Raw genomic sequence first — 121,896 nt, forward strand, 5'->3', positions numbered from 1 at the left:
CCTCTGCCATGTACATTGGTCAAACTGGACAGTCTCTACGTAAAAGAGTAAATGGACACAAATCAGACATCAAGAATTATAACATTCAAAAACCTGTCGGAGAACTTCAATCTCTCCGGTCACTCGATTACAGACCTGAGGGTGGCTATCCTTCAACAAAAAAGCTTCAAAAACAGACTCCAACGAGAGACTGCTGAATTGGAATTAATTTGCAAACTGGATACAATTAACTTAGGCTTGAATAGAGACTGGGAATGGATGAGTCATTACACAAAGTAAAACTATTTCCCCATGTTATTTCTCCCCCCCAACCCACCCCCCACTGTTTCTCAGATGTTCTTGTTAACTGCTGGAAATAGCCTACCTTGCTTGTCACCATGAAAGGTTTTCCTCCTTTCCCCCCCTCCCCCCCGCTGGTGGTGATGGCTCATTTTAAGTGATCACTCTCCTTACAGTGTGTATGATAAAACCCATTGTTTCATGTTCTCTGTGTGTGTATATAAATCTCCCCACTGTATTTTCCACCAAATGCATCCGATGAAGTGAGCTATAGCTCACGAAAGCTTATGCTCAAATAAATTTGTTAGTCTCTAAGGTGCCACAAGTACTCCTTTTCTTTTTGCGAATACAGACTAACATGGCTGCTATTCTGAAAAGAAACAGACACAGCATGCAACGGGACTTTGGAGCCTTTTGTGAGCCAGTGAGACATCCTCAGCTGGCCTCCACAATTCATTGAGGGAGCGGTAAGGAGAATTACGGGCATGCCACGTTTAATTATTTATAACATGTTTTGGGTGGAAGTGAAAAGTATTACTAGAGCCATTAATTGAAATTGCAGTTTTGTAAATCCACATATCTAAGGAAATTCTTTTATGTTTATTGGGATCTCCATCCCCAAGGACCATTGTGAGCAGAGTAAACTTGAGAAAGCCATTAATTTTGTAACTTTGAAAGGATAGTTGGATAAATGCAGCTAAAATAGGTGTGCACTAATTACTAACGTTGCCTGTAATTTGAATCTTTGTTTAAAACAGATGTCGGGCGAGGCAAATGTCTGAAGAAAACCATCTGAAGCTGCTGAACTCACCCAGAGTTGTTTCTTTTAAAGCAAAGCAGCACTGTGCTAATGAAAAGGGATTAGTTTTGAACTGCAACTTCTCTTCTGATTATAAAATGAAACCTAGAAGGATGCAGGTAAAAGTGTCATCATGGGACTCCCATTTTCTAACTGTTTGGTACTAAAGATTAGAAGGGTCAAATAAAACTAGCTAATCCAGTAAGCAGTATGGCACTTTAGCAGAATGCTAGCTAACTGTTCTGCTCAAGTCACTACTGCTGGTTGTAATATGGTCTGATCACACCTCTAGGATTTATTTTAATGATATCCTTGCCATGCACTGTGTGGCCAGTCGGACCATCTGAGTTTGAATGTGGTGCATAAACCACAAGTATGCTGCATTAGTGCTAAGAATTTGTCAAAAGAGTGAGAAGTGCAGTAGTTGCTTTGTGCTGCTGCTGATAAACCGGCAGAGTTGAGCTTTTTCAAGCACAAATCATTCATGATTTGGGACTGAGGTTTTTGCATGTGTGTATTTGTAAAGGATGCCCTATAAGTATTACTCTCTTTTTTTAATTTGCAGGAGGAATGGTTTCCTTACAGCTAGAGCGCAAGCATATAGGAAGAAGGCTTCTTGCAACCAGAATTTGTAAGTGTCCTTCTATATCAGGGAGAGACTTTTGCTGCCAGGAGTCCAATAAGTTTTTCTCCTCTCCTCTTACAGAATTCTCATTCTTGAGGGCATAAGCACGCCCAGCTATGTCCAACCCCAATCTCCTGAATCCCTCTTCAGTGCTGCGAGGGTGGGAGACACCTTTCATTTCTTGCTGTCAAATTAGGGTTTTAACCTTTTCTTTACCGAACACTGCCAAATCATTCCTGATTTAATGTCCTTAAGGGGAAAAATCACATTGGATAATTTTTGGTGCTTGCTCTCAGCCCAAACAAGGACTGCTCTGGAAAGTTTCTGTTCTGTTTTTTTGAGATATGCAAGTCCACTGGTGAAAAACATTGTATGTATTTTATTTCAACTACTCTGCATCAGCTTCTAGTGAACCTTTCTACTTTGCCATGAATTTAGGCCAAAGCAAGGGCAAGTACCTTTGTCATGTTTGAAGACATATGGTTTAAACATGTGTTATGAAATTGTGCAATATTCTATTATTTTTTAAAATGCCAAGAGGTGGGATGGGACAGCTGTTACTCTTGCTAGCCAGGGAAAATGCCTATTACATGAAATAAATATCACTGGCAGCATTGGTGTGTGATATGTCTATACATAAAGAACACATATTGTACTTTTAGTCTAAAATTACTTCTATTTTAGAGTATGGAAAACAGGTGAAAAAATGTTAAATTTCTCTACAAGGGAGAAAAACGGACACTGGGCTCTTGTAACAACAACAACAAAAAGGCTCCTGGATACAACACACATGGAGAGCTCTTCAAGTACCTACCTTGCATGGATTTCGGTGGGAGTTGCATGTATTCATCAGCATGATGGATCGGATCCTCAAAGATTTATGGTTTATTAAGCATAATTTGGGGGAGGAGGAAGAACTAAACAGGAGTGTCTTATAACTGATTCTGGGTGGTGATGTAACATGTATCTTGTTGCCTTGGTTATAATTCAAGAAAAAGGCGCTTGCCAGAAAGTAACCATTGAGAGCTGAACGTGGCCTCCAAGTTTATCAGCCTCCCTTGCTTCTGTCTACTTGGGAAGTGCTTGACCTACAGTATTTTATGTCTAATTTTTCCAACATGTTGGCTGAAACAGTTTTTCTCTAAACTGAAATGATTATCCTTATAGACGAGGAAGTAGAGGTAGCTTTATAGAGCAAGTTACCAGGCACTGAAGGTGGTAATTCTTTGTGACAGTGAACACCATCTACTTTCAGTATGTCTACATAACATTACTTACAAAAAGCTATAGTGAATCACACAGTTTCCTTCCATCCAGTCAAACATGCTATTGTCACTCTTCTTGTCTTTCAGGAAAAGCTCTAAGAAAATATCTTCACAAAAGAAGAGCCTAAGAAGCAGCTAAAGAGTTTCTACTAAGATTGTTATTTATACATCTGTGGATCTCTGGTGTCTCCAAGGGACTATAAACTCATCTTCTATCTTAAATTACTCCCCCTATATACTGCAATATATTTCTAAAATGGGCACTGTTCTAATTTCAAATCCTTCTGGCAGATGGCAGACAGTTTTATTTACAGATTTACAAACATTGCCTATTGCACTGGCATGGGGACAATTTACAGCAATTAAAAACAAAAATAAAATGTACTAAATTTAAAATACCTTGCAGCAGGGATGATATCAGTTAAATAAAGGCCTGGCCAAAACAGGTCAATTGTGCATTGATTCCTTATATTCACCCAAGGAAAACTCTGGTCTATTGCCATAGAGAGTGAGTTCCAAAGGCGTGTTATTACACTCCTGAAAAAATATTGCTTTACATAGTGCATTTATACTATACTTCACACCTGATTGGGTTAGGGTGACCTTATAGCAAGTGTGAAAAATTGGAATGGGGGTGGGAATGGGGGGGAAGGGGAGAAGAAAGATAGGCACCTATATAAAAGACAAAGCCCCAAATATCGGGACTGTCCCTATAAATCAGGACATCTGGTCACCCTGGATTGGGTGCAAGATAATTGTATTCCTGTGGAGAGATTTCACACTCTGAACATGAGATGGCCATATTTTTTTTCCATGTCTAGAACATATTCCCTATACATTACAGCTCAGTATCAAGTAGGATTTTTGATTGGTTTTATATCCAAGTATGAAACTCTTTGCATTGAAGTATGCAAAACACAGTATTTGCACAGCGAGACTTAGTCATTGTGCAGAGCAATACAAGTGAGCCTCAATGCCTGAAATGAACTATGCACATATGAATGGGGCCAAGAAGACATGCCAGGGAAGAGTCAGAATGGCAAGGACAGAGATATTTAATTGTAATTCCTTGAATAATGTGCATAGCTGTCATTTTTAGTATCTGCAGTTACTGACTGCCCAGCAAATATTGACTTGACTGCTTAATAATTGCACTTAGACACAAAACAGGCATAAAATACATCCAGGTCCCTGAGAAAACAGTATTCCTTTGAGTGTTCTTGCCAGTCTGCAGAACTGCACTGTTAGGGGAACTGTGAGTAGCAAAGCACCTCTCTCAGCAGCCCCCAAGGTGGCTCAGAGCTGCTCACACCACTCAGCTGTACTCCAACCAGGATTGAGATGTATCGGGCATTTCAGTTCAGCTTTCAAAATCCAGCAAGTTAAACCTGCCACGGTGCTTTATAAACAAAAGTAGTATATTAGTTTGTAATAATCACTTATACTTTATAGCTTTCCGTTGTACAGCAACTTTCTTGATAGGATCATAAAGCACTTTACAAACAAACTGACTGGACTTCGTAACGTCCCTGGTGGCAGGTCAGCATTAACTCCATTTCACGGATGGGAGCTTATGTGATTTGCCATATATCAAAAGGCAAGACAGCAGCGGAGTTAGGAAAAAAACCAAACCAAACCAGGAGACAGGATTCCCTGTTCTGTCCACTAGAATAATTTGCCTCAGCAGCAGAGGGAAACAGTTTCCTAAAACCTTTGCAATGTTCCTGCACTAATGCCAAATGGGGGTGTGGTTGCTTCTTTAGCTGCCTAGCCTTGCATAAAAGAAAAATAGTGGGTTTGAGCTAGGGTGATCAGATGTCCCGATTTTATAGGAATAGTCCCAATTTTTGGTCTTTTTTCTTATATAGGCTCCTATTATTTCCCCTCTCCCCCACCCCCATCCCGATTTTTCACATTTGCTGTCTGGTTGCCTAGTTTGAGCTGCCAGCCAGTCATTAGTGAAAGTGCCCTTTTAACAAGCTTTTTAATCTTCAGGGTTGATTAGAAGGCTGCACATGGCCCTTTTTGTCATTTTCCTTGAACGCTCTAAGCACAAAAGGTGTATTATACAGTACAGAATAAAAATAAATTGTGAATCATCATGAGATTTCCTGTTATTCACCTCTCTCAGATATATTTTAGATTTCATCTACCATCAGTTCTTTATAAACCTACATACAAACTGATTATTTGCAGGAACAAAAGTGTTCTCTAGGTTTCTTGGATGATTTAGTCCTTGATGTCTTTTCTTGAATATTGACAGCCATTACTTAAATAGGAGCAGATGAACCGCAAGACTATATAAATTTCCCACTCATTGGCCTATAAATATTGTCCCACATGATGTTTTGACTAAGGGCAGGGGAGTTTAGAGTGAGCTCTTAAGAAGCATAAATTTACAGCTAGGGTTTCAAAATCAGCAGCCAAACCTGGGCATTACAGCGTTCAGAGCGAGGAGCCTACATGTGTGCCAGCAAGGCATGTGTTTACTTAAAGCTGCCAGGAATGCAAAGCGGTGCTAGACGAGTCTAGACTGATCTCAGGATAAATGCAAGAAGCAATGAAGAAAAGGCCCCATCTGCATGGCAGACAGACAACATTTGTCTGGCAAAGGAACTGTTGCAAGTGTTCAGATTAACAGCTGTCCCAAAAGCACTGCTGGTTCTAAGGAACACTTCAGCTCCAATCAGTGAGGAAACACTGCTTGGCTGAATTAGCTTTTGAATTGTTTGACCCTCTTCCCCTATTTCTAAAATCAAACATTTTCAAATTCAGAGTAAGGACCAAGTCCTGGACCCAGCCAGTGGACAGCCTACTGAAAAACAAAACAAAACAAAACAAAAAATCCACACATTCTCCTGCAAATATTTTCATCCACTTCTGCTAGAAAGACTTTATCCAGATTAGAGCATAAGCTTTCGTGAGCTACAGCTCACTTCATCGGATGAAGTGAGCTGTAGCTCACGAAAGCTTATGCTCTAATAAATTTGTTAGTCTCTGCCACAAGTACTCCTTTTCTTTTTGCGAATACAGACTAACACGGCTGATACTCTGAAACCTGAAATTTATCCAGATTGTCACCTTAACTACTGCACACCCCTTATCCTGGCTCTTAGACATCCCACTTCCTTCCCCTTCACACAAATCATCTGCTTTCCCCCTTCTCTCCCCCGCAATCACATCAGCCTTTTTTTCCAAACCCCTCCACTGACTTCCTCCAACCTTCCACTTAACACTTAAGTCCATCCTTGCTTTCAAGACTACATAGCTTAGCTTCCTGTTCTCAGCTCCACTGTGTAGCTTGCTATCTTAGTGATGTCCAAGCTGACTGACCAGATGCTCCATTCACAGCCTCTCATTCAGCTCCTAACCTTCTGCCCTTCAAGCCCTTGTATTTGGAACAAGGTCCTTGACTGATCTCTCTTCTTCCTTCAAATCCATTCCTAAAGGACAAATTCCTCCATCCTGCCTATTAATCTGAATTCTGTGTCTGATTTGTAGTCTATCTTTATATAGGCACCTTTGGCAGAGGCTCAGTCTACTCCATGTTCAGTGCAACTCAAAACATGCTGTGAGCACTCAAATAAATAACATGCAACTTAGCCGTCAAAGGGTATTGCTGGAAGGTTTTTTGGTGATTTTCTTGGCATTTAGACACACGCTTGAATCTGACATCTCAGTATTGTTAACTCCAAACATTCAATAATAATAATAATAATAATAAGACAGACCCAGGTCTTAAAAAAATCATAAAATTAGCATTAAAATCAAAGAGATTTTTAATAACAAATGTGGAGTATTATCTTTCCCTTCTGTTTTTTGAGCCTTTAGGTTATATTCAAGTCATGTTTTCTACCTTTTTGCTGCAACCTTGGACATTAAAAACATACTTTTTTAATGGAAGTGGACATGCTCATGACTCCAGGAGCTGGGGCATTAAGAAAAACACCTAATATTGCAAGACTTACAATAAAATTGGAAGTATTGGCAACACCTGTGTCTGCAATCATGATAGTGCACTGACTTCTCAGTAGGAATAAAATCCTAAAAGTAATATCCATAAACTTTGTTAACACTGTCAATTCATGCCTTTCTTTCTTTCTTTCTTCTTTTTTTTTTTTTTTTTTGCCATTGCCTATATGTTCCCTGAACAAGAATCAAGCTGTCTTCAGTGAAGGATTTATATTATGCCCACCTAGTTTTATTTCTCACATCATCTGTGAAAATAATTTCCACTGTGAAACAACACTGGGCAAAATCCTGCCCACAGCTATGTTTGTAGCAACTCCTAGTTAAGTCAATGGGACTTACAAACATGTGGCTGAGGGCAGATTTTAGTCGAGTAATGTTCCAGTGTCTCATGCAGCACCCAATTCTCCCTTCGGCACTTATGTGCAGATTCCACTGACTTCAGTGGGGGTCAAATGTGTAGGGTCCCATTTTTCATAGTGCTTTTTTCTGGAAGACAAGAGGTTTAGCAAAATTCTAAAGTTTACACTGGATTTCAGTAGAACTAGGAGCCTTAGTGCTGTGGTCTGCTAATAGAGAGCCTTATAAAGAGGCAAAATTACATGCTATACAAAGTTAGTGCATTTTTAGAAAGTCTGCAGTGTAAAATAAGAATCTGTCCAATATACAACTTCTAGTCCTCTGACAATATACCTAGTCAAAATTCCTTGGAAATGACTGAATTACTGGCTTTCAACAATTTTTTAAAAGTGTGTGTGTGTAGCTCTGGAATAGGCCCGCTATTCCTGGGAATTTAATTATTTAAATGTGAAAGCTACAGAAATGATACTACATGGTAGAGCAGCAGGATTGTTTCATGGTTAGCACTGACTGTACAGCTACCTATTTATATGGGTATTGATACAGCAGGACAAATATATCTGAAAATGAATCCAAAATTATCACCCACAGGTCCCATTTAATCTACGATGAGTAAATCCCATTATGTACTTTGACATTACTAAGAGGTAACTACTCTGATAATATTTATACCTACCTCCCATGGCACTTTTCACAGTAGGTCTCAAAGTATTCTACAAAGGTGGTCAGTAGCATTATTCCTAATTTACAAATTGGGAAACTGAGGCACACAATAGTGAAGTAACTTGCTCAAGATCAGTGGCAAAGCTGGGAATAGAACCCAGATCAAGTGCTAATTTATCTTTACCAATCATGAGATAAATGGAATTTTATTCATCTCCCACATTCTAGGCATATGTTGCCATTTCAAATATGTCGACGTTTGGCTTATCTATCAGTGGTGCTAGCTGGCATATTTATCACTTCACTAAATCTATTTGAGGGTATCTGCATTTGCTCGATGCAGATTGTGTTTTTGGCTGGCAAAGTCACTATTTGAACTGACATAATATTTGTGAACTAATTAATACAAGTGGCTAGTTTGGAAAATTAATTTTTGGTAGGGCACTTTGACTCAGTTTTGGATTTTGTTAGCACAATTATAGCCCATCCCTGAAGTTCTTACTCCTAGAAAACACCCACTGATTTCAAACAATGGGAGTTTTGCACGGGTAAGGTCCACTAAAGCTCTGATTAACAACCCATGGACTGGTGTTCTGTTTTCACATTTCTAGTACATTGACTTGCTTGAAGTTGTTCTCTTCTGTATTTCGCTTGCAAAGCTGACAAACAGAGGGATGGGTTGCTACTGAAATTACTTTGGCAGCATGCAAACAAGCATACAGGCTTATTTGCGGTGTATGAGGACCTTGACATACTGCACTTTAAAGGGCCGCACACTTTACTTTTCTCAGTTTGTCTCTAATCTTTGACAATTTCTTTCCCCAAACAAAGGTAGGATTGTCAAATGTTAACACGACAGAATTTTAACATCCAGGTTCAGTTACTCAGTATATTTAATTTGTCATTGTCTGCACGATCACTGAATGAGGAGGAAAAAAACAAAAACAAAAAAACACTCATCAAGGGGGCCAAAAAGGATAGCCTGACATGCAGGCACTCAGACCTAATAGATACTTCTATCTTTCTAAGTCATTCTCAGAAATATTGCCTCCAAAAAACTGTGCTTCTAAGAATGAGATCATTGCACTAGCAAATAGCTTTGTCCGATCAAGCAAGAACATTTCCAGAGGTAACGCTTTAGTTTGTCTTGGCGGTTTGTGTTAGAATTTTTACTGGCTTTCTTAAAGTAATTACAGCATTAATACAAAAGGGGCACTTTGCACAAGAACACACAAGATCCATCCCTTTCATTTTAACATCACCTCTGTAGATCTGCATGACAAGTAAAAGGAAAATTAGCAGAACTATATCAATTGCTGCATTATATTAATCTATTTGACTGGGGACAATACCTCCCTGCTCTGATGTCCCTTTCTACAGATCCCACAGGCATCCATGTCCTGTAGGGGGAGGGACTGGACTAGCAGGTAGCTTGTAGGTGCAGCAGAGCAGGAGGCAGTAGAGAGTTGAGGAAGAACAGCAGCAAATATCAGCTCCCCTACTCCAACCTTTAATAGGCTTGCTAGCCTTTCTCACCGCCACTGCCTTATTGGGCTCAGCAGATTCTCCCAAGGCTAAATAGCGTTTTCAGCGCCCTTGAACCTAAAGAGCTGGGACACTAATGATCCTATTTAAATTCACCAGTTTATTGGGGACAAAGTTGCTAAAACTGGGGGGTGGAAGGGTCAGTAAGTTTGTCCACAAAGGCCACATTAAGGGTTGTAGATGGCCAGGGGCCTGTGAGACTCCACTTAGGATCTGAGGGTCCACGGGGATCAGGGCAAAGACCCTCCTAACACCTGCAGCAGGGGAGGGGAAGGCAAGAGACTGCTGCTGAGTCTCTTAAGGCACCAAATGACTGATGCACCCACTCAGGTGGAGTGGGTCTGTGCAGCTCCCCTCACGTGGGCCTCTGCAGGAAGGGAGGGGGAAAAAAAAGAAAGAGACAGACAGTGAATAAGTCCAGGAAACACTGCAGCTTTTCAAAGCCATGAGGGTGATGGTAGCACTGCTATAGGCATTAGGTAGATTCTTACTGATTGCAGGAGCTTCTTGGCAGAAGGCAGGAGAACCTTTAAAACTCGCCTTTTAATGGTTTAAACTTGTACGCTTGGTTCCCCCCCCCCAGCAATTGTACCATGCCTGGAATACTAGTTATGGATTTTTCCATCAGAATTCCTCCAAGAATACATTGCTGCTCACACAGTGTCTGTTACTACCCTGTAATTACTGCCTCTCCAGTGTGTTAGATAAAATACCACAAAATAAATATTATTCTGTTGATTGAAAATGAAGAGGCTCCTAAGTGAAACAAAAAACTTTTGCATGTGGCCAGAGGGAGAATTAGTCCATAAGGTAACTCCCTCTAACACTCTGTAGGAAGGTACATGTATAGGAGGAGCCTAACCATCTTTGACAACTTTTTAAAATATAATTTTTCAGAAGGAGCAGATTGGACTAGGTCCCATAAAGAGAGTATTCACTCATTACTGTATATTGGGGGAGGGAGGAAGGTAATTTTTTTTAAAGGGAAACCATTAAAACTTACCATTAAGTCCCAAATTTGTCATTATTTATTCTTTGTCTAAATGATTAAGAGTGTGCCACTTTATTAGGATGTAACTTAATTACCAGCACCTTAACTGTATGAAATGAAAATAGAAAAAAGAAAAGAAACAGAAAGACACAGAAATGAAAGGAAATGAGAAAGGACAGTAAGGCAGAGTCAAAGGGGTTACAAATTGCAAAGCCAATAACTTGAGCTGGGGACCTACAATAAAGTGTTTTCATATGGGGCTTTTATGGTGTGCTTTGGGCTGCAATTCCCCTAAGTTTAGGCTCTCCCACTAAGGCAGTCACTTTTTGACTCTACATTTCAGAAAGTGTCAAAGGAAAGCCACTTACAAAGTCATATCTAAATGAGTAACGTCAGGCCCATAAATCTAAAAATCTCCATTATGCAAAATCATCCTAAAAAAAGACCTTGTGCCAGTATTTAGACCTAAGCCATCAGGTCAAACAATGAGAGCTTAATTGTAATAATATATTATGCATTTTTAAAGTTTGATTTTAAAATGTTATAAAAAGACAATCTAAGTTTATAAAAAACTGAAAGATGAAATAAGGATAAGACAATATCTCTGATGAGGTCAATGCTGGATGATAAAATCCTTTTTTCAACAGAACAGTTATTTTGTTAATGGTAGCTTAACACTCCAAATTTAGTGTGTGTTAATAATGGGCTTTTACATAAGACCATTGTTAATAAAAAATAAATTGATAACTTTTTAGAATATTTTAATTGAAACAAATGGCTGTTTAGTTTAAAACATTGTTTCCTGAAATGTGGTCAAACAAGCAAAAAAAAACCCACCCAACAACCCTGACCTCCCTACAACCATCCTGCAACATGGAACCAAAAAAATGGAACTAAGCAGAAAGCAAAGTAAAACTGTTCTATTTTTTTTTGGTCAAGCTAAATTAGATAAAAGAGGAAATAAAGAACAGAAAATGATGAAATGCAAGTTAAATTTCTTTTAGTCTATCAGTTTTAATAAATTAAGTTATGACTAATAAAATAGCTTATTTTACCTGAGTTTATTTGTAAAGAGCTAGCAAATCCTCAAAAAATTAAACAAAAACTTAAACCCAGAAAACAACAACAATAGTAATAAAAAGATATTGAGAGAGAGAGTATGCCTAAAACAGTCAAACACAAAGGAGATTATGTTGGAAAAGGCTCTTATCAAAGGGAAAACTGAAGAGCAAGCTCAGTCACTGCTGTGGGTTTCAAAGAAGCAGTAAACTAACCAGGTCACTATTAAAAAAATAGTAATGTTAAATTTTAAGCCATAGGAGTATAAGGTATTTTGAATTTTTGTAAGTAAGTTTTTTCTTTTACACACTTTGTGGCATACCTTCTAATGGTGGTACCCTATACATCAGAAATGAGGGTTCCTTTAATTACTAATCTGTGTCCAGGATTTGAGTAATTGTACAAATACTTGAACTACAGACAATGGGGAGAAAATAAGAGGGATTCTAGATTTTTATGTTAGAGTTACAGGATCATGTAGTAAAATCTCACTGCTTCCTCCTCAGAAATGAGTATCCTGAAATTATCTATGGAACCAACAGAAACTTTCCAAAAAGGTAAGTAGATATTCATTTTTTAAAAAGCAGAAAAATATTCTACTATAATTGTAATGGAAAAATAATAACTAATTAACTTTTAATATAATCTCAGATCCTAGCTTATCACTTATTTTTCCATCAGGAATTGAAGTGACACAAAAAAGTTTATGGCTTAAATTTTCCAATCTGGGTGCCTAATTAAGGCTTCCATACCCATATTTATGTCCCAGTCCTGAAATCATTTATGTCAGCCAAGACAGTCACACCCAGTACAGTTGTAAACTTTCATGTAAAACCAGTCATTTGGCTCATGAAAGGGGGTGGGTGGGGGGGAGGATGCATCTGGCTCTCAACCTCTGCACAGTGCATTAGAGGTTCAGACTCTCATGAGTAATGGGGAAAAATGTTTCCTTCAAATAAGAATAAAACATTTAGGTCTCAGAATTTATACCAGAAGGGATCATCGTGATCATCTAGTCTGACTTCCCGCACATTGCAGGCCACAGTACCTCACCCACCCACCGCTGTAATAGACTCCTAATCTCAGTTTGACTCGCTGAACTCCTCAGATCATGATCTAAAGTCTGCCAGTTACAGAGAATCCACCTTTTATTCTAGTTCAGGAGTGGGCAAACTTTTTGGCCTGAGAGCCACATCGGGTTTCCAAAATTGTATGAAGGGCCGGTTAGGGGAGGCTGTGTCTCCCCAAACAGCCAGGGGTGTCCCAGCCCCCGCCTCCTATCCAACCCCCCACCCCACTTCTCGACTCCTGATGCCCCCCTCCCGTAACTCCTGCTCCCTCCACCACCCCCTGCTCCCTGTCCCCTGACAAGCCCTGGACTCCCCATTCCTGACTGCCCCCTGCCACCCCATCCACCCCCCCCCATTCCTGACTCCCCCCTGGGACCCTTGCCCCATCCAATCCCCCTATTCCCTGCCCTCTGACCGCCCCAACCCCTATCCACACCCCGAACTCCCCTGCCCTCTATCCAACCCCCCCTGGCTCCTTACTGTGCTGCCTGGAGCACCGGTGGCTGGCGGCGCCACCCAGAGCACCGGATCAGGCTCAGATGCAACAGCGGTGTGCTGAGGCCGTGGGGGAGGGGGAACAGCAGGGTAGGGGCCGGGCAGGAGTGTCCTGCGGGCTGGACCCATAGTTTGCCCACCTCTGCTCTAGTTCAAACCAGCAAGTAACCCATGCTGCAGAGGAACGTGAAAAAAACCTGGGTCTCTGCCAATCTGACCTGGGGAAAAATTCCTTACAGACCCCAAATATGGGGATCAGTTAGGTCCTGAGCATGTCTGGCTGGTGGGTCTCACTGACATGTGGGAAAAAATTCACTGTAGTGACTCAGAGCCCTCCCATCTACTGTCCTGGCCACTGGAGATATTTACTACTAGCAGTTACCAATGGGCAATCTCATCATAACTTTGCTTTTTGAGGGAGCTGGAAGTAGAATGATCCATCCAGTAACCTGTGTTATCAAACCAGCTGAAGGGACTTCAAGACCTGCTATTAGAAATAAGATCTTCCAAAAGGGAGCTTTATACAGATGTGTTAAAACAGTAAATTATGACTTAATGTGGATATATAGAATATGCTTTAAAGATTTTACAGACTGACATGGAAGATTACACAGAGGTTAATTAACATACTGCATACTTTGGTGAAGCTTGTCTACTAATAGTGGCACAGTGACAAACAATTATGACAACGAACCATGCCTCTCTCAAGAGACTGCATGGGGAATTTTGGTAAATTGGATACATGCATCTAAATTCAGGACACTAGGGTTAAAACTACTGCTCATGATAGAGGTGCTTTGGTATCTTAGTGATCACAAATTCTAGGACCTTGGTCTTAAATATCCTTTACAAGATGAATCTATCATCTGTACCCTAACACCCTGCTGTCTAAGCTGACTCTTGTTAACTAGTGCAGTGGGAAAAAAAACACTGGTTGGTCTATACTAGTGCTCCCATGGTTGGAAATACAGTGGTGCTAGAGCAATAAGAGAAGAACTTCAGACATGTCTGTGTAGTCAAACCAAGAGAAAGTGTCAGTCACTACATCAGAGGTGGGCAAACTACGGCCTGCAGCCCATATCCAGACCCCGTGACCCTCCTGCCTGGCCTCTGAGCTCCTGGCCCAGGAGGCTAGTCCCCAGCCCCTCTCCTGCTGTTCCCCCTTCCCTGCAGCCTCAGCGCACTGCTGTTGCTGAGCCATGGCCTGACCCAGTGCTCTGGGTGGTGCAGCTGTAGCGCCGCCAGCCACCAGTGCTCAAGGCAGCGCGGTAAGGGAGCAGGGGGGTTAAATAGAGGGCAGGGGAGTTTGGGGGTGTGGTCAGGGGTGTGGATAGGGGCAGGGGTGGTCGGAGGGTGGGGAACAGAGGGGTTGGATGGGGCAGGGGCCCCGGTGGGGGCAGTCAGTGGGGGAGGGTGCGGGGGCGGGTCAGGGGACAGGGAGCATGGGGTGGTGGATGGGGCAGGAGTCCCAGGGGGACCGTCAGGGGGTGAGAAGCGGGGGGGGGGGGGTCGGATAGGAGGTGGAGGCCGGGCCACCCCTACCTGTTTGGGGAGACACAGCCTCCCCTAACCGGCCCTCCATACAATTTTCGAAACCCGATGTGGCCCTCAGCCCAAAAAGTTTGCCTGCACTACATGTTTGCTCTTGTACTACATCCTTCATCAACTACACTGGGACCTTGCAATCCTTGGGTTGATAAGCTCACCAGGGTCTCCAGTCTAGCCCAGGCCTGGAGAACTTGTGACCTGTGGTAGGACCATTGGACAAGGTGTGTGTTCAGTGAGAAGCCTGATGTCATCTGGCAGGATATTAAGCTCTAGAAGCATCTAATTTCTAGCTAAAAAAAACCAAATGAGTAAGTAAACTGTAAGAGAACCAAAAATATATGGAAGAGAAAGTGAGGGAGCAAGAAAGAAGCTGATTATGCTTATTGGCAAGATAAAGCCATTTATCCTACAGTGAAAGGAAGAAAAAAAAATTACTTCTTAGTAAGTTCTATTTTTTTTGGCATTAAACAGACTAACTTATCCCCTCTCTAGTCACAATTCACAGCCAGAAATACTTCATTAAAACCATCATGCTTTTAAAAAACACATTCTCTCTGAAATGCTTTTGTATGTATCAAAAGCATGGTTTAAATGACTTAATTCCCAGCTCTTCAGCCCAAGCAGTCAGCTGTTCACGCTTATGCTAGCAGGCACAGCCTTTAAAATGAGGGACTGGTTTTTCTCTCTGTCTCCTTTCAAAATTCAGAGGCCCAGCCTCCACTGCTTTTATTCCACAGTTCCAGCTTTTCCCTTCTATTTACCTCTGCAGGCTGCTTCTTCAGGCCCAAGGGTATAAGCAACTACCTCTAGCTCCACTAGCTAATAATATTCTTTACTCAGGCTAGCAACAATGCTGTTATTGAAAACATGTTTCTCCTCCCTATTGACAAAGGACACAATCACTTCAGGTCTCTGCCAACTTCCTCCTACCTAATAACTTGGAATACATGACTATACAAAACCTGAAGTTTTGAACACAGGGACTGTGTAGGAAGAGGCCAGTTCAGGACACTAGATTTTCTTGTGAATCACATTGAAGTGACTCATGGACAAACACATTCTAATTTATTTAGTAGCTAAAGCTAAAGTAATAAATCATAAAGGGAACACACTCAGTGAGGGAGAGCTGCCTATGTCTGAACTCTAAGTTACTCGCAGTGCTCTATATCAGTGGCTCTCAACCTTTCTGGAGTACTGTACCCCCTGCAAGAGTCTGATTAGTCTTGCCTACCCCCAAGTTTCAAGTTACAAAATCAGACAAAAATACAAAAAAGTGTCACAGCACACTATTACTGAAAAATTGCTTACTTTCTAATTTTTACCATGTAATTATAAAATAAATCAATTGGAATATAAATATTGTACTTACATTTAAATGTATAGCATGTAGAGCAGTATAATAAATCATTGTCTGTATGAAATTTTAGTTTGTACTATCTTCTCTAGTGCTTTTTATGTAGCCTGTTGTAAAACTAGGCAAATATCTAGATGAGTTGATACCTGTTGATAACCTGGAAGACCTGTGTACCCCCAAGGGTACATATACCCCTGGTTGAGAGCTACTGCCCTGTATGTATAATGATCAACAGAGCTCTGACTTCTCTCGGACTATAAGAGATAGCAGGCATTCTGAGTTCTTGTCTCCTATTTCCTACATTTAAACATGAAACAGAAGGACCTAGCTACCTAGGGTTCTAGCCAGGTGCTGATTTCGTACACAAAATGCCTCAAGTGAAAGGATCCCAATATTCAAAACTTGAGTAAGTCCCTACTCAGGTAATTGGGCTGTTAGCATATGGTCTCTGGCTTGTATCCATTTTCTATACTTCCCCTACTTAGGGCAAGTCAGTAGGTTATATGCCAAACCAACTAAGCAAGCCAAACCTAATTCCTTAATGCTTGAAGTAAATAAAATGTTATCCTTTCCAGGAACCAACTTGATGAAGGGTTGCTCTTGGCTTAAATGGCCTTTTACTTTGTATCCCAAAAGAGCAGTATAGCTTGTCCTAATGTAGGTGACCCTCTTTCAATAAAAGTAATACCAAATACTGTACTCAGTACAGGAATCTGACATGTCATCAGTTTGCAGGGAAAATGAAAGCACATAACAAACAGACCTAGGTTATAACAATCTGAATGGGAAAGCAGTTATCTCCAGTTTTGAGACTAGAGTTTTGATTTAATACAAAAGAGGTAGCTCAAGCAATACCCCTAAATTCTCATATTATAATTCGTTATATTAGTAGCAGAATTTCCTAGTGTCATGCCTGTGACAATCAAGGATACTAATATTCTGACTTGTATGTTTGAAAGGATGGAAGAACTTTTTCCCATTCAGGTCCTACTTGGAAGCCAATACTGGATCTCTTACTTGTTCTTAATCATATTCTTGATCCACCTTTACCGAAGGGGAAAGCAGAGAAGATGGAGTGGCGTATGGCTGGGAGTTAGCACTTTTCCTGTTGGACAGAGACCCAATGATCTTGATACCAAGATGGGATGTTAGACATATGCATGCTATTCAAAGTACAGGAGAAATGATTTTAATACTGACAACAGGACACTATGATTAGTCTTATGCCCAAATATGTGTAGAAGCCAAGTTGCACGGAGAGGCAAGGGTAAGATATTGTACCTTATTGTTGAATATTACAGATTTAAATAGACAAAAGAAGTCTTTCATGAGCATACATAATAAAGAAAATTCCAAAAACTGGTTGTGGCTATAGTACAGTCACCAAGTTAAGGGCTAGCTTTAGACTGGATTTCACCTCTTCTGGATTTGAACTTTCCTAGTGGATTCTCATTAACCTTCTCTGTTTAATTTAGATATAACCATTTAGAGAAGATTGAGGAGAAAGTGTGTATTCAAAATGTCATGAGTGTCATAGCTATATATAATGAATCCATGGAGTAAAGACTTTTTACCATGGTTCAATTAACACTATGTCCAGGAGATATCTTCAGATTTGCTTAAAAGATTAGTATGTGAAAGTGACTCTTGTATAGCAGCACTAGTATCTCTCCTTGTCCTGTTTGGCAGTTGGCCTTACCCGGGGGGGAAAAATATGTAAAACATGGCACGAAAGTAGTAGTCACCATGTTAATGGTATGGTTACAGAAGTCATCACCCCATCCACTAGGTGAAAGGTTCTGCGCATGAAAGGAAGCAGTGGTGCTTACTGATGAAAGCAAGAGATGGTACGTCAGAAAACCTGGGTTCTGTATCCCACTCTGTCACTGACTTGTTGTGATCTTAAGAGTCACTTGAACAAACTATAGGTTTCAGAGTAGCACCCATACTATGCTTCACTGTCTCTAATAGTCAACTGGAGAGAACATTTCCCTACCAGTAATGTACTTGGAGATGCTCTGACTGAAGGCACAACAATAGCCAAATACTTAGTTTCAGAGTAGCAGCTGTGTTAGTCTGTATCCGTAAAAAGAAAAGGAGTACTTGTGGTACATTTATTAGAGCATAAACTTTCGTGAGCTACAGCTCACTTTGTGGGATGCATGAAGGTGCCACAAGGACTCCTTTTCTTTTTACAAATATTTAGTGGGACATTTGAATACATCCATCAGAATTAAGACATTTCTTGGTGAAATGTCTGAGCCAAGGAACAAATCCTAAAGGCTGATAGAGAGGCTTGGCCCACTTTAACTGTGAATAGTACTCTTCAGCATGGTTACTAAGCACCCAACATCCATATATTCTGACAAGCTTCACAAACATTAACTCTCACCTCATTTTTGAGAGGTAGGTGAACAATCCCAACTTGAAATGGAGACAAGGAGAATAAGTGTCTTCCCCAAAGGTTGCAGCGAAGTAACAGAGCTGGGGAATAGCACACAGGCATTTTAACTTCCAGTCCCTTGCTTTAACCATTAGAGGCGCTTCCTCTTTGTGGATGCCTTCAAGCACCATAACAGACAGACAGCATATAAATACTAAGTATTGCAGGAGCTGCTCCTTTGGCCAATAATGGCAAAATATCATTTAAGGTATAAAAAAGTCACTAGGGTTAACATAATTGAGCAATCACTGATAAGGACCTATCACTGTTAAGTGATTGCTCAATGGATCAGTCACGATGATTTATTATGCTGCTTGTTTGCTTTAAATAAAACCATAAACTCTACCCCAGGGAATTTCCCCCTAAAATGGAATATGGACGATGCTTCAGTTTTTGGAAAAAACAACAGTATCCACGTATGCAATGTTGGTGGAGCTGCGTTGGGCCCAGGAGAAGGAGAGAGACAAAGGTGGGTGAAGAGATATCCTTTATTGGACCAACTTTTGTTGGTGAGAGAGAGAGAGAGAGAGAGAGAGAGAGGGGACCCGAAGAAGGGCTCTGTGCAACTCAAAAGTTTCTCTCATCAGCAGAAGCTGATGCAATAAAAGATATTACCTCATCCACCTTGTTTCTCAGAACCTGTGGGCTCTCAGTAAATAAAATTATATAGCTCCAGAGACATGAGGTAGTGTAACAGTTCTGCTTTAACCTCACTACATGGGGCCAGACTGCAACCGGACGTACAACCCAGACCAGTAGGGGGAAGAAGCCAGGGGTAAATGAGCACAACATGGCCTATAGTGTTGTACAAGACAGTCTTGCACCAGTGCTATTTCAGCTCCTTTTTCCCCCTCCCTTGGGGACGGGAGCAACTGACACAACTGCAGCTCCTTCATTCAGGGCCGTCTGCTTGGGTAAGGTAGAGGTGAGAGGCTGAAGTCTCATTCGGTTACCTTGCAAGTTGTATCTTCACTGTGGAGTTGCTCACCAACTGGTAGTGGATCCAACACTCAGCAGTACCTGCCCCAGGGAGCTCAGCATTACCTCCTGCCAAGGACAGGTTTTGCTTCCTGCTGGGCTGCCCCTGAGGCATGCCTTTGCATGCTGTTGCTCCACATGCCAGGGAAGGGTTCTCCCTCCTGCTGCAGCTTGCAGCTGCTAGGAAACTCCCTTCTCATCTGCTGCAGCTCCAGCACCGAGTCCCAGAATGGGAGAGAGGGCGGAGGAGAGCTTCAGTGCAGCCCCTTTCTGCTGTTCTTCCTCTGGGGAATCAATTGCTTGAAACCACAGAGCACAGCCTCTCCCCTTCCTCTCTCCTCCCTCATTCCAGCTGCCCCTTCAGTTGCATACATGACTGGAAGGGCAGAAGGAGGGGGTGGAGTGTGCACTCGCAGGCATTGGAGCTCAGCACAGGCATTCATTCATTCCACCCAGGGGAAAATATTACTTCCCCTCCCTTCTAATAGCAGGTGCGTGGGGAGGCCCAGTCAGCCAAGCAGAGGACTGTGTTGGGGGAAGCCTTACTGCTGTCAACCCATTATGGCTTTGCTAGACTGGCAACTTCCCCCCCACACCACGTTTTGCTGTAAAGATGGTGAGGAAATAATACACTTAGGTGGAGGAGGCCCAAGTCCTCCCTTCATATGCAAAGACCCCACCTAGATGGAGATGAGGAGCAGAGCTCTGGAGAGGGTTGAGGGTGGGCATCCCCAGAGTAACAAAAAGAGTGGTGTAAGGTGGGTGAAGTAATATTTTTTATTGAACCATCATCTGTTGGTGACATAGAAGCTTTTGAGCCATACAGAGCAATTCCTGGAGTCTGGGAAAGGTACACCCAGCAAAATGCAATGTGGAACAGATTGTTTAGCATAAAGTACTTAGCGCATATTGTAAGGGACCATTCATAGAGTGGCCCATTAACACCTCTGCAGGCACAGGACAGAAAGAGAGGGGTTAGTGGGTTACAGATTGTTGTAATAATCCATAGATCCAGTGTCTGTTCAGTCCATGATTTTTAGCGTCTAACATGCTAACCAATCTGCTCCACCATGCATTTTTCTGTGAGGCTAGGAGCCCCTCTGTGACCTGAAGAAAATATCTATGTGACTTGAAAGCTTGTCTGTCTCACTAACTGAAGTGGGTCCCTAGCCCTCACCCCCCTTGTCTTGCTAATGTCCTGGGACAGCCATGACTACAACTACACTTCATGCAAAGAGTGTTGTCAGTCTGCACAGCAGTTGGATCTGTGCATGGGTTGACCCTGCCACTACTTCCACCCCAGTGGGGTTAGTGCTATGGTGCAGGGCCCCAGGAGTCTGTGTGTGGCCTTGATCCAGCCCTGGGTCTCCTTTCCAGAGTACTGTACCTCTTTCATAGAATATCAGGGTTGGAAGGGACCTCAGGAGGTCATCTAGTCCAATCCCATGCTCAAAGCAAGGCCAATCCCCAACAAAATCATTCCAGCCAGGGCTTTGTCAAACCTGACCTTAAAAACCTCTAAGGAAGGAGATTCCACCACCTCCCTAGGTAACCCGTTCCAGTGCTTCACCATCCTCCTAGTGAAAAAGTTTTTCCTAATATCCAACCTAGACCTCCCCCACTGCAACTTGAGACCATTACTCCTTGTTCTGTCATCTGCTACCACTGGGAACAGTCTAGATCCCTCCTCTTTGGAATCCCCCTTCAGGTAGTTGAAAGCAGCTATCAAATCCCCCCTCATTCTTCTCTTCTGCAGACTAAACAATCCCAGTTCCCTCAGCCTCTCCTCATAAGTCATGTGATCCAGCCCCCTAATAATTTTTGTTGCCCTCCGCTGGACTCTTTCCAATTTTTCCACATCCTTCTTATAGTGTGGGGCCCAAAACTGGACACAGTACTCCAGATGAGGCCTCACCATAGTTGAATAGAGGGGAATGATCACGTCCCTCAATCTGCTGGCAATGCCCCTACTTATACAGCCCAAAATGCCGTTAGCCTTCTTGGCAACAAGCGCACACTGTTGACTCATATCCAGCTTCTCATCCACTGTAACCCCTAATTTCTGCAGAACTGCTGCCTAGCCATTCGATCCCTATTCTTTAGGGAGTGTGATTTGTCTTGCATACCCCAAAGTTTCACCTCTCTTAAAAACTACTTGCTTACAAAAATCAGACAAAAATACAAAGTATCACAGCACACTTACTGAAAAAGAGTAAGTGTTTTTACCATATAACCATAAATAAATGGACGGGAATATAAACATTACATTTCAATGTATAGTATACAAAGCACTATAAACAAGTCATTGTATGAAATTTTAGTTTGCACTGACTTCCTAGTGCTTTTTTGTAGCCTGTTGTAAAACTAGGCAAATCTCTAAATGAGTTGATGTACTCCCGGAAGACCCCTGGGTACCTGCAGGGGTATGCGTGGCCCAGGTGGAGAACATCTCTGTTAAACTGCAGAAACAAACAGTAACTTGTTTGCAAATCCCGCAGCTTTTTTAAAGGGAAACCTATGCCTGTGTGTGCATTCTCCCTAATCTCATGGGTTATTACTGTAGCATCCCACCTTTCCTGTTCCTCTTGGACAAAGCCAGTTTATTAGGCTGGCAATATAAAAAAAAAAAAGGGAGGGAGGGAGGTAAAGAGGGGAAGTCCTTCAAGTCTCAGTGGAGACTGAAATTAGAAATTTTAGTCCTCAGGAGCTGTCTGTGACCCCCAATACAAAGAGTTTGGAAGCCAAGCATAGCCATTAACATGCAGGAAAGGGAGATCTAACTATCTGTATGTGTTCAGAGATTGAAACAGGCGGGAAAAGTTTGTTCCAGGTTTCCCTCCACACCCCACCCCCGCCCCTCCGCATTTCCAGGCAGTTGAGAGGCTCTTTTGAAAATTATTTTCTTTCCACACCCAGTTTGCTTCTGACATCATTCATCCAGGGAGGGAGGGCTGGAGAGAGTCAGAGTCAGACCTTCAAAACAACCCAGAGTCCCGCAGCATCTTCCCCTCGGATCTGCCTTGCTCACCACCATCTCCCTGCTCAGATCTCTGGGCAACTCCTGAGGCCACAAGCAGCCCGTGAGTAGCCTTGCTGGTTAGTGAGGAAGGGGTTGGTGGGGGGTGTTGCATTTTATTATGAGAGAAAGGTTTTGCAAGCAGTGCTGGCTGCCAGATGGGATTTAGTGGAGAGGGAGAGGAAAGGGATCTCTATACTGCTGGAGGGAGAGGAATTGCTTTTCTAGCAAAGAAAGGGAGAGATCAAGAAAGCAGAGGTTTGTCTAGAACAAACATTTCTAAAAATGAGACATCCACAAATACTTTTTGTTTAGGCTTTTGCTGCTTAGCTGGTCCTTCTAAAGCTGGCACTTAAAAAGGTAAAAAGAAAAGGAGTACTTGTGGCACCTTAGAGACTAACAATTTTATTTGAGCATAAGCTTTCGTGAGCTACAGCTCACTTCATCGGATGCATCTGATGAAGTGAGCTGTAGCTCACGAAAGCTTATGCTCAAATAAATTTGTTAGTCTCTAAGGTGCCACAAGTACTCCTTTTCTTTTTGCGAATACAGACTAACACAGCTGCTACTCTGAAACTTAAAAAGGTGTTGCCCTTCTCCTGTGAAACTCTGCCTAGAGTGTCCTTGAAAACTATTCACTTCCCCAAAGAATCAGGCAGCACTTTGGAAAGCTTTTAGTTCTTCTGTGAAACTATCTTGCGTTTGAAATTTTGGACTTTAAAAAAAAACATGAAGAGAGTCTTCATCAGAAGATATTGCTCAGCCTATGAAAATCCAAAAGGTACTTGGGGGTGGAGAGGGAGGGCAGAAGAAACTTGAAATTCACTTTATTGCAAGTAACTTAAAGTCTGGACAATACAATTGTAAACTTTTTCTGGGATAGTCTCTTTCTATGTGATTCACTGCAGGGTTTGCTACACTCCAACAAGAACTCGGGCTGATCTTGACTACTGTGCCCCCCCTTGTGGAAGCACAAAATATTTAAATATAATTCAGTACAGATTTTTGGCTTATGAAATTCTTGCTGGTGTTAAATGTTTTTTCCTCTTGAACTAGACTAGAATTTTTAAAAGCCATCTGCCTTCCTACAGCTGCATGCTGGTGCCTCTTTCCAGATGTGCTGCCCTCTCTCCTTCAGAGAGACTAATTGCCAGATTCAGGCAAATGGCCTTTAGTAATTTATGTTGCTCATAACACTCCGTAGTAAATTTTAGAGGTTGTCTTGTTTGGAGATAGCTGCTAAGAACGTTCCACAGCCCTCCCCAGTTCAGCCAGGTAACACTAAGGAAGCTACTAATTCTCTGTTCATGCTGACAACAAGAAATGTTCACCTGCACTGAGGCAGGACCAAGTAAACCTAGACCAGTGGTTCCCAACCAGGGGTATGCATATCCCTAAGGGTTCACAGAGGTCTTCCAGGGGGCATATCACCTCATCTAGATATTTGCCTAGTTTTTCTACAGGCTATATAAAAAGCACTAGTGAAGTCAGTACAAACTAAAATTTCATACCATGACTTGTTTATACTGCTCTGTATAACATACAGTATACACTGAAATGCAAGTACAATATTTATATTCCAGCTGATTTATTTTATAATTATATGGTAAAAATGAAAAAGTAAGCAATTTTTCTGTAATACTGTGCTGTGTCACTTTTGTATTTTTAAGTCTGATTTTGTAAGCAAGTACTTTGTAAGTGAAGTGAGACTTGGGGGTACTCAAGACAGATCAGACTCCTGAAAGGGGTCCTGTAATCTGGAAAGGTTGAGAGTCATTGATCTTGACCTCCTTTGATACGTGTTTGTCAAACCTGTTCTTAAAAGCCAACAAAGATGGGGATTCCATAACTTTTCTTGGAAGACTATGCTAGATTCTTTATAACCTTTGTAGTTAGACAGTTTCTCCTAATATCTAACCTAAATCTCCCTTGCTGCAGATTAACCCCATTACTTCTTCTCCTGCCTTCAGTGGATATAGAGAACTGATCCCTGGCCTCTTTTTAACAGCCCTTAACATATTTGAAGACTTATCAGGTCTCTTGAGTCTTCTCAAGACTAAACATGTGCAGTTTTTTTAAAACCTTTCCTCATAGATAAGATTTTTCTAAATCTTATTTTTTGTTGCTATCCTCTGGACTCCCTCCAATTTGTCTACACAGTGTGGAGTAAAGAGGAACAATTATTTTACATACAATACACCCCAGAATGATATGAGCCTTTCACACAACTCTATCATATTGTTGGCTCATATTCAATTTGTGATCCACCACTACCTGGAGATCCTTTCCAGCAGTATTACCAGCTTGCCAGTCATAGCTATAAAATGGGGGATAAATTTGATTTTTCCTTCTTTGCACTTGTCTCTAGAATTTCATCTTGTTGAATTCAGATCCAATTCTTCAATTTGTCAAAGTTGTTTTGAATTCTAATCCTGTCCTGCAAAGTGCTTGCAACCTCTCCCACCTTGGTGTCATCTGCAATTTTTAGAAACATATTCTCCACTCTATTGCCCAAGTCATTAATGAAAATTTTGACTAGTACCAGACCCATTACTAAGAAAAGGAGTATTTGTGGCACCTTAGAGACTAACAAATTTATTAGAGCATAAGCTTTCGTTAACACATTAATGCATCCAATGAAGTGAGCTGTAGCTCACGAAAGCTTATGCTCTAATAAATTTGTTAGTCTCTAAGGTCCCACAAGTACTCCTTTTCTTTTTGCGAATACAGACTAACATGGCTGCTACTCTGAGACCCAGTACTAACCCCCTTCGGGACCCCATTAGATACACCCTCTCAGTTTAACAGAAAACCACGGATAGCTACTATTTGAGTATGGTCTTTCAACCAGTTGTGCACTCATTTTATAGTAACTTCATCTAGACCACATTTCCCTAGTTGGCTTATGAGAATGGCATATGGGACTGTCAACAGCTTTACTAATAATTAAGATATGACCTCTATTGCATCCCCCTCACCCCCATCTACTAGGCCAGCAATCCTGTCAAGAAGGAAACTAGGTTGGTTTGGTATGAGTTTCTCTTGACAAATGTATGCTGTCTTTTTCTTATCACCTTATTATCCTCTAGGTGCTTACAAATTGATTGTTTAATAATTGGTCCTAGTATCTTTACAGGTGTTGAAGTTGCTGCATTCATTAATATGCAAGTGACAGCAACTGTTTGTTAACAGGGTGTATAGAGACTTCCCTCTCTAAAATTTGATTGTTTATCTCTTAAATATTACGAGTGCAGGTTTGAAAGAAGCTCCTTCTGCATTTTGTAGATGCCTGAGCATTCTGCTTATTTGCAGCCTGGGTTCTCTGAAGCATCTGATTACATAGAGACGACTATTACTTCAGAGGATACCAGATACTCCTGTGGAATGGCTGTAAAAATGCATGCCAGATCTTCCTAAATGGGATTGAAAATCCACAACCTTATTTTCAATCTCGAACAACAATGAAAAGCAGCATATTATACTCACTTTCAGACTCATCAGCCCACATTAGTATGACAGCTATACAGAACAGGATTGATCTCTGCCTAATGAATGGTCCGTTAGTTTGCCAAACAAAATATTTGTAATGCATCTTCTGGAACAGCCTGACCTCATGACAGCCACGAGTTTCACTTTCAATTGCACCAGATCAAAATCAAGATGAGAGAAATAATCACTAAGAATAAAGCTGCTTGTTCTCAATTGAATTTTAATTCCAATCATATGCTACAATAACTCATGGCCCTGACAGGATCACTATGGAATGAAATATTAGCAGTTGAAGAATCTGCTCTCTTCAGTTTATGGCTGATTGTTTTGCAGGTAATAGATGTATTTATCACCCTTGTTCTTGGCAATTTAGTTGTAAATTTTACATTATCTACAGAATTAGTGTCTGATTCTAAACCAAAATCAAAAGAGTTTGAAAATGTTATAACCATGAGCATAAAGTATTACATAGCTATCAATATTATATATCATTGGCCAAAGTTAAAACAATTATATCTTTCTCTTGTACTGAATTAGATGCATTTTGCTTCATTTGGAAAGACAGACTCTGCCTTTGTTTTTGGCTAATTAGGTGGAACAGCATAAGTCACACTAGCTGTTCTAGTACATCTGGAATAACAGTTTGAATAAACGGCAGTCTGTTTTCAGTAGAGGTCACTTGTTGAGCTGTACTCTTACAAATGTGTCTAGAAGTAGGGCAACAAAAATATATGGTCAGCCTTTTCAGTAGTATTCTGAAGAGTTCACTGGCCAGACTGACCCCAGATTTCTGCCAACATAGACACTGCTGAAGGGCCTGACAGAACAAAGTCTGACACTTTGCACTGGGGAAATTCTGAAAGAGGGTCCAGTCATGCTGAAAAAAGTGGCCAAGCTCCTTCTCAGTCAGAGTGGGGCTAGGACATGCCTGGATTCATTCACTCCCTCCATGAACTGGCATTCACAAGGCTTTTCTGGAGCTTTTGGAGAGTTACAGCTACTCCCCAATTTCCCTGCTCCAACTTCAGTAAAACTGGCCTCAAGTCTCTTGCTCCTCAATGTTAGAAAGACAACTATGCCAGAAGATTCCATAGAGTCCCACATACTTCTTCATGAGACCTGGTGACCAAAGTGCAAGATGTGGAAGGAAACATTTGGAGCTCCTTTAAAAATGGAGAAGACCCCTCCCCAAAAATATAAACCTAAGAAATTCTACAGTTTCTTTGAGATGGTTGATTTGTGTTAGTGATCAGTTTTGGGTACCACCACTCATATTGATCACCCTGCTATATAGTTCAAAATTGAATTTCTAAGATACTTTGTTTTCTCTTTATATTAATCAGTGGGACTGTAGGTTGAAGGAGCAGGAACATCATATGTGATTTTTTCCAAAGATAGGAAGGAATTTAGAGGCCTGTGGGTCACTGGAACACTGGAATCCAAGAGAAGGATTTTAAAGCATGTGGGGGTAAACTGCTGGTATAACCTGACTGACCTGCCATGAAACTAAAGTGCCTAGTAGTAGAACTTGTTCTGTCTTTGAAAGATAGGTTGTTTGTGCACTGAATAAATCTGTTGTTGTTTTTTTTTAAAGTAGTATTGATTTTGGACCTCATTACAGTTAAAACATCAGTTTTGCTCAATTTGATCATGAAGAGATTTCAATTATGTGTGACCCAAGAACCTCTGGGTGCCAACTGGCAGAGGGCATAGACGGTGTATAGAATTTTACAGGAACCAGTAGCCCACTATTCATCATAATCACTGCAAAATGTGTATATGGATAATATTTAAAAAGCGTTGTCTGTACAGGCAGTCCTCGGACTTATGACACAATTGGTTCCTGAAAATTGCATCATAAGTTGAAACGTCGTAACTCGGAACTGCAGTCCACTCCATTGCAGGACCAAGTGTCAAAGTCAAAACCAATTGTTGTAAGTTGAATCAGGGTGTCAATTCAGAAATGTCGTAAGTACCATGCATCATAAGTCAAACGTCAGAAAGTCGAGGACTGCCTGTACTGAAAATTTTGTTAAGGCAGGTAACCAGGAGGTGATACGTCTCAGACAGGATGCTTCTCTCTCTCCGTCCAGTAGTGTGTATTGGACATTGTATATCTGACAGTGAATGCCTGTTGGCATACTGAGCCAAATGCTAATCAAGAGATTGTGAAATCTTCAAGAGGAAATTGACAGGAAAAAAAAAACAGCAGGAGGGGTCCTTGTGTACGAGTAAAGACAATGGATTGTTGGGGGCAACACAAGTACTTCCCTGTAGGCCTATGCAGGCCCCCTTCTTTCTTTCTGTAGGTTAGAGATGAACACACACTAACCCCTGAGCATTCCTGGCGTGTCCAACCCCTGTTCCACTGGACACTCGCAGTATTCACATATTTGCTGCTACCAAAGAAGCAGTACACCCCAGCTTGCAAGTTTCACCTCAGATCACTGTGCCACATAATGCAGAGTACTTACATATGTTTACAGTGAAAAAAGTAACACTTTATTCAATAAACTGTAGAGATTCAAGTGATAGCAAGTAGAAGTATCAAATGGTTACATATGAAATGAAACATCCATTCTAGAACCTAGATTGACTTAACTAGATACTTTGGGGGAGCAACGTTCTGTAAGACACAAAAGTCCTTCCAGTGTGTTACAGCCAGGCTTGGCTGTGACCCTCTGTTCATAAGACACAAACACTGTTAGCTTGTCTCCTTAGTGAAGGATCCAGGGTGTACCTCAGCAGTCCCCCTTTCAGCTGTGTGCAGCACAATCGCTAAACCAGAATCAATTCAAATCAGTCAGGGTACAGCGTCGCATGGGTGTTTGACGGTTTTATGCACAGTGTTACAAAGAGTTAGTTCAGAATATGGTTGGCATGTGCACCACATTTAAACCATTCTCTGTTCCTAAGTTCTCCAGTATGTTCAATTGTCTGGGAACCAAGAAGACAAAAGGAAGATTAGAAGTCAATGTAACACCCCCACTTCTATAAACAGGAGCAGCAAACAGGGAAGTTTTGCAAGGGAGTTCTCCAGACTACCGAGGAGGAGACAATAAGTGACCCTCCCCCGTCTGTTACCAACTCCCCACTACTCTAGTGAGACTAGGACTACAGAGTTCCTTCTTGCTGCTCCTTCTTGCGCTTTATACTGGTTTTATACTGCTCAGGCTTCCCATGCTGAGTGGGGCTTCAACACCAGTTAGACCATCTCAGCCCTGACTCTCTTCCAGGTGCAGCCTGTCACAGGATTAATTGACTTTTTTTGCCTACTTAGGCCTGGTATGGGAGTAGGGAACATCCATTCACATCCCCTCCCTGCAAAAAAACAACCACCCCCACCCAAAAAACCCTTCTAAGAGTAGGAGATGTGTAGCCAGAAGTCCAGCAGAGTGGAGGCTATACAGGGCTGGGCTACACTAGAAAATAAGATCAACCCAGCTACATCACTCAGGTATGGAAAATCCACACGCCTGAGCCATATAGTTAAGCCAGCTTAAGTCCCCATGCTGCATGTGTCCCAAAAATCTCTGGCTGCCAGAAACTTGGACTTGCTGACAGGGAAGGGATCACTCAGAGTTGTCTTCTTCTGTTCATTCCCTCTGAAGCATCTGCCACTGGCCACTGTCAGAAACAAGATCCTAGCTTAGATGGACCATTTATCTGATCCAGTATGGCCATTCTTATTAGTTGGTTAGGACATTTTTAATTTTTCAAATTAGACTAATTATAAAACTTCTGTAGAACATAAAACTATATAGAAAGAGGTGATGAGCAGGTTGCTACAAACCTAACAATAGCAGCTCACTTCTTTGACCAGAGAACTATTGATACAAGTACAGAATCCAGCTTGCAGTCTCTTGGCAATGTCTTTATATGCATAATACACTGTATTCATTTCCCTGATAACTTTACATATCCTCAGGGCTAATAATTTGAAGAGTATTCAGAGGCTAACATGTTAAAATCTAGTTGCCTAAAGTAAATTTCCTAATTCAATAATTAAACTAGAACTTGCCTGTTTTGTTCCTGCCCCCTTGTACCCCAAAGGGCTAATATCACCCCAGTGAAGGACTGTGTGGCAGGAGAAGGAGAATGCAGCAGGGCCCACCCACGCATCCTCCAAAATAGATATACTCTGCCTACAGGGTTAGGTACAGTGCATGGAGTCCTTGCTGCAATCACTGAATGACGGTGGGACCCTGTTGCCACTAAGTGGAGAACAGAGCCATTGAGGGTGTACGTAGTTTACCTTAATCTAACCCTGACTGGATTTACTCATGGGTAAGGGTTGAATGACTGAGCAAAAGAGTAGATATGAACTTTGGGGCAGGAACATGTCTTAACAGGACCACTCCTGGAATATTTAGAAATGGGTCAAGGGGCCAAATGCTTCTGTTACACCAGTGTAAATCTAGCATTCTGGATTCACACCAGCATAGCATGGAGAGGGGAGGAAGAATTAGACCAGAATTTCATTCTTGACTAAATTCCTCCTATTATTATGGATTTAATTTACACTCTGACAAATATTAATGAGTACAAAATAATTACATTCAGTCAAATTTTTAATACCATTGAAGGCTAATTAAAGTAGAACCACTAACACTTCAATCCTTGGCTTGTTCAAAGTTATCATGGAGGCTGTGAAGGCTAATTCCCCACTCTGGCTCTTTGAGTGCAGAAGGTGGGGGCCTGCAAGGATTCTAAAAATTAATACTGGCCACTCCAGGCTTGTATTAAACTTCTAAGGTTACAGCTTCTCTGACCTTGTATTGGTAAATGCTGCTGCCACCACTCAAGTGCAGAACCTCTTTGAGAGCCCAGAAAGGTGCACTTGGGAACTCCTTCCTGTGGGGTACCTTCAAGCCCTTTCACCCCCCTCCAGGGAAGAGCTAAGGAAAAATAAAAATAAAATCAGCTGTTGCCACCAGCTAATTAAACAACATGTGCACAAACCTTTTAAGACACAAAAATCCAATTCTTTCTTAAAAAAAGGTACATTTTATTATTAAAAAGAGAGAAAAAAATACATCTGTGAACTCAGGCTATTGCTAGATTTTAAAAGAGCAACTACAAGGATTAAGCACCAAGACTAGCTTTTTTGAGGTCCATCTTAAAGTTTACAAGCAAAACAAAAGCACCTGGGGCTAGCACAGAAGAATCCACAAGCCATAATGAAATAAAAGGGATAAACCTAATCACGTCTTCCTAGACATTTTCGGATCTATTTACATATCTGGGGTCTTAAATGAGTAGTTTCTAGGTATGATACTGATGATTTTTCATACCGGGCCCAAGCTTCTTATTACATAGCTGCTGCCCTGTCCACCTCTCCCCGGGAAAACGACAGACAAAAGGGGAGTCTTTTTTCAATTTAAAAAAATTCTAGCCTTCCCATTGGCTCTTTTGGCCAGGTGCCCACTCAATCCCTTTTATCTATGCATAGCAGTGAGACTTTTTAACCCTTTACAGGTAGAGCAATTAGAGAACAGCTACTAAGAGGGATTTTATAGGTAATGGCAGGGTGGGTGTCCATAAAAGGGAGCTCCCCCACCCCCTTAATTTATCATAGAAGCCCAACCACAGTTTATACTTGCCAAAATACTTTCAATCATCACAGCTGGCTAATGAACAACTTAAGCAAATAGTAGGCCTGTTTTTTCCACTGCCTGGAATCTGTTGTAGTTGCATACTTTGAAGGAGAAAATAATTGCAGAATGTGCTAGGCAGTGTCCCAAAGAACATCTGAGAGGCACTTCTATTTATTTGGTTTTATGATGCTTATTTTAATATTCTAGCCTGTTTAAAAAGTATGACACATTTATCCAAATGGAAAAGCATCCAGAGTCTCTTATTTATCTGTCCCTCATCTTAAAGAATGACTCTCAATTTAGTCCCAAAATTGCACCCTGCAAATGTAATGTTAAATAGCTTCAGATAATGAAACTGAAGTTAATTCTTTTCACTAAAGGAATTAATCTAACAGTATTAAGTTTCCTGAATTTTGTGTCTTGCACATTGTCCCATGTTTAGGCCTTAGCAGGTTGACAAGTGTGCAGAGAAAGCTTTTGCTAGTTTGAAGAAAAAAAAAATCCACTAACTGAACCAGCTTATTTTACTTTTCTAATTGAAGATTATTGGCCATGGAAAAGAAGTCGTGCATACTAGATTTTAAAAAATGCAAGTTTCCAGTCTGTTCTTACAAACCAGTGAATTTTATACAAGTTTAGGGACAAAGGTACAATGAAAACCTGAACTGGCTTCTATGTTACCATGGGATATGTCACAAGATGCCATGAGATGTTGCACAACAACACTGAGTAAAATAAGTTATTGTGATTAAATCAAGAATCTTGTGATACATCATAAGGTAACAAACCTCTCATGTTTCAGAGTAGCAGCCGTGTTAGTCTGTATTTGCAAAAAGAAAAGGAGTACTTGTGGCACCTTAGAGACTAACAAATTTATTTGAGCATAAGCTTTTGTGAGCTACAGCTCACTTCACTGTAGCTCACAAAAGCTTATGCTCAAATAAATGTGTTAGTCTCTAAGGTGCCACAAGTACTCCTTTTCTTTTTGCAAACCTCTCATGCCAATCCATAAAAAGTTTTTTCTACTAACTTCAAAACATGTAGCCTTGATACTACTTGGAGTTCCTAAAAAATGGAACACTTCTCCTGATTCAGTTTTGTTCTACTAATGACGTAGAAAATACAGCTAAGGCTTGAAATCAAATTTTAACTCATGGACATTTGCTCTTCTTCCTGCACTCTAACAAATCTCAAATGGTTGGGAAGTTCTTTACCAGATCCTGAACAACAAGTTAGGGTAAGATCCTCTCCTGTCTTACACTGAATTCGCTCAGTTATTCAAACTTATTCAATGTCCCTATGAAATTGGATAATCACCTTGATTTGGAGATGCATGGACATGATCTGGCTGCTGCCATAAAGTCGGAATACTCAAGGGTTTTAAGCTTCCATACAACTGCTTGTGGATTAGAATTTGAAACTCTGAAAAGACTGCACAGAGATACTGTATCTCTGAATTTTGGATTCTGTGTACTCTAAAAACTCAGGGGTACTCTTGCTTTCTCCTAAGTACATAGCCCAGATGGAAATGATATGAAGAGCTAGTTTGTGATTAATGGGCAGAGGACAGGAGTTGACATGGCAGGGTAAAATTACCGTCACCTAAATGCAGTGAGCACAGGATAAAATAAGTAGAACATCTTTCCTTGGTAAAACTGTTTTGATCCCAGAAAATGAAGAATTGACAATTAGTGGAAGAGTTTGGGATGCTAAAGTTGCCTTCCAGAACTCAGGCTTAATGAAAGAGGTCAAGGTAGATATATCCAAGCTTTGAACTTCAATAAAAAACAAACCAACCAATAAAAAAACAACCAACCAAAAAACCACTTGCCATAAGAAGGGGGAGGAACAGTTGCTACAGAGGGAGAGAAAAACCTAAGTGATAAACATCATGGAGTTAAAGTTGTATAGGTCTTAAAAGGGTGTTTCAAATAGGAGTAATGGAATTAAGATGAGAAATTTAGGCTGAATATCAGGAAAGTTCCTGACAGGGAGAAGTCTCTCAGTGGAAAGAGTTATACCACCAGAGATGGCATCTAGACTGGAAAGCCTTGATAATTCTTTTGCAGAGAAGTCCTGCATTAGCAGAGATGGACTCTCTTCTATTTGCTAATCTAAACAACAAGCAAAACTTAGTTTTTCCTGTATTGTCTTACATTTAAATAACAGAAAACAAGTCAGGAGGCTGAAGCTGCCTTATTTTCTTAGTAAGAGTAAGGGACTTGTATTGATCCCTATACTGCTGCTAACATGGCATGCAGAGGCAAGCTATTCCCTGTCCAATAATGTGTTTGTTAAAAAACTGTCTACTAGTTACAATACAATATTCCATTTTGAAATAGCAAGGTGAGAGCCAACATTGAATACAGTGCCAAATGCCATGCTGTTGGCTTGGCAAGCTACAACGAGGGGTTGATCTATTGCTGAAAGAACTGGGTACAACTGTGAACATGAAGAGAACTCTTAGAAAAGTGTTGTTGGTGGCTGACAAGACAAAGTGGACAACTAGGATACAAAAAAAATGGATAGGTTACTGTACTATCTGGACAAGTAAACAGTCAAGATACAGAAGTGTCTGACTATTGATGGATGAAAGTCTTCTCATCTGAACTCTTCCTAATGTTCAAAAACTACACAACTAAATCACTTGAGACAAAATCAAGTGATGAATGATCTGGTTTCCCCTGAGCTTTAAGTGGCTTCTGGAAGGAAACTGGCCATTTTTTATGTAAATGATACAAATTAAAGGTGGCATGTTACATGCCAAGGGATTTGAAGGATAGCAAAGCAGAAGTAGCTGTTTATAGAGGGTATAAGATAAAGTGCATGTAGCCTGATTTCTCAACCTTTTTGTCATCTTTGAATTTCAAACCAGCATTTTTTGCTGAGAGTTAGTCTGTCTCAGACACAGTAGATAAATGGACATGTGTCTGTGAAAAGGAGGACTTATGAGAGAAGCAATATATACTGAGGCCTAGTCTACACTATAAAGTTAGGTCACATGAGCTGCCCTCCATAGACCTCATTGTTCATGTGTCGGTGCTTAAATTTGTCTCCCACTGATAAATGCCCTGTTACAGAGATACAGTAATGCCTCCTCCCCAATCGGCACTGAGCTGCAGTTGATGTAGCTGATGCTGAGGTTGATGTAGTGTGAGTGCAGACGCTGCATTACCTATATCGATCCTAACAGTTTACTAGCAGCTGTCCCATAATGCCTGACACTGACAGCTCTCATCACACTTGTGAATCCACTGCCCAGGGTCACAGACACCAGAAGTCCCCTCTCTCTGCCCCATTTTAAGCCCTGCAACTTTTAAAATGCCTTTTCCTGATTGCTCAGCTTGGCGAGCACACACAGCAGCTCTCCATTGTTGTGTGCAGCTGACCATGCCGGCTACATGCTCCAGACGCGCTCTGGCTTGGAGTAGACAAGAAAGATTGGAGCCCGTGGGGAGGAGGTTGTGTGGGCAGAGCTACAGACTAGTTGTAGAAATGTGGACATCTACCGGCAAATTGCACAGGGGATGCAGGAGAAGGGGTGTGACAGGAATCAGCAGCAATGGCACATGACAGCGAAGAAACGACAACAGGCGTATCAAAAGACTGGGGAAGTCAATCCAGTGCTTTACAAAGAGCTGCATGCCATACTTGGCGGAGACCCCTCTACCTCTCCACAGACCAGTGTGGATACCTCTGAGGATCCAGTCACAGACCTCTGGCATGAACAGTGAGGAGGTGGTGGGAGACATGCAACCATGGGCTCCAGCTACGCCATGCGCCAGGACCAGTTTGAGACACCACCACAGTCCAGTCAGTCCCAGGGAACGATTCTCAGGTATGTGGGTAAATGTATTTCCCATTACAGTTTGGTGCCCCTAACGTAGCATGACACAGTTATTGACCTTTCATTAATTAACTTACACTAGAAAAGGTATCAGTACAAGGAGAAGTAGTTATCAGTACCAAAAGAAGTTCTCTTCTTTTCTTTCCCCTGTGGAGTTAGGCAGGGGTGGGGAATACAGACCAGTTTTCTTATGTACACAGGCATGTTCCTTACATCCTCCTGAGAGATCTTGAAACTTTGATGGGGGTACTCTGCAATCCTCTACTGAAGGTTTCTAGGGGTGGCAGCCTTATTTCTTCCTCTATGGTAGGACACTTTCCCACACCAGTCAGTGATAACTTCAGCAGACACCATCCCAGTACACAGGCTAGCAGCATATGGGCCCAGGTAGCTTTAAGATGCCAGCAGCAGCTATGCTCTCTCAACCCATGTCACCTTCAGGAGAAATATCAGCTAAAATCACCATTGCCTGTGGAAAATGGTGCCAGTATTCAGTGCCATTGCCCTATGCTTAGTTTCATGCAACTGAGCGATTCCTTCTTCATTTCCCTCACCCTTGACAGGCCATATTCACTCTGGCTGGTGTTGTGAGCAGAAGTGTCAAAGCAGAAGTGTCAATAAGCATGTCTTGTTTAAAACTTTAGGGGAGCATGGACAGGGAGTTCTAAATCTTAACTTTCGCTTTCTGTTCTGACTATACCGACAATAGTACCTCTCTGTGTTTTATCTGTAGCTGCTGCCACTGCAGCCTTGAGGAGTTCCCCTACACACCTGCAGAATGCCTGAGGGTGGATGAGGAGAAAGAGAGGACTCTGGACGACATGTTCAAAGAGACCCTATTAGCCAGTGCTGCATCAGACTGTGCGCAAAGGGCCTGGAGGTTGAATATTGCAGACAGCTTGGAGAAGGAAAGAGTGGACAGGAGAAAGGCCCAGAATGCCCATCAGGAAAGGAGACAGAGATGAACCAGGACATGATGGGCTTCTCCGGCAGCTAACATGGATGCTGCAGACTCTTGTGGACCTATAGGTTCAACAATCAATCACGGGCTCGTCTCTCTTTGCAGTCCATGGAAAACTTCATTATAGCACCTTCCTGCTTCCTCAATATCCCATGTGGCTTCAGGGGCTGCACCCCTACTCATACCACTCCACACCGAGGGACATTAAGGACAGCCACAGCTTCACATAGGCTGACCTGTGAAAGCCATGGTTGCAGTATGTGTAGGTAAAATGGACATGCATGTTCTTTCCCCTTGTTAAGCTCTGTTCCATTAATTTATTAAATTGTTAATGTACTTGCTTTAAAATTTCAGAGATTTTTCATTGCACTGGTTGTGTTACTCAAAATTCTATTATTTGGAAAATAATTCTTCTTGATTAGTTCACAACATATGCTACGGAATGCCTAGTGGTACTGAACACACCCACTTATTTGTCACTGCACAGCGTGACACAACTCATAGGATCAGTGACAAACAGTGGAATAATCCTAAATATATAGCGAGTGCCACAAGATTAATAGGTCCATTGACAATGTTATATTCACAGATGTACACCAAGCATCACACGAATCCTAACTTTCCCCAAAATAACTGGGCCAGGAAGAGCACAGTACACCACAAGGCATTACTGTGGTTCCCTGAACAGGGGACCCATCACTTTTAAAAGTGGGAGGGTTTAGATTAATAGATTCATAGATACTAAGGTTATGGCCTCCCAGTTTTTACTGGCCGTGAGGGTGAGTGATGGGAGGGAGGGAGCGAGAGGAGTGAGCAGGGGGTGGGGCTTGGGGGAAGGAGTGGGATGAGGGCCCTGCCCCTCATGGGAAGGCCCTGTCCCCTCACACACATTTAGGGAGCTTCCGCCACTCCTAGTTCACACTATGTCCCACAGCAATCTGCCCTCCAGGAAATCATCATATTCCCCCTGATTCAGTTCTTCTTGCAGCTCTGTAAATTCCAGAGGATTTTGCATTCTTTGCTTGCAATGCTTATGACAATAGTGTAGAACTGTGCGGGCTCCAAGTTTCTGTCAAGATGGAAGACAGTGAAGAGAACCATGTGGGTTCATGGAATTTTTAAAAAAGGTGTGAAAATTACAGGCTATAGTTAATGTTATGGGATGGAGACAGTTGCATGCTGGGAAATTGACTCCTTCCTCCCAATCATCCCTGCAAAACTTGTTTCTGTCCTACCATGCATTGCCAAAACTACCCAGAAGATACTGTGTTGGATGATGGTGGGTTGTGCACTAGAAGACCTATCCATGGTGTACTGCACTGTACATTGACACGAGCATACCCATAGGTGGCGAGTTATATGGGCCCATGGTGACAGTGCCCCACCAATATTTAGGAACGTAGGCCTGGCTCCACGAATGTTTGGGCTTATATTTTCAGAGCTGTCCCATCCATAGGACTGGCCAGGGCAACCACCCCAGGCCCTGTGCTTTGGGGGGGCCCTACGCTTCAGGGAGATGCGAGGTCCAGGGCAGCCTGGGGAGTTAGTGGGGGTAGGGGGCTGGCAGCAGCAAGCAACCCAGCCCCAGCCCACTCCTGCTATGCCCCACCCCCAAGTCCCCACCCCACCTCTTCCTGCCCCTACTCCGCCCCCTCCCTGCCACCATTCCATCCCTTTCCCCCCCAGGAGATGCTGGGAACCAGAGGGGTGGAGCAGGGCAGGTTGGGGCTGGGTTGCTTGCTGCTGGCAGCACAAGGCCCCTCGCTGACCTCCCAGGCTGCCTTGGATACCGCTTCCCCCTGAAGTGCAGGGCCCCCCCAAAACGCAGGGCCAGGACAGTTGCCACAGTCCGTTCTATGGATGAGACAGCTCTGCTTGGACCTGTTCTGGGCACCACCAAAAATTATACAAACCTGGCATCCACGACCACACCTGGTGAATATGTGCAGCACCTAGACAAGAAGCCAAGTGTGCACATGCACAACGATATGCTAAGTGCAGCAGCTTTACACTGATATCAAGGAAATCGAGGCTCAGGTGATCTTAAAGTCTATGATATTACTTGTAGGTGCAAAAATTTGCAGCGTAGCATGGATTTGTGACTTAGGCCATAGCAACACAAAGCTAGGAGTGGTAAAAGCTTGTAACGTTAAGTACAACTTGGCAACTCCATGAGAAATGACCATTCTGACCTAAGCACTTTTATTAGATAAGTTATGCCCAGAGGGGTTTGGATGGCCAAGGCATGGCTTGCTACAACAAAGTTCCTTGGAGAAAAATGGTCCATCCAGTGTTCTGCACCAGCCATTTTCATACAAATCCATCTTTCCTGACCCATTGCCAGATTTACCTTCTAACTCTCCACAGTACAATGCTGTTATAGATAGCTAGGGAGAATCACTTTCCTACTTCTGGCCAGCCCTTCTACTCTGTACTTGGGGAATATGTGTGCCTCTTTCTCCAGAGGAGGGATTTTTAACCCCCTCCCTGCCAGCTTGTGGACTGGGTTTTTCCCCCTTCATATAATGGAATAAGTACAGGGCCATGTGAATGGATGAAGAAGAGATTAGTCAAATGATATAAAAAAAAACCTACACAATTTTTATACCTACTATCTCCTTCCCTACCCCCACAAAATACTATATAGCAAAGATCACCACTAGCATCCAAGAGGTGATTTAATTTTTACAAAGGCACCACTGCTGTTGCAGTGTATTGGAATGTGGTGTGCCTACAGATGCACAGCTCAAATCTATTCATTATTACTTCTGTCACAGGGCACACCACTTGCGATGCCTCCTGCTGGTCGCTCTGGGGATCAGCTCATTCAGTCAACACCCTGTTCCGTAGTTTGCAAACCACCTTTCTCTCCAACTTTGCAGCCACTCAGTAACTGCAGCATCCTCTCCATGACTTAGCCCTCTAGCTAGGTCACTCAAAGTTCCCCCTTTTGGGATATAGTTCCTCAGCAGTCCTAGGGCAGCTGTGGCCTCTCAGGTTAATTAGCCTCCTTATTAGCCCTCATCAACCATAGCAGCAGTGTGTGTGCGTGGAGAGGGGGGGACCGGAACACCCCATCACAACCTCCCATTTTAAAAAACCTACACAAACTCTGAAGAGGAGGAATGACTGAAAAACACTGCTTCAGAATCAAACTACCTCTTTCTTGATTGGAACAGAATTAGAGCTGCTCCCCTAGGATTAGGAATGAGAAAGCCAGCACCTGACCCTGGGGAGGGCCTACAGGGAATGGGTGGCGTGGCCTGGCCTCTGAGAGTATGTCTGTGCTGCTGTTAAACATTCACAGCTGACCTGTGTCAGCTGATTCAGGCTGTGGGGCTATACAACTGCAATGTAGACATCCAGGCTTCAGCTGGAGCCCAGGCTCAGGAACCCTTAAGAGACATCTACACTGCAGTTTTATAGCCCTGCAGTTGAGATAGTTGATATGGGCCAGCTGTGGGTATGTCTACATTGCAGTGTAAGCCCTTCTACACACAAAGCACTTTAATTCAGTGTTCCAGGATCCCCCAGGGATGGAGGGTCCAAGCTTGAGCCAAGCTGGAATTCAGGATTCAAGTTCTATTGCTTTACAGTGTAGACACAGCCCTGTGGGACTTGTGCTCTGGGTATTTGTCAAAAGTATTCCACAATCCCATGAGCCAATTTTCTTTGTTCTCTAGCAATCAAGTTTGGTGGACAGTCAAATTTTCCCACACTGCCCCACATACAAAGGGCTAGAGCGGCCACATTTTGGGAGAATGCTAGAAAATCTGGGCTATGGGTGGTTGGACTCAGGGCTATATAAAGCAATATGGACCCTGTAGCCACAGGTTGGGATGCTGAGTTCAACTATTCCTAACCTGGGGTTACAAATTAGTGTCGCTCTCAAGCCCTTGGTTAACAAACCCAGGGTCTACTAACTTGAGTGTTGCTAACCCTGGGCTTACACTACAGTATAGACACACCCTGAGGATGTTCTTGAGATGAATGTTGTACCTCTTGCTTTTGAGTGAAGAGAAATGGAAAGAGATGTTCCTTTTGCTCTGTGCTGATGGGGGGGGGGCGATGTCTGTACACACAAAGCTGAGAGGATCTTTTCCTCAAAGGTGGGGAGAGTTCCTCTGCATTTGTTTGAGCTTAGTTGCCTCTCCAGGAAAAGCATCTAAAGTCAGGCCACCTTAGGGCTGTGTATGAACCATGTTGGACTTCACTGGGCAGAGGGGAGAGCTGAGCAGAGAAAGCTAGCTTAAAAGGCACAAACCCTCCAGAAGGCCCCTAGTGAATCCCATCTTCTATTCCCTGTCCATAGGACCTATCCCTTCCTGACCCTCACTGTTTTCCTCTATTCCCCACTGCCTCAGAACTTCTCTCAGTGAAGGTCCAATCCTTTCTTTTTTCCTAGCTCAGCCAGGGAAGGGGAGCTGAAGCTGCCTACTGCTATGAGAGGGAAGCTGCCTGCAGAGGAGGTCGGAGGGAAGAATACCTCATTCACGATCCCAATGCCCTAGAACAAGACATTGTCCAGGCTAAACTAGCTGATTGCAGTGTTGAAGAGCTCAGTGTAGCTCGAAAGCTTGTCTGTGGCAGCAACAGAAGTTGGGTCAATAAAAGATATTACTTCACCCACCTTGTCTCTCAGGTTAAGGTAGGACAGTTGGCTGGAGGAGGAAGCTGCGTCTTCTTCCTGTCTCTTGAGTGGTGTGTGAGACCTGCTGTTTCGGGTGTTCCCTTTACTGTAGGCTGGCCTCACGGGGGAAAGCAGCTGCCTGCTTCTGCTGGTGCCCACATTCTATTGCACTTAGGTAGAACATACATCCTGATTGCTTCTATTACTTTGAGGGCAGGGATACCTCTGCTCTTTTCAGCCCTGAGGCAAAAGGGAGCGAGCTGTTGCTAGTAATGTCTGGGCCACAAAGACATCTTCATCCTCTTCCCGAGTTTCTGCCTTGCTAAAGCATGATGGGGTGGTAGGTTTATTCCCATTGCTGCTCTGTATTGCGCTAGCACTTGAGGCATCTCCCTCTCTTCCCCAATATCCTAAAGGGCCAGTCTCCTTGGTTTACAGCAATGCATTCTGAGACATTCTAGAAGGAGGCAGTTGAGGAAGGGTTATTTCTTTTCAAACCTTAAAAAGACAGGCAGCTCTATATTTAAACACAGAAGCCCTAGTTTAGCCTATCATGCCTTAGTGTGCTTCATTATGAAGGGCATGTTAGTCCAGAAATTATTTGTATTCCACCCAAACTTGCTGACCCTGGCACATCCTAAACCAACCATGCCTGCAATGAAGAATCATAAAACTACCGGTCTAGAAAGCTAATTGCATTAAAGACTTTAAGCATTCTGCAAGAGGGAAAAGAAATTCCCCTCATTATAGGTCTTTGTGATGCATTGCATCCCAAGTTTGGGCCTTATTAGTTTGGAAGGTATGATCTCAGTTAATGAAGTTGTAGACTCCTGGTGCCCCTTTACCAGCCCAAACCTGGAGAAAGCTCTTTAGTATAACTCTGATTTCAGACTTTCTTGGCTGGCTTCCAAACAGCAAATGGGGAGATTTGAGTCTATGTCAATTACTTGAATTTAGGTAGAAGTTCTGATGTAATAAAAATAGGTTAAGCTTGTCACTGCTGAAGAAGCTGCATTTTTCATTGATTTGTGTTTAATTGGATAGTTGACAACAGGTATTGGCATTTGCATGTTATCTTCTAGCTGCCATGAGGAGGGATCTCCCTGCTTAGCCCCCGTTAAATTCTTAGTGAACCCAGGTGCTGAATTTGATAGCTGTAAATATTTTTTACTCTCCTATCAATTAAATGTACCTCACCAGCAGGTTTTTCTGATTCTTTGAGCATTGGGTCTTGTAAACATCTGTGTGGCCAGGCTGAATAATTTGACAGGTGACTAAAATCATTAGTAGTTTCATTATTTGTATCATAAGGGAGCTGTTGGCCAGTGGATTAAGCACAAAGGATCTTAGATTGTAGTGAGTTGTTAATCTACATGTGGTGATTTTTCTTCAAGCTTTGGCTCCTGGATTCAGATTATTAGAAGATTCTAAGCCAAATGAGTCAAATTTCATTGGCATAAAATCATTTTTTGTTAAAGATATTTTTTTGAGGACTTGATTGAAGTGTTTTGAAAGCTTAAGGTTGGTAATACTGACTTCTTGTGCCTTAACCAAGTTAATACCCATTAACTAATTCTCTAATTCCTCATGACCCATTCTGTGAAATAAGGAGGATGTTTATCTATAGTTTTCTAAAGTACTTAAATCTATGGCTGAAAATCAGTAAATCAAAACCATTAACTTGGTTTAGTGTTTTGTTTTTTTTCCCCCAGGCTGATAAAACTTGATTTTACAAGGTTGACTTTAATTTGAGCAAATCTGGTTAGTTTGTACAGCAGGATAGGAGATATGAATTGAACTCAAAATTGCATCATACTGCTTTTTATACTGTAATACAGTTTGCTTCTCTCCTGGTGTGGCAACTGACCTGTTGATACCTGATTAAGTTCTTGTTTGGGAATAATTTGTCTAGCAAATGAAATCTTAAACTGGGGAGGGAGCGTGCTCTCCATTCAGTATGGAGATCAGTGATATAGATGGTTTCAAACTACTGGTATACAAAACCACAAGACTTGTGCTCTTCTTTCAAGGAGGAGTTTGGATGACATTAATAGGAACAAACATGACTAGTGGCTTCAGTCATATAATAACCTAGATTTGTTGGTGAAAATTAGCACACAAGGCTAGATGTGGAAAAGGCAAAGTTTAACAGTGAGTAATTAGACTGGCATAACAGTAGAGTAGTTTCCTTTAAGTTAGGATCCAGATCTAACTTTGCAATATTCCAGTATTATTATACCACTTATAGGTCTTTTTTATATATATATATATATATATATATATATATATATATATATATATATATATATATATATATATATATATATATATAAAAAGACCTATCAGATCAGTCTTCCTTTTCTCAAAAAAATGCTTTGTTAAATGAATTTATACATCTTATGATACTCCATAGTTGTAGACTCAGCACGTTAGCATGAAAACGAGGAGTTCCAGACAGTATGTCTATATGCTGTCAGCTTTTTGTTTAAACTTTCGCAGGGTAGTTGTATTTTGGAGGAGGGGAATGCCAGTAGATCCATTGCTCATTAAAAATGCTGTCAAAATAGTCTTTTATTTGGTTAATCTCACTGTCTGCATTGCTGAGTGTACATGTAGTTCATGAGTCCGGCAGATAAGGCTGGGGTTGAGACTATTAGACATGCAGCAACTTGGTTGTGGTAAATTTGTAAAAATAGATTGACCATTAAATTAAGTATGTTATGTGAATCTGGACATTTTTTAAAAAAACCCTCCATAGTAAAGGAAATGGAGAAACATCCATTAATGTAAACATCTTAATTTCAATCACACATCCGTGTTCTCATAATGGTATATACAATAGCCTGATACTGAAATATAAAGAGCTTGAAACAGAAAAATACACAACTGAACATAACTAAAATGCACTCTCATTGGCAAGAGTTCTTAAATAGCAAGAGGGGGGAAAAAAGGCAATGGATAGCAGGCAGTAACACAAGTTTAAATATGTTAAAGACCATACTTTCCCCTCTGCGTTTGGTGACTACTCAGACCTCTTTCTTAGTGGTCCCTTTCTGATTGCACTTGATGTCAAAGGGAGGCTGATTGGGCAATAAGATAATTCTTTTTCCATTCCACCTTTAAGTGACTGACAGTAAATCAGCTACAATGAGTATGAACAAAACTACACTTTGGTGAGCAAAGTACTAACACTCAGTCAGCAATAGACAAAAGGCCTAGAACAGTTTTTCCTTCAACAAAAACTAAGACTTTTTTGGTATGGTAGTATACCATAGTTATTGATAAACCTAGCGAATAATTCCTGAACTGCTTAATCTTGTCTGGGTTTGATCGGCAACAGCATCCTTCCGAATCCAGGTTTCAGAGTAGCAGCCGTGTTAGTCTGTATTTGCAAAAAGAAAAGGAGTACTTGTGGCACCTTAGAGACTAACAAATTTATTAGAGCATAAGCTTTCATGAGCTACAGCTCACTTCATCGGATGCATTTGGTGGAAAAAACATAGGAGAGATTTATATACACACACACACACGGAGAACATGAAACAATGGGTTTATCATACACACTGTAAGGAGAGTGATCACTTAAGATAAGCCATCACCAACAGCAGGGGGGGGAAGGAGGAAAACCTTTCATGGTGACAAGCAGGTAGGCTAATTCCAGCAGTTAACAAGAATATCAGAGGAACAGTGGGGGGTGGGGTGGGAGGGAGAAATACCATGGGGAAATAGTTTTACTTTGTGTAATGACTCATCCATTCCCAGTCTCTATTCAAGCCTAAGTTAATTGTATCCAGTTTGCAAATTAATTCCAATTCAGCAGTCTCTCGTTGGAGTCTGTTTTTGAAGCTTTTTTGTTGAAGTATAGCCACTCTTAGGTCTGTGATCGAGTGACCAGAGAGATTGAAGTGTTCTCCAACTGGTTTTTGAGTGTTATAATTCTTGACGTCTGATTTGTGTCCATTCATTCTTTTATGGAGAGACTGCCACTAGCCATCACCTTCAGCCCCCAACTAAAACCCCTCCAACGCATCATCAAGGATCTACAACCTATCCTGAAGGACGAGCCATCGCTCTCTCAGATCTTGGGAGACAGACCAGTCCTTGCTTACAGACAGCCCCCCAATCTGAAGCAAATACTCACCAGCAACCACACACCACACAACAGAACCACTAACCCAGGAACCTATCCTTGCAACAAAGCCCGTTGCCAACTCTGTCCACATATCTATTCAGGGGACACCATCATAGGGCCTAATCACATCAGCCACACTATCAGAGGCTCGTTCACCTGCGCATCTACCAATGTGATATATGCCATCATGTGCCAGCAATGCCCCTCTGCCATGTACATTGGCCAAACTGGACAGTCTCTACGTAAAAGAATGAATGGACACAAATCAGACGTCAAGAATTATAACATTCAAAAACCAGTTGGAGAACACTTCAATCTCTCTGGTCACTCGATCACAGACCTCAGAGTGGCTATACTTCAACAAAAAAGCTTCAAAAACCGACTCCAACGAGAGACTGCTGAATTGGAATTAATTTGCAAACTGGATACAATTAACTTAGGCTTGAATAGAGACTGGGAATGGATGAGTCATTACACAAAGTAAAACTATTTCCCCATGGTATTTCTCCCTCCCACCCCACCCCCCCACTGTTCCTCTGATATTCTTGTTAACTGCTGGAATTAGCCTACCTGCTTGTCACCATGAAAGGTTTTCCTCCTTTTTCCCCCCCCTGCTGTTGGTGATGGCTTATCTTAAGTGATCACTCTCCTTACAGTGTGTATGATAAACCCATTGTTTCATGTTCTCTGTGTGTGTGTATATAAATCTCTCCTCTGTTTTTTCCACCAAATGCATCCGATGAAGTGAGCTGTAGCTCACGAAAGCTTATGCTCTAATAAATTTGTTAGTCTCTAAGGTGCCACAAGTACTCCTTTTCTTCTTCCGAATCCAGTATTTCTTCCTTCAAGATTTAGGGTGAAATCTTGACCCTACTGTAATCACATGGCCAGGACTCCATCTTCAGAGGGGCCAGGATCTCACCCTTAGTCTTTAAAACACTAACTTTCCTAAAAGTAAAGTCAAGATCTCCTACGCTCTGTTTGCTTCCTGCAGAGGCTCCCAGTCAGAAATATATGTGCAGTTAGGAAATTCTGTAGAACTGTGTGTCACCCAACAAGGGTAGCACAATGCATCTGTCTGTAATTGGCGTATTACAAAATGCAACAGTCCCATTCATACTTTTTTTTTTAATTATAACTCATTGCAACAGGAAAGGACATAAGGAACTCACTAACTAATCCTTTATATCCAGTGAAATTGTTGCATTATGTCATTCTATACTAAGATTGACCAAAGCTACAGGTGAGCCTTCTTTCTTTTATAAAAGCGAGTGCTCTAACTTCCTGGCTCAAAACATAGTAACATTTTTGGCAGGTACAGTATTTCCTTACTCTGAAAGTAAGTAATACTCAGACCTTCCTAATCCACAAGCAATTGAGATCATATCCCTGTTTTAAGATGTCAGATGTCAGCTACTCAGTTTATCACTACATAATCTAATTATATATATTCCTTGTTTTTAAACAGCTTTATCTCAGGCTTCACGGAGCAAACATGTTGATTCTTCTGGCTTTCATTATTGTGTTTCACATAACTTCAGCAGCGCTGTTGTTCATCTCAACCATTGACAATGTAAGTTTCATTCCAACTAGAAATTGTAATTCAGAGCCATAGGTTTCTCCATGTTATACTGACTCGAGCTTCAGATTATGTGTTTTCTAACTGTGTTCACAGAAAAAGCAGCTTCCCCAGCATATGATCTGGGCACAATCATAAGTGAAATATAAATACACCTTTACATAAAACGTGAAGAAAAACATTTCCTGATCCTAGAGTCTAGCTGAACATAAAAAATACAGTCAGATCAAAAATTAAATGAGTTGCTCATCAGACCAACCCAAAATGTAACCAACTAGCATATTTAACCTCAACAATGCCCCCCTTTTTTATCAGATCCCTCACTTCCCAAAAGCCTGGGTAAAAACCAGCTTTGTAAGTATAGAACAACATATTGCAACTCAATCTCTTCTCTCTTGGTTTTGTGTTTATTTCATATACTTGTATCTTAAGACTTGCTTTTGAGCTCTCAAAAACATTTGACAGTGTTAAGATTTAGTACACTTGATCTACTTAATGGGAAATTCTAGGCTTCTTGTACTTGCTCGAAAGACCTGAAACCTCCTGCTGCCACTGTGCCTGGAAGAGGCTATGCAAATCAATGTCACAGCACTGTTTCACAGAGCAGAATTCTGCAGCAGGGCAGGGGGATGTGGCCCATGGGCCTGCACTTACATGGATCTGTTAGCCAAGAACTCTACACAGAAGAAGTGTAGCAATCTACAAACACTATTATAGCTTAGAGGCTGAAGTTGTGGCTTTCGGTATTGCTGAGTTTGGGGAGAGGTGAAGATTCTACTGCAGTCATGCCAATGTCACATACACAAAGCGAGTTAATTTATGATTTGTGTAGAGGGGATTCTTTAAGCCTTCAGAAAGAGGCTTATTAATACGTTTATGCAAGATGCCTAAAACAGTACCATGGAAGACACAATAGAAGCTGAAATATGCTACAGCTTCTGTGCTTGCTTGGAGTCAATTGAGACTCAAAGTTTAGAAATACTTTAGTGTTGCTTGGAAAGGTGAATTTTCTTATTACTGACCTTTTGCTCTTACATAAAGGGAGTTTGCTCTAGCAATATCTGTACGTGTCTAGCTCTTCATCTGGATCTTTTCCTTTTGCTGAACACCCTTTGTCCCACTGTTGCTACTGCAGTTATCATGGTACACTCTTGCTAAGAAGGTAAATGTACACACAGGCTTTTGGGATACTGAAAACAGTATCTCCATCTGTTTTTCAACTAGCTCAGCAAAGCACTGCCCCCCTCCCCCCCCCGGCCAACCTTCCCCCTCCCAACATTAGCAGAAACTTTGTTTGCAAAACTTTGACTCTCTTTGTTGGGGTTGCCTGCAATAGCAGGGAACTGGATTCTGACCCAGGAGGTCCTGTTCAGTCCTACATCTCTATCAGTTGTCTCCTTTATAAATATTATAAAAAACTTTAGGGAAATATTGACTGAAAGACAGTTAGGAAATATGTTAACTTCAGTCAGTGCAAGTCATACACTAGTGTCCAAGCAAATGTAACCCTAGCTATACAGAAACATGCATTCTTGGTCATCTAGTTGCATTTTTTAAATAATAATATTTATTAATTAATTTAATTAATAATGAAACCTATAGGTTTGTAACCACCTTCTCAATTTTTTTTCCTCATTGCCTGAATTGCTTTTGTACAGTGCTGAATATAATGAAAAATAAAACCGTATAAGAAACGGGTGTTCAAAATGCTATATTGAACTGTAACACTTCTTTGTGCCATCCTTAAACTGACGGTTTATTTAGCCTTGAACAAAGGCCAAGAGTATAGATAAGTCAATACCATAATAAAACCTGATAGAGAGTTTCACATCTGCACTGTGTCTTTCTAGAATTAATATCCAGAATTTCAGGACACTATCCAGTCTGAATTCTCCTTGTAAAGTGACTAATTCCAGAACTGCTTTGCAAACAATTGTTGCATTAAGCAATTTAACAATCTCTCAGGTTTCTTATGGGCTATTCCAGTAGCAGACACTACTGTAGATAAAATTTAAATGGCATATTTTCCCAAGCCCAGAGAATAGAGGCCTGACTGTAAATTAACTAGTCTTGATTTCCTCAGGAAATATGCTTGGCAGGACAGCTTGCGGTATTTGTAGTGTTGCTATGAAAAAGGCATTCAGTCACTACAGTGCTAGTTTGTGTTAACAGATAGTACACCAACAATAGTAATATCACAAGTAGATCTTAATGAGTCACTAGTCGCTTCCAGTCTGATGTCATACAGTTGGACATTGTACCAAGAGTACAGATAAGTCAATACCAACTTTGCATGATGTCTGACATTAAATCAGTCAGGAAATTCATGCACAAGGTTTGAACTTCCCAAGCCTGTAGTTTTACTCCCTTGCTCACGTGCGTTACAAGAGCATCTTCTATGCTCACATAACATAGGGCCCCATTTCACTGAATGTACCAGGGAAGGCTTCACTTCTGTTCATTAAAGGAACAGACACTGGCATTTCTGGCTGGTGATCTCCTACTTCTGGCTAGCAGATGCAGCCATCAGCTTCTGTTTTATAGTTCTGGTCACCATAGACTTGTTCTGCGTGCACTTGCCTACCTTAACCTCAATATACCCATCACACTTCACTGTTACCTTTCAGAGATCTACCATGTAAGCCTCCTGTAGCATAGATGGGTAGAAAGATTTGTGCCCCCTTTACCCACATGGAGCTCTATTACTTTTCAAACCATAGCAATGGAGCAGAGATTAATAGTATTCCAGTAGTGCCTACTACCCCAGTTTCAGTCACTGGATACATTTACAGTGAGACAGTTCCCACTGGTCTTCACCTGTTGATGGGGTTTTAAGCCATAGGGAGAAATGCAAAATGATGCAAACATACATGAAAGGTTATAGAAAAAGAAGCAATTTAAACATGTATGAAAATTCCAACTTCTGGATCCTCAGGGGGACACATTTGAAATTTAGAAAATGTGAACTCTGGGAGCTGGAGCTAGGAATCTGATCTCTATTTTTCTTGAGGGTAAGGGGACTTCGGACCAGCAGAAAATTGGTGCTTCTCTAGACACAGTGAAGTACAAGTTCCTCACTTAGAAACAGGTACATGGCTGCAGTGGAGTTTTGAATCGGAACAACTTGTGATTTTTTTTAATCAGTCCTAAAAAAAGCACCTGAAACATTTGCCTGAGCAGCAGAAAGAGTCTCCAACATCTGGACAAAGTAACTGAATATTTAAGTTTCCTGCCCATTCCCTTCCCACTCTTCACAGAAGACTAAATTGTGTAACCAGTTCATGCAGGAAATGTATGTTTTGTTTGTTTATTGCAGAAGCTGTTTTTATTCATTTGTATCCTAGTGAGTAGCAAGTGATTTTTGTGATCAGTTTCTTGGGTGCTACATAATTGTATCCTTAGACTGTATCTCTAGGCTGAAACATCACTTCCAAGTAATTTAGGTAGCTGAAGATGGGTGCTGAGAATGTTGCTTAAGCCAAACACTCTTTTTATAAAACAATTTTAAGAGGGTGGTCTAACTTTCCTGGTCTGATTTTTTTTTTTTTTTTTAAACATTTCCTTTTATATTGTTTTACAGGCCTGGTGGGTAGGAAAAGACTTTTCTGCAGATGTCTGGAAAGTCTGTATCAATATCACCAACTGTGCAGTCATTAATGAAAATAATTCAGGTGAGTATTGGTACTTACTATTAAGCTGTCAAACTAGAAGCTGCTTTTAAACAATATCATGTAAATAAACTATAAAATGTTGCAAAACAAAAAAACTTAATGTCTCCATTTCTCTGTTTCTCCATCTATAAAATGTGGATGCTATTGCTTCCTCTCCATCCTACAAAGGAACTGAGAATTAATGTTCATAAAGTACACTAGAGTGTATTTTGAAAGGTCTGAGATAAAATACACCCCCTATTTTCTGGCATCAAGAGTCCATAGCAAACTAGTGAGTCTAAAACAAAATGGAGGTCCCATGTGACTGTAATAAAGGACATTAAATGCTAAAAAGTTCCAGTTTTCAAAGTAGTACAGTAGTAACAATTTCTCTTATCCCATCCGTTCATTCTTGGCCTATATCCAAGAGGTGAACAATTTGACAAGTATAAGCATGGATGGATAGACAATACAATGATTTTCTATCTACAAGTCCATTTAGTGAGGAGTTATGAAGATTATCAAGGTAATTTATGGCCTCCACCATGGTATGCATCCGATGAAGTGAGCTGTAGCTCACGAAAGCTTATGCTCTAATAAATTTGTTAGTCTCTAAGGTGCCACAAGTACTCCTTTTCTTTTTGCAAATACAGACTAACACGGCTGCTACTCTGACACCATGGAATGGTTATAGTAAGGACCTCAAGTATTTAAACACAACAAACCAAACCAAAAGTCCTCACAGCCTTTCCATTTCAGTTTATAGAGCAATAGCTGGATTGACTTACAGGGTTGTGGGACTAAACTGAGGAAAAGATTAACGGAAGTAGAATTTTACACTAAGTTTTGAAAGCTGGTAGGTCCATGGTCACTTACCTCTTCTAAGTCTGCGACAATGCCCTGCTCTGCATTCATGAGCCATCTCCACTGTGCTGGTGGAATATACCTGGTACAGGAGGACATTATTTTGGAGTAAGACATCGTTTTTTAATAATTAAAGTCAGTTCTATTGAAGGCTTTGCATATCAAGACAAAGGGTGTCTACGCTGCAGTTGGAGGTGTGACTGCAGCCCATGTAGATGTACATGAGCCAGGGTAATCTAACTAGATTAGGTATCAACAGTAGTGAGCAAGTTGCCTGAGTACATACCCAGGCTCCCTGGCAGGCTTGTACTTGGGCGGCTAGTTGGTACTAGCTGTTGGTACCTGAGCTAGTTAGGTTAAATCTAGCTCAAGAATGTCTACATCTGCTGCAGTCCACACCTCCAATTTCAGTACAGACACATCCCTTCACCTTCAACTATTATATTGTATTATAGGGCCACAGTGTAGAAAGCAGACCAGTGATCCATTCACACTGGCCTGTGTTACAGTAGCTCATCTGCTTAGCATTGCACTGCCCACTCTTCCTTATTTAAGAAAAGGCAACCAAAGAGACACTAGCACAGGAATCCTGAAACACCTGACCTTTGGTGCTTTCTAAAGGACAGCACTGCTGGAATCCTCCTGAATACTGGAGATCATGTTTGCACTGCTATATTCTCTGACTTCACCTCTGTATAACAGATCAGAAGCATCTGAAAGGAAGCAAGTGATGGAATTGGGAAGGTGTAGTGTGAGAGGCTGGGGAAGCTCCATTTGTGCGTTGTGGTTGCAGGGCTGGGAGAGACTGTTTAAAAAGCTGCCTTTAATGGGAAAGCAGTAATAGATTCTAAGACCAGAAAGGATTATTGGGATCATCCAGTCTGACTTCCTGTATAGACCACTGAACATCCCCCATGTAATTCCTACAGCACATCTTTTAGAAAAGTCAGTAAGAGGGGAAGGGTGAGTGGAAGTAGGAAGGTGGCACAGAGGCAGTGGCTTAAACAAGAAGGGAAAGCTGCAAGAAGGAGGGTAGCCAGCAAATCCCAGTAAGAACAGACTACCTGGGAACAGGTAAGGGTTGGTGCTGGTAGTGGAAGCGGCTGCGGAGGAAGCCACATTTACAATAAAACCTGCTTTTATTTTCACAGAATATCAGTCTGTGCAGGCTGTTCAGGCCACCATGATCCTGTCTACTATTCTGTGTTGTGTGGCATTTCTGGTTTTCATTCTTCAACTCTTCCGCCTAAAGCAAGGAGAAAGATTTGTGTTGACTTCTACAATCCAGCTGCTGTCATGTGAGTGGTTCTTTGACATGTCTCACTTCAATAGCCCTTACATTAAAAGTGGGAGATAGGGTTCGGAATGGAGCCATGGTACAACACAAAGCAGAAGCAGAAAAATGTTGTACATAATTGGTAAGCTTTTTGCCAAACATTTGTTAGATTTCTAGCTTACCACTACATTTTAAATTTAACATAAATTTCAAATTAAATGTTCTGATTTTTTTGGACTCCGGTTTTGACAATGACAAAAAAACATTCACAAAACATTTTAGTATCGCAGGATCTCCATTTTCTGCCAAAAATGTTTTGATTGGAAAAACTTCATCCCGCTCTACTGACAGTACTTTAGTAACAGGACTATTTAAACTTGGCTTAAGAAAAGATTTGGAAGCTCTGAATTACCCTAAATACAGTTATGAGCATGAAGAGTGATTGCAAAGAGCAGCATCTGGGCAGGGGATGAATAGAGTGGTTGAACTACACACTGTGAGCCTGTATAACTGTTTTAAATCTTTTAAAAAAGTAACAGACATTGTTTTAATGCTTTTTCTCCTCCAGGCCTGTGTGTTATGATGGCAGCCTCCATTTACACAAATAGGCATGAAGATCTGCACAAGGGTGATGAATACGAGTTTGTTTTTAGTGGCCAATATGGATATTCCTTCATCTTAGCCTGGATTGCATTTGCTTTTACTCTGATCAGTGGTGTCATGTACCTAGTATTAAGGAAACGTAAATAAATGTCAGCAGCTAGTTATTTCTGTCACTGCAGTCCAGAAGCAGAATTTCAGTAACCATTTTGTATATAGTCATTTGTTTTGTAGTAAAGGTATTGTTTCTCTAAAAATGTACTGTGTTCTTGGTATGAAAGACTATATGGAAAAAATAATGCAAATTTACTGGAATGCTTTGCCAGCAAGGGTCAAGAGTCTGAACAAGCCAAGGCCAAAGTAGCTTTCCTTTGTACATTTCACAACTTTAAATGGCTGCCACTAAAGTAGGCATTAACAAGAGTTTGATCCTACCCTCTAAATGGTTCACATGATGTATAGTGGAAAAGATACAGTAAATGCTTATTACATTGTTAGCAATGTGCTATTAGAAGTCAAGATCTATCTGCTTGGGGATAAGTATGGGGAAAGAAACACACGCACACACACCATTCTTAAAAAAACCATTGGGGAGTTCAAAGATATGCTCAGTGCCTATCATAGTAGGGAACCTGCATTCTTGCTGTTTATAACTCTACAATACATGCTCTACAAGCTTTTATTAAAACCCCTTGCTTTGAAAAAGTAAACCACTCACTTTTGTATGATTTTTTTTTTTTATATATTGTGTCCAGAGCATCCTCAAGCACTACATGCTGTCAATTAATTCATTGCACATTTTGGGTCTGGAACTGGTTGTTTGTACATGCTGAAGCTAATTTACAAACAAAACAAACCCTAAATGCTCTTAACCCTGAATTGTGCATAGGCTTACTCAACTCTTGATCTACCTTAAAATTTGCTTGCCTCTATTTCAGGCTTTTTTTAAAAAAAATTTTTTTAAGCTACCATGTTCCCCACTGATAGCACACAGAGGTTTGGATGTACAAGTTAGCATGAAGAATTTACTTGTAAAGTGACTTCATGACAGAACAGGAATGTCATGCTAAAGTATTATTCAGGACTGCCCATTAGGAAATCCTGGCAAAGATGTACAGGTGGCCTTTAACTTCTGTTGGAGATGTTTAAAGGAGCCCAAACACATCTGCTCAACACACCAGGATGGGGTTTTCCTAAGCCATTTAGCCCTCTTTACTTAAACTTCCCCAAAGTGACTTAAGGATTTTTTAAATATGGAAATAACTGATATAGCCTGTACTAGGTATTAATGATCTCTACTGTAAAATACAGTTTTGGTTAATGGTGATTTTAAAGGCTGGTCATCCTTGAAGGTTGTAGTTTTTTACTTGTCTATTGTAGTGTGTGTTTAAAGTAGCATTTTATAGTTTGGCATACTTAATCATGGCCTTTTTTTACCTACCACAGATGGACAAACCCCATGTCTAGAAAAAGGAAAGCTAGTAGGTTTTGAATAGGCCTGTACCTAGTTACAGTAAAGTCAGATCAAAGTTACACTGAAGTCAGAGCTACACCCTATAAATCAGTGAAATAGTTGACCCACACATCTTCAGTGAGACAATGCTTTGTTTGACTACTCCCAAGGTAGGAATGGATACAACTAAGTGAACTATCTTAAACACGGGAATGGATCTTGCTCTGTTTCCCAAATTGGTGGTGGTTAGGTGTTGCTTGCAGGGGGCAAGAAAAAACTACCGGCTTAGGGTATGTCTTCACTACCCCCCGGCTCAGCAGGTAGTAATAAATCTATCAGGGATTGATTTATTATGTCTCATCTAGATGAGATAAATCAATCCCCAAATCGATGCCTGTATTCTCCCTTGGCAGAGGGAGTAAGCAGAGTAGACAGGGGAGTGGCCGCGGTTGACTCACCGCTGTGAGGACAGCCAGGTACCTCGTACTAAGATTCGACTTCAGCTACGCAAATAGCATAGCAGAAGTTGCGTATCTTAGTTCAAACCCCCCTCCCCCCATGTAGCCCAGGCCTTTGAGAACAGGTAGAGTAAAAGGGAAGCCAGATTTAAATTAGTCCTAGTACTATGCTTTCTTGCCCTTGTAACATGACAGTGCTAGTCTCTTACCTGCATTGTTTCCCTCCTAAGTGTCCTAACTTGTGAAGTTCTAACTAACACTCCTTTAATTTGTAATATATCCCCAAATCTTCATTCTGTTAAAGGAATAATTAGGTAGACATAGAATAGAATTTGTTCCGTATATAAACAGATGTACTATAAGGAAAGGGTTAAAGTAGCATTCACCCTAAGAATTTGATATTCTGGCTTACATTTCATGTAACGAACAGTAAAATGATCTAATGAAATTATAAAGCAAATACGTGGATCAAAACTATGTAACTGACTTATGGCTAACAGTCCAATATTTTATAAAAGTTCATACATTACAGTATAAATACTAATTGTGTCACTGATTGGCTACTTGACAGATACTTCAGTTACTTACAGTAAATCATTTTACCTGGGTAATTTTATATTTGACTATTTAAATATGTAAGATACAGCATGCATATATGTACATACATGTATACACAATCATGCTTTCATAATGAAAGCCCTAACACCCTAAAGCAAATAGCTGTATGAACTCTTCCAGCATATGCTATCTATAGATGCTGCCATATTTTAGTTAGACCAAGTGTGAATCTTTTGTACACTGAAAGTTCAAACTTTTCTTGGCATTTTCTGTGTCTTGTGAAAGGAAAACGATAGTTTTAGGATATTCTTTTTACCTACTCTGCCTTGAAAATATTCCATTTTCTGTTTTATATACTCTGAAATTGTACATGAAAATAAAGCAGAAACTACTGTACTGTAACAGCAAGCTTGATACATTTGATAGCCCTTACATTGCCTTAAAGTTCTGGATCCATTTAAACATTGTGTGTGAGTTTTTCTGTGCAAATAAGTAAAAATTAATAGCTCTTTACTTTCCCTGTGAGATCCTCATTAAGACACTATAAATGAAAACAAGTTGGTTCATTACAGGAGAAGTAGCAAGAAGAATTGTCAGAGAAGGTAGATTTTCCTTAGTTGTCTCTAGAAGACTGGAAGTAGCTAAGCAGCTGGAACTTCATGGTCTCACTATGTGGCTATGAAGAGGGATCCTTTTATTAAAGTGGAGCCTGCTCCTTTAGCAAAGTAAAATCATATTGCTAGCATATAAATTTAATAAGGCTTTGGCTGAGTGTTTAAACTAGGACAAAGGGAAAGATGACAGAAACCAAAGAGCACATAATTTAGACAGGACTTAGATCAAGGATGTAGGTAATACAAACATCTGTATCCAATGAAAGGAAGGACCCAAAACACAAATCAGGCCAGGAAAAGATCACAAGAAGCGTGTGGGCCATCAGCAAAGTATAAGGAGGTAAATGAACAAGGCATCTATTAAAAAGTGAAAGTGAGGTTTATGTACAAATGCAAGAAGCTTAAAAGCAATATTAAAGTGACTGGCAATGGCAGAGGCCTTTCATATAATAAGCATTACTGAAACATGACATCAGTTAGGCTAGGACTTGACTATGAATTACACAGAAAAGATAAGACTATACCAAAGAGGTGGCCGAACAGCACATTATTTAAAAGATTCAATTGAATCCAATGAGAAGTATTGAATGGAGAACACCACGTGGCTGAATACAGATGGATACAAAGCTTCTGCAGTCAGAATGTAAATATATTAGGAGGGCTACACTAATAGTTTCTGACTCAAAATGATGAGCACACACTACTCAGAGGTCAAACTACCAGCCAAGGCTAGGAGATCGCTGGGGGAACTGGTCCAATGGCACAACAGGACAAAGTTTTGTTTGAAGAAACAAATCAGTTAAATTGTTTCTCTAAACAACTAGTTCTAAAACACACAAGAGAAGAGGCTTTCTTCAATTCAGTCTTATGCACAACAGAATAGCTACTGTTAGACTCACTTTGAGAATTATGTAACAGTGACCACAATATACAGTAGTTAAGATTCCAGAAATTGATACAGTAACTCAACTTTAGAAAGGGAGATTTCAATATGGAGAGAGCTAGTCAAAGGTACTAAAAGTAAAATTCTTGGACTCTTATGTTTTTCTTAAGTCAAATCCATACCACATCTAAGAAGGCATACACACTACTAAGAAAAAAGAGACAGCCACGCAGGAAATATATAACTAAAAGGCAAGATTGAAAAAGTTATTCAAGAAAAACATCTTTCAAACATTTGGAAATCAAATCCTAATGAAGCTAACAAACAGGAACATAAGTTACAGCAGGCAATACGATATCTCAGAGGGAAGTTAAAAGCTATAAAAGAGATTCTGAAGAGTAAACAGTGAACACTATAAAAGAAAGAAGGAATTCTTTAAATATATCAGAAACAAGGAACCTGCAAAAGAATCAGTGCATCTGCTGGGTCAGCAGGGGTTAAAATTAAGGACAATAAGGACCTAGCTGCAAAGCTAAATGTTATGGATTGTTTTGTTTTGGGTGGGTCTTCACCACAGATGATGTTAGGGAATTACCTACCCAAAACTCCTCTTTGTTGGTTAATAAAGAGGACCTGGAACAAACTGATCCAGATTATACGTATCCAAGAGTTTTGAAGGAGTACATCTGTGAAATGACTGAGTTGTTAGCAAAGATGTGTCATTAAAAATAATTTCTAGGCCACAGGAGTGGTAAAGTAGCAAGTGTTGTACCTGTATTTTAAAAAGTCTCCGAGGGTGTTCCAGGGAATTGCAGAGCAATAAATCTTACATCTTTACCTAATCAACTAGTTAAAATGGTAGTTAAAAAAAATTCACAATGAGCACATTATTATGGTAAGGTAGGATCTAACCAGTATGGTTTCTGCAAAGGAAAATCACGCCTCACTAATCTGGTAGAATTCTTTTAATGTGTCAATGTAGTATATAAAATAGAAACTGCTGATAATGTAGATTTTCAAAAAGTATTTGACAAGGTCTCTCACAAGAGAATATTATATAGGTATGAGGTGACAAGCAAAGTATTGCAAGATACAAACAGAAAACTGAATAGATGCAGAGAACACCCTCAGTGTAGCTAAAGTTCTATTATTTTACCTGATCAGGCTGAAGTCATTCAGGAGCAACCCTAGGCTACTTCTTGTGTGGAAGACAGAATGAGGGATCAAGCAATGCCTACCTAAATGGTGTGTTAATGGATGCTTACTTGTATTAAATCTTGCTACAAGTTAGCAAGATTAGATCCACCCATACAGTTTAAAGTCCACCAGGGGTCAAACAGCTTCTGCAGCTTCCCAGGAAAGCATACCAATCTCTGAAAACTGCAGGGCAGCTTCACTGTGATCTGTCCACACTTCTACACCATATTATTCCCTAGCCATAGCATTAAGATCCAATGTCTGGTTTAGCAGAAATTCAAATAAATTGAGCATCCATCTCCAACCTATAAAATCATTGCTTTTGCGTCATTAGAAGTGGAATACATGCAATCACTCAAAAGAAAATGACGGTGAGCTGTTACTTCAACAACCTAAGTTCCCCATCCTAAGGTGGGATGTGCTGCATCCATGAAGTAAGAGATAGGAACACTAATTTTGGAAGAATTAGCTTTCATGTATGTGTTGTCTGAACTTGACAGGTAATTTATTACCAGCCAATATTATAATATTTCAGTCTGAGAAGCATATGGAAGAATATATTACTGAAACCATAAGGCCCATCAGTCTGAGGAAGAATATTTCAGTTGATTGGAATTATCTTCATGTTTGAGAATGGCAGACTTGCCTCTGGAAGGAAAACCTTTCTTGCTCGAGAATCTACAAGTCACCAGACAAAAGACTTTCTGTATAGGAAGGTAAGATTTCTTTCAATTTATTCTGAGTCCCACTTTCTCAAAAAGTAAACATGTATGATGACTTCTGTAAGGCCTTTGTGAGCCAGTCATACAAATAGGGGTAAATCTAAATAGTCTGACACCTCCAATGCACTGCCAAATTCATGGCTGGATTGGACCATATTGTTCTGGTGGGTTGTAAAAGTCCTTTTAATACTGGTAGAACAATCTTGGAATTAGAAGGGTTCCCAAAATATCAAAGTCAAGATGAGTGATATCAGTTTCTGTGGAAATAATCTGTAGAAGCCCTTCTAGATATCATCTCATGAAATTTTATGGCATATTCAGACAGGGAAGATGCTGAAGCAATTCCACTGTCATCTGGGGATGTCTGGTCACCAGGCTTTAGATCATTGTCCTGAAATTCCACATCTCATAGGTGGTTATTGATAAAATATCTGGGATAATCAAAAGGATAGCATTCCAGAGAACCGGATGTGGTGAATGGGGCTTCCCGTGAGGTCTGGGGGGAATGACTCCTCTATAAAGGCAATTCTCAACCTCCGTATAGTATCTCAAAGAAAGCCAGTGGACCCATCCAGACCAAGGTTTCAGAGTAGCAGCCGTGTTAGTCTGTATTCGCAAAAAGAAATGGAGTACTTGTGGCACCTTAGAGACTAACACATTTATTTGAGCATAAGCTTTCGTGAGCTACACTCACTTCATCTGATGCATCTGATGAAGTGAGCTGCAGCTTACGAAAGCTTATGCTCAAATAAATTGGTTAGTCTTTAAGGTGCCACAAGTACTCCTTTTCTTTTTACCAGGATATAGGCAGAGTCTGTGTCTGTTTGGACTATGTAGAGCATTGGTCTAATGTCTGCTCTAAAATGTTTTTTTGTCAGGTGACTGGAACTGAGGTGGTAGAATAACTTGCCTGTCCCTATCTGACTTATCAGACCTCAGATCAGAAGCAGAAGATATTGGTGAAACAAAAGGTCTTGGCAACCTTAAAACTGAAAAGGGAGAAGTAAACTTCCCTTGTGAGTCCACAGAGATTTAGGACAGGGAAACTGGAAAATCTGAATATGCTATACAATCTTTTATCTCTCTCCACCCTACAGCCCCCACAGGAGAAGCTACTGTTGTTCTTGTATCACTTATATCTTTCCCTTCTGGAGATACTGTAGTCCAAGTATCTTCTGGATCAGTTACTATTGGCTGAACAAGCAGTGAACTTGTGCTACTGCTCCTACTGTTAGCTGGTGCTGGGGTGTAAGATCCTAAGAAATGTAAATAGCTAGCTAACTATGACTAAAACTACCTAAAGATGCTGTCTTGCTTGAAGAGGTTGTTCTGGAGAGGTTCTAATCTAGGCCATTCACAACCTTGGCTGGAATGAACTGAGGTGTCCTGAGTGCCATGCTTTTACATAGGCTCATCCTCAGAATGCTCATCCTCAGAATGCTCAAACCGGTGAGGGAAAACTCCAACAGACACTGCTAGAAAACATTCCACCACTCAAGATGCACCAAGGGCACAACATAAGAGTGGGAATATGTAGAGGCCATTCAAACAACAGCAAATTATTGCAAGAAAATGATCTTTCAAGTTGCTTTTGTTAGAATTTTGCCATATATGAAACCTTTTAATACTGAAAGAATCAAACTTATTAGGTTTTTAAAATATTTTGAGTAACCTACATCGCATGATTTAAACTGTGTAAGAAAAACTTAAGTTGCTTGTAGTTTATTATTAAAATTAAATTTCTTTATATCCTTGCTGTAATGGACACACTATAAATATCACTGAATTCATTTCAATATGCATATTTAAACAGAAAGCCAAATGCCATCACACTGATTTTGTAATTAATAATTTTGTAAACTAATATTCTAGAACCATCACTAACATAAGTAATGGGTCACCTACCTCTTTGTGGCATTATGAAATGTCTGTCTGGATGAGTAACGACTACCACTGAACCACACCTAAAGGCAAGTGAAGCCTCTTTAATACCAGAAGATACAAGCAGGTGAAGTACTTATACAGCACTGGAAAACATTTATCTATCAACACTTTAATCAACTTCCCCAGAAGCTTAATGCTTGCCCAAAATGGGTGACAATGAAACAATCTCACTTGGTGTTCCTTTACAATGCAGCATCTCTAAAAAGATCATGGTCCAGATGATTGTAGTATTTAAAACACTATAGTTCCTGTATTATTACCCCCACTATAGAGACTTTCATCCTTACAAACATTTTTCAGAGGCTTCAGAATAATGGAGATGCTCCTGTAGTACTGTATGAGTACACTCAAGTACAAGAACTAAAACCTTCTGAAAGCTTGTGTACCATTTAGTGAAGGAAATGGTACACAAAAAAACCTACTATTTCACCCAAAAATACAAAAAGGAAGGGTGAACAAAACACCACAAAACTCATGACATGTTAGATTTCTCATCTCATGATCATCATCAAAATTCATGGTTACCAAGTAGAAAATTTTATTCCTTTATGTCCCAAGTACATACTACCATGTAATGATGCTCAGTGAAAGGAATGGGAGGGGAAGGATTGGAAGGAAAATAAACTAAACACAGAACTGAAATTAGTTTTATAAACAGAATTCTCAGTGTCAAGTTATTAGAAACAACTTACAAAACGTATAGAATAATGCTCAGAATATAAATAACTGATAGTTGGCATGATGGATAAGAAACAGAACTGAGCAAATACAGTCTGTAGTACAATTCATTCCTTGGCTCTGGTTTGTTTACAAGTAAAAATACAATATTTCAAACTGAAACAACCATGTAACAGTTATTGAGGTAGCTTATGAGTTTTCCAGAGAAATTAAAGTAATTGATTGTATATCACAAAATGGTCCATAACGTCCACATACATCTTTTGATTGTATAGTAAAGTAGTACTTCTTGGAGGCTGTAAATTGTGATAAAGAACAAGCCATTGGTAGGGGCAAAGCCTTTATTTCTCCTATTTTCTTCCAGTGTGGTACAGTACTGTTATTGGAGTGTTCATGGTATATGAACAAGTGATAGCTCTCTACAGGAGCGCACTTGGGATCAATCTCTGTAACAGTCCATGAGAGTGCAATACCTTTTGGATTTTGCACCTGAGCCAGTTTTAATTCAGGCTTCTGAGGTGGCACAGTGTCTCTGAATCCATCCTTGAGTTCTGGGTATGGAGGTATCCTTGGTAGCAGAGGAACATGTGGAAACTGTTCAAGAACCTACGGAGCATAAAAAAAGAAAAAAGGTGAATAACTTAGCATTACTGTAATATTTCTTTAATGAACAAATCAACCAGTGTGCGCTAACTTTTGATTCAGATTAAGTGTTCCCATTTTAGGAAACAGTTTAAAAGTGTTTGTACCAAACCAGTTTTTTTTGTATTGTGGTAAATAATGCTGCATTAGTCTCCTGTTAGGTATTTATTAGTTCAGTATTTCTTAAAATGACTGTATGGATAAGAATACTAAATTCAAACCAAACAATAGCATTTTGTTAAATTGTTTTGTTTTCTGGTATGTCATGCTGCAATGCTTTATTTACTGAATTTATGTTACTTTACCACTTTTAAAAAAATTCTTCCAAAGACTCCCTCTAAACTATTTTACAGTCTCTAAGAGGTCAACAGACAAGAACAGTCACAGGCAATGATCTATTGCTGCTATATAAATGTTTAAATTTTGCTAACTGATTTTATTTTCCATAAATCCAATACTCCCCCTCTCCCCCACAAAAGTGCAGAAGACACTACTAACAAGCATCGTGTTAAGATTATTTTTGGTTGTCCCAAAATGAGTGCTGTAGAGGTCAACTTTATATCTACATAGATTTGCATAGTCAGAATTCAATTAGTGTTCTGTTATTGCACTCTGATAAATATTCCAAAAAATACCTAGAGATTCAGCCAGACAGCAGCACATCCATAGGACTGAAAGGTTTTTAAAAAGTTACCTATAGTATTCATATTGGTAAAGTTATCTTGATCAAGTTTAATTATTAGTGAATTTTGACAGCCATCCTATAATCGGATTGTTCTGTACAGATATCATACAATGTAAGACGCTGAAAGAAAGAGCTTATGTTCCTATCTCACTAGCAATTACCAGAGCAGAAAGCTTGCACTCTATGTAGGTCTTCAAAAAGAAAGAAAAAAGTTAAACTGACAGATCTTTAAAAACTGCTGCTTAGATTTTAATCTCAGAAGAATTCCAAGAAGGCAGCTGTGAAGAGAGTGTCATAGCTATTTCAGAAGATTTATTCTGGTTTCATATCCTTTTGAACATCCAGAAGAACAGAATAAAAAGCAGGACTGTCATAGTGGTTCCATCCTCCTCATAGTACTAGAGTCAGTTACAAAAATCCCAAAACAATAGAACTGCCTTTTCTCCCTGTACATTTTTCTTTTTGATAGTTAATTACCTCTGAGGATATACTGTAGACAGGACTGTACATCTATTAACAAAATATTTTAGGCCGAGAACAATTCACTGCTCCTGAAAGCATCTGTACTGATCCACTAAAGATTTATAGTCCTGACAGGTCACAAGATAGATCATAAAATCCTGTTACCACATTTGGTTTTACAGGCATGCAAAAATTTCTTGGGTGGATAGAAACGGATTTTTCTCACACCCGGATGTTCCCTGGCAGTAGTCAATCCCTTCTCCCCTACCATCAAGCTCTTCCAAGAATCCCCTTTTTCTTTCCCACGATGCTTCCTTAATAGGATCCTGGCCAATCTCTTTGAGGTGAAAAAGACAGAAAAATGATTGGAGTCACCCCTTCACCGTGTGCTGGCAACTTCTGCAGATACCACTCTCTCACTGTTGGATCACATTAAAGTAGTTCTGTATTAAAATCACAAATGAGTTTGATTCCCCATAGTTTAAATTCCAAGGTATTACTAATTAAGAGTACTTGTGGCACCTTAGAGATTAACAAATTTATTTGTGCATTAGCTTTCGTGAGCTACAGCTCACTTCATCAGATGCATTCAGTGGAAAATACAGTGGGGAGATTTATATATATAGTGTGACAAAGCTCTGTCCTTGCCTCCGTGGGTCCCGCGTTTCCTGGTGGATTTCGCTAGCCTCAGAGGCTCACTGTGACCCTCCACGTAACCCTTCTTTCTCTAGAGACAAGGGTCACAGTCTACTGAGCCATTTTCATCATCAGCCAGCGAGGAAGGTGAGGAGAAGTTATCCTTCCTTGCACAGTCTCGTCTCCCAGTCTCAGTGATTAAACAGGGGACAAAGGTGGTGGGGGGGGGAGGGAGAGGAGCCCAGGCCCACCCTCTACTCCAGGCTCCAGCCCAGGGACCCTAATAGTATCAGCTATGGTAGCTGACCTTTTAGAAACATGACATGTACAATTCCCTGGGCTACTTCCCCCACAGCAGCCCTCACTTCCTCAAGGTCTACTTCACCCTTACCTCAGGGCCTCCTTCCTTGTACCAGATATGGTGTGTACTACTCAGTCTCTCCAACCACACAACTTCTTCCCACAACTCCTAACATGCACACCCACCTGACTGACTGGGAGGCTTTTAACTAGTTTCAGCCAGCCCCTGATTGGCTTCAAGTGTCCCAACCTAGCCTTCTCCCTGCCTTCTGGAAAGTTCTTAATTGGCCCCAGGTGTCTTAATTGACCTGGAGCAGCTTCCATTTCACTTAACCTGGTACCAGGGATTTGTTAAGCCTGGAGCTAATATATCTATCTCCCACTACTTTTCTATAGCCATCTGGCCTTGCCCCATCACAATAGAGAACATGAAACAATGGGTGTTACCATTCACTCTGGTTACAGTGTGTTCACTTAAGGTGAGCTATTACCAGCAGGCGCGCGGGGGGGAACCTTTTGTAGTGATAATCAAGGTGGGCCATTTACTTTGTGTAATGACCCATCCGCTCATTATTACACAAAGTAAAACTATTTCCCCATGTTTATTTCCACACCCCTCCCCGTTCCTCAGACGTTCTTGTCAACTGCTGGAAATGGCCCACCTTGATTATCACTACAAAAGGTCGTGCCCCCCCCCGTTCTCCTGCTGGTAATAGCTCACCTTAAGTGATGACTCTAGTTACAGTGTGTATGGTAACACCCATTGTTTCATGTTCTCTATGTATATAAGTCTCCCCACTGTATTTTCCTCTGAATGCATCCGATGAAGTAAGCTGTAGCTCATGAAAGCTTATACTCAAATTTGTTAGTCTCTAAGGTGCCACAAGTACTCCTTTTCTTTTTGCAAATACAGACTAATACAGCTGCTACTCAAACTAATTAAGAGCTCTCTTGGTTTTTGGTACTGTTTCTCTCCCTCTGTGTGTGAAACTTGCAAGCTGCTAATTGTGTTAGTAAATTCTAAGACAGTCTGTTCTCAAAGCAATACTCTAACAACAGAAACAGCACTCAGAGACTTCCTGCCCTTTTGTTGCCCATCTCGCTTTGTTAACAATTGTGATTAAAACAGAGATAGAGGATGTATGTGGATGGATCCTTGGTGTGGATAATAACTGAATGATCAGGTTTCAGAGTAGCAGCCGTGTTAGTCTGTATTCGCAAAAAGAAAAGGAGTACCGGTGGCACCTTAGAGACTAACAAATTTATTAGAGCATAAGCTTTCGTGAGCTACAGCTCACTTCATCGGATGCATTTGGTGGAAAAAACAGAGGAGAGATTTATATACACACACACACAGAGAACATGAAACAATGGGTTTATCATACACACTGTAAGGAGAGTGATCACTTAAGATAAGCCATCACCAGCAGCAGGGGGGGGGGGAAAAAGGAGGAAAACCTTTCATGGTGACAAGCAAGGTAGGCTAATTCCAGCAGTTAACAAGAATATCAGAGGAACAGTGGGGGGTGGGGTGGGAGGGAGAAATACCAGGGGGAAATAGTTTTACTTTGTGTAATGACTCATCCATTCCCAGTCTCTATTCAAGCCTAAGTTAGTTTTATCCAGTTTGCAAATTAATTCCAATTCAGCAGTCTCTCGTTGGAGTCTGTTTTTGAAGTTTTTTTGTTGAAGGATAGCCACCCTCAGGTCTGTGATCGAGTGACCAGAGAGATTGAAGTGTTCTCCAACTGGTTTTTGAATGTTATAATTCTTGACGTCTGATTTGTGTCCATTCATTCTTTTACGTAGAGACTGTCCAGTTTGGCCAATGTACATGGCAGAGGGGCATTGCTGGCACATGATGGCATATATCACATTGGTAGATGCGCAGGTGAACGAGCCTCTGATAGTGTGGCTGATGTGATTAGGCCCTATGATGGTGTCCCCTGAATAGATATGTGGACAGAGTTGGCAACGGGCTTTGTTGCAAGGATAGGTTCCTGGGTTAGTGGTTCTGTTGTGTGGTGTGTGGTTGCTGGTGAGTATTTGCTTCAGATTGGGGGGCTGTCTGTAAGCAAGGACTGGCCACTCTATCAAGATCTGTGAGAGTGATGGGTCATTCTTCAGGATAGGTTGTAGATCCTTGATGATGCACTGGAGAGGTTTTAGTTGGGGGCTGAAGGTGATGTCTAGTGGCGTTCTCTTATTTTCTTTGTTGGGCCTGTCCTGTAGTAGGTGACTTCTGGGTACTCTTCTGGCTCTGTCAATCTGTTTCTTCACTTCAGCAGGTGGGTATTATAGTTGTAAGAATACATGATAGAGATCTTGTAGGTGTTTCTCTCTGTCTGAGGGTTTGGAAGAAAGGCGGTTATATCGTAGAGTTTGGCTGCAGACAATGGATCGTGTGGTATGATCTGGATGAAAGCTAGAGGCATGTAGGTAGGAATAGCGGTCAGTAGGTTTCCGATATAGGGTGGTGTTTATGTGACCATTGCGTATTAGCACCGTAGTGCCCAGGAAGTGGATTTCTTGTGTGGACTGGTCCAGGCTGAGGTTGATGGTGGGATGGAAATTGTTGAAATCATGGTGGAATTCCTCCAGGGCTTCTTTTCCATGGGTCCAGATGATGAAGATGTCATCAATGTAGCGCAAGTAGAGTAGGGGCATTAGGGGACGAGAGCTGAGGAAGCTTGTTCTAAGTCAGCCATAAAAATGTTGGCATACTGTGGGGCCATGCGGGTACCCATCGCAGTGCCGCTGATTTGAAGGTATACATTGTCACCAAATGTACTACAGGACAGGCCCAACAAAGAAAACAACAGAACGCCACTAGCCATCACCTTTAGCCCCCAACTAAAACCTCTCCAACGCATCATCAAGGATCTACAACCTATCCTGAAGGACGAGCCATCACTCTCACAGATCTTGGGAGACTGGCCAGTCCTTGCTTACAGACAGCCCCCCAACCTGAAGCAAATACTCACCAGCAACCACACACCACACAACAGAACCACTAACCCAGGAACCTATCCTTGCAACAAAGCCCGTTGCCAACTCTGTCCACATATCTATTCAGGGGATACCATCATAGGGCCTAATCACATCAGCCACACTATCAGAGGCTCGTTCACCTGCGCATCTACCAATGTGATATATGCCATCATGTGCCAGCAATGCCCCTCTGCCATGTACATTGGCCAAACTGGACAGTCTCTACGTAAAAGAATGAATGGACACAAATCAGACGTCAAGAATTATAACATTCAAAAACCAGTTGGAGAACACTTCAATCTCTCTGGTCACTCGATCACAGACCTAAGAGTGGCTATACTTCAACAAAAAAACTTCAAAAACAGACTCCAACGAGAGACTGCTGAATTGGAATTAATTTGCAAACTGGATACAATTAACTTAGGCTTGAATAGAGACTGGGAATGGATGAGTCATTACACAAAGTAAAACTATTTCCCCATGGTATTTCTCCCTCCCACCCCACCCCCCACTGTTCCTCTGATATTCTTGTTAACTGCTGGAATTAGCCTACCTTGCTTGTCACCATGAAAGGTTTTCCTCCTTTCCCCCCCCTGCTGCTGGTGATGGCTTATCTTAAGTGATCACTCTCCTTACAGTGTGTATGAGAAACCCATTGTTTCATGTTCTGTGTGTGTGTGTGTGTGTGTGTGTGTGTGTGTGTGTGTGTGTGTGTGTGTGTGTGTGTGTGTGTGTGTGTGGTGTGTGTGTGTGTGTGTGTGTGTATATAAATCTCTCCTCTGTTTTTTCCACCAAATGCATCCGATGAAGTGAGCTGTAGCTCACGAAAGCTTATGCTCTAATAAATTTGTTAGTCTCTAAGGTGCCACCGGTACTCTTTTTCTTTTTGTGCATGATCAGGGAGGTGCCAGCCTAAGAATCCAGTGTCCGTTGGCTGAAGAAGGCGGCAAGTGGAAATAACCAGAGGAGGGCAGACTGGAATCCATCCAACAGCCTCAAGAATGGGAGAACCAAAGAACAAGATAACATCTGGCAGCATGGAGCTGTCAGGAATGTGCCATCTGCTGATTGATTCACCAACAGCATGATGAAGCAATTCCCACAGACTGGCGCAGGAAGAAATTCCTATACAAATAGACTCTTGAAAGTGAGACTTTGGGGTCTGATTCTGCAGACCAACTTCCAAGAGCATCAGATGAGCATCTGACAAGGCCCTGCTCCCTCCTCATGTCCAGGCCACCTGGCCAGTGGCTTGGCATGAGCAACTCTAAGGCTGGTAGCTATGATAATAACCTTGCAGAACCTGTGTGAGTGTGTGTATGAATGAATGTGTGAATAAATATGAAATTGAATGGAATGTTTAGCTATAACTAACTGCTTACTATGATTCTTTCTGCATTCACAATAAATGTGGCATTTTGCCTTTTTCCCCTTTAATAAGATCCTGCTGGTTTTTATTTTATTGGTATAACACTATGGCTCCCAGCTCTAACCCAATGGAAAGCTCTGCAAGTCATACAAATCACTTTCTCAAAAGCAGGGACATCATTTCAGAAAAATTCAAGGGAACAAAGCCGTGTCAGCCTATACGATACTATATGTGACATTGTGACACTGCACTCCATATTCTTCATAGTGATATAATAAGTCATGGGAGGTGTCATTGGAAAAATTATGATTTGCTGAATACGATTATCCTATTTGTATGCATGTATCATTTTTGTATCTGAAGTTATTAATATTGGCTATGTATCTATTTCAAATGCAGTTACACGAGGGTAACGTCCACTAGAAAAGATGCTTTCAGTCTAGATAGTGGGTGGGGGAAGGACCTATTCAGGGCAATGGGTCATTAGGAAAAAAAACAATAGACCTTAGGAGAAGCTTATCTCCCACCTGGGGAGCTTTCCTGAAAATGCTATAGACAGCCTCCAAGTCATGACTGCTTTGATTCTACAAGGACATGTGATGAGACCACGTGTCTGGATTCCATCTTGGGATGTCAGTATTTTTCCACAGACTATTCTGGGAACCAAGCTTTGGGAACAAAGAAATCCTGCAATATGCAAAAGCTATATAAGGCAAGGAATGACATCATCTGGTGTTCTTCACTCCCCACCCAAGGAGACTCCTAAAAACACCTGTGGAACAAAGACTGAACTGGGGGAAGTGCTGGATCCAGGCTAAAGGGATTTCTAGCCTGTGAATGAAACACCTGGGGATTCCAAGTTGTAAAGCAAGTGCAGCTTGCCCCTTAAGAATCTGAAGCCTACTTGTATCATCTCTTAGAGAATCTGCTAGTCATATACAATCTATTTTGTATATTAATCTTACTTTGCTTTTTTTGTCTATTTGCTCAGTAATCTACTTTGATCTGTTCGCTATTACTTAAAACCTATCTTTTGTAGTTAATCAACTTGTTTTTGCTTTATCTAAACCAGTGAGCTGGAGTGTCGTGTGTGGGAATCATAACTCGGGGGAAAAGCTGTACCGCAGTTCCAGGTACCCTGGGTGGAATCAATCACAATTATTATGTAATATTCTAAAAAAATCGGGGGGGGGGGGGAGGGACAGACAAAAAGATAAAAGATATAATGGAGCATATAGACCTATGAAAAGTTGTAGGGATGGGGGGGGAAGGGAGAAAGAGACAACTGCCACTGCTGTCCCATAACAAATGATGCTCCTGTCCAAGAAGGGAGAGCTCCATCCAGAGTTATACTTTCAGTTTCAGTGCTCAGAAGCCATCCCCAAACCCTTTAATGGAACTGAACTAATATTATTTGTTTCAAGGTAGGGGGCAGAATATGCTAGACATAAACACAAAAGATGAAAGTACCCGTCCTGAAGAGCCTGCACTCTACAGAGCCAGGCTTTCATCCATAATGCGATGCAGCAGTCAGGGAGAGGCTCCAGCCTCTCACTTGTCATGCTTCTTGTCCAGCTGCTGTGTGTGGGTTGCCTATAGATATTAGATAGTTTTGTCTCAGAGCTGCGGATGGATGGGTGGGTGGCAGATGCTCAAATGTTATTAGGAGGTAAGAAGAAACTGATGTCCCTTGTTAATGACACTTTGATCTGTCTTGCCATTACAAAACTGAAGGTGCTGTTGTGTGGTATACCCTTTATAGTGGCATGCCCAGGGCTCAAACCGGGCTAGTATGCAGCAGTATGATATACCAGCTCCTCTCCCAAGTTGCTATTATATATAATTTAAGAGAAGAGTTAGTGGTTATGGTTGAAGAGAACTTTGAAAACGTGAATTAACCAAAACAGCGACACCTACCTGTGTGGAATAACAGCTCCAAGAAATGTGAGGTGATGCTTAACATCCCACTGAGATGTATCTCACATGCCCAACCATGCTACTTTAAAGTAAATATGCCATTGCTAATTAAAGCATGCAAGATAGAAGAATGGGGTGGAAGTACAGACTTCAGATCTGCACTATCCACAGTGAATGATCTCTCATTTTGGTACCATGAGTGGGTGATGTTTTAGAGATGCCATTGCGTTCTTTTTTGTTTGCTTGTTTTTTTGGTCCTCAGTCAAGGAGGAGCCGAGCACAAGAAGCACCACAGAACCTAGTAAGACACCTGAGCCCCACCACGGCTAAGCAGCTTAGTAGAACCCAATGGAATATTCAAATACCCCAAGTATGAGAAACTCATGGACCCGAGAGACCACATGATTATGTTTTGAATACTTGCACAATCGATTGTGAACAGTGCCTCATTCTGGCAACGCACAGGAGTGGCACTTATTTGTGGGTGGAACAGTAATAAAACATGCACATTTAGATACTTGATGTTTAAATTACTGCTCCCTCATTCTAGCACTCATTTTTAGACACCGGGGTAGGACTGAACACAGAGAGTCTTGGACCACCGATGGGTGAAATTTTCAACCCCCTTTTCACTTGCTCAATTTCAGAAAGGTTTTTTTTCACCCTTGACTGAAATTTTCCTTGCTGGTCTTTGCCCCATGATATATTTTCTATTGCAACATTTTCTACAGTATTTTTTAGAAAAGTTCATTTTAGCATGTAGTAATGCCTATCTGATTCTCTTGCTTCAATATTGCTTCTTCTAATAGTATTTTATTAGAAATCGCCGCCATTTTAGGAGCCATTAATGCAGTAAAAGTATTTCATGGTCACTGAAGACTTTATTACTCTTTTCATAATACAGTACTACCTCCTTGTGGCTCAAAGGAGTAAGCATACCCTTTGCCAAGGAATCTAGTTTAAAACAAATGTAATGATACATTTTCATCAAAAATGTCCTTTAAAAGTCTGTTTTAATTCCCATTAAATTGTACATCATAGATTCATGAAAAAGCTAGTCAGTTGGAATTTGTAAACACTTCAAATTTAATAAAAATTGTAGAAAGCTTAATAAAGAAAAAAATTACCTGATTTGATGCTTGTGCTGGTGGCTCAAGGCGATTTGATTTGGGGCTTGCTGCCTTTGAATTACTTTTGTTTGACACAGAATTCTGGTCTTCTTTTAACTTATCTGTAAACAAAATGCAAGTTTTAAATACTGTAATTTACCACCTATTGAAAGTGAACTGGGTTAAAAAAAACTTATTTCACAGATTTGTAGTTTATGTTTACATACTGAGGATTTCTCAGAGACTGTGAAAGGTGCGACCGAGGACCCTGGAGAATGAAATCTCCATTTTTCTACAAAACACGCAAGCAGCAGAGTTGTTCACACTGTTAAAGTGCTTCAGCCAGACGTGTACGGGCTATCATTAAGTGAGATTAAGGGGGATAGTTCGGTATTCATTTCATTTAATTGTTCATCTTGATATTTTACATCTTGATCAAAACAGAATTAGATAAGTTAATGGAGGACAGGTGTATCAATGACTGATAGCCAAGATGGTCATGGATGCAACCCCATGCTCTGGGTGTCCCTTAACCTCCGATTTCTAGAAGCTGGGAGTGGACGACAGGGACAGATCACTTGATAAATTGATCTGTTCTGTTAATTTCCTTTGAAGTATCTGGCACTGGCCACTGTCGGAAGACAAGACAGTGGGCTAGATGGACCATTGCTCTGACCCAGTATAGCCACTCTTATGCTCTTATTTCCTGTTCACACTAGAGGCAGACAACCAACTCAGTTAACAGAGTTTTAGCTGAACGTCTCTGACTAAGATCTTACATTAAATACAACATCTTCATTCATTCCAAAATGATCTCCGAGTTTCATATATTTTACAAACTACTACACTAAATACCACTAAAATGCAATATTGTCTTGGTGGGATGCAAGAGCCTTTTAACAGCACAGGAACACTAACATGGCAGTTTAGAAGAATGTAACAACGAAAAAGAAATCAGTTAGCTGCAGGAAGAATTTAGGAAGTAGCAACTTATTTATTCCAGGATACTGCCTAACACCCATTCTACTGCAAAAAAGTGGCATGTGATCTTAAATTACTACAAAGGTTCTGATCCAGTTTTAAAATTCATACGAAAACACAAAATTAACAACAGCACAGTACTTTTTAACTCCAGGATAGAGCATTAGTTCTGTACACACTGAGATGGAAGAAGGTAACCTACCAAGCCAGCCACTAATACTATTTCCTGCAGCACCCTGGGTTCTCCCATACAGGTCTTGACCTAGAACAAATCCTGCTTAGTTTACAAAAATTAAGGAGATTACAAATCAACTCAAGGCAGTATATCCCCTAGTAACAATTTCTACTGAAACCAAACTACTTGAGTTCAAATCCTGAAGTTGAATAATTGCATATGGATTTACAGCAAAATGAATGTTACTTACCAGCAACTAGAGTTCTCCAAACATGTGACCCATGAAAGTCCATATTAGTCTCCCTGTCTTTGGTTACTACACTTCCTCCTCACCTAAACATAAAACACTCTGCACCTAATTTGGGGTCTTCTCATTGCAGGAGCAGTGGTAGGCAAGTAGCCAACTCATTCTGTGCTGGGGAGCAAGTCTTCACCCACAGATGGATGAGGAACAGGAGTCTCTCCTCATTATGGGGAATATTTAAGATTTATAGGCAAGGTGGCAAATCAGGCTGTATTGTGACTAACTGGCTCTGGGTTCCTGGCTCCTATTTCAGTTGTTAGGCAGGTGGGAAGAGATTGGTCAGCTGCAGCTTTCAATCTTAGTGAAACACCAGTTAATGACTAGCATCTGCTTGCAGCATTGGAGAGAGGGACTAGGAACAATTGCGGTAACAGGGTTTTATATCATTACAGTTGGGACACTGGATCCATGAGTCAAAAAGCATAGATCCCTTAAAAAAAACAAACTACTTTAGAACTGTTCTTGAATTGCAAGGTACTCCACTGCAGTGAAGATATGCAGAAGCAGTTGCCTTCAGGAGAAAGTTTTTTCTTTTAAGGAATGGGTCCCAATCTCAACTCCACAAGATTATTTTCTCTTAGGTTTAAAATTGATTTGATTTAGTACTTTTTCATACTTATATCTATTACATTTTAAGTTCTCATTTTCAGAATCTCTATAAACAAAATTTTTTCCCTCACCTTTATCAAAATTGTGCTTTTCTTCTTCTGTTAGATCAATCACTGCACACTTTTTTTCTTCAGCATGCTGTAAAAACAATGTCAATTCCAATTAAATTGTTTCTACAATGGCTTAATTATAAATACTTCTGTTAAAATTTATGAACTGTCAGGATGCAAACTTACTTGTAAATTAAACTACCAGAAATGCTCATTTTTATATAAAACTTCTTGTAGATGTGAAAACTAACAGAAATAAGTACAGTGTATAAGTGTCAGTATCTGTAAGAACTCAGACATTTAAAAATACACTTGATATATCACAGTAGATCACCTAGCCAATCAGTCAACAGTACAAGGACAAAAAAATATAAAAGATAGATTTTATAAACATTAATGGATCTCAATGATAATCATACAGGTCTTGGCTCTCTAAGAGCAAATCTACATAGACAGTTTTTCCACTAGTTTCCTTCTACGTAGGTATCCTTTAGGGTAAGTTTTCAGATAGCTTGCCAATGCACAATGCTGCCAGTAAACTTCTTATTTCTAGAGCTGTCTGATAAAGCCTTTTTTTCCCCCCCTCTTGCTAATGGAAGATGTAGAATTGTTTAATATAGTAATTCAGTTGTAAACTTAAGGACTCATTTAATGTAACTAAACAAAAAAGTGTTTGTATAATGGTTTTATATAGATTTGAAACAATTAGATCTTATATACACTATCCTCCCTTCCTCCCACTAATTCCTGCAGTTGCTCCCATTGGTGCAGTTCCACCATTGGTAGCAGAAGTGTAGTGGGAAGAGAGCCGTTTTTCCACCACCATCTTGTCTAAATATTCCCAAGCAGGCTTATACTACATGGTAGTAGAAATCCCAGGTGCCCCGTATATACCAGTGTTTGTACTTTTGCTACCACCAGTGAAGTCTCACTTTTCATTAACCAAAACAGGGATTTTTATTTTATCTTTTTTATTTTATTTTATTTGGGGGGGGGGGGGTAAGGGAAGGCAAGACAGGAAGCTTTGTGTGTAGACTGACCATTTAAGTGATTGAGAACAATTTGGAAACAGACCATCTAAAAAAATGTATACAATTTTAACATGTTCTGTTGCTAAAGTCTAACCACAAGCTTAGCCTGCTTACATTATATATATACAAATTGGTTTATATAAAAATATTCTCCTATTTGAGCTAAATAAAAAAATGCTGTTTTCAATAGCATTTTCAAACTATGTTATGTGAAAGACTGGGTGTAACATTTAATCTACATTTTGAAAAGTCAATGTTAAATGAAACTCTTCAGCGATAAACCCAACCTAAAGTACTTCTCTACACAGTGGAGAAATGCACTCTAAGGAGATGTGATTTCTAAAGTGCACTAATGTACTGATCATTAATTGGTCCACACAGACCTTGCTGGTGCACACTAAAGGTTACCTAGTGTACTTTAACGTGTTTCAAATGGCACTATATTAAAGAGCATTAAGAAAGCTGTAGTGTACAACAGCAGAATCTATACTGATCAATTAATGTGTACCACATTAGTGCACTTTAGAAATCACACTCATATAATGCACATTGCCACACCATGTAGAAAAGCTCTTAGTGTGTTGTAAGTAAGTGAATACCAGATAAGCTTATTAACCATTTGAACAGAAGTATACAAATGACATGATTCGTACTAGTGTAGCAAAAACATCCACCAAAACAAAATGGTTACGGTGAAGTTAAGGTTGAGACTATATATCAGTAATGTAAGAGTTAAAGTCCTTATGTTAATGTTTTTGAAGAATAAGTCCACAAGTCTGCTTTAGACTTTAGAGACCACTCTTGTTAATCTTATCTTGGCAGATTATATGGTTTCCTAACCCAAATTTTGCCTGCAAGATGAGAGCCTTTTGTTGGGTCACCAGTCCCATAGGAACACAGCCTCCTGACAAAGTGTTTGGGATTGAACCTCACCTTGCTTATCAAAAGGGAACAAAACATGAAAATATTTAATACTTGTTACATACATGCAAAAAGAGATGAAAAAATATTTCCATTGATGATGCTCAAAATTTATAGACAGGAAAAGAAAAATGCTGCTTGAAAACTTAATACAGTTTGATTTAAAGATATTTATTTTGTATATGTTGATATGTGATGTTGACAATTTGTGTTTTAATGATGGTAAAGCTTTAAGCTTTTCTGAATATCAGTGTCTACTGTCATTAAATTGTCAAATCCCCTCCACCAAAAAAAAAAAAAAGCTTTAAAAATAAACATCTGTCAAAAATTATAAACAGCATCTAATTCTGTCAAGTACAGAGGAGGAGAGGAGGGTCTGCTTCCCTGATCTTTTCCTTCCTAACCAGCTTGTACAGCAGATCTCCTAAAAATTTCAAGAGTAGATATTCCATCTGATGAGCTTTGGGATTGTGTGTGTTTGAGTAGATGAATGCAGGGTCCTTGGAAGAAAGGAAAGATGAGAGATTTTTTCTGTGTGTTCTTAACATCCACTCGATGTTAAGGCTTGTCTTTTTAAGGAATGCCAGAAGTGACTGCCACAGTTTTATTTATTTTAGGAAATACATTCTGCTTTTAGAAGGTGACTTGTACATGATTATTTTAATTGGAATTGCACTTTATTTTGTTTCCTTTTGATGTAGGAAGATGGCCTAAAAAATTTCTGCTTATTTTTTCCACATTAGAAATATGAATAACGTTAAGCCTCGTTTTGCTTAGAGATATCAAAGTACGCTCATGGTGAGTTCTTACTTGGGGGATGGCGGTGCTGAATTTTTAAAAAGTTATCCTTTACCCAAACTATTATTCACTCAAGTTGAATAGGTGCTTACAAAAAAATCAAAAAGTTTTGGAACAGTGAGAAAAAAAATCCCTTCTCCCTTTCATATGCTGAACTTTTTGGTCTCTTGTGATCTCATCATTTCATTAGTTCTCCAGGCATTAAAGTCTTCCAGGGTAGACAAGAACTACAGAAAAGTAGAAGGCAGCACAAATCCAATATTATTTTCATTGCAGTTCACCTTTATGATGTCAAAATGAGGTAACACAGCAACGTGAACAGTACCTCCTTCAGCAAGGTGCAAAAAAGGAATCAGAATGTGCTGCATCTGCACAGAATGGTAAATGACCTGATGTAACAAGCATCACTACCACAACACTGGAAAAAACAGGCTTTGTTTCATTATCCTATGTACAAACAATTAAATTTAGCTTTAAGTTTCAGCAGATGAGCATGAGGGGAAAAAAAAAAAAACTATTAACCTACCTTGTTTTTGGATTGAGCTTTAGAGGAAATTTCTGCTTGTGTAGAAACTAATTTTTTTTCAATATCTGAAACAATTTTCACAAAAGATTAAAAAATTCAACTTTCAATTAATAAATCTTGTTGATGCAGGATACAAAAATGTCCATCTAATAAGTGGAATACCAAAAAATTACCAAATAGACTTGTAGACATACATGCAGCAATCAGCCATAAGTGAATGATACGGAGACTCACAGCCCCAATGCAATGGTCTGGCAATCAAGTCAGCCAGCCAAGATTTCTTCTAAAGGGGCCCCTGAAATCCAAAGACACCTCTCTAAGACTAGGGAGAAGCCTCTTCAGCTGCGTATTTAGGAATGCTCACAGACAGTGGGCCAGCACAGATGCTAAACTCTTTTTCAACTGGATAGTTCCCTCAAAAGAAAAAGAAAAAAAAAAAAGAAAAGAAAAGCAGCAGCAGCAGCGCTAATTGTTAGTGAGAAAAAATTTCAAGCATGGTTAGTGAAATGGGTAAAGCAAATGGAAGTTATGATTGAAACTGATGGGTTGCTCTTACTCTTCTTAAACAGCAACCAAGGAAAATTATCTTTTGATATAATTAAAAAGAGTAAAAGCATTAGTTGTAGGCTAGTATGGTGGTTTAATTATTTTCATCAAATCTGTTTTGATTAGGATGTATGCATGCCAAGGTTAGTTTTGGATACCTGAATTGTTTGTAGTTGTTACAGTTGTTGAATTTCTGCTTTCCACAGAAATCAGTATAACTTCATCAGAGCTGACAAACAAAACGAAAAAATTATTCACCAAAATCAAAGTGTTAGAGATGCATGAAAACGGGCCCCCCCTCTTCAAATGCAAGATATCAAGAACTAGCTACAGCACATTTAGAAGCCAAGAAGCTCAGATGGTTGATTTAACAAGAAACCAATTGTATTTTACTGAAAACAAATGCATTTTATAGCACCTTGGCTAGCTGTAAACTCCAAAATAATAGAATATGAATCATTCAAATAAAGAGCTCTCCAAATACCATGATTAGGCAGACACTTTTTAAAATCCCTTCAGCTTGGCATTACAATGTACTGATCTGACCATTACTATATCTCCATCACATAACAGCAGAGAAGATAACATACTTCAAAAGTATCTGAGCATAAGCTTTCGTGAGCTACAGCTCACATCGGATGCATTCGGTGGAAAATACAGTGGGGAGATTTATATACACACACAGAGAGAACATGAAACAATGGGTTTTTATCATCACTCTCCTTACAGTGTGTATGATAAAACCCATTGTTTCTTGTTCTCTGTGTGTATATATAAATCTCCCCACTGTATTTTCCACCGAATGCATCCAATGAAGTAAGCTGTAGCTCACGAAAGCTTATGCTCAAATTTGTTAGTCTCTAAGGTGCCACAAGTACTCCTTTTCTTTTTGCAAATACAGACCAACACGGCTGCTACTCTGAAACCTGTCAATACTTCAAAAGTGTTCATGTTCCAAGATCCCATTTTCAAAAAACAACCCTGGTTGTTTCATCTTAGAAAAACTAAGAGGTTGGGAAGTCTATCAATTTCTTTATGGCAACAACCACCCTGAACAAATCCACAACAGAATAAATGTGCACATTCACAGAGGTGTGGGTATCTGAAATTTTCTTATCAATTAGAAACGTCTATGTACACTTTGAACCTGTAACCCTCTAGCCCCCCACATTAATAACCCCAAACACTTTATTATCCCAAGGTCCTGACCTATGACATATCAAATATCCACTGACCAAATCCCTTATCTCAAATCCCAGAGTCCTTTGAATCCTCATTCTAGAAACCTCTTTGCTGTTTTAGCCAGGGATGAAAATGCTGTAATATATTTATATCCATTTTTCATTTTGCCATAAAGCTGAAGTAGGAAAACAAAGCTAAATATGATAACTTCACATGTAAAAAGATCATTTATGCATTCATATTGAAAATTTCATGAGTTGCACATTTCCTTGTGTTTTGAATTACTGGAGGATTACTATCAACCTAAAAAAAAAGTTACACTTGTCTGAAAACGTTAGAATAAAAAATATTTAAGATTACTATAACTGAAGGAATATGGGAGAAAAATGTTTGTTTTTTCAGGTTTACAACTAATACAGTCAGTTTTCCTGCTTTCCTTATATAGTCAATTAGTTCCCTGTGTTCTTTGTGTTAATCTTTTATGTGGCACCAGAGGAGAGAGAAAGTTTTAAAAATAAAAAATAGGATTGTAAAAGCACAAAGATCAATATGGGAACTCAGGAACATGTATAATACCTAAAACTATTAACATTTTTTCAAATTTACTATGTTTCATGTTGACAGTGTTGCCTGAACACCTGACACCATCCAAAAATATCATAAGTAGTTTTATGAAGTTCATATTAAGATCTATATTCACTATGAAATATTTCTTAATCTACATCCAAATAGCAATGTATCTGTGTGATATTATAAACAGTAACCAAATATTACAAGATATATTAATTCAATTTCACTTACTTGATATTTTCACCTCCTGTGACTGGATCAGTACAGAACAATCTCTGAGTCTTCCCCTCCTGCTCTCATTTCCTTAAACTTTACAAACCTCCCTCCAGGAATCAAAATCCCTGTGGGGAGGGGGGGGGTTTCTGTGCTGTACTGACCCAGTCATGGAAAGCAAATTAGCAAGTAAGTTGAATTAAGGATTTGCAGTTTATAACCGCATTTATTATAGCACAATATAATATGTGATCTGGAAAGCAATACCCCAGTTAGCACCCTAAGTGAGAAGGAAAAAAAAAAGACTAAGAAGTGAAGAACAAAGAAGCTTTAGGAATGTGGGAGGAGAACTCCATTTCCCATTCACTCCCTTTGAAAGATGTCTAAGTACTGCTCCAATTAAATACTGCTTCAGCTGACAACACTTTCTAAAAGGTACAGAGACCACCACATGATTCCTTTGCAAAATCATCCAGTGATTCTTCCCTTCTGTGTCTAGAAGACAGAACTGTTCTAATGTAATGGCATGAATCTATACACCCAGGGACCCAGTATGCCCTGACGCAGGATTTATTTGCCAGAGACAAAATTTTGAAACATTTTAGATTCTTCAGACATGATGAAAAGAGACTACCTTCCTGATGTTAACATCCCTAATTAACATGGTGCTTACAATTATGGCGGAAGCCACCAATCAATCTATAGTAGGGCTCCCAACTTTGGTAACAGTAAGAGCTGAACAGGTGATAGCAAAGATAGCATATTTTTAAAATTGTTACCAGTGGAGACCAGTCCAAAAGGTTAATGGTCTAGAGGGCCAATGATAACCTGTTAGGAATATGAAGGGGGGGGGAAAAAAAAAAAAAAAAAAAAAGACTGCCGTAAGAATTCTAGTGGGGATGCTCTCACTGTTTCCATCGATCTATGAAAGGCATTAAAGGCTACAAGAGTCAGATCATCAACAACTTCCTCTTGGAAGACATAGAAGATAATTAAAATCTTAAATTAACATCTCTCTAAATCACTGATAGAAATCTATCAGAAACAGTCTGACTGCACTTAGCTTGAGGCAGTTTATAAATAGTCCTTCTCTTCAGAATGCAGCCCCAACACTTACAGCTGTACACACAGCGCCCATCCATTCAGACTTACACCAACTATTCAAAGGTTATAAAGCTGAAAGGTACCATTATGATCATCTACTCAGACCTCTCGTATAACGAGATATAGGACTTCCCTGAATTAATTCCTATTTGAACTAGAGCACATCTTGGAGAAAAAACATCTAATCTTGATTTGAAAATTGCCATTGATGGAGACTCCACCACAACCCTTGTAAATTTTTCCAATCCGTTAATTACCCTCACTGTTAAAAATCTGCATCTTATTTTCAATCTGAATTTGTTAAGCTTCAACTTGCAGCCATTACATTATAACATTGTCTGCTAGATCGCAGAGCCCATTCTCAAATTTTTGTTTCCTGTGTAGACACTTAAGCTTCAAGTCACCCTTAATGTTCTCTCTGATAACTGAAATAGATTGTGCATCTTTCACTATAAGGCATGTTTTCCAATCCTTTTATCATTCTCATGGCTCTTCTCTAAACCCTCTCAAATTTACCAATATCTTTCCTGAACCGATGATACCAGAGGTGAACAAAATATTCCAGCAGCAGCTGCACCAGTATCAAATACAGAGGTAATATAATCTCTAAAAAAAAGAAAAGGAATACTTGTGGCACCTTAGAGACTAACAAATTTATTTAAGCATAAGCTTTTGTGAGCTACAGCTCACATCCGATGAAGTGAGCTGTAGCTCATGCTCAAATAAATTTGTTAGTCTCTAAGGTGCCACAAGTACTCCTTTTCTTTTTGAGGATACAGCCTAACACGGCTGCTATTCTGAAACCTGTCAATATAATCTCTGTACTCTTACTTGAGATTCTCCTGTTCATACATCCAAGGATCACATTAGCCCTTTTAGCCACTGCATTGTATTGGGAGCTCACATTCAGCTGACCCACCTTATCACTTTGTATCCCCCAGATTATAAAAACTGCAGCGTAAAACTACTTTATCCCTTTATAAAAAGGGAAATTAGAGGTTGTTGATTACTCTGCATTAGAGAGATACATTAGGTGGGGAAAAGAGTTCACTGTAGAAGTTGTTAGCATATAGGCCAAATTTCCTAAAGCTTTATGCAAACTGTGCTAAATGGAACAATGGAAAAATATTAGCAGATAAATCTTATACTGCTAGTAGAGTGAAAATATATCTAAGAGCATGACATTTTCATAACCTATTTTTATGGCTGCTTAAAGGTATTTTTAACTGCATGTATCGTTGTTAAATAAACGTGACTGGCTATGAAATTATAACCAAAATCAAAGAAAGGAGTATAAAGGGAAACAGACCACCTCACAGTGCATAGGAGATGCTGACATTATTCTCCAGCTGAATAACCAAAGTGTGTTCCAAACTGCAAAGGGCAAAATTAGATTGATTGAGAAGTATTATGCCATTAAACACATAACCTATTGTCTTTGTTAAGTTTGCCAAAATATGATAATATTGTTTAAGTACGTCAAGCTGAAAAGTTAGGGTGTATTAGTTTATGACTTACTCTAGCCTGCTGACCACAAGATAGATATTTGAAGGTGACTCAATAGTGCTAGGTGCACTGCTAACCTCAACTGTCGAAAGAAGTAAATAAGTAAGGTATTAAAAAAACCATGAAACAATGACCAATTCGGAATTGTGCCAAGCTACAGGCCTGGACCAGTCAGTGTATTAATTTGTGTCTGCTGATTAATCTTACACACCTAATCTTTGATTAATAAAAACTGATTGAGCTTGGCTAGTTCATGTGTCACTGATTAATAATCTGAGCTGAACCCATTCTTACAAAGTCATTCTGTAAGTGACAACTTTGAAGCAGTCTTTGTATTGCTTCATAGAGCTAAGAAGCCGAGTTACCAGAATAACATTTCCAGAGTAAAGTATGTACAAGAATTAATTGTATGCCAATCTAGCACCTTTAGGAAAAGTAAAATTTGAGGAAAAAAAGTAGGTTCTTTCCAAGTAAATACTTTAAAACTATACATAATATGTAGGTTATATTTACTGAATTTATTTTTTGTGTGTGGTCATTATAGACACCTACCTTACATGCTCTTCTGCAACACATTCTGAAGTAGAACCAGTTTGTCTATGGGATGATGATACATGTTTAACTGAAGAAACAGATTGTCCATTTATGTTATCAGGAAGCAGTGGAACAGATTTGGTTCTATTTAGTATTGCATTTTGTGAGTTTGCACCGGGAAGATTTGCCTGAGAAAAAGAAAAAAGGTCACAAGTCATGGCAAAATCTGTTCATGTCCACAATCAGTGCTGAGTTAGTCAGATGTCCTGGATTTCATGCACACCTTGTTTTCAGATCAACAGATGGCATTTTTTTGCCTCTTTGCATTTTTAAACCCTCCCCCGCCTCCATAATGTATGTATGTCATCGTTAAACCAGAGCCTATCTTTACAATAACAAGAGATTAACATTTACAGATTCACTAGACACATGAACAGCTACTAAATGGTCCAAGAGACACTGATAGGAAATTAAAATAATAAATTAATATGACAGTCAAATATCTAAACCACACAAAACCTACCAATCCCTTCTTATTCTGTGAGAAATAGTTAGTTCCACTATCTCCAATTTTGAGCTTGTATGAATCTCAAAACTGCCCTTCTAGACCAGACATTGAGGGCATGCAGAGACAAACATAAAAAATAGAATTACAACCTTCTTCCTGAATACTTCCTGCTCCCTGCCATGGAGACTGGGTGATGTCACCTTTCATCACTCTCCAGACCCTGCACACTGTTTTTCAGTAGCTCACACAAGCAAAGCACTCATTTCGTTCCCCAACCTAAACATTTCATTGTCTCAAGAGCAAGCACTTAAACATATTCTGGGCCTAAATTCAATTACACAATTGGTTCCTTTAGTTAACTGGAGAAAAAAATCGAGGTCAAATGTAGTAGGGATATAAGCATGGAGTAGCAGCAGACAATTCAGCTATCAGGAGGATGTAAGAAGTCAAGTTTTCAGTATCCATTAGTACCAGTTTTGCTATTTTCCTGCTAGACTCTCTTGTTGCATAGAGTTACTTGTTCTTACACGCACTGAACGTTAAGTCAGTACAGAAACATTACTTCATTATTCATGCACTTTTCCAATTAACATTATGTTATTTGCACATCCGTGCTTACGCTATGTTTGAATAGCTGACGTCAGAAAAGTAGAGCATCTAATAATAATTTGGTTTGAAAAAATTATATCTGCTGTAATCTTCAGTAATCACTCATAAGTACCTTACTTGTAAATGATGATTTCCCTCTCTGCCTGAAGAATTTAAAAAATACCAGACAGACTCACCACTGCAGCGCCTCCTCAGTGACACTGCCCTCTGGCTGTGCTACACTCTATGTTCCCCCGTTCTGGAGGGACCTGCAGTCTACTATTAGGCCACTCCCTTCAGTGGCAAACTGCAGTCTAGCCACTTCCTATGTGGCTCCAGCACCCTCTTTGCCCTTGCATCAGGGCCTCAGTCTGCAGATCCCTGCAGCCTTCCAAGAGCTGCCTTTAGCTCTCTGCCTGCAGCACTGCTCTGTCCTGGGTGCTTGGTGCCCTCTGCCTGCAAGGCACACGGTCCTCCTCCCATCTCAAGCTCCAGGGAGTGACTGAAACTTCTCTGTTCTGCAGCCCTTCTTATATGGGCCAACCCAGCCCTGACTGGCTGTTCCTATAAGCCCTTCTGTGATTGGCTGCCTCCTGTGCAACCTCCATAGGGCTGCTTTTAATCCTTTTTCTGCCAGTGTGGGGCAGACGCCCCATCACACAGACATAAAACCAGTTTTATAACACATTGGAATATTACAACAAGGGTGAGAGCTTATATTCAATGTACAAACAATTCTTACTTAAATTAGACTTTTGCATGTGGAAGAAATGTGGACTTGGACCCAGAGCTGGTTTTGGAAACCAGACCTTTTCCTTTTACACAAGCACATTTTCCCTAAAAATGAATGCGATTTCCTAAAAGATGCATTACACAGACAGTCAATATAAAGCAAAGGAAAAAAAGTGTTATTTACTATTCCCTTCTTCCCAAAGTTTAGCAAAAATCTTCAGCATGACACAAACTATTTGTTAAGCATTTGCCACGAAGGACTTTTTTTATTTGTATGTTTAATCAGAGTTACATTTTTCTAGAATACCACTGTTTAACAAAAGAATTTCTGAAACCTTTTCAGAAAAACATAACTGAGAAGTAGGGTAAGCTATTTCTGCAATGAGACCTTTAAACCATGCTTTTTAACATTTGTGATTACATAAAGTATATAAATTTAAGATAAAAAGCCAATTGTTTTATAAAAGAAAAAATAACTATTTGACTAGTCTTACAATCTTTACTCAAATCCTTGGGGCAAATCCTCATCTGTTTTAAACTGTCGTAGCCCCAGTCAATGAAGCTCTGACAATTAACACGAGCTGAAGAGTTTGCACCCTTAATTTTAAAAGCCTGCTAAAGGATCTCAAGCCACCCCTGAAAACAGTCTGAATTAGCATCCCAAGCAGGTTTACACAAAGCTTGACACTGGTCTAAATCGTGGGTTTTCTTGGCCAACAAATCTTCAATTTTATGTCAAGAGATGTTGTCCATGAGGAAGCAAAAAGCCCCATACCTGATATTTTCTTAGGCTATCATTCTGGCAGTATCGTATCCAGAGCTCCAAGTGAAATGCTTGTGTTTTATTGACTATACTACTGAGGGTCTAAAGTACTCAATCATCTATGAGAAGGGATTCAGCTGATACCTCAGAGGCTGCTCCTCCTGTCAGAATGGGAGCTGCTTACCTATGACCTCTGAAGCAATACAAAAGAAAAAAATAATTGTATTTTATTCTACTGAAAAACAAAACTTCTCAATGAAACAACTCAGTTGCAAGTAAATAAAATTCTTAACATTTTTTGAGTCCCAGTACCAGGTGTCTGTAGAAGTTTAGGTTTTTCCTCAGAGTTGCTTTTGTGTAACATAACACCAATACAATACCATCTCCTCCAAATCCATTTAGTTATGTTCTCATATTGCACATGTTTAGTATAGATTGTTTATAACTGCCCATGAGTTCATGATTAATTGCTAATAGAATCCCTAAGTTGAAGTATTACATATTATACTATACCTTACTAGTGACCATTTTCAATAATATTTTCTTCTGAAATGCTATCACAGTATTAATACGTCTCTCGAGCTTAGACACTTTCTTCTACAAGGAAAGAAAAAAAAGCATCACCTTAAGTGTTAACCTGAAATAGTACACATTTTCATATTTCCTACTCTGCATATGTGATAAGCACTAGCAAAACACCCCCAAACATCAACTGAGATGTGTGCCATAAAATAAAAAGGTAACAAAATGTACAGCCTCCAGTTCATTTTTCTATGAACAGAAGTGTAATCTTCATGCCAGTGCAATCAATTCCAGCACAAGTTATGCACACAATGTAGGTGCAATTCTGAAAATTTAAGACCTTCAGGAACAAATAAATTCACACTTTTAGGATACGCACAATGCAAAGAAACTTACTAGAAATGTAATAGCTATTTCTTCATGTTTTTTTCGACATTGTGTTTGATCAACTCTTCCATTTAAACTTTCCAGTTTATGGTTAAAGACGTCATTATTTAAAATATCCACACGCTTTTGAATCAAGTGTTTGACCTATAATGGAAAAAAAAGCTACATTTCAAATCTAGAAATCATTCATTGCTGAGGTAATGAAAATATACAAATAAATATTTTTTAATTTTAACTAAGTTTTATTTTTTAAAATGTTTATAAATTAAAACTGCTGCACCAATGTTCTGTCAATTACAAATGTAATTCGTAAAATGTAGTATTTTGTGCTTTGGCATTCCCCCTCCCTTACAGCTCACCCAGTCTAGTGCAAGTCAACTGTTTGCAAGGACAATCATGCCTTCTGAATCTTGAGATATGGTTCATACAAAATTAACGATTCTCAATGTGGTGAAGGTAACATATTGTAAATATTTTTCTAGTTCAGAGTTTGCCATGGTTATAGTTGAATCTTATACGGATCTAGAAGAATGGTTCTCAAATTGTTTTCTTGTAGGTGCAATAGACCATCATATTTGGGTCATAATAGAATTTCCCCCCCCTTTTTGTGGGTTGAGGATCAAAAGTACTCAAGGGCTGCTGCTGTTGTTGGGTAAGGAGAATCGATACTGCTCAGTGAGTGAAGCTTGTATTCCTGGAAAATGAGCCTTTTCCCCACAACTACACTTTTACATTATATTAGCTTAGATAAGGCCAGGTTTACACTAAAGAGGTTTGCTGGTATGGCTATTCTGGTAAACCTTCCTTGTGTAGAAGAAGTTTATACCAGCAAAGAAAATGCTTTTGCTGATACAATTTACAGCTTTTACTAACAAAATATGTTATGCTGGCAAAACAATTTTTATGCCAGTATAACTGCGTACACACTAGTGTGTTGCTGGTACAGAAATGTCAAAAAAAATTACACTGACTTTATTATAGTGACAAAAAGTTTCTAGCGTAGACTTGGCCTGAGAATGTTACCATAATAAAGTTTGTGCAGATAGTAAGTCGCTATATTTATGTCGACAGATTAAACATTTGTTTTTGTTACTATTACCAAATTGTAAACTCATCAGCAACATCCTAAACACATGCAGTAGTCACAACAGATAAGTGACAATACAGCAGAGAGAAAGAAAGATAGAGATTTAAATATCTCCTTGATATTCTATTCCAGGACAAAAAAAAATACAATAAAATGGGGTTAAAGCTCAGAGCATGCATCTGGCAAAAATCTGTTACTTACAAGTCCGTGCTGATACCAATTTTAGGACTTCATTTTTCTTTAGATGTTATAGTTGCACAACTATCACAGGAAATAGAATAAAGGCTTATGGAAGACTAATTGCCAGAATCACTGCTTTTCTTTAAGATCAGTACTGAATCAGACAGGAAGTATAGTTTCCTGGAAGTCTTTTCAGTTTCAGATTTCAAAGATTAATAGGCAGTATAACCATAACGAATAAGGTATCTTTGCATCTTCATTTTCCAGTTATGATTATAGCAGTTAGAAATGAGAATTCCACCAGCTATGTCTCATGTCATCTAGTTTTTTCAGTTATGTGGAGAAACAAATGTTACATAAAGCTCAAGGTTTTCAAGCTTTTGCCATTAGAAGCAGCTTTCCTTGCTTTCACCGTTATGCTACATCACACTAGCAAGGCAAAGTGCTCCTCAGCCAGTTTTCCAGCCACAGCTTTGTTGCTTTCACAAATTAATTTGTAAAAACCAACAGTTTCATTCATAGTCTCTCTGTTTTCAGGTTCATACCCCATAATCTCAGGCAGGCAATTTCTATTTTTCTTGTATGTGTTCTGTACCATTCTGAAAAGGGTTCAGTTACTCCCAGAGAGCAGAGAGGCAGAACACACACATTTGAGGTCATATTTTCACATGTAAAGGTCTAACCATTTCTCCAGCAGGAAGAGAACACTATCCCGTTCCCACTGCAACCAATGGCAGGTTCCTATTACATCAATGATGTAAGATTGTGTCCTGAAATCATATGGTATTTGAAACAGGACAACCCATGAAAATAGCCGGAATTCAAACCACAGTTTATGATTTGTATCTGTTTTCTTTGAATTTCATGAGATTGAAAGTGTCAGGTTAAAGTCTGAAATAAGAATTGGTGTGAAATCTTGTCATCACTGAAGTCAATGGGAGTTTTATCACTGATTTAGATGGAACCAGGATTTCACTCTAGGTGTTTAGAAATTGTTTAAATAAATAAATAGGCCTATCATGTTCTGTCTGAGCCACTTAAATTCAAGAGATGACTTCTTCTTGGTGGGAGTCTACAAGAGTTCAAAGTGAGCAACCTAATATATCCTAGGTTCTTTGCTTTAAAGCTCTAGCCCACCAAAATCTAGCAGCTAACATGGGCACATTCAACCAAAACACGAATGAAATATAAAGAAAGATAAAACTTTCAGTTAGCAACTCTAATGGGAATGAAGTCACAGCTCTAATCAATTCTGATCACAATTTTTATCTTCTGGAAGGTAGGACTGTGCCAATTTGTCTAAGATATTTTAACAAGTGAAAGAGGAAACCAGCTATCTGAAGTGTTGTCAGGTTACTCAAGAAGTTGAGTAAACACCGAGTTTAAATGAATGTTACTTCATCTACTAAGACATGCAAAAATTGGGTGTATTTATAAAGTAATCCATTTTATTTGTCTTTATATGCTAAGGAATAAATTTCAAATCTCCACACTAATGGAGGAACCAATTTAGAATTACTAAAGTTCTTAGTTTCCTCAAACTAATCTGAATTCTGTCTAGAAAGAATTATTCACATTCATAAAAGTTGGCTTAAGTAGTTCAGCACAGCTGACAATTATATCTGAAGTTAACATAAAAAACTACTTTCAACAGGAGAATAACTAAAACATTTAATGCATGAAAGATTTCAGCTTTAAGCATGTAAAATAAAGCAAGTTACCTTTCCCAAAAATTTTTCCTCTTTTTCTGACACTGTACAAATATTCTCTTTTTTGTTTTCATCAGAAGTTTTGAAGCGTTTACAGTGACTGTCTTCCTTGCTTTCTGAACATACCCTCTTCCTTTGAGCATTGTCTTAGAAAAAAAAATGACAAACATTTACCTCACAAATTAATTTTCTTAACAGTGCTATGTGAAGAAACAAACTTATCATTAATACCTTGGTAAAGTATAGGACCATTCAAAGCAGAGGTTAAATTTGTAAATGTGGTTCTATTCCTTAATTACATTACACCATAGCTTGGTCTTGGCATCAAGTGGGAAGAAGAGTCTTGCTACTTTTTTGTGGGAGTGAGGGGGAAAAACCATGAGCCCAAGTAAAATGGAAAAGACAAAGTCACTGACAGGGTGCCAACCAGCCACATTTCCATAGCCAAGTGTGCCAAAATCATTTTTAAATTCTCAGGATGCCTTGCACTGGGACAACTGCCAGGAGTGTGCTACATCTCCCTTTCCCTAGTAGTGATAACATGCCGTCTGCTACTCCCTAGAGACAAACAATTGAGAGAGAAGAAAATAGGTAGAGAAGGGCCACTTCAGGTGACCAAAGGCTTTTTTCCTGCATTACCTCAGATATGTGACAGTCAGCCTGTTAGCTGTGTTGGTCCCAGAATATAAGGGAGACAAGATGGATGAGGCAATATCTTTTTATTGGACCAACTTTTGTTGATGACAGAGACAAGCTTTCGAGCTTATACATAGGTCTTCAGGCGTAAGAAACTTACTCAGGCATGGCTACACTGGAAACTCCAAAGCACTGTTGCGGCATATGTTTGAACTGCGACTATGGTTGCGCGCGAGCGCTGGGAGAGAGCTCTCCCAGCACTCCTGGTAATCTACCTCCACGAGAGGATTAGCTCCGAGCACTGGCAGCATGGCTCCCAGCACTCGGAGCCCGTTTACACTAGCGCTTTAAAGCGCTCCGACTTGCTACGCTCAGGGGGGTGATTTTTCACCCCCCTGAGCCAGCAAGTTAGAGCGCTATAAAATGTAAGTATAGCCAAGCCCTCAGTGTCACAGCTAAATACATGATGGAACAGACTGTTTAGTTTAAGTAGTAAACACACATTTCAAGGGACCATTTAAGGTGAAGTGGTCCATTAACACCCCTTCAGTCATAGGGAGGAAATGGGGGGGGGGGAGAAGGAGTTGGAAGGTTGTTAGTGGGTTACAACAATCTATAAACTCTCTATTTTTGTTTTTCCCAGGGTAAACAAGACTCTCTAACCATGTTTGTGGACCAGCCAAACGAGTTACCTCATCCTCCCAGCTGTTTGTTTAGTACCCTATAGAGTGTACTGCCCAATAGGTTATTATTAATTCTGCTCTGTGTAGTGTCCTCCAACCACCTTACAATTGCCGAAGCACTTTCAGACAAATGCCCAAATTTTCCCAGAATGCACCCATGCGAACATAGCAAAGCAGTGAGCTAGATGCAGATGTACAAACAAGATTGTGATGACAGAAAAGTTGCTATGTGGATACAAAACTAAGTCATGTTATTTGTAACTTGTTAAGAGGGCAATGCCCCTAACTGTCCTCTTAACTGGTTACCCTCTCCCTCCCCCACCCCCCAAAAAAAATTTGAAATGGCAGCTGTGGAGGTGGCTTTAGTTTCACCTGAAAAAAATTTCCAAATAAGGATCACATAAAAACTTTCAGTGGACGACGATAGAGGATCTAATATTGATGGCCATAGGGCCTGAGGGAATCTTGAGCACAGCCAGTAGGAGTCATTATAGTTGTGAAACAACTGTTAAGCTGTTCTAGGAATTCCATTAGTTACCTATTCTGTACAAGCCCCAGAGATCCAAGCAGGAAAGCCAACAGTTCATGAGGCTTCTTTATTCAAAACTTCTGCACAGAGCACCCTAACACAATCAGGGTTTAGTCACAATTAGTTGACAATACTTCAACGCCATTTATCCTGGTCTGTGTGTTCAGCATCATGTCAGCTAACATGGTTGTTGATAAACATGTTCAGACATGGTAACATTTCATAGTATAGGCCAGACCCAAGCAGACAGGGTGAACTGGAAACGATATAGTAAAACTGTTTGGCCATGAGAGGCAATGTGCAACTTGCAAAGGTTTAAAACAAAAAAAGAAAAAGAGGTGCCTATGAAGTTGATTAGGCAGGATCACTTAACAGTTAGAAACAGTCAAATTTATAGATCATTAGAAGAAGAGAGCGCTTACCAATACTATATTCAGGTGATGTATCCTGCAGCATAACAGTAGCTTCCACATCTGGTAAAATATTTGGACTACCATTTCCATGGGATGTTTTACTCTCTAAAACATCAGCTATTCTATCTATCCCAGGCAGTGTGGGGGAAACTGAATGAGTAAGGTTATATTTGTGCTTCACATCATTTGAATCAGATATCGTGTCTACCTTCTTTAATGTGGGAATAACCTCTTCTATTGTACTATCTCTTTCTGTTGTTGTGTCTATCTTTTCTAAAATAGGAATAATCTTGTTAGTTCTTTTTTCATCCCAATAATCACTGTTAACTGGATCTTCTAAACAAGCACTCTCTTTTAACTGGTCAACAGGTAGGTTATTTGGTTTTGAATACAAATGCACTTCAATTGGCTTAGAGGATGGTGTATTTAGTTCATTTTCATACCATTTATGCAGTATATCTTGTAAACACCCAGCATTTAGAAACTGTTTTGCATCAGAATTTGTGTTACAAGATTTCTCATGGGGAGGCTCTTGGGATTCTTCTTGACAGTTTTGATCCAAATTTTTGTCATAAGAACATTGTTTTACTTCATTTACTTTTGAGTCAACACTGAACCCCTGTATTGAGGCTGTTAATTTTTGAGGTAACATTTCACTTTTTTCAGGGAACATATCTGTTTTTGATTCAGTTAGTGAGCTTCCTTTAACAGAATCATTACTTCTGCAGTTTATGTCCACAGTATTTAACTGAACATGGTGAACCTCAGTATGCAAGCCGTTCAAAATCTTTTCTTGTCCTGAAATACTCTTTATTTTACTCAGCATTTCCACTTGTTTTCGACTACTTGGAGTCATTGTTTTTCTTGCTCTCAAAGGCTTGTGGATGATTGTATTTGAATTCTCCATCTTTCATGCCTTAAAATAAGAAAAACAAAAAAACAATTTTAAAAAACAAGAATCAATCCTCTATCCAATGTCAACCTGAAGCCACAGGGAGACTTCTGGCAGTTCCAGCAGTAAGCACAATAGCCAGTTCTACAGTACTGTTCATATTTGGTGCAAAGGAACTATCTCCCAGCTCTTTCAACATCTAAGTGAAAAGAGAAGCTGGATGAAAAGCAGCAGGCTATACTTAAACCCAGGTAAGTACACAGTGATGCTAGTAGGAAGAGAGAAGCGCTTTGAAGAATGTGACACTCTGCAATATCCCCCCATTATGAAGGCCATCTGCCCCCAGATTTTTAAATCAGTCCACAAGCTATGATTTATTACTCTTCAATGCTACTGGATGCCCAAACAGCTGCACTGGCAAAAGTATATTTCCATCTGTAAGTGGTTGGGAACTTTTATCCCATCCTATTGGATGCCACGTTGATCCATATAGTCAGAAGCTCCAGGCTTAAATACTCAGTGCATGCCCTACAGCACAGACCTCTCTGATCAAGCTCCTAGGCTTCAATCTCTAAACTGGCTGCCCACTGAATATAGTCTAGTTCAAAGTCTTTGACCTGATATTCAAAGCCATCCAGAAAATTGGCCCTAGCTATCTAAAATATCACTTCTCCCTCCATGATTATGGACCTCCGAGGACAGCTACATTTCCTTGGAGCAATGGAACTGTGAGCCTTGTGAGCCTGAGACACAGAATTTCATGGGAATATGACCTTCCTAGATGATGGAATTAAATTCCACAGATTACAGCAACCACAGGTGTCATTTCATTTTATGAACAAAACAACTAATTTCTTATATTCACTTTCATTTAATAAGTTTTTCACTCTTTCCATCATCATACTCGCTTGCACGCAAATCTAAAAATCCTTTAAAATAACTACTTTTCTCCTATGATTGGAAAGGGAAAAAAAGTCTTATTTATATATTTAATATATACCTTGCTATCATATGCCACTCAATCTATAATGGTAGTATCACTTCAAACCCAAGTTTAAATCAATATCTTTAAACATTTTCAAAATCATAAATTATGTACTCTGCTTTCAGAATAAAAGTTTTTAGAAATTGATCCTAAGAGCCTACTCATTTCTCCTATGATTTTTGTTGGAAAAAAATTCAGACCTCCCACAACAAATGTGCACAAAGCCAGTAACTGACTTTTGTAATACAGATCAGTTACAAAACATATCAGTCCCCATGTTAAAAGAAAAGCTCAGTTTCCCTGTCCTATGCAACCAATAAAGGCATTACCTGCCTCCAAACCCAGAAAGTCCTATGCTGATACTACAGCCCACCTTATCACTAACATCCACTTTTCTTCTATGTCTGTGAAAACATGCTAGCCAAGTCTGCTGAAAATTAACAATTAGCTACTTAGATCACAGCTGAGATGATCTTGATCATAATACGGAGTGAAGTTTAGTCATACTGAGCCCAATTCCATTGTCCCTATTCTGCTGATCTACAGTAGATGAGGAAAAATCCAGAGTTCTGAATTGATGAGATGTGCCAAACACTACTAGGAAAAAGAATTAAGGCACTAAAGGTTTAGATCCATACACCAGTACAATAATTGTGGCTTGAGGAAAGAAGAAGAAAAAAAAAGCCTTCATCAGTTCTGTGATGAAGTGACAATTTTTGGTACAAAAAACAATGCAGCCCTCTCACTGACAAATCTGCAAGTGTAGTTAAGACCAAAGAGAGACAGCCGCTACTGGAGGTAGAGGACAGTGACACTAGTCATGATGTTGATCATGTTATCAAAGATCAGTAATAGATTTTTTTTAAAAAAGATTTAAATTTACTTAGTAATTAAAGAGACCTCAGATAACTCATCTTAACAGAAAGAGAAGGAGTACTTGTGACACCTTAGAGACTAACAAATTTATTAGAGCATAAGCTTTCGTGAGCTACAGCTCACTTCATCGGATGCATTTGGTGGAAAAAACAGAGGAGAGATTTATATACACACACAGAGAACATGAAACAATGGGTTTATCATACACACTGTAAGGAGAGTGATCACTTAAGGTAAGCCATCACCAACAGCGCGGGGGGGGGGGGGGGGAAGGAGGAAAACCTTTCATGGTGACAAGCAAGGTAGGCTAATTCCAGCAGTTAACAAGAATATCAGAGGAACAGTGGGGGGTGGGATGGGAGGGAGAAATACCATGGGGAAATAGTTTTACTTTGTGTAATGACTCATCCATTCCCAGTCTCTATTCAAGCCTAAGTTAATTGAATCCAGTTTGCAAATTAATTCCAATTCAGCAGTCTCTCGTTGGAGTCTGTTTTTGAAGCTTTTCTGTTGAAGGATAGCCACTCTTAGGTCTGTGATCGAGTGACCAGAGAGAGATTGAAGTGTTCTCCAACTGGTTTTTGAATGTTATAATTCTTGACGTCTGATTTGTGTCCATTCATTCTTTTACGTAGAGACTGTCCAGTTTGGCCAATGTACATGGCAGAGGGGCATTGCTGACACATGATGGCATATATCACATTGGTAGATGTGCAGGTGAACGAGCCTCTGATAGTGTGGCTGATGTGATTAGGCCCTATGATGGTATCCCCTGAATAGGTATGTGGACAGAGTTGGCAACGGGCTTTGTTGCAAGGATAGGTTCCTGGGTTAGTGGTTCTGTTGTGTGGTTGCTGGTGAGTATTTGCTTCAGATTGGGGGGCAGTCTGTAAGCAAGGACTGGCCTGTCTCCCAAGAACTGAGAGAGTGATGGGTCGTCCTTCAGGATAGGTTGTAGATCCTTGATGATGCGTTGGAGAGGTTTTAGTTGGGGGCTGAAGGTGATGGCTAGTGGCATTCTGTTATTTTCTTTGTTGGGCCTGTCCTGTAGTAGGTGACTTCTGGGTACTCTTCTGGCTCTGTCAATCTGTTTCTTCACTTCAGCAGGTGGGTATTGTAGTTGTAGGAATGCATGATAGAGATCTTGTAGGTGTTTGTCTCTGTCTGAGGGGTTGGAGCAAATGCGGTTATATCGTAGAGCTTGGCTGTAGACAATGGATCGAGTGGTATGATCTGGATGAAAGCTAGAGGCATGCAGGTAGGAATAGCGGTCAGTAGGTTTCCGATATAGGGTGGTGTTTATGTGACCATCGCTTATTAGCACCGTAGTGTCCAGGAAGTGGATCTCTTGTGTGGACTGCTCCAGGCTGAGGTTGATGGTGGAATGGAAATTGTTGAAATCCTCAAGAGCTTCGTTTCCATGGGTCCAGATGATGAAGATGTCATCAATGTAGCGCAAGTAGAGTAGGGCCATTAGGGGACGAGAGCTGAGGAAGCGTTGTTCTAAGTCAGCCATAAAAATGTTGGCATACTGTGGGGCCATGCGGGTACCCATCGCAGTGCCGCTGATTTGAAAAACACCATCCTAGCCACTATGGATGTAGAAGCCCTCTACACCAACATTCCACACAAAGATGGACTACAAGCCGTCAGGAACAGTATCCCCGATACCGTCACGGTTAACCTGGTGGCTGAACTTTGTGACTTTGTCCTCACCCATAACTATTTCACATTTGAGGACAATGTATACCTTCAAATCAGCGGCACTGAGATGGGTACCCGCATATGTATATGTAGAACTGAGCATACAGCCAACGACTGTTTGATTCTGACGCTGCCTGGTTGTTATAAGCATATTAAGCCGTAAGTAAACACTAGAGTTATTCAGTTTCAATCTGATTATTTCCTCTTTTTCCATAAAGACATCTCTTATTTTTAGTATATGTTATGGTTTTCAATTACATAATCAAATATCTGTTATTTACTTAGGTCTTATGTCTTTTTGGCAGTTACATCATATTTTGCTAACTTAAGGATTTGTTACTTCTTGTGGTTACTATATTACTAGAAGTATTAACAATTCTTGCAAAGGTTCTATCTTTCTGGCAATCCTAACAAGCTAATATTTTTCTTCTTCTTAGCATAACTGCAGAGCATTATGCAGTCTAACAGACAACCCAGAAGGCCTTCACATCAGGCTTATAGGCCAACAGTCTCAGTCTTGTCACTTTAAATTTATTTATGGTATCAATTAATTATGAGCAAAGAAGCTATAAGTAAGGCATCCATGACTAAATTTCTAACATTATTAAAGTCATATAAAGGTAGCAAATAAAGCATCATAGGACAACAAGTAAGAGGAGCAATCATGGGATAGGAACTATTTGCACCAAGTTGTTGGTTCAATTTAGATTACTGATCAACAAGAAGACATCAAATCCGATTGAGCTTAGTTATCAGTCAGACAGACCAGCACAAACAAAAAGGTAAAAGTTAATACATCACCAACCTGGGGAAAAAGGTTGCAGCTTCACTACTATTCCAGCTTTTTCCTCTCTCTAAGCAGGGTTTCTGTACCAGCTTTTTTACAGTATTTTACTTGCCGCACTTACATTATCAATTCATACACTGTAAAATGTGAAGGTAATATTTCCTATTTGCCAACAAGATGATTCATGTCTGCAGCACATTTCCATTTTATACATGATACAAAGCTCATTTGTGAGTAATTTTCCATGAACTCTATTAGCATAACTACACAAAGCTTTTTGAGAGTCTGGTTCAGATTTGGTACCTACCTTAGTTCCTTCAATTATGTTGTTTACTATAAAATCAACTTCTTATTTCTTCCTTGTGGTTTTGTTTACAGTTTCATAATTTGTTATTTAGGTTGCAGAACCAAAACACATTTTACCCAACAAGCACATTTCTTATTTGTTAGCATGTATGCAGCTAAAATCTATCTTATTTAGCCATAAATGTAAGTCAAGAAAATGAGTCATGCCCTGGATATATTAGCATTTCTTCTATGGTCTATCTTACATAGCCTTTTGACATGACACGTCACATAGTTCTTCTAGATTCTCTTCTTGACATGGTCACAAAAGGTTTGAATATACAGCAACAAAGTTTGTGTTGAATTATTATAGTTTCTTGAAAAAAATGAATTTAACTCACAGCATGGATGCTACCATTACTGTTAGTGCTATCATTCATTTTTCTGATTATGCATATTTAAAGTAGTAACGTATTACTCCCAGTCCTGATCTTAACTATACTCTCTTTTGCAATTAATCTCCCATTTCTGTCAACCACTGAGAACAGGGGCTGTCATTAGTATTAATGTGAGGGCAGAAGAAACTTCTTAAGAGCAATAGGGGCTTCAATTGCCTAGGCACTAATAAAACTAATCACTGTCTCAAATCAATCCCCACTGGCAGACACGATCAGATCTGGTATTTAATAGTCTACAGTACTTTTATTTAATCTTTCCCCAATCATCTGCTGGCCAGGGGCAAATTTCTCTAAAACCCAAGTGTTGTTTGAAAAGCAAGTTTTGCAGATGGCTCTTCCTTCCAATTTGTCACTTGGAAATGAACGGTCTAATCCCACTATCACCCGCCTCCCCATAACCGCATTGGTCGTTGGTCACCATAATTGATGAGCAAGCAACCAATGGTCTCCACCCCAACGACCGTGTCAGTGCTTGAGCCTCCGCGAAGTGTCCATTCCTGTCCATTTTTATTTTGTCAATCCATCTCTTCTTCTCTTCCCATGTACTGTCCCTTGGAAGATCATCTGGCCTATCCAAGATTATCTTGTTACGTGGCCATACCACTTCAACTTGCGCTTCTTCCCAGTCATCAGGAGGTCTTCTGTAACATCATCACGAAACGTGCTGGGTTATATGACATCTTCATCAGTGACGTGGTCAAAGTAGGCGATGCCCAGGATTTTATGGAAGTATTTCATCTCTACTACCTGTATTTTCTGTTCAAGGTCTGCCATAAGGGTCCATGTCTTGCACGCATATAGAAAAATGGAGATGACCAATGTGTGCAGCAGTTTCAGTATGGATTCCAGGGAGATGTTCTTGTTCCTCCAAATCGGCTTTATAGTTTTGCCACTGTTGCAGTTCTTGCCAGAATTTCAGCCTTTGATCCTTCATCAATGATGATTGTCCCCAAATATTTGAACTGTTTCACTGTCTCCAGCTCTTGTCCATTGACAGTGATATGTGAGCTGATCAGCTCATGTTTGTTTGTCATTAGCTTGGCTTTCTCTGCACTGACTTCCATGCCATATTTTGGGGAGGTTTCATCCAATCGTTTCACAAGGTCGGCAAGTTCATCTTCACTACGTGCCAGGCCATCAATGTCATCAGCAAACCGAAGATTTGAAATTGTTCCCCCCCCCAATGCTGACGGTGCACATGTGATCTTCTGGGGCATTATACATTCCAAGTATATGTTCAAAAGTATGGCAGTGGAAAGAAGGCAGCCTTGTCGGACTCCAACAGTGGTGCGAAACCACTCTCCTCTTGTGCTATTAATGAGAACTGCAGTGCTGGCCTTGGCATACAGTTGTTTAATAGTAAGAATAAGCTTATGACCAACTTTTTACTTCTTCATTGTTGCCTAGGGAGCTTCGTGCCATACGCTGTCAAATGCCATCTTGAAGTCAACAAAGACGTGGTAGATGTCCTGCTGTAGTTGTAAGTACTTCTCACATAGAACACGAAGACTGAAAATCTGTTCTGTGATACTTCTTCCAGCACGAAAGCCAGCCTGTTCTTCAGTGATTATATTCTCCGCTTTTGGCTTCAATCTGTTCAATATCTCCTTGGCCAGCTTCATTCCTTTCTTGATCTTTCCGCCAATTGCTCTGTATTTATCAGCTCCCTCCATACTGTTCTTATCTCTCGAGTGTTCTTCTAATGTCACATATTTGTAGTCTTTCATTTGTGACCCAAGGTTTTGTCTTCTTACAGTATTTCCCAAGGATGTCTATTGCTGCCTCACTCATTACAGCGTGGAAATTCTTGGTCATTGTTTCTATGTCTTCCTCTAGAGCAAGCAGTGGAGCAAATTTTCCACCAATCATTGCTTGGAATGACTCAGCAATGCTGCGGTCTCTAAGTCAAACTTGATTCTGGTGAACTTTGACCTGACGATTTTCCTTAGACATAGCCAAAAGTTTAGCATTACAAGGTCATGATCACTTCCAATACCAGCACCAGGGAAGCTCCTTGTTTTGCACCATGATGTAAGCCAATCCGACTGTGATGTAAACCACGCTGATTGTCTGGATGCTTTATGTGCTCCTAATGTGTTGGTAAGAACCAGATTGTTATAGCTGGCAAACTCCAAAAATCTCAGTCCTTTCTCATTGGTTACTGCATTACAGAAAGGGTCACAATACTCTCACCAATCTGCCTGTGCATCAGTACCCACTTTAGCATTATAATCTCCCTGTACAATCAAGATATCTTTCTTGTGTACCTTATCGATGTCTTGGAGCAGATTGTAAAAATATTCAATTTGCTTACTGTCATAGTCTGTTGTAGGCGCGTAGACTTGTACCACTGTGATATTGAACTGTACTGCCTTAAGATGGATGGAAATAAGCCTGCTGGATATTGGGTGGCATTCTAATACCGAATCCTTAATATCTTTATGCACAAGAAATCCTACGCCGTTGACATGTTTGTCCTCTCCACTGTAATAGAGTACATGGCCTTCTGTTAGTGCCTCTCCAAAGTTCTTCCATCTGACTTCAGAGATTCCTAGGAGGTGCCCAAGTACATTGTTCCATTTCGTCTATGAGTTCTTTCAACCTCCCTATTTGTCTCAATATCCTTACATTCCGTGTGACTATGGTAATGTTATCTCTTCCACGGATCCTCTTTGTTGGGGTTACACCAGTAGTATATTTGTTGTGTCCGCCCTGATGGGAGACAGTTGGCACAGTCATTATACACCCGGGCTGCAATCTAGTATGGACATGGTTGACTTGCACTAGACACTGGTGTAAATCACAACAGACTGCTTAAAATGGCCAGGTCCAAACTTATCCAGGCAGCTATGTTCTTGATTATAAATATGATCCTGAAACAGACACCAAGGGTGCTATTATTGCTGAGGAAATATCTGTAGCCGGCCGCGGCCCCATCCATGGCTTGGCCTCCATCCATGGTTTAGCCTTCCCCAGACAGCAACAGCTTCTGCTCCCAGGGAGGAGGGGAAGCCCTTTCCCTTATCTACTCCCCAGTTTTTGCTTTTTCAAATGCAGTCTGTCTGTGTAGACTTCCCGTCATGTCTAAAATTGCAGTTTGCACAGTTTCCTGTCTGAACCACAAACACCAGCCAAAGTCCTCGCTGATACGAGGGGCTTGCTTAAAGCTATATTACTAATTGTATTCATGCTTATGAATATGCAATCAATATGTAAGGAATGAGTGAGATAGTATGAGTGCAAGAAACCAATCACAAGGCTTGAACCGAAATATTACCGTGTAAGGATGATCAAGGTGTATATGGGGCTGTATATAAACCTACTGCAGTAGCGGCCAGAGAGAGAGAGATGTAATCCATGACAGCGAAAACTCAGGACCGGACCAGAAGCAGTAGAGTCCTCCTGCAGAGCTGAAGGGGCTTGGGGACTCTCATCACCTAGCGGTTTGATCTCTGGGAAGCTGGAACCTGGCCAGTCTCAGTCACCTAAGATCAAAAGCAACGTCCGCACCTACAGCCTGTCACCAGTATGCATGGAATGTGTGTGCGAGTATAATTGTGCAAATAAGGAAAGCAAGCAATAAATCAGCCCTCAGCACTGCTTTAATTCAACCTTTGTCTGTGGTTATTTCTTGGCCTGATTCTAGGGAATGGGCAACAATATCTGCATAAACTGTTTAGCCATTCAGAACATCATGATTTTGAGGTTTCATCTGCAGTATACAGTGTGTGTGAAGCATAAGTGGACAAAAGATAAACATTAGCAAATGGAAAATGAATGTAAGAATTTAAAAGCTTGTTGAGCCCTTTCAGTTATGTTACCTGTCCTTGGAACTAGCCAAGGAATGAGCCCCCACAAAAGGTGAACTTGAGCAGCAATGAGGTTTGTTTATTGGCGTGAGCTGAGCTTGTCTAATACAGCTATACTCTCACACACACACACACACACACACACCACATTCCTGCTGACCGGCTGCAGATACGGGCATAGGTGGATTTCAATTTCACAGGTGGCTGAGACTGACCAGGAGACAGCTGCTCAGAGACTGGCCGCAAGGCAACGAGAGCCTCCAAAGTCCGTTCGAATCCACTGGAGGGTTCTACTGCTTCCGGTCCGGTCCTGAGTTTAGCGTGCTGTTACATTTCCTTGTTGGTACCCTTGACCTGGCCACCTGTCTTGAGATTTATATTGCCAAGATAATATCATGGTTCCATAAAAGGCGATATTTATCTCTTTGTTTTGCCATTTGCTGTTACTCACGCTCTCTTACTCATTTCTTACATTAATTGATTACATATTCATAAGCATGAATACAATCAATTATATAGAGCAATGCAGCTTTAAGCAAGCATCTAATATCATTCGGGACTTCCTGCTGCTTGTGACTTTGTAACGGCATAACAGGAAACTGTGCAGACAGCACTCAAAAGAGCAAAGGGGGGGGGCAGGCAGGGAGGGCATGTCTGGCTACAATCAGAGGATAGAGAGTTTCTTATCTACTAATGTGGTTTCTTCAGGACCCTTTAATTCAACAAGCATGAAGTCCCCTCACCAGCAGTGGGAGACATGTTTAAAAATAAGGCTTTTTAAATGCTACTCCAGGGGACTGGTTATCAATAATCCCTGACTGGAACTTCACAAGAAATAGCAATATAACCCTTCTGCCAATTGTCATTAGCAGAAATAAGGTTCATGTGCTATCCAGGAGCTATGTTTTAAAATAAATAAAATACTTGGCTTGAGCCCCAACCTAAAAACCTTATTCTTTCCCAGGTATTAGGAATTTAAATTTAACCCCATCACCTTTGCAGCTATTTCTTCCTGCTCACAAGGACTCATGTGAATGGGAATATAAAACCACAAACTATTTTTTTCAAAACAACAAAATTAACATTTAAATAATTAGCCTTTTCATACTAAAAGCCTTATCTGGAAAGTTGAACTGTTGTAGCGTTTGTTCTTTGTGCAGAACATGTCAAAAATCTGTCAAAATATACGGTCTTCCATTGAGGCTTGCCAAATATGAACTGGGTGCTAATTACAGTTACCACAAAAATGTGTCTACAGTCTACTGATATCTGAAATGTTATGTACAAACCTAAATAAGAAAAGATGTGTAAGGGTAATATAAATAGGAGCAAAACTGAGCTCAAAAATGGAACAGAGTGAAGATATAATCACTGCAAGATTGTTCTCCAGATGGTAATTTATTAATTTTTCTGATCTAACTTTCATTAATAAACTAATTAATTCAGGTTATCTGACATCTTATCAATAACCAAAACCTTCAGCAACTTAAAAATAAAATTAGCAAAACCCAAATAGTATATGAAGGGGTATCACTGACCTTACAATCCCAGTTATTAGTTGCCTGGCTTATTGAGGCAGCTCTGGAGTTTCTAATACTGTTAAATCCAACAACTCACTACAGCCTTACCTTAAATCTTAGTTCCTCTGTGCTGCTCACACATTGGACATGTTACCCAGGGTTTTTTTAACACGATACTATCGTATCTTATATTTTCCTACCTCCAGGTGGATTCAGGAAATAAATCAATGGGGACACAGCTCTTCTGTCTGATAAATGATTGGTACAAACAAGAGTGCTTTACCCAAAAAATCTTTTTTATTGAGGCAAAGCACACATCTAAAATAGCAATAGTCTAGAACCAGGGAGAAGATAGGTACACACGCTATGTGGGCAGGGCCGGGAACTCAGACCGGCAGCGGGCTGAGTGGGGCTAGCAGCTGGGACCCTGGCTAACAGGAGCCGGCAGATGGAACCCCAGACCGGCAGCGGGCTGAGCTGCTCAGCCCACTACCAGTCTGCGATCCTGGCCGCCAGCCCTGCTCAGCCCACTGCCAGTTTGAGGTTCTGGCTGCCGGCCCCTTGCCAGCCGGGGTCCCAGCCACATGCCCTGCCCAGCCTGTTGTCGGCCTAGGTGAACTGAACCCTATACTGGCAGTGGGCTGAGCAGGCTGGTGGCGTAAGATCAGCATTTTAATTTAATTTTAAATGAAGCTTCTTAAACATTTTGAAAACCTTGTTTACTTTACATACGACAATAGTTTAGTTACAGTATATATAGACTTAGAGATAGACCTTCTAAAAAACATTAAAAATGTATTACTGGCACGGCACGTGAAACCTTAAATTAAAAGTGAATAAGTGAAGACTCGGCACACCACTTCTGAAAGGTTGCTGACCACTGAGCTAGAGCAACCCAGATATAGTTACCCAAAGTCCAAGATGTTTTGAATGATCAGTGACAGGTTTTTGGTGGCCAGCCTTCCTCCTAGCTGCTGGGGAGTTGGATGTCTGCCTCCTAGCTCATAGAGAAGCTCTCCAAAATTACTCACTCTGACTAATCTTTTTATAGGTTGCTCAAAACAAAGCTAATAACTCACAGGAAAATTGTTAGTTTGCAAGGGGTTACTAACACCAGCAAGCAACTCCCAATCATAAAATCAGCAAAAACTCATAATCAGGAACACCCAGATCCAAGATCAGCCATCCACACTTCCACCCATTCTCATGATTCTTCCAATTTTACTTTCTATCCTCATCAGCAAAACTGCAGCTGCAACTATTTCATATGCTTATATAAACCTCAAGTTATTTCTACCTACATGGTGTCCTCACTTCCAGTTAGTGGCGGCTTGAGTGCACAAAACGTCTATGGCATTGTCAAATCAATTTCTCTTGCAACAGGCAATCCAGTTCCTTCACTTATTATGGTCACTCACTAAAGTATGGTATTGCTTCCCAGGTATGCCAGCTCATTCAATAGCTTCCGGGATGGTCTTCTGCCAAATTTTTTTTTTTTTGGTGGACTTCCTTGCTTTTTCTTTTTTTGAGTGCCCAATTCAATAATTGCTTAGCATGTCTCCCATCTTCCATACAGTGCACATGTCCTGAGCACCCGAGCCTGCTTTCTTTAATAATATTTTCGAACATGTCCTGCTTTGTCAGCTCCCTTACTCTCGTGTTATTTTGTGTTATTTTGTTGTCTTTCTAGGAAATGTGTTGCATCTTTCTCAGCCATTTCTTTTTTTTTTGTTAGCCATGGTCATCAGCAAAGCGTCTACTCCATACAGTAGCATGCTTAGGGATAATCTGACCTTTAGTTTGGTGTGGAAACCTCTGTTTGACCAGATGATTTTCATCCTTCCAAAAGTGGTTTTTGCTTTTCTTAATCTTGTGTTAATATCTTTATGGCAGCCACCTTCAAATGCCATCACACCCACAGAAAGTAGAACTCTGCTAATTTTGTGATTTCTTTTCTATGCATGTCCTCCTTTGCATCTCTTGTCCAGTTTCTTATCTTAATTGTGGTTTTCTCTGCAATTCCTATCAGTCCAATTTTTGCTAGAACTTCCTGTTCTACCTCTGATGTAAGGGCAGTCATTCCGTTCCACGTCACACTTGGTAAAGCAAAGCCTTCAGCAAAGTCAAGGTCATGTAACTCATCTCCACTAACTTTATACCATCCACAATGACTTGTTCCCCACTTCGTCACTAACTCTATTGCTAATACAAAGAGGATTGGTGATAACACACCCTTGTCTAACTCCAGTCACAATGTCGAACCACTCACCTACGCCTATATCTAATCTTATTGTGCATCTACTTCCATCTTATTATGTTTATAAGCTTGTGCAGTATCCCATAGCTTCTAGCAAAATTTGACAGGGTCTCTCTGTGGACACTCTCAAATGTTTTCTTAAAATTGAGAAAGTTGATTAAGATGGGTTTTTGCCAAGCAGTAGGGTTTTTTTGATAATCTGTTAAAGAGCGAATATGTATTCCAAACATGATCTCCTGCATGGAACCAAGCCTGTTCTTCTCATAATATTCAATCCACTGCTTCTTCATTCTATTCAGCATAACAGGAGCCAATACTTTGCCAAAAAAAAGGTGATCTTAGTGCATGAACTGGAGAGGTATTATACTGCTATCTCAATCTTCAGCAATGTCACAATGATGCCATCTTTCCAGTGTTGTACCACTTGTTCTTTCACCCATATTTTGTTAGAGTTTTGTTAGCTACTCAATCAAAACTTCACCTGCTGCCTTTAGTAACTCTTCTTGAATTCTGTCAACCCCAGTAACGTCTCCTAGTTTAAGCCTTTGATGGCTGCTTTAATTTTCATCAGGTGTCATTGGTTCCTCTTCTATTTCTAACTTAGAATTGGCATTTCCTTCAAACCTGTGCATGATCATTAGCTCTGGACAGTTTAAAAACGGAACCAAAATGTACTTTCCAGAGTCCAGCTTGTTCTTCATGCATTTTCAGCATCCGCCTCAGAGTTTCTCATGGACATCACCTGCAATAGTCTGATTTTTCTGGCGAAGTGTTTCATTATTCTGTAGAGCTGCTTGAAGTCTCCCCATTTCTGTGCTGCTTCCTCTGAAATCATTTTTATCTTGCCTGAATCTCTTGTCTTTTTCTCCATATATTGCACCTGCCTCGAACAGTTCTGCCCGTGTCTTGCACTATTACTTTTTCCACCTTCAGTGCTGCCTGTTCATCGATCACTGCCTATGTTCCAGATGTAATCCAAGCATCTTTCTTCTGCACTCTTCAGAGGACCATTACTGTCTCTATACAGTTTTCTCTATACACTGCTGTCTCTATACAGTTTTCTTCCAGTTTGGCCCTCTGTCTTCCACACTTATCAGCCTGGTTCTGTAAAACACTGGAACAGTTCCTAAGTGCAATCTGATCTGCATTTCTTTGACTCTGAACTTATCTACAACACTAAAATATAATGATCTGAACCAACACTGCTGATCTGATGACTGTGACACCCCCCAAAAAAGATTTCATCTCTTAGATATTCACTCATGTTCTATCTTGTTGACAGTTGCATTCACTGGTGATGTCCTTGTGAGACTGTAAAACCTCCTGCTGGAGGAAACTGCCTCCTATATTTAGAATGTTTGTGCCACAGAGATTCATGAGCTGGTTACCATTATCAGTTCAGATGCCTTTTACTGCTGTGCCTATCACTCTTTCCCAATCACCAGAGTTGTTGCCAATTTGTGCACTGAAGTCACCTATCATCAATCTGATGTCATGGTTAGGCATCTCATCCAATACATTCTATGAGCAGGTGCAGCAAGTATCCTTTTCAGTGTCACCTATTGTAAGTGTTGGTGCATAGACAAGGATTGTTGTATATTTGAAAGGTCTTATTTTCAGCTGGCTGGTACTATTCGGTTGTTCAGTGGTTCCCAAGTCAACACAGTCTTCGCTGCAATGTTATGCAGAATAATTCCTACACTTATTTTGTGCATTCTTCCTCATCAATAAAATTATAGCATCATCAGACACCATCTTGCTACTCTCTCACCTTTTCATCTCACTGATGCAAAGTATCAGATGGTATTTTTTCAATTCTCATGTAACATGTGCCAGCTTTCTTATACTATACAAAGTACATATATTCCATGTCCCTATTCTTGTTACAGACTTGGTCTTCAGGATTTGATGTCTCAAGTTCTCAGCTTTCATTGGGATCTGACTACTTGGGTTTTGAGCTCTATCTGCACCTACTCTCAACTTTTGGTTTAACTGAACTGTTTCTGTGCAGTAAGGTTTTACGTAAGTGGGTAGCTAACCCAGCTGCAGAACCCTCCTCTTATCTGGGCTTGGGTCTAGCATTGTTGTTAACAGTGGCAGCTCTTTACAAAGTAAAACACAAATCATCCCAATTCACAAAATACAGAATGGAATGTTATCAAAAGACTGACAACAAAATAGTAGGTAAAAAACCTACAGTAGAATTTTATCTGTATGTTATTAATATACACATTTATAATTTGAACATAAATTAACTTGTCCCTTCATTTCTCTAACATTCAGTAGAAGTCTGTGAGGTCTCAAACAGTTTACTACCTTCAAAATAATGTGCTTAGATTTACTTTATTACAAAATATCAAAATTAAATTGTGCCGTGACTGCCCAATTACTGAATTTTGTGAACAAGGAAGTAAACAAACATGTTCATTTTCTAGGGTTTCCCAGTCAAAGTGCATTAAGAAGATTTTACTATGACATTCTCTGAACCAGCCCTGACATTGAAAACACCAACAGGACTCATACACAACATACAAAGAACTGGGACCCCTGAAAGACTGGTATTAATTAAGCACAATACAGAGGACTGGCTGGCCAAAACTGAAATCCTTGTCAAATCTGTAACAATGTAAAATGATATGTATGAATGCCCAAAGGGCTGCCTTTACAATTTCAGAGAGGTTGGGCATCCCTTTCTCAACCCAAGTTGTGGAGAATGCACTTGAGGAACAATCATCATTGGAAGTCTTTTTTAGTCCATGCAACATAGATTTTTAACGCAATCTAATACTAAAAGACAAGTCTTAGAAGCTGTCTATTCCTTGCATCCAACTGTGACATTCCCCTCTGGTGTTATCTGGACCTGTGATCTGCTAGGTCACTCCAGTCCTTGACTCTGGGATCCAGCCTTACCCTACTCTACTGTAAGAACCCCACTCCTGGGCTGTTCACACAGAGCCTCTGGGATGTAAGCTGTTCACAACTACTTGCAACTGAATGACGCTAGCCAATATCTCCGGTCCCAGAGACAACCCTAGGCACCTCCATTATGCAGTGTCCAGTTATGCTTGCCGGATGCTGCAAACTTATATAAGTTCGTCAATTTAACAATGAAATTGATATGTACTAGGCTTATTATCCCAAGGAGAGCCACTGATACACTTCATACCAAACACACTGCTTCAGGTAGAACAAAAACAAATTTATTAACTATAAAGACAGATTTTAATTGATTACAAGTCAAAACATAAGCCAGATTTGGTCAATGAAATAAAAGCAAAACTCATTCTAAGCTGATCTTAACACTTTCAATGCCCTTACAAATGTAGATGCTTCTCACCACAGGCTGGCTGGCTGCTCTTCAGCCAGGCTCTCCTCTTTGATCAGTGCTTCAGTCGCTTGATGTGGTATCTGCAGGTATAGGTGGAAGAGAGACGAAGAGCATGGCAAACATCTCTTCCTTTTATCATGTCCTTTCCTCCCCCTTGGCTTTGCCCCTTCTCCCCCCCTTTCAGAGTCAGGTGAGTATTACTGAGTCTCTCCGAGCAAGGTTGAGCAATTCCCCTGGCATGGCCTCATGCAGGTGAGTCATTGCATTGTAGCTCCCTTGCTGGACAATGGCTTTTGATGGGTTGTTTGACACCCTGCCCCGGCGTTGGTTACTTTACTAGCTGTTGCCTCTGGGGAGCTGTGGGAGATGGAGACTATCAAATGTTCTAAGGAAGAATTTGCCAATGGAAGATATCAGAATTTGGCAGAACATAAAGCTACCCCACGGGTCATGAGAAACGAAGTAAACAAGACTATAAAAGTTGGGAATTTGGCTACACTACAAAGCTAATAGCATGAGAAGTGACTTCTAGTCTCCAGCACAGCAGAATAATGAAACACTAAGATAAGAACATTGGATAATGAATTGTAAAAAAGATAAACATATATTATATATATATATATATATTATATATATATATATATATATATATATATATATATATATATATATATATATGACTGTATAATCAGAAATAAAATGCTTTTACCAGCAACTGTCTCAGTTGTGCTGCAAGCCGGCCTGCTAACAGCGACAGGGAGCCAATATCTGACTGATTCCCCCAACTTACAGCATGTTTTAGTGACAACCATACTACACAATTCTCATTACTTCATATGCATTAATGATAATATATAGATGGATAGAGAAATGACTCATTAGATCATAACCTTTCCCTGATACATATAAAGCTTATCTTGTAAGGTAAGATCATGATTATATGAAAATGAGGAATATGGGGGTTACAGCACACTCCCCCAAGGTATAGAATGTCACACCAACCCTAAGAAAAACTGGGCAACTATCCTGCAATGCTTTTCAGAAAAGAGGTAGCGTGTTTAGCAGATATACATACAGAGCAGCAATAAGTGGGGCAATACATTCCAGATGTCCTACCAAAGAGGGCTAGGAGGAAAGTCAACTTGCCTATTTGGTTATGTAGGCAGAACTAGGAGCATCATTTATGCCTCAAAGTAAGTGCGATGACAGAGTTCCAAGCTAACAACTGCGTGACAGCCTAGGACATTTGCAAAGTAGACACACAGTTTTCTAAAGTTAATGCATATTAATCACATGGGTGGCCACAAACTGTGTTAGGTGACAACAAATTATTAACTGATTACAAACCCAAAGGAATGAGGTGCTCAACTCCCACTTAATTTCAATGGGGTTTAGGCACCTAAATCCCCTAGCCTACTTTGAAAATCCCAGCCCAAGAAATTGTATCACATTATCCTGAAGACATTCTTTCACATTTTTTCTGTGACAAAGTAATCACATAAAAGGAATGTGGGGCAGAGGAAGGAAATATTATTCTATCTCATGCCATTTTAATTCATGACCTAGTATGAACAGTTTATACCATCTATCAGCAAATCTAGATCACTGCTAGAAAAACAGTCATTTTTTAACATTAGACAGCAAGTTAAGTTTCAAGGAAGAATAAAGATCCAGAGATTCCAAGGATCACCTAGTCTGACCTTCTGTGTAACACTGGCCAGAGAACTTTCTAAAAAATCTGCTCTAAGAATTATTTTTGGAAAAGCATCCAATATTGATTTAAAAAAATGGCCAGCGATGAAGAATCAACCACCACCACTCTTGGTGAACTGTTCCAATGATTAATTACACTCGTTACCCTGAAAATGGATGCAGGGTACCCCCAGAATATAACTAAATCTGTTCATTAGTTATGGGTCTCCAGGGTGACTAAGGAAATACTTGGAAGACACGGATGACTTTCTGAAAAATGACTGACAAAAGCAGTACTCTTTCCACAACAAGGCACCTTTTTATTGGTGCAAACAATAATCCTTGACACAATAACCACCAAAAAACAAATCCCTACACTAAATTAAAGAGAAAAGGAGTACTTGTGGCACCTTAGAGACTAACAAATTTATTAGAGCATAAGCTTTCGTGAGCTACAGCTCACTTCATCGGATGCATTTGGTGGAAAAAACAGAGGAGAGATTTATATACACGTACACAGAGAACATGAAACAATGCGTTTATCATACACACTGTAAGGAGAGTGATCACTTAAGATAAGCCATCACCAGCAGCAGGGGGGGGAAAGGAGGAAAACCTTTAATGGTGACAAGCAGGTAGGCTAATTCCAGCAGTTAACAAGAATATCAGAGGAACAGTGGGGGGTGGGGTGGGAGGGAGAAATACCATGGGGAAATAGTTTTACTTTGTGTAATGACTCATCTATTCCCAGTCTCTATTCAAGCCTAAGTTAATTGTATCCAGTTTGCAAATTAATTCCAATTCAGCAGTCTCTCGTTGGAGTCTGTTTTTGAAGCTTTTTTGTTGAAGTATAGCCACTCTTAGGTCTGTGATCGAGTGACCAGAGAGATTGAAGTGTTCTCCAACTGGTTTTTGAATGTTATAATTCTTGACGTCTGATTTGTGTCCATTCATTCTTTTACGCAGAGACTGTCCAGTTTGGCCAATGTACATGGCAGAGGAGCATTGCGATAATAAGCGATGGTCACATAAACACCACCCTATATCGGAAACCTACTGACTGCTATTCCTACCTACATGCCTCTAGCTTTCATCCAGATCATACCACTCGATCCATTGTCTACAGCCAAGCGCTACGATATAACCGCATTTGCTCCAACCCCTCAGACAGAGACAAACACCTACAAGATCTCTATCATGCATTCCTACAACTACAATACCCACCTGCTGAAGTGAAGAAACAGATTGACAGAGCCAGAAGAGTACCCAGAAGTCACCTACTACAGGACAGGCCCAACAAAGAAAACAGAACGCCACTAGCCATCACCTTCAGCCCCCAACTAAAACCTCTCCAACACATCATCAAGGATCTACAACCTATCCTGAAGGACGAGCCATCGCTCTCTCAGATCTTGGGAGACAGACCAGTCCTTGCTTACAGACAGCCCCCCAATCTGAAGCAAATATTCACCAGCAACCACACACCACACAACAGAACCACTAACCCAGGAACCTATCCTTGCAACAAAGCCCGTTGCCAACTCTGTCCACATATCTATTCAGGGGATACCATCATAGGGTCTAATCACATCAGCCACACTATCTGAGGCTCGTTCACCTGCGCATCTACCAATGTGATATATGCCATCATGTGCCAGCAATGCTCCTCTGCCATGTACATTGGCCAAACTGGACAGTCTCTACGTAAAAGAATGAATGGACACAAATCAGACGTCAAGAATTATAACATTCAAAAACCAGTTGGAGAACACTTCAATATCTCTGGTCACTCGATCACAGATCTTAGAGTGGCTATACTTCAACAAAAAAGCTTCAAAAACAGACTCCAACGAGAGACTGCTGAATTGGAATTAATTTGCAAACTGGATACAATTAACTTAGGCTTGAATAGAGACTGGGAATAGATGAGTCATTACACAAAGTAAAACTATTTCCCCATGGTATTTCTCCCTCCCACCCCACCCCCCACTGTTCCTCTGATATTCTTGTTAACTGCTGGAATTAGCCTACCTGCTTCTCACCATGAAAGGTTTTCCTCCTTTCCCCCCCCCGCTGCTGGTGATGGCTTATCTTAAGTGATCACTCTCCTTACAGTGTGTATGATAAACCCATTGTTTCATGTTCTCTGTGTGTGTATATAAATCTCTCCTCTGTTTTTTCCACCAAATGCATCCGATGAAGTGAGCTGTAGCTCACGAAAGCTTATGCTCTAATAAATTTGTTAGTCTCTAAGGTGCCACAAGTACTCCTTTTCTTTTTGCGAATACAGACTAACACGGCTGCTACTCTGAAACTAAATTAAAGAGCATCCCAAATTGCAGCATACAGTGGAGATGATCCTAGGTAGCTGCACCTCATATCAGATAGCTGGTCTTTCACAGGTCACTGACAGCAGTTCTTATATGTTCTTTAAATCTTATATATGTAAATTCCTCCCACAATTAACACAACTTTATTAACGCCCACACACATACAGTACAGTGTTTGTGTGTGTAACTATGATTATAACTTCGTCAGACTTACTCCATTTACTGACTGTGCTGCACAATCCCTCCTGTGCTCACTCTCTCTCTCTCCCCGTGCTACTGCACACTCACCAATTAGTGGTGAAGCTGAGTTGGCCACATTCTGTGCGGGTGACCAGTCTCCACAGGTCGTTGATGGCAGCAGTTTTTCTCTCTTCTCAGCTCTCTGCGCAACTCCTGTGACAGGACAAGACTCCCTCTGCTGCCGTTTTTCCGAGAGTGTTCTCTTCTTAACTGACACACTGACCTTTATACCATTTCTCAATTCTATTTTTAAACACATCATCCTACTTGTTTATCTTATTGTGCTGTCAGTTCTATTTTTAGCCTGCCACTATTATTTACCTGCTAGGGGTATGATTTGCTGAATCACTGGTTGTTTCACACCTTTTTGCTCACCAATTTGGTTTCCCTGACAATTCTACATTTAGTGCTCTGTGACTTGCAACTTCCATCTATTGATGGAATGACTCTTGCTTATTTAAAATGGAAACCAGGGATCTAGGGATTTTAAAATAGAGTCTCTGGTATCACCCTCACTGTCAATTTATGACAGATTTCCAGTCTTAATTTGTCTAGCTTCGACTTGCAGCCATTGGATCGTGATACAAGAATAGTAAAACTGAAAAAACTGAAGATGTCTATGACTCATCTAGGGGGTGCTGTATTTTCTCATGGCTTTTTCATATCAATTCAGCAGGTCTCACACACACACACACACACACACACACACAGAGATCTAAAGAGAATGTTCCTCCTTGAAAGGGAATAAGAGTCAGATAATGTGGCTTCTATTTTCAAGTCCTCCAATTACTTGCTACTTGGACTTGGAAGTCTGTATTAGTGACTTAACCTAATGTGTCCGTGCTGGAATTATTAATTTTTGAAATTAGGGCTGTCAAGCGATTAAAAAAATTAATCATGATTAATCGCACTGTTGTTAATAGAATACTATTTATTTAAATATTTTGGATGTTTTCTACATTTTCAAATATATTGATTTCAATTACAACACAGAATACAAAGTGTATAGTGCTCACTTTTTATTTATTTTTTATTGTAAGTGTTTGCACTGTAAAAAACAAAAGAAATAGTTTCAGAGTGGTAGCCATGTTAGTCTGTATCAGCAAAAACAACAAGGAATCCTTGTGGCACTTAGAGACTAACCAATTTATTTGGGCATAAGTGTTCGTGGGCTAAAACCCACTTCATCAGATGCATGGAGTAGAAAATACAGTAGGCAGGTATAAATATACAGCACATGAAAAGATGGGAGTTGCCTTACCAAGTGGGGGGGAAGGCGGGATCAGTGCTAACAAGCCAATTCAATTAAGGTGGAAGTAGCTTATTCACAACAGTTGACAAAAAGGGGTGATACCAAGGGGGTGGGGGGAAATCACTTTTGTAATGCTAATGGACCAATATAATCAAGGTGGCCCATTTGAAACAGCTGACAAGAAGGTGCGAGTACCAGTAGAGGGAAATTGGTTTTTGTAGTGACCCATCCACTCCCAGTCTTTATTCAGGCCTAATTTGATGGTTTCCAGTTTGCAAATTAATTCCAGTTCTGCAGTTTCTCATTGGAGTCTGTTTTTGAAGGATTTTTGTTGAAGAATTGCCACTTTTAAGTCTATTACTGAGTGTCCAGGGAGATTGAAGCGTTCTCCTACTGGTTTTTGAATGTTATAATTCTTGACGTCTGATTTGTGTCCATTTATTCTTTTGCATAGAGACTGTCCGGTTTGGCCAATGTACATGGCAGAGGGGCATTGCTGGCACATGATGGCATATATCACATTGGTAGATGTGCAGGTGAATGAGTCCCTGATGGTGTGGCTGATGTAATGTGGTTATGTCCTTTTTGTCAACTGTTGTGAATAGGCCACTTCCACCTTAATTGAATTGGCTCGTTAGCACTGACCCCCCACTTGGTAAGGCAACTGCCATTTTTTCATGTGCTGAGTATTTATACCCGCTTTCTGTATTTTCCACTCCATGCATCTGAAAAATAGTATTTTTCAATTCACATCAGCACACGCTGTAATGCAATCTCTTTATCATGAAAGTTGATCTTACAAATATAGAATTATGTACAAAAATACTGAATTCAAAAATAAAAATATAAAATTTTAGAGCTTGCAAGTCCACTCAGTCCTACTCCTTGTTCAGCCAATCACTCAGACAACGAAGTTTGTTTACATTTGCAGGAGATAATGCTGCCCCCTTCTTGTTTACAATGTCCTCTGAAAGTGAGAACAGGTGTTCTCATGGCACTGTTGTAGCCAGCATTGCAAGATATTTACATGCCAGATGAGCATGCTTCAACTACCATTCCAGGGGACATGCGTCCATGTTGACGATGGGTTCTGCTCAAAAACCATCCAAAGCAGTGCGACTGACATGTTCATTTTCATTATCCGAGTCAGATGCCACCAGCAGAAGGTTGATTTTCTTTTTTGATGGTTCAGGTTCTGTAGTTTCCATATCGGAGTGTTTCTCTTTTAAGATTTCTGAAAGCATGCTCCCTACCTCATCCCTCTCAGATTTTGGAAGGCACATCAGATTCTTAAATTTTGGGTTGAGTGTTGTAGCTATCTTTAGAAATCTCACATTGGTACCTTCTTTGGGTTTTGTGAAATCTGCAGTGAAAGTGTTCTTAAAATGAACAACATGTGCTGGGTCGTCATCCGAGACTGTTATAACAAGAAATATGTCACAGACTGTGGGTAAAAGAGAGCAGGTGACATACAATTCTCCCCCAAGAAGTTCAGTCACAAATTTAACAAACACTTTTTTTAACCATGGCTTTGGAGTGGAGCCTGTGGAGTAGCTCCGGAGCAGTGGAGCAGCTCCGGAGCAGTGGAGCAGCAGGTTTTTGCCTGGAGCTGGAGCGGAGCTCCAAAGCCCGGTTTTTAACGAGCATCATCAGCATGGAAACACGTCCTCTGGAATGGTGGCCGAAGCATGAAAGGGCATACAAATGTTTAGCATATCTGGCATGCAAATATCTTGCAATTCTGGCTACGTAAGTGCCATGCAAATGCCTGTTCTCACTTTCTGGTGACATTCTAAATAAGAATGAGGCAGCATATCTCTTGTAAATGTAAACTAACTTGTTTGTCTTCATGACTGGCTGAACAAGAAGTAGGACTGAGTAGACTTGTAGGCTCTGAAGTTTTACATTGTTGTGTTTTGAGTGCAGTTATGGAACAACAACAAAAAAATCTACATTTGTAAGTTGCACTTTCAGGACAAAGATTGCACTACAGTACTTGTATGAGATTAACTGAAAAGTACTATTTCTTCTGTTTATCATTTTTACAGTGCAAATATTTGTACACAAAATATACACTTTGATTTCAAATACAAACACAGAATACAAGATATATATGAAAATGTAGAAAAACATCCAAAATATTTAATAAATTTCAATTGGTAGTCTCTTGTTTAACAGTGCTATTAAAACTGCCATTAATCGTGGTTAATTTTTTTAATCACGATTATTTTTTTCAGTTAATTGCGTGAATTAACTGATCAATCAACAGCCCTATTTGAAATAGATAATATGGAAAGCCACCAAAAACTAATTTAGCCATAAATTCCTTTGTTAAATTCAATTGCTCTAAACATGCCCCAAAAGCCTAAATAATAAGCAATTTACTATATCCAAACAGTAATAAAACATTGATAAGAATTTGATCAAGATACTTTCAAACAACCTAAACCCAGGGCTGCTTAGATCCATATTGGTTGGCTCCCAAACGGTCAGGTAGGTATTAGCAATGAACCCTTTAAGAATTTACTTTTTATACCCTTTAACAAATTATATCATTGCCAATTACTGGCTTCAGCTAAAAACCAGTGTGAGACAATTAACCTTTATTTCTAATCTTAATCCAGATAAGATTTACAACCTCCTTTCTTCCCCAGGCCTTTCCTCCCTATCTCTTCCCCACCTTCTTGCTGGCGAAAAGAACAGTAGGAAGGTTTGTGCTTGTTTCTTTTCCAGACAGTTTTTATTTGTCTTGTTACTGCTCTTTATTTTACTAGTTACTTTTGAACCAACATCCTTCCCACACTGCAAGTAATGCTATTTATTATTCTCTCGGCTTTCTTTTACTTGCTGATTGGGGCCTCTTCCTTACAAGCCAGAAACAATAAGCAGACATTATTTTCTAGTCCCCCAGCATCTGGCTCCCCTACTGAGCTCCCCACACCCAGACCCCGCTGCTGAGCTCTATTCCCCCCACACTCAGACGCCCTTGTGGAGTCCCAGCCACCTTCATCTGGACCCCCTGCAGAGTCCCATTACTGTTGCACCCAGACCCCCCTGCCCCCAACAAGCCCCTGTGCATCCACATCCCTCCCCTGCACTGCCCCACACAGAACCCTCTCAACCCACACCTGGATTCCCCCCACACTAGGATCCTGCCTTGCTGAGCCTACCTGCTCAAATCTGGGGCACCTGGCACAGAGGGGCAGGGCTCTGGGGTGTTTGTGGAACAGACTGTGTCTGTGTCAGGGTTGAGTGCAGCCTTACTGCTGAATCTGTGACCTGGGGGGTAGGGGCAGCTGCACAGTGATCTCCCACCTCTATGCTCCACAGTGTCATGCTGAAGCCTCCACATTTATTTGACAAATAAAATTTGCAGAATTTTAAAATTTTGTGTGCAGAATTTTTAATTTTTTTGGCACAGAATACCCTCGGTAATAATTAGTATGTAAAAAATTTCAAACCAAAAGATAGATGGTACTTATTAAAATAGTACCTTAGGCCTTCAACCATTGAAGTGTTTGAGGCCACCATTAAGATTTTGCATTAGAGAGCAAGTTGTCTTCACTGATGTAATAAAAATCGGTAACTTGTGAAACTGAAATTGAAAACTGAACACTAGAAAAGTACTTATCAGATGCAGAGTTATCAAATCCCAGGATCTTATACTTTTTCTCCCCCAAAAAAAGATTTTAAAAAAAGGAGAAGGCTCCCAGCCAAAAAATTTTAAAAATGTTTTTACATATTATTCTGTATGTATCACCTCAAACTGTATCAATCTAGTGTGAAAAATTAAACTCTCTTTTGTCACATTTATCTCATTTCTGAAAAATAAAAAAGTTTAAACACTCATCAAAATGAAATCTTTGCTTTAACTCTTAAGATCACTGCCACCATAATAGTTATAATCAATTTTTATCAATATGAATAGATTTGTTCGGCAGTTAGAATTCATGGAATTTACATTACTAACTTGTAGGAATATGTGCTCTATTAATAAAAAAATCCTGAAGGAACCTAATGGCTCTACAAATGGTATACCAGAGGTTCTCAACTGTGGATAATGGACCACATTGCAGCTCACATTGCACAAGCTGTCTTCCTTCATTCCTGCTTCCAAACTGAACCGATACAAGCAAAAATACCTTAAAAACTTAACCTTTCCATGTAAGCAATTAAAATACTTGTCACAGAAATGTAGTGTAATCTTAAGTAGGGAGGGAAGTGATCCTCCACAATCTGTATTAAAATGCAAGCTACATTATGAAAAAGTTTGATAATTGCTCTATACAAAGTGCACTGAATTGTAATCACATGGAGAGGTGAACGTTAGTTAACTGGTACATCTTGGGGAGGGGAAATTTTGTCTGAAGACAACAAGGCACACCAGTTCTCTTATAAAAAGTGCTATTGGATGTTTAACATCTATATCAATCAATGAACCTCCCAATTCAATGGGACTCTGGCATTAGACAATGATCTAAGATGGACACAGGAGTACAGGAGAGTTTCCAGGCCACAGAACTATTTGAATGTGATCTGCAAAGTATTAAAAAAATAAAATGGGGCTTGTATCTTACTTGTTTCCTTATGACCTAAAAAGAACGAAAGTTTTATTTTGTTCTTTAAAGATAAAAAGCAAGCAGGAATATCAAAATTAGTTTCCCACGATTTTAAGGAAGGACCTCGGCAAAACCCTACAGATGATTATAACTTCTAACCCGTTAATTTAAAGGGCTTCAAGGGAGTTGAATCTTTAACACAGGCTATCATAACCACAATACTAATTTGTTGCTGAAGTTAATGGCTATTATCCAGAGCTCTGAGACCAACTGGAGTCACCAAAAATTTTAGATATTAATTATATTAACCATTAATATGGGTTAACAAATTTTGTATCATTGAGTGGAAGCGTGTAACAATATACGCAGTTATGGGACAGCTAAAATATAAATTAGCATAACATGATGTCATTTGAAATAGGATATGAAACTGCTTTAGGAGTCTCTACTAAAGTTACATTATCCTTTGATTAAATTTCTGGATTTAATACATCTAATGATCAGGAGGCGGTTTATTAGTGGACATTAGGAGGGAAGGATAGCTCAGTGGTTTGAGCATTGGCCTCCTAATCCCAGCAATGCATCCGATGAAGCGAGCTGTAGCTCATGAAAGCTTATGCTCAAATAAATTTGTTAGTCTCTAAGGTACCACAAGTACTCCTTTTCTTTTTTGCGAATACAGACCAACACGGCTGCTCCTCTGAAACCCCAGGGTTGTGCGTTCAATCCTTGAGGGGGCCAGTTAGGGATCTGGGGCAAAAATTGGGGATTGGTCTTACTTTGAGCAGGGGGTTGGACTAGATGACCTCCTGAGGTCCCTTCCAACCCTGATATTCTATGATTCTAAGTGATTTACCAGAATATAAGGTTGAGAATGTTGAGATCAGTATCTAAGAAGGGATCATATCTGGCTCTCAGAATTTTTAGCAAATGTGACCTAAGACACCATGATGAATGACTATACCTGGATATTATTGGACACTTGAATGGGTCTATGACAGAAGTTATGCTTTTTCATCAAGGAAGCACTATGGAAAAGCAACAGAAATCCTCATGGATAAAGAATATTTCCAAATGCCAAAACAACGCACCAGGACATTGTGTCTTGAGCTAAACACCAAGATGTTGCTGTGGCCATATCACTTCTGAGCCAAACACCCCAGAGAAAGATTGGAATCATAATTTGGATATGATCTCAGAAGTACTACTAATCCTCTCTCTCAAAGTTCTGCAATAAGGAAGTCTGCCAAGGAGATCCAGAAATAACACAGCACAAAAAGATGATGTTTACAGAACTCTGAACTGAGTTTCTCTTTCTACAACCAATTACTGCCAAATACCAACTTAAGCTGGGGAATACACTTCCATGCTGCTTTTGTCTGGCAAGTAGAGACGCTCACAGATGTAACTATAACTATTTCAGTTAGAAGTGGAATAATTATACTGGTAAAAACCCTATTGTGGAGGCCGTCGTACCAGAGGAAAGGTGACTTAAACTGTACATTTATTCCTGTTCCAGTACAGGAATAGCTACACCAGTATATAGTGTCTTTATACCAATGTAACCGTGTCCACACTAGGAAGGGTTTTACTGCTTTAGCCATAGCTAGTACATGGTACAACGTGGTAGGATAGACAAGCACTTAATTTTGAATGTTAAATAAATACAAGCCAAATCCCTTCCCCTCACTCTCTCCTTTTGGGGGGAAGCAAATAAAATCAAGGCCTTCACACCTTTGAAAACAGTGAAGTCCTGTGTCTTTTACCATGGCAGGCCACCCATTTACCACCTTATGCTTGCTACCCCCCATTACAGTACCTTCAAGCCACCTTGCACAATTTCACTCCCACAGTTTCGAGTGGGGATGATTTGCAGCCTAGGAGGGTACTCCAGTTGCACACAGGGCAGGAGGAGAAGAGATGTGCACGCTGCAGCCAGGGCACCACGCCAGGGGGCGGAGGGAGGGTGCTCCCCTAAACACACCTAAGGAGTAGGGCAGGATGGGCGCCCCCTTGGAACACCCCGTCCCCTCAGGCATCCACTGCCCTGGGGGCGGGGCACAACGCTTCGGAGCCAGGCTGTACCATGGACTCGGAGGCCAGTGGCTGCCCGCGGGGGGCAGGGCCCGAGTCAGCCGGAAGCAGGGAAGGGGAGGAGCGGGAAGGGGGGGGGGGGATTCACACGCTCGAGAAGGTTTAAACTCCCCCAGGGCCGGCGGGCGAGGTCCCCTGCGTGCCCCGCGCTGGGAAAGCCCAGGGGAGCAGCCGGGGCCGGACGCTCTCCTAGGAGGGCGGGGGAGTCAGGCGCCCTCCAGGGGCACCCCCCGGCCCGGAGCAGGGACGGGCTCCGAGCAACGTGATCGCCGCACTCACCGGGGAGGAGGAGAGGGGGGGGGGGCAGCAATGAGCCGCTGCTTCGGAATCGCCGCAGAGCCCTGCCCCGGCCGGTGGCAGCAACACTTAACCGCCCCGCAGCGCGCGACCCCACGGAAGGGCAGGATTACCGAGCGCGTGGCACGTCAGGGTGCGCCGCCGGCCAATCAGGGCCTAGCGACCGCCGGGAGCGGACCCCGGCGCCTCCGAGCCTGCGCCAAGCTCGTCCGGCTCAGGTGTCGGCCAGGGCTCCCCGGGCCCTCACCCCTTCTCTCAGTGGAGCGAGAGGGCGGGAACTCCGCCGCCGACCCTCGCGCGGTAAATGAGCAGCCTGACTTCCACAATAAACCAAAAACAAGCTAGTCCCATTTCAAAACAGATCCATCCCTAGCACTGTGACTAGGTCCGCCCCCCCCCCCCCCCCCCGGCGTGCAGGCTGAGACTGTGGTGGGCCCGCTGTGCACCCCTGACTCTCTCCTCCCCCGCCCTCTTACCCCTACTTGCGCCCCCTCCCCCACCCCCCTTGGCCGGAGCCGATCAAAAAAAAAGAAGCAAAAACCAAAATCTAGCCAACAAGCAACTCACCAGCCAATTAAGCCGAAAACAAGCCCAATTTCTGTTTCCCCCTTCCCCCCCCCCCCGCAGGTCCAGCATGTCTGCTCCCTGCCCCTTTGTCTGTGAGAGCAGCTTTGGGCTTGCCTTGGGGAGCGCAAGCTGCGGGCCCTGGGACCTCCTTCCTGAGGGTTCAAGCTTCTCCCTGTGCTGAAGGGTTGTAATTTTGTTGTGTCCCTTCAAAATCTCACTTTATTCAGCCATGTGCCCGCTCCCCTGTAGGTCTCCTTGTAATGCACCTGCTGAATGTGTGTGGGGTGGAGATCGGGCCTGCACTAAGGTGCTGCAGTGTCTTGCCCCAGCAGCGTGCAGCGTTGGGCCTGTTGCCGGCACAGAGTGCCCGAGGCAAGCAACAGCTGGATTGGTTGCCCGGTGTATGTTGCCCAGTAACCACAATGGGGTGGAGAAGTTGAAAAGTTTATTTGAAGCTTCAAGCGGTACAGGGAGA

General features: G+C 40.5%; 2 protein-coding genes across 10 annotated transcripts; one reads left to right on the top strand and one right to left on the bottom strand.

Moving 5' to 3' along the window:
* The first annotated feature begins 22,378 nt into the window (after window positions 1-22,378).
* EMP2 (epithelial membrane protein 2) lies at window positions 22,379-55,955 on the top strand. Of its 3 annotated transcripts, none has more exons than XM_038420738.2 (5): window positions 22,379-22,523; window positions 46,584-46,688; window positions 50,275-50,365; window positions 52,360-52,506; window positions 53,053-55,955. In XM_038420738.2, exons 2-5 carry the CDS (start codon window positions 46,611-46,613, stop codon window positions 53,232-53,234), a joined length of 498 nt encoding a protein of 165 aa, XP_038276666.1. In that variant the 5' UTR covers window positions 22,379-22,523; window positions 46,584-46,610; the 3' UTR covers window positions 53,235-55,955. The 3 variants fall into 3 exon arrangements, with proteins under 3 accessions (XP_038276666.1, XP_038276667.1, XP_038276665.1); XM_038420739.2 differs by lacking the exon at window positions 22,379-22,523 and adding an exon at window positions 42,083-42,253; XM_038420737.2 differs by lacking the exon at window positions 22,379-22,523 and adding an exon at window positions 42,121-42,504.
* A 5,479-nt stretch (window positions 55,956-61,434) lies between these two features.
* On the bottom strand, window positions 61,435-121,214 carry ATF7IP2 (activating transcription factor 7 interacting protein 2). Of its 7 annotated transcripts, none has more exons than XM_043493338.1 (12): window positions 120,968-121,214; window positions 91,499-92,405; window positions 89,241-89,374; window positions 86,262-86,396; window positions 85,857-85,940; window positions 82,771-82,940; window positions 77,802-77,872; window positions 77,098-77,162; window positions 73,843-73,909; window positions 72,886-72,945; window positions 71,721-71,824; window positions 61,435-62,197 (listed from the first exon to the last, which is right to left on the bottom strand). In XM_043493338.1, the coding sequence occupies exons 2-12, from the start codon at window positions 92,394-92,396 to the stop codon at window positions 61,781-61,783; spliced, it is 2,205 nt and encodes a 734-aa protein (XP_043349273.1). In that variant the 5' UTR covers window positions 92,397-92,405; window positions 120,968-121,214; the 3' UTR covers window positions 61,435-61,780. The 7 variants fall into 7 exon arrangements, with proteins under 7 accessions (XP_043349273.1, XP_043349271.1, XP_043349270.1 ...); XM_043493336.1 differs by having other exon boundaries at window positions 120,837-120,971; XM_043493335.1 differs by lacking the exon at window positions 120,968-121,214 and adding an exon at window positions 120,283-120,562.
* Window positions 121,215-121,896: the final 682 nt, after the last annotated feature.

This window comes from Dermochelys coriacea, chromosome 10 (genome assembly GCF_009764565.3).
Source record: "Dermochelys coriacea isolate rDerCor1 chromosome 10, rDerCor1.pri.v4, whole genome shotgun sequence".
Classification (NCBI taxonomy): Eukaryota; Metazoa; Chordata; order Testudines; family Dermochelyidae; genus Dermochelys; species Dermochelys coriacea.

Bases quoted from the DNA above. Each gene is read 5' to 3' on its own strand.
- EMP2 (XM_038420738.2), top strand. From the start codon at position 46,611: ATGTTGATTCTTCTGGCTTTCATTATTGTGTTTCACATAACTTCAGCA. The intron at 46,689-50,274 runs GTAAGTTTCATT...ATTGTTTTACAG, and splicing joins TCATCTCAACCATTGACAAT to GCCTGGTGGGTAGGAAAAGA. The intron at 50,366-52,359 runs GTGAGTATTGGT...TTATTTTCACAG, and splicing joins CATTAATGAAAATAATTCAG to AATATCAGTCTGTGCAGGCT.
- ATF7IP2 (XM_043493338.1), bottom strand. From the start codon at position 92,396: ATGGAGAATTCAAATACAATCATCCACAAGCCTTTGAGAGCAAGAAAA. The intron at 86,397-89,240 runs GTAACTTGCTTT...TTTCCATTATAG, and splicing joins AGGAAAAATTTTTGGGAAAG to GTCAAACACTTGATTCAAAA. The intron at 62,198-71,720 runs GTAATTTTTTTC...TATGCTCCGTAG, and splicing joins CAGCACAAGCATCAAATCAG to GTTCTTGAACAGTTTCCACA.